Source organism: Sarcophilus harrisii, chromosome X, assembly GCF_902635505.1.
Source record: "Sarcophilus harrisii chromosome X, mSarHar1.11, whole genome shotgun sequence".
In the NCBI taxonomy this organism is placed as follows: Eukaryota; Metazoa; Chordata; class Mammalia; order Dasyuromorphia; family Dasyuridae; genus Sarcophilus; species Sarcophilus harrisii.
This window is the reverse complement of record NC_045432.1, coordinates 79,941,613-80,047,024: the sequence shown is the minus strand read 5'-3', so window position 1 is coordinate 80,047,024 and position 105,412 is coordinate 79,941,613. Positions and strand designations below refer to the sequence as shown.

The 105,412-nt window shown below is 47.2% G+C and overlaps 5 protein-coding genes across 22 annotated transcripts; 1 reads left to right on the top strand and 4 right to left on the bottom strand.

Annotated features, from left to right (window-relative positions):
• Positions 1-1,512: 1,512 nt before the first annotated feature.
• Positions 1,513-35,885, bottom strand: OGT (O-linked N-acetylglucosamine (GlcNAc) transferase). 3 transcript variants are annotated; one of them, XM_031944711.1, is made up of 22 exons: positions 35,542-35,885; positions 31,888-32,038; positions 29,986-30,229; positions 25,243-25,311; positions 21,919-22,035; positions 15,315-15,394; positions 14,084-14,279; positions 13,445-13,585; positions 12,666-12,766; positions 12,290-12,443; positions 12,085-12,186; positions 11,776-11,955; positions 11,276-11,434; positions 9,396-9,485; positions 8,469-8,594; positions 7,973-8,143; positions 7,734-7,850; positions 7,452-7,619; positions 5,760-5,912; positions 4,783-5,035; positions 4,463-4,586; positions 1,513-3,915 (listed from the first exon to the last, which is right to left on the bottom strand). In XM_031944711.1, the coding sequence occupies exons 1-22, from the start codon at positions 35,576-35,578 to the stop codon at positions 3,741-3,743; spliced, it is 3,108 nt and encodes a 1,035-aa protein (XP_031800571.1). In that variant the 5' UTR covers positions 35,579-35,885; the 3' UTR covers positions 1,513-3,740. The 3 variants fall into 3 exon arrangements, with proteins under 3 accessions (XP_031800571.1, XP_031800574.1, XP_031800573.1); XM_031944714.1 differs by lacking the exons at positions 31,888-32,038; positions 35,542-35,885 and having other exon boundaries at positions 23,323-25,311; positions 29,986-30,002; XM_031944713.1 differs by lacking the exons at positions 29,986-30,229; positions 31,888-32,038; positions 35,542-35,885 and having other exon boundaries at positions 23,323-26,800.
• Positions 35,886-45,634: 9,749 nt separating this feature from the next.
• On the bottom strand, positions 45,635-85,055 carry TAF1 (TATA-box binding protein associated factor 1). Of its 5 annotated transcripts, XM_031944568.1 has the most exons (39): positions 84,541-85,051; positions 83,586-83,703; positions 83,367-83,483; positions 82,138-82,254; positions 80,639-80,880; positions 79,237-79,458; positions 78,612-78,833; positions 77,996-78,197; positions 77,403-77,579; positions 76,319-76,446; positions 76,119-76,226; positions 75,837-76,010; positions 75,506-75,679; positions 75,161-75,265; positions 73,656-73,856; positions 73,370-73,511; positions 73,091-73,221; positions 72,358-72,438; positions 71,302-71,451; positions 71,025-71,144; positions 70,623-70,798; positions 69,829-70,070; positions 69,170-69,371; positions 68,278-68,443; positions 67,369-67,580; positions 65,427-65,535; positions 65,154-65,252; positions 63,914-64,091; positions 61,931-61,998; positions 61,485-61,607; positions 57,940-58,032; positions 57,764-57,848; positions 50,602-50,669; positions 50,394-50,510; positions 48,251-48,385; positions 47,440-47,547; positions 47,065-47,218; positions 46,351-46,528; positions 45,635-46,002 (listed from the first exon to the last, which is right to left on the bottom strand). In XM_031944568.1, exons 1-39 carry the CDS (start codon positions 84,808-84,810, stop codon positions 45,780-45,782), a joined length of 5,937 nt encoding a protein of 1,978 aa, XP_031800428.1. In that variant the 5' UTR covers positions 84,811-85,051; the 3' UTR covers positions 45,635-45,779. The 5 variants fall into 5 exon arrangements, with proteins under 5 accessions (XP_031800428.1, XP_031800424.1, XP_031800425.1 ...); XM_031944564.1 differs by lacking the exon at positions 47,440-47,547 and having other exon boundaries at positions 48,260-48,385; positions 84,541-85,050; XM_031944565.1 differs by lacking the exon at positions 47,440-47,547 and having other exon boundaries at positions 45,638-46,002; positions 48,260-48,385; positions 68,278-68,410.
• Positions 85,056-87,329: 2,274 nt separating this feature from the next.
• On the bottom strand, positions 87,330-97,541 carry LOC100925648 (rho-related GTP-binding protein RhoG). 11 transcript variants are annotated; one of them, XM_031944575.1, is made up of 6 exons: positions 97,318-97,373; positions 92,574-92,620; positions 92,346-92,438; positions 90,930-90,998; positions 90,323-90,391; positions 87,330-89,861 (listed from the first exon to the last, which is right to left on the bottom strand). In XM_031944575.1, exons 5-6 carry the CDS (start codon positions 90,328-90,330, stop codon positions 89,264-89,266), a joined length of 606 nt encoding a protein of 201 aa, XP_031800435.1. In that variant the 5' UTR covers positions 90,331-90,391; positions 90,930-90,998; positions 92,346-92,438; positions 92,574-92,620; positions 97,318-97,373; the 3' UTR covers positions 87,330-89,263. The 11 variants fall into 11 exon arrangements, 10 of the variants coding, with proteins under 10 accessions (XP_031800435.1, XP_031800432.1, XP_031800434.1 ...); XM_031944572.1 differs by having other exon boundaries at positions 92,346-92,620; positions 97,318-97,368; XM_031944574.1 differs by lacking the exon at positions 92,574-92,620 and having other exon boundaries at positions 97,318-97,355.
• Positions 95,591-100,487, top strand: LOC116420369 (formin-like protein 3). Its single transcript, XM_031945086.1, has 4 exons — positions 95,591-95,653; positions 96,975-97,439; positions 97,707-99,698; positions 99,852-100,487. Exons 1-3 carry the CDS (start codon positions 95,591-95,593, stop codon positions 98,676-98,678), a joined length of 1,500 nt encoding a protein of 499 aa, XP_031800946.1. The 3' UTR covers positions 98,679-99,698; positions 99,852-100,487.
• A 143-nt stretch (positions 100,488-100,630) lies between these two features.
• ITGB1BP2 (integrin subunit beta 1 binding protein 2) lies at positions 100,631-104,360 on the bottom strand. Of its 2 annotated transcripts, XM_031944571.1 has the most exons (8): positions 103,622-104,360; positions 102,358-102,416; positions 102,171-102,241; positions 101,975-102,074; positions 101,619-101,732; positions 101,446-101,508; positions 100,968-101,209; positions 100,631-100,772 (listed from the first exon to the last, which is right to left on the bottom strand). In XM_031944571.1, exons 1-7 carry the CDS (start codon positions 103,824-103,826, stop codon positions 100,979-100,981), a joined length of 843 nt encoding a protein of 280 aa, XP_031800431.1. In that variant the 5' UTR covers positions 103,827-104,360; the 3' UTR covers positions 100,631-100,772; positions 100,968-100,978. The 2 variants fall into 2 exon arrangements, with proteins under 2 accessions (XP_031800431.1, XP_031800430.1); XM_031944570.1 differs by having other exon boundaries at positions 100,647-101,209.
• Between the last annotated feature and the right edge of the window lie 1,052 nt (positions 104,361-105,412).

Below are 105,412 nucleotides of genomic sequence, written 5' to 3'. Positions count from 1 at the left end.
AATGAAAATTATGTTGTGAGCCAGACTCGGTTGCCACAGTCCTCTCTGGATGCAGATGGCTCTTCTTCATCAAAAGGTCATTGGAACTGGCCTGGATCATCTCATTGTTGGAAAGAACTACTTCCATCAAGAATTGATCATCCTATAATCTTGTTGCCGTGTAGTGATCTCCTGGTCCTGCTCACTTCTCTCAGCATCAGTTCCTGCAAGTCTCTCCAGGCCTCTCTGAAATCTTGATTATTTTTCACAGAACAATATTCCATAACCTTCACATACCGTCACTTATTCAGCCATTCCCCCACTGACGGGCGTCCACTCGGTTTCCAGGTCCTTGCCACGACCAAAAAGGTTGCCACATTTTTGCACATGTGGGACCCTTTCTCTTCTTTGGGATCTCTTTGGGACCTAAGCCACCTACTGATACATTTTTAATAACAGGTTAACCACAATACATCTCCCTTCTCAGGGTGGCAGTGTGCCAAGAGTAGCTCAAAAGGAACACGGCAGGTTAACCGAGCAGGAAAGTTGTATCAGAGGAAGTAAAGAATTTCCATCACTGAGGGATGCTCAGTGCAGACTGGTCTTTCAAAAACTGGAAATTAAGGCCTTTAGTCTAGTTAGTTATATTAAGCAGGAGTAGCCCTATTGATTTGCCTCCTGCCCGTTCTATCTCCATTCTTCCCAACACCAGTATGAAGTTTCAATTCCCACTTCTCCTTTCTCCATTAGTAAAAAAGAGCTACTGATATCAGCATGAGGATACCCGGAAGCTAATGATCTCATGAACTCCTTGAGGGCAGGGCTCAGCTTGTGCCCCTTTCTCTCTTCAGAACTAAGCACAGGGTTTGGGTATTTTGTTCAGTCATTTCCGACTCTTCATGACCCCAGCCAGGCACCTTCTTTCCCAGCCTTCTCCAGCATCCTTTTCTTTCTTGTCTCTCCCTCCTCACCCCCACCCCCTACCCCCCACCGATTGAAAGCTCCTCAAGAGCAGGGAATATGTTTTCATTGAAGCACAGTGCCTGGCATAGGTACTTAATAAATTCAGTGTAATTAACCTGAGCAAGAAGCAGCACAGTGGAGAAAGGACCGGCCTCGGGAGTCTCAAATTTAAGCTTACTGCTTACTAGCTTTGGGACCCTGGACCAGTCACTTTAACCTCTGAATGCCTCCCTTCCTTGTCAAATCAGTAAAATAAGGATAAGAGCACCAAGCACAGACTACAGTCACTATCACCGTCGTGATTACAGCTGGAATGGAGGAAAATGAGAATCCGAACAGAGGATCAAGGCGACTTCTCCTCATTTAAAATTCTTCAGCTGTCTCAAGGCAGTTAGAGCAGGAGCTAAGATAGTCAAGTCATACTTAACCTCTCCCCCCACCCCACCCCCCCCACAACTCTGGCCAAGCATTACCCCAGCCTGACATAACTTACCTCATCCTCTAAAAAAGAAATCGATTCCTGAAACTGGACCAGGCTAGCATTTAACACACAAACATTTTTTTAAGTTCAGAGGAAAATGTTTCTGTTTATTGTTTAAAGACTGCAAGACAATATTTGAATTTCTGTAGCACAATTTAAATAATTTTACTGTTTTTGATAAAGCGGAATACAATAGAAAAGACAAATTAGTTTCCAGTAATAGCTATGTTTCTATTCAGAATTAAGTCTTCCTCAGACCCGTTACCTGGAAACAAAAACCTCTTTTGTTACATTAAGCAAAGCTTCAACCACAGCAGATACTTTCCACACCAGGAAAAACATTCCTCCAATGCAGGAGTGATGTGCTATGTGAAATGGCTGGAGCTCTCAGCCTCCAGGGCATCAGAAAGGGACAGTTTTGATTCTAATCCATTTTCGGCAATCTGTGAACTGAAAGCATCATTCATGGCAATGTCCTGACATCCTTTAATGATTGGAAAAGGTGAAAAATAAATTAAGGAGTTCCCAAACTGCTAAAAGGAGCAGTTTATACCTAAGAAATTCTGGCTTCAGAATTCTGAGGGTTCCTGTTCAGATTCTGTCAGAGCCCCGAGTCTCTGACAGTGATTTAATCAAGAATTTGTCAGCTAGGAGCCAGTCAAAGCATGAGCCGCCACAGAACAGGTGAAGCAAACCCCGGGCCTTGGCCACCATCGGTCACCTGCAAGCAGCACTGCTAGCAGACAAATACTTACTTCTTACCGAGTAGCAATAAAAACAGAACAGCTACACATGATATACACTCTTATGTTGGCTTATTTTAAACTTCAAGCCCTTTGTTGAAATTCGGGAATATTTCTATTCCTGGAGTTTTCCCAGAAGACACTTCCAGCACTAGCAGCGCTGGGGTCCGATACGTAATTCAAGTAGCAATGCAGTCAAGCCACTGTTGAGGCAAAATCTGTACATCACATACTTGAAAGTTCGGATGGAAAGACCGTTTTGTGCAATGCCTTGAAAGGTCATCTGCAGTGGCCCTGCAGAGCTTCTGGCACGACACGATTTCTGAATGAAACTGATCGAATGTATTGGAGGCAATCATGACTTATTGAATGAAATGACTGAATACTTACCTGGGCTTTCATTTCTGCTAAAAGAAATAGGAAGAACAAGGAAAATTTCAAGAAAAATCTAAACCATCAAAATGGAGCCAAAATGTTGCGCACACTATAACTTTCTGACAACAGTAAAATGCTGGAAAAGGGGGGGCAAAACTTAGAAAACAAAAATGATTTATTCTGTGAAACAGTACCACGACTGTCTTTACATAATTAATAATCATTTTTTTTTTAAAAAACTGGCATTTGGCACCAGTGTGTTTAAAGTAAACACTTTGAGAATATGTGTGAAATCCTAAGTCTGGTTTTCCTGCCAAAGAAGCCAATTAAATGATTCTCAGGAAGGGTTGTGGTGTGTTTTTTTTGTTTTGTCTTTTTTTATGTTTTTTTTTGGTTTGTTTTTGTTTTATGTTTTTTTGTTTTGTTTTGTTATTCTTTTTCCTTTTTTTTTTTTCTTTTTCTTTTTCTTAACAAAAACCAAGAAGTAGTGGAAGACTGAGTGGGGAGGAGGGGGGGAAGGGGGAAGAGGGACAAAACAAAAATACAGAACAAAAAGTCATCATCAAAACCAACAGCACAAACAGCTCCAATCAACAGGTCAGACACTACAAGGCTGACATAGACTCAAGCGGTTTATAAAACCTATAAAAAGCCTATACCAGCAAAGATGCCCTTTTAATCTGTGGCTCAAAAGCTGAAAGGTCATGGAGTAAAGAACATTTTAGCTGGAAATGTTTAGCTGGAAAAGTTTAGCTGGAAACTTAATCCTGGAAGAGAATCACACACGCCAATGGGAATACCTGAAATTAAACATTTTTAAAAGCTCCAATTCCCAATATAAGAAAGAAAAAAATAATTCATAGAAGACTCAATCAATCCATAGAATTGCAAGTGGCTGGGCAAATCTCTCTCCCCTACACCAAGCATTCCAATTCAATCACGTCTTCCATACCTACACAGCACCTGTGGGCACTGCTGAACTGTATGCAGATTCCTTGTGGAATAGCAGTTTCCCATCTTAACTGTCTCTCCCTATTGTGCAGGAAGTAGGCTTGCTGTGCTATTTATTACCATTGTGTACGTCACATGGCATTGAGCAGATATGTAGAAATGTAGGGGTCTCTAGTTCCCTTTTCCTTTGCAACAGAGGCTTGAGAGACTCATGCCTTGGGATAATTCTCCTATGTGTACTGAATCTTTTATGCCGACTCTGTGGCCTCAACCGGCTTAATCATGTGGTCTGGTTTGTTTCCAGCTGCATAGTGATCCCACATTTGAAGGTAAAGGCGTTCTAGTTCCATTGTGTACTGTTTGGTGTTGAAAAGAGGGCTGGATATTCTCTGCTTCCAGACTTTGCCACGGATTTTCTTCAGGCTGGGTTAACAATAGGGAAAAAAGAGACACGGGAGAGGAAAAGACAGAGATAGAGAAAGAGAAAAAAAATAAGAAAACCTAAATGGAAGAACCACAATTGGATGTCATAATAGGGTAGACTTTTTAAATCAAATTCTGAGCATCTGTTTCTTTCTCGTTTCAAACAGTTCTCTTCTCTGTTCTGCCTCCTATATACAGCCTCATGGCTGTAGACAGAGACAAGGCTTAATTCACTGACAGGACTTCTAATCCTGCCTCTCCCCGACCCCTTGAAACAAGATTTATTTGTTTTGCTCCTTCCCCCCAAAACTCTACGGCCAAGAGACCACCTTCTTTCTTGATTTCACCCAACTTCGGTCTTTGAAATGTTTAGAGGAAGGAAAAGAAAGCCCTCTATCAATGAGTAAGATGGCAGCAGGACAAAACCCCCAAACTTCTGTCACTTACCTGTTTCTGGAGACATGTTAGACAGATTAGATTAATGCCAACCCTTTGTAAATTTTCTCCACTTTACAGTCTTATGTTATCTAAGAAAAAAGTTACTTACTATTCTAGATCAGTCCCCAGTTTCACAGCAATATCTTCATACTCTTGCCTATTTTTTGCAATAAGCTCAAGGCAACCGAGGCAAGTGAGCTGAGAGGCAGCAACCCGGGAAGCGAGAGTCTCTCCTGTAATGGGAAGGATAACACTTTATGCTTCTGGCAGAAAATCTACCTAAGTAGGACTTCGAAGATTCATCATCCTTGCTAAGGAGATGAACAAACAAGACAGCAGACCATCCTGATAAATGAGATTTTTCGGTCGTCTTCGATGCTCTTCCCTAGGAGCATCCCCCGAACAAAGCCAAGCAGAAGGGGGGCTTACCTGGCATAGTCACCATGGGGGTTCCTGCCCACAGCACGTCCATGCCAGTGGTGTGCCCGTTGCAGAGTGGGGTATCTAGGCAGACATCAGCTAGCTGACCTCGCCTCACATGCTCCTCCTTTGGAGCAACTGGAGAAAAGATGATCCGATTCTGGGGAAGGCCCATGTTCTGGGCATACTGCTGAATATTGGGTTCTCCTACGGCTGGGAAACGCAACAGCCACAGCACACTGTTGGGAACCCGCTTCAGAATCTGCAAACCAAGAGGATAAAAGTAACCTTTGTTTTATTGTTTATTGTTTCATCCCCGAGAGGGGCTATTTTAGGTTAGCTTCACTTTCTCCTAATAAGGGATAAAGAAAAACTAGAGGGCCAAGTAAAGGCAACCCATTTCCCCTTTCAAACACCAGGAAATTAAGTCTCTGCCCATTTCAGTGAACAAATTCAACATCAATAAACACAATGTGCCAATTTCTTCCTAGGCCTGTAAATAGTCCTCCATTTGACGTCCTTTCTTCTCTGGCCCCCCAAAAGCTGTTCCTGAAGGGCTAAGAGTCTATTTTTCTCATCTAATGAGCAGCTCGGTATCAGCTCACTGTTTCTTCCTCCCACCTAATGAAACAGAACACATCTCCCCCTTCTCAGCTGTTTCATAAGCACTTGGAGAGTAATAGCAGCTTTCCCCAAAGAAGCACAGATTTCCCATGGCAAACTTCAAATTCTGCCTAGGAAACTTCTGAAACAAAACCAAACAGACAAAGGCTTCATTCGATCAGCCTCTCCTCTTTGCGATCTGCCTCCTACTCCCATACACAAAACACATAACCACAGTCACCCGAAAAATCCATCAAGAGTCTCTGACATCTGAGAAAAGCAAACTAGGGTATTAACGAAGCAGCTACTCCCGGGATGAAGGGCAGCTCCCTGCAAGGGGGAGGAACGGTCTGCTGAAGGGACAAAGCAGCTGCCATACTCACATTAGCCCACATCTGCAGGGTGGAAGGGTCGATTTTATACAGCTGGTTAAAATTACAGTACACAATGGCATCTTCTGGTAAGCCATACTGAGAACGAGTGGTAACAATAATGGTGCGGGGAACCTCCTCTCCTGTTGCAGCTTTGTTGTTTATCTGCAACAAAAAACAAACTCTTATCCACAAAAGTTTCATTTCACAAAGTGGTGCAACTTGGAAAACAGTACAAGATTCAAAGACTGTAATCTGGTCAATACTCAAGAGAAACTCAGAAAGAGCAGAGAGCTAGATTGGGCACTGAGAGGCCTTGGGCCTCTTGGGTAAAAGTGCTGCATCTGGCCTCCCCGCCTCCTGCCATACCCCCCCCCCACCCCGACCCCCAGGTTGAACCTGGCAAGTCACTAAAGCTCTCAGGCTTCTATGCAATCCCTTAAGACTAAATTATAGAGCAGGTGCCAGCCTGAACAAGTGGCACCCCCTACAGCAAGGAAACCACAGGCCTAGGCCTTAACATCCCCTCCCCCCATCTAATTCCCAGGTGAACTGTCCACAAAGGAGTCACTCAGTGGAAAGCTGGTTAAAACTGAACAAGCCGATTACTCGCTGTCTGGGGTGGGGGTGGGGAGAACAATCTGGAAAAACAAGGTTTGCAAGGGTGAATGCTGAAAACTACCTTTGCATGGATTTTTGAAAATAAAAGGCTCTTATTTAAATAAATAAATAAAATGGTGAACAAGGTATCGTGCTACTTCTTGACATGGTTGTGGGGAAGAAAGAGCAAAGGGGTCAAGGACTAATGGGAAAAGATTCGCCAAGACCAAAATCCCTGTTGCTCGTGTTCTTTTGCCTTAAAGAAGAAAACTAGCCACTGGCAGAAGCAGATGCCCAGAGGACTGGGACCCAAGAGGGAAGAGACCAGACAAAAGGGAATGAACACAGTAGAGGCCAAGGATGCTGGGCAATGAACAATGAACATTATTTCAATGAACAAGAAAGAACGGTTCCTTCCTGGGGGTCCTTCCCACCGATTCCACGGCATGAGAAACCACCAATGAGCAGCACACAGTCTCCTTGCCCTCCAGGAGTCCTCCCAAGAACTAAGGGAGGAATGGCATCTAGCTTATCAGTGTGTGAAGGAGCAACCATGAGAGAAATGAAAATCAAGGCCCTCAATTCTCCACCTGGGCTACTGCTTTCAAAGTAGCCAAAGTTACCATGAAGCTTTTAAGGTCTCAACAAATCTTATCAACTTCCATTCTCCCTACTTTCCCACAAATCCATCCTGTCTAACCCACTCTCCAAAACATAGCACCAAGTCCATACTGCAAAGTCCAAGCCTTTTGTTTTGCCTATCTTGAAATTTCATCTACCTAAATCCAACTTATCTTCTGAGGTCCAATTAAAGTCCCTCTTCCTTTAATTGAGGAGAGGTAGGGGGACAGATCTGCAGCCAAGTTACCGTATGTTTCACACATCTCGTCTGGATCAGCAACCCACCTTCCACAACAGTGCCACACAAATCTCGAGTTGACAACGTGATCTCACATTACATCGTGACCTCACTCTTGAACGCCACTTTTGCGGCAATCTCCTGAGCGGTCAACGCCTCTACATATACGCTCCCAACAGAAGGCCCGATTTTTTTGAGTGAATTTACAAGCAAAACTCAGAGAACAGTCATCTGCCGGGTCTCACCTGAGTGGTCGCTAGTCCGTTGCTAATATTGAATCCGTTGATTGTTATTTGAATCTGTCCTCTGTTGATCATTTCAATCACAGCTTCCGCAATAGTATTCATGGGAATGACGGGCATACTGAGAGCTGCGTTGCTGTCTGCGTTGTCTCCTGCATCAGGGCACTTCATCTAATAATGGAGATAATGACAACGAGCTCATCAACGACTTAGCTCTTTAAGGCTCACAAAGCATTTTCCTCAGAACATAAAAACGAGTACCCTAAATTATGGAGTCTCTCTCACCTTAACAATCTTGACATCGGGAAGACTATCTAGAAAGGCCTTGAGGTCGATGCCATTCAGGACAATCCGGTTGTCATAAATGTGTCCGTTGGATTTGAAATCAATGACAGCTTTTTTCTGGGGAGGGAAGAAGAGGTTTTATTAAAGTAACAACCCAAGAGTGATTTTCAGCTTTACCCAAACTGAAACAGAAGACCAGAGTCAGCTGGCATTTCCCAAATCCTGTGTTCTCTACGAACCTTCAAGTGAGGAAACATGTTGGCATGATCACCAATAAAGAAAGTGTTGGGCATATAAGCCAATTTCTCCGAGTATTGCTCAGCAACCTCTGCTGGAGAAGTTTCCTGATCTGTGATAATATAGTCCATGAAAAGTGCACCACTAGTCCCAGGGTATCCCAGCCACATTGCCTACAAAAATCCAACCAAAACAATTATGCATTAAAAACAAGAAATCTTCATTTCAAAATCCTGAAAAGTTCTCAATAATGTGAACACACTAAATCAAGAGGACATAGAGCAAAAAAATTAACTTTGAAGGCTTCTCCCCATCCACTCCCATGGAGAATGCAATGGCCAGACAAGTGTCTGTTTTGGAAGTTCATGGTCCCTGCAGATGGAGATCGGCGCCTTCCAGCCAAAATCTAACCAGTCTGGACTAAAGAGTACAGGTGTCGTGACACTGTCTTCACGGAATCGGAATGCTTTCTAGGCGATGAGCAACATGTAACAATACCTGAATGGGAGCTGGCCGCAGAGCAAAGAGTTCATTGCGTGCACCCTTGGTATAGCCATTCATGTTCACAAGGATGTGGATCCCATCCTGATGAATTCTATCTGCTGCTTTCCCATTACATGGAATCTAAGGAGGAATAGATTGTCAAGCATATCAGATAGAAAATACCGTCTTTACACTCAAAGTTTAAAACACAAATACAGAGCTTCTCACGAAGGTATGTTGACATTGGAGAGCCACTAGCCAAGAAATTGGGAAAACTTCACATGAACCAGAATCGCAAGCCCTTCTGCTGCGATTTCCCAGTACTATAGATCTCAAACAGGAAGAGTCCTTACAGACCATCTAGTCCAGCCCCCTTAACTTCCTCACTGCCCGTTTCTCCCATCTAACAAGGATCTATGCCAGAGTGAACAACAGACTCCAGCAAAGAGGAAAAACAAATTTTCATCCTCAGCAATTTAGTCCTTAACTTTACCATACCTTTGTCCCAAGCAACCTCCATGGTTTCCAGCAAGAGAAAAAAGTAAAAACTGGGCAGAAGAAAGGAAAGCCAGGAGAGAAGATGTGGGTCCCTACATATTTCACTTGTTACTCTCCCAAGACATCTATTCTATTCCACTAGTGTTTATATATATATATATATATATATAAAATCTTGTTCTAGGGCAGTTACTTTAACAAAACCTCCTTTTTGTCCCCAGGAAAAAGAGCAGTCATTGATATAATACTCTTTTTGAATTCTCTAGATATGGGTAGATAGCCACCAGGCCCCCCCACCATTATCAAGAATTAAGGTGAACAAGAAACTCACAGATCAAAAGCTAATTCCTATATGTCCTATTTATTCATACGTGATATCACGTGCAGACATACAAACTATGCTCTCATTCCACCAAACCTCGTCAGACTACTGGAGAGGCTTACCTGAGAAAGGTCGATGAAATGGTTTGCTTCTGCCATCACTTTCACACGAAAGTTTGTGCCATCATCTGGGCTGAGGGCATAACAGAACACCTGGAAATCAAGCACACCATGTCAGCCATGCCCTAAAAAGGCAGACACAACTGAGACTCATGTTGCTTCCAAAACATTTTGTTCAATTGTTTCAGTCACGTCCAACTGTTTGTGACCCCATTTGGGGTGTTCTTGTCAAAGATATTGGAATGATTTGTCATTTCCTTCTCCAGCTCATTTTAGAGATGAGGAATCTGAGATAAACAGAATTAAATGAGTTAGCCAGGGTCACTTAGCTACCAAGTTTCTGAAAGTGGATTTGAACTCAGTTCTTCCTGACTATGTACTGTGCCAACTAGCTGGAACACATGGTTCCTGAAAGGGGATGAAGGCAAGAGCTCTGGGTTCCACTCCCAAAATGCATCAGCAGAACCCATTAAGGACTTGAGCCAAGCCAACAGAATCAGAATCTCACAGTTGGAAGGGACAATGTACATAAATGAAAATCAGACCCAGCAAACTTTCTTCTAAAACCTCACACATGTTTGGTGGCAAGCAAGGAAAAATGCCGCTGCCTGCCCAGGATAATCCATTCCACCTATGGGATGGCTCTGATTTTCATAACAAGCAGCCCAAGTTTGCCTCTCTGCAACTTCAAGCTGCTCAGGCCCTTTGACTGCTCCTTATACCACCAGGATCCCGACTCTCCTATTCTGAATCTACCACAGCCTCTGTTCTGCCCTCAATTGCAGTATCAAGAATTGCACATCATCTTCCTTAGGTGTTCTGAGCGGGAGAGAGATGGGTAGGGCAGGCCAGTAAGAGGCATTCCTAACCTCCCTGGCCTCCATGAAAACCCAATTCAAATCCCACTCTCCCATCCCTGTTTATTTCAGTGCCTTCCCAGCTACTGATGTCCTGTTTCCCCTGTCTATAATTTGCTTCATACATACATCTGCATGTTGCCTCTTCCCTAATGGAGGAGCCCCTGGAGAACAAGGATTGTCTTTTGCCTCCTTTTGTTGAAGTTGGGAAGAGGTCATAACCATGTCTCAAAAGAATTTGCAGGCTTGAACCCATCTCCTAGTCAAGGGGCAAAGTTTCATTGCAATAGGAACTGTATCACCATTTCACTTGGACAGAAAGGTAAGGGAAATCAAAAGCAAGGAGACACAACTATCCAGCTTTTAGCATTGATATGCTAATTCTATGACTCATAGGTAGGAAGGAGCTTCCCAAGGACCAGATTATCAGACTATTGTCTCAGGACTTGGATCTGTGGGAGTTTCCTGAGGCCAGAAGCTATCTGACAAGGAGTGGTCAGAACCAGACAGATTGGGCGGGAGAGTTTCCTGAGGCAAAAAATCTTGACTCACAGAACAGAAGTCCCCCAAGAACCCAGAGCAAGAATTTAAAACCCAAAGCATTCTTGAATTTTTACCCTCTCTTTTCACTGCTAAGAAATCCCTCATGAGTCCCAGGACTCTTGAAGAACAAGAAACCAAAGGGCAGAAGAGAGATGTGCATTGCTCGGTTATCTGAGCAAACCGGAAATCCTCACTCAGCTGAGCTACATTTCCACTTCTGGCATTTGTGGTACTGCCTGTAAATTGTTCAAAGTACACCCAGGTCTGTGTTTTAGATGACTAAATGTATCCCTAAAAAAAGAAGCTGAGGCCAGAATTCAAGCAACTTGCTTTCCCATCACACAGTCACTCGAACCCAGGTCGGGGACCTGTCTAGATGGATCCCGGTACCCGACACACCCACTGTCACTAATTACCCATCTGTGGCTGGCACCCAGGAAGCACTTGGTGCCTGAGATCTACCTACCTGAGCACAATGCTTACCTCGAATTTATCGGAGTTATGCATCCCGGGAATAGATTGCATGAGATGGGAAGTCGGATGATTTCCAAAGTCAGAACTCACATATCCTACCCGGAGTCGACCCTCACTGACTTTCAAATCTTTTGGATGTTCATACGGTGGCTTGTGAAGGACATTGATCTAAGAAAGGAATCCGGTACATACTTGTCAAGTCTAAAGAATCCAGACTTCATAATATATAAAAATATAAATTCAACGCCAAGTGTCAGCGGCTGAAAAAACTTCTTTTAATCAGAACACCAGTTCAGGGCAACCCTGAAACACTAAATCTGTGCGGTGCACCTTATGCTCTTAATTTGTTCACAGATACTATGAAAGGATATTAAGCCTTTAAACTATTCAAAAAGCTGCTTTCAGCATCCTAAGCAAGCTAGAGTACCGACACCCAGAGGGGGCTACCACCATAAAAGAACAGGTAAGTGAACAGGAACAAGGCAAGTTGAGATCTAATCAGGCCCCACCTTGTCCAAGCAGAGGTTTCCATGTCTCTCAGCAATAGCCTTCCTAAATCCATGAGAAAGAGGATATAGCATGCTGTGATGAGGATGCACAGAAGGTAACCTGTTCTTCTCCAGCTGATCAGCTACAATGCTAACTAATTTCTTCATCCGTTCATCATAGTCAGTCCAATCACAAACAATCTAAGAGTTAAAAACAAAAACAAAAAACTGATTCAACCTTGAACAGAGGACTTAACTTTTGATGTGCTTTATCCAGAAGGAACTCATCAGGAGAGTTTCAACTCAGCTGATTGTAGTAACACCTCTTACCTGCAGGCAATGGGCCAAGTTACAGTAAGCATCAGGAAAGTCAGGCTTTAGTTTCAGAGCAGTTCGGTAAGAAGCGATTGCTTCTGGAATGTTACCTGAATCCTAAGAACAGAAAGAAAAAACCACGAGAGCTCCAAAAGATGAACGAAGAAAAAAGGAAACCGAAAAAGGGAGAGCAAAAGAAATCAACAAGACTAAGTGTTACCTTGTGAATGGAAGCCAGATTGCTGTGTGCATCTGCAAAAGCTGGGTTAATCTGGATGGCTCGGGTGTAACACTGCAAGGCCCCCTGAACATCCTGCATCTCCTTCAAAGTGTTTCCCATGTTGGAATAAGCATCGGCAAAGGTAGGGCTGATCCTGAGTTAGAGAATCAAAATCATCCTTTTTTCTTTTCAAAGAACTGAAAATCTTTAATCTCTTCAAATGTTCGGTTTACTCTGTCCTCCTGCTAGAAGCCACTTGAGCATTCTGTGCTGTCCCAAAACCCACGGACATATGGTCAGTTTGCAGACTGAAATGGTTCCCATGCTTTATGCTTCTCCGTGGCTCTTACCAGAATTCTAGGCTCTAAGTCCTTACCTAATCGCTTCCTTATAATGCATCAGGGCTTCCTGCAATTTTCCCTGTTGTTGTAATACACTGGCTAAATTTGAATGGGCAGCAGCAAATTCAGGGAACACCTAGAAAAAGTCATCACAAATATCTGAAATTGAGTTTGTTGAACTCACCATTTTCACTAATCACCACCCACCTCCTCCGAGGGTTCACTTCCTCTTTTTTGGCCACATCGATCCCCCACTGCCATCGTTGCTACCAAGACACAGATTGATTACTCATTTGATACCATCTGCCGAATTCCATTCTTACTCAATTCTCCCAGTACATCCTCTCCTTCCACTAAAATGGACTCCCAGGATGAAATCCTTGTTCTTTTCCCACATAGGAGTCAATACAGGGGTCATACAGCAGGAAGAGTCAAATATAAAATAGCTTCTCCGAACTATCTACTCTCATGGGAGTGGCAACTGGGAGGCGCCGCAGCGAGCAGTCCAGAAGAGCCAAATGTGGATCTGACCTCAAGAGCCTCACTTAGCTGTGTGACCCTCAGCAAGTTCACTTCAATTTCTTCTTCTGCAAAATCATAAGAGTCAAACCCAATGCTAACCTTAACCCCCAAAAGGAGAACATTTTGAACACCTACCTCCTCAGGTTGTTATGAGGATAAAATGAGATAACTGTGAAGTGCTTTGCAAACCTTAAAGCATCCTATCAGTGCTAGCTAGCTCCGATTACTAAACTATACTCAAGCTGCCGAGCTCCATTATCACACACAACAGAACCCAGCACCGTCAACATACTTCAAGCGCTTTACGATACAGGCGGACTGCTTCTTCAATGTTCCCCTGTTCCCGTTTAATGTTGGCCAAGTTATTTAGAGAGTCTGCATGGGTGGGACAAAGCCGGAGAGCTGTATTATAACAATCCTCTGCCTCAGCAACCTAGAAAACGAAACCGAGATTATTTAGAAGCCATTGAATCTCACACTTGCTGTCGTCCTGATCTACCTTTAAGCCCAATGGCTGAAAAATCAGTTTCTTTCCAAACGTTCCCAAATGGTAATATCATTACCATCATTCTACCCATCCCTTCATTGCACCATGTGAAAACTTCCCAGGAAAAAAAAAATTAGAAAACAGGAATCGTTATATAATAAGTACAGAGTATTCCCTAGTCTACACTAAGAGGATGTTTGCTTCATTTTCTCCTACCACAATACAAATTTAATTTTGTTTTCCACCATTACCTCCCAGTCGCTACTAATAAAATACACATGCAGCTTTTTTTTTTTTATTTTGACCTTACCAGCTTAAAAAAAAAAACAAAGAGAGGAGAAAGAGAAGAGAAAGAAAGAAGAGAAGGAAAGAAGGAAGAGAACAAGAAGGAAAGAAAGAAAGGGAAGGAAGGAAAGAAGGAAAGAAAAAGAAAATCCTCCTTACACTGCCCTTCTCTTTCAAAGCATTGGCTAGGTTGCAGTAAGCATCTGGAAAATGAGGTTGTAGCTCAATAGCACGCCTGTAGGTGTCTATTGCAAGGTCTATGAGGCCTTGTTCATAGTATACACACGCCAAGTTGCCATGCACCACTGCATGATTAGGACTCAGGCTCAGGGCTCGAAGGTAAGCTGCTACAGCTCTGTAAACACAAAAGCACATTTATATCATCCAATACATGAAAAACATGTTTACCGTCATTCTAATTACATGATATACTGGGCAAGAAAGATTTTGGCCCCAGAAGAAAGGTCTTTTTTCTACACTCTCTATAGAAGATTTAGTCCTTCCTTACTGACAGGTACAAGTTAAAAGGGGAAGGGTATCTGTACACATGCCCTTGTCAGGCTGGTGACGGCTTGGGTAGAGGGGCTCACTGACACAAACCTCATCCAAGTTCTTTCTCTGCTAGAGATCCTCCCTATTGCCCTGCAAGACCAAGTGATTGAGGGCCAGGGCAACTTCATTTCAACCAACCCTTGTCAACTTCTTTTCTAGATCAAGTCCTACTAAATAATACTTCAAAGTCTAAAATTACCTCCAAAATGAAGAAAGGTCTGTACTAAACTAGGGCACACATTTATTTATACCAATTCAAAAAGAAAAGGCAATTCTTTCACAGCAACACGGGGTCCCTGAAAAACATCATGGAAAAAAAGGAAAGAATAACTCATGCCATACAAAAGACAACATGGCACGTCGTTCCTGGATTCCATCACACTAAGATTTAAAGTACTCACATGTCAGAATTGCCTTAAAACAGAATTGCCCTTCCTCTTTTTTATCCACTTCTCTGCTTTTCTATCTTTTTGGTGTCAAGCCCCAAAACCTCAGCACTCCTAGGCCACTTGAGGTCTACACTACTAAGCTTCCAACCTTCTTTTAGAAAGTGAGAACTAGGTTGGGGTTATTACTCTCCTACCCTCTCCAGGCTCCTACATTATGTAATCTTTAAGTACTAGTACAAAGTACTAACGCTACAAAGAAGGATTAGTGTTCTACGAGGGCCAACAAGGGAGAAATGAAATAACTCAAATGCAGCTGGAAAAAACAAGGAAAAATATTACACATGAACTTGTGTAAGTATTGTAAAGCAGTCTGGAGAAGTAAGGTGAAGGGAGTCTAAAGGAAGTAAGGATATTTCCATAATCATTGTTTCTAATAAATATTTCCTCACCTGTCAAATATACGTGCCTCCTTTAGGACATTTCCCAAATTGATATAGGCATCGAGAAAATTGGGATCAAGGGTCACAGCCTAAAAATAAGAGAGAGACTTAAATAATGTACATTGCCCCATTTTGGAAGAATTAGGTAAAACGTGTTTGCAAGAATTTCTCAAAGGCTACTTTCTGGGTACAAGTAAACATAAAACCTCCAATTATGCATGAAAATGCATTAAATGGTTTATGAGATATATATATATATATTATTCTTGTATTTTTAACTATTCAATGAATGAGTTAAAATCAAAAAGAAAATAAACCATATGTCTACAGTTTTCATTTTAATGAGGAAACCAAGGTCCCAAGAAAGAAAACTTTTAACTTTTTAAAGTTTAACTTTAAACTTAAAAATGTTAAACTTTTTTTCTCCTTTAATTCATTTCTTATGATAAGGGATGCAACTATGTTCCAAATCACTAATGTTGGAACAGAATTCTTCTCGCAAAGAATTTTCTGGAGAAAGATGAATTACAGCAGGGAATGGCACATTTTGTCAGATGCAGTATCACAAAATTTCACTTAACTTTTTTCATGATAAAAGGGGGGTGGAGGGGTAGGGAAAAGCAAGTACAGCATGAGAAAAGGAATTCTCTTTAAAAACATACAATAGGCTGAAGCAAGGAACAGAAAAGCTAAACTGCAGGGAAGCAAAGGCTTGACAACAAACAGTAAAGGCAAAAAAAAAAAAAAGAATTCCGATTTTTTTTAAAAAGTAATAGGGTGACTGCTTGCCAACTGGGGGGGGGGGTGGGAGGGAGGGAAGGGAAAAATCAGAACAGAAGTGAGTGAAAGGGATAATGTTGTAAAAAATTAACCAGGCATGAGTTCTGGCAATAAAAAGTTATTAAAAAAAAAAAAAAAAAAAAAAAAAAAAAGCTACATAGGGTGAAAATGGAGAGGGATTACAATGGGTATCAGAGATATCAGAGAGAAGGTAGAACTGCTTTAAACCAAAAAAAAAAAAAAGGGGGGGGGGGTAGGTGGGAGGAGATGATTAAAATCACAGGCCAACTTCTGGAAAAATAAGCAAATTATTAAAGGAGTGGTCTGTAAGGATTCAACCTAACATTTCCTCCTTTGGATTACTAGCTTGATATATCAGGAGAACACAGACAGAGATTAAATATTAATAAAACCCTTCAGACAATTCTTGCAGACAAGACAAAGGGACATAGGCTAAATCATAGTGTACTTAAGCAAACTACGTTGGACGACCACACCAATCTTTATCAAGTTTTTATCTACCTTTAATAGAGTGCCTCACACATTTACCCTTGACCCTCAATCCAGTTCGAGAGGGAGAGGATCCAAGTTCAAATACACCCCGATAGTCTCTTAGCTCATGCCATTCACTGTTTGTCACCGAGCACCCGTCTCTAGGATGTCCTTTCCTCAGAGGACAGATGATGAAGCCTACTACTAGCCACTTCCTGATAAAGAGGTGAGGAACTCCAGATGGAAACAAATACTTATTTTAATACACAATGTATTGCTTGACTCTGTATAATTGTTATGAAACTTTTTTTATAATTTGTCTCAATTTGGAGGCTGGGAATGGAGAGCTACGGATGGGGAGAGAAAGGTAAGAGAAAGAAAATAAGGGTCCATTGAAGCACTGCTCCAAACAGATGGCCAGGAAAGGCTCCATGGACAAACAAGACTGCCTTAAATTTAACATGCTGAATTCATCATAGATCTAAAAAATCCCATACAAGCCGTATGCAAGAGATATGTAGTTCCATGTGCCACCTTCTTTCTCTTCTATTGTGTATATGAAAGTGTTCATTTTATGTTTAAGTAAAGAATTTTTTAAAACGGGAAAAAAATAACAAAGAAGGGGTTTGAGGGATCATACTAAATAGAAGGCCTCTCAGGACCTGAATCTTCAAGCTTTTAATGTAGGGTCTTACTTTGGTCAGCATTTTTATCAAATGACTGACTTCAAAACTCTTAACCTGTCGAGTTGTGTAGGCTATGATCAGGGCCTAAAAACGTGTTAGATCTAGAAACAGAAACTGAAATGATAAGACATGGACCAGTTCTTTGGGAGTGTGTCAGTATGGCATGGCAGCCAGAAAAACTAATGTATTCTCTGACATGAACAGAAGCAGTTTTGAGAATCTCTCTGGGAACCATTTTAAGAAGCACCCCCACAGAGAGGCAACCAAAAAGGTGAAAAGGGCTGGGTGTAGACCTGAAAAGGGGGAAAAAAAAAAAAGACCTTGGGGGCACAGGAGAACTGCCTTGGCATAGTTACAAGGCTGTCAAGTACAAGGTTAAGATTAGAGTTGTTTTGCTTGGTCAGAGGTAAAAATAAGAGAAGCAAATAAAGAAAAACTTTCTTAACAAATCATAACTATCCAAAAAGTAGCTAAAAGACCTTCTAAGAGATTAAAAGCAGGAAGGAATTCCATTCAAGTTGGTCCCATGGCAATTAAAACATATATGTCTTAAGCACTTATCTACTATGTATAGACATTTGGGACATGTGACTTCAGAAGTCTGAAGAGACTAAGAATCTATGAAGTAACCATCCCAAAGAGATCAGTCCTTCCAAAGACCTTCCAGGAGGGCACCAACCACTGACTCCTCAATAATTCTACCCATCAAATGTTGATTTGACACGGAGGTATATAAGACTCAAGTCCTCTAATCTCATTTCTAACTGATCCTTTCAGAGTAATTACAAAACTCCCTAGAATAGCCTATTAAGGATTATATTTATAGTTAGGAAAATTGTAACCATTTTAAACAGCCACTATACCAAAGTTACTCTATTATTCCTGTGTTCTAGAATTGGGAAGATCTGTTACAGTTTAAAAATAATAATAATAATAATAACATTTGAAGTTACTGTATTACTCCTCACAATGTTTTAAATGAAGTTGGGGAAATACAAACTCTGATGTGTGGAGGAGAGAGACTTAATGTGGCCATGGAAGAGAACAATTGTAAAAAGTTACAAAGCGGCTTATTTTTGCTGATATGGATTTTCCCCTCATCTGGGCTCTCTCCAGTAGAGATTAGCTGACGGCTTGGCAGACATCCTATAGTAGGTAAATACTATAGTATTATAGCATAGAAGGGGCGTGTCTTCACTCATGGCCAAAGGCCCCCGGGGTCCCCCTTCCAGTTCACTCTGAGCAACTGTTGGTTTAAAGCTAACTACCCTAACAAACTTCATACTTCAACTCGGCAAGTTTGCTTTGAAGACGTCGAACACAGCCCAATTTCAAGGGACATGGGAAAGCAGTCGCCATAAGGAGTCACTGCCAAAGCTCAGGCAAAAAGCCAAATTAGGATTAAGAGGGGAGGGGGAGAAGGGAAACACATCTCTGGAGGTACTTCCCTAGGCCTGTGCACACTTGAACAAGTTGAGTCTGAAACTCTCTCATCTTTCTAGCCCCAGAGGGAAGCCAAAGCTTGGGATCATTTATTTTCATGCCTCCAGGAGACAGCCAGAAAAAAATCAGAGAATCAGACTCCAATCTCACTGTGATACCTCCCTCCCTGTGTGACTACTTTACCTCATTGGGCCCATCTCCTCACCTGTAAGAGAAGAACATTAAACTACATGCCCGCTTCAATCTCTTCAAGCTCAGAATATACAAGGTGGTCTTTGGGAATGGCCTGTAGGTCTGGAGTGTGGCAGCATCCCCAGGGGTCTGCCTCAGCCATTTGATCGGTTTTTAAAGAGGGGAAGGAGAAGGCTGTGACCCAATTTTTTCAACCTGGTATAGAAGCTAAAAAGCATCACCCCACCTTTTTTTTTTTTTTTTTTAAAGTAGCACCACATTGGATGAAATGCTCCCCACAGGTTTAAAGAAGTCACCTAACATGATGGGAAAGAAAAACCTATTTCATCTTCAAGCTTGAGTTTTGGCTCAGAAAACAGAAATGACCTTTTAAACGATCTATTGGGTAAATAGAAAAAAACCCCCGCAAAAATTCCTTTGGGCCTAATACAAGCAACAGTCATTTAGATTTCCACAGATGAGTGCTTGATGGATGCTACTCTCTGCTTTTTTCAAGAGGCTACTTGAGGAGTCTTGAGAACATTCATAAGAACTAATGCTGAATGAAATGAGCAGTACTAACTGTACATGTTACAAAAGAGAGCTCTTGAGAAGGCGCATAGATAGTGAAGAGGTACCAAGCTTTTTAAAGAAATCAAAAAAAAAGGGAAGTACATTAACCAAACAAGTACACAGAACAAAAAAATCCAGGACAGGACAACTATGTTACCATAGTATTAAATTTAATGCACACGCTTGAAAAACAACTCTCTAGGGATACAACTACTAGGCTCACGCTCCAAAGAGCCCAAAGAAACAAGGACGTACAAAACTATTTACAGCAGTTCCTTTTGTTATGGCAAAGGACTGGAAACTAAGAGGCCCCCATCGCTTGGGCAGAGCTAAACAAATTATGGTATATGAAGGCAATGGCCTCTTACTGCACTGTAAGAAATGATGAAAGCTACAGATGAGGAAACTCGCAAAGACTCGCTCCATGGTGATGGGAGCAGACTCAGGAGTATTTGGGCGATACCAACATATCTGAAAGTCTTAGGAAAGCTGCTGAACGACATGGCCACCCATAATTCCAGAAGACTGAAGATAAAGTGGGTTCCCCACCCACCTCCTGCCACAGAGGGCACAGATGGAGTTCGGCATGACACAGATGACAGACAGTCAACATGTTTTGCTCGACTATGTAATAGTTCTTACAAGTGGGTTGGTTCTGTTTACAAATTAATGGGGACCTGAAAGGAAGGCTAGCAATAGGTTGCCAAAGAAAATGAGGTCACTGAAGAACTTAAAGGGAAAAAAAAAAGGAAGCACAGAAGATACCAGAAATCAGAAGTAAACATAGAAGCAAGCCATCTTATAAAGTCACAAAATGGAGTGGAGAGAGGAAGGGGAAGAGTTCCCTGTTGAAATAAGTATGCACTTAAAAGGAAAACCAAGCTTCAGTGTTTCATGTATAATCCTTTTGAGTTTACTTCGAATGTAGAAACGTTTCTTTTATTTAATGTTAAGTTCAGAATAAAAACATTTTTAACTGCATAGCAAGAGAAGTCCACTTTGATTTGTTATACAAAAGTTGTTTCAAGATTAAGTTCACAATAAAAAAAAGACCAAAATGTTTCAAATAAAAACTAGCCTGGGAAATCAGCTTAAGATCGGGGCTCTAAAGTGGATAAAAGGCCATCAGAAGTCATCTCAGCTAACCAGCTCATTTTAAAGGAAAAATGAAAAGGAAACTCAACCAAGTTCAGTGACTTGCTTGGATTACATAAGTTAGCAGAAACAGCATTTGAACCCATGCCCTCCAACTCAACAAGTTCACTGTCCAAAACGGCACGTTATAGGTGAAAGGACCAGAGTCACAGACTCAATAGCACCGGGTTCTGGTGATCTTTCTTCTCCAAGAGCCAGATTTCATTGTCCCAGACGCTGGGTTGTATGTAAAGGAGTCCTTGAGATAAGACTGCATTGGAAGACCAGAGGAGTCCAGATGAGAGAGGCCCTTGAATAAGCCAACTTAAGGAGCTGGCCTGCATCATAACAGCATCAGAGGGTTTCTGAGCAGAGTATGACAACTGATTTAAGTGACAATTCCGTATGACCTTGAGTTCAAGTCTAGCCTCAGATACTTACTAGCTCTCTGCACAAGTCACTTAACTTGTCTGCCTCATTTTCCTTATCTGTTAAAAAAAACAAAGAGGGTGGTGGTGGTAGTGGTAGTAGTGGTGGTAATGGAAGTATAGTAATATCATCTACCTCCAAAGCTGTGAGGATTAAGAGATTATCTGCAAACCTCTAAGGACCATAAATCTTAGCTAATATTATTATGATCATTTTACTCCAATTACATCAATTCCTTGAGTCATAATCCCTGCCAATGGGGATCAAATGAGATCAGAAACCCCGAAAGGGTGGGGGGCCTCTAGTTATTTTTATTGAATATCACAGTATTAGTAATGCATAACAGAGGACAAATGGACCATACCAATTGATGACTACTTCTTCAACATAAATGACTATCAATCCCATTGGTAGATTTATTCATCTATTGTGAGCTACTTTCAAAATGGCTGCCATAATCGCCTGAGTTTCTAACTAGAGTGAATCTGAAATGTGAAAATATGTACAGAACAACCGCACATGTTTTTAACATATATCGGATTACTTGCTATCTAAAAGGAGGGAGTGGGGAGAAGGAAAGGAGGAAAAATTTGGAACACAAAGCTTTGCAAGGGTGGATGCTGAAAACGATGCATGTTTTGAAAATAAAAAGCTTTATAAAAAAAAAAAAAAAAAAAAAGGAAACCTGCTTTGCGCTACGCAGAGATGGAGAGATTACATGAGAGATGTAGGCTATGTGTAGATATACGTGTATATGTACCTAGGAATTTACATGTCACCACCCCTCTCTCCCATATCCCTCCATAGATAAGAATGGGTATATAAATATGAACATGTAACATATTAAGTATCTCTAGGCAGAAGCCTGATACTTTTAGAACTTAACCATTCAATGACTTACTTACCTTTTCAAAATGATGAATTGCAAGCCAAATCTCTCCTTGGGCATTAAAAACACAGCCAAGATTACTCCAAGCTACAGCAAAGTTTGGTTGCGTCTCAATTGCTTTCAAGTAACATGCCTTGGAAGGGTTAATGAAAGAAGAAAAAAGATGGGAGGGGAAAAGGTATAGGGAAAGGGGAAAATTTGTAAAGAAAAAAAAAGATCAAGGGGAAAAAAAAAGTCGATGTCAGTATTCCTTCTCTGACCGGCCAAAAGTGACCCTGCAGCATAGGCTCGCTTGCGCCAAAACTAAATTGCGCTGCCACAGCTGGCTGCTCCTGCGCCCGCGCCAACCAGAACCCAAGTGCAAACCACCATGTTCAGTTCTGCGCAACAAGGATGAACTCTTTGGAGGGGAACTCACCTGGAAAGCCAGTTGCTTCAATCTAGAGCTGGATTCTCACTTGCCATCATTTCTCAACCTACCAGCTGGGCCTACTTATCACAGATAGCCAATCTTCTTCTGGGGTCACCGAGTGAAACCCACCGCTTTCCCCATACTAAAGACTTTCAGCAAAACCCAAATCCTGCAATAGGAGCTTACTTCCTTTTCTTGATGCAGATCACCTAGAGCGTGCTCTCGCTCTCTATGTGCTTGTGCTCTTGCTCTCTATGGGTCAGCTACCTCAGGCTGAACAGTAAGCTCCACTTTGTCTGGCCCACACCCAGAGGGGAATGAAGCTGAAACCTCGAATGACAGGAATGCACCTGGGTTGAGGTCCCTGTAATGCAAGCGCAAGTGTCGCCAGCGCCTCCTAACAGCATCGCGCTCGCGCCATCGCTGCGCCTGCTGCGACTGCTGCTGCGCTTCGCAGAACACCCTTAGGCACGGCAAACGGCCGACGAGATCCATTAATCTACTAGACAGGCCCGCATTGAGTGTTTGTTGGTAATGAGATCAGCTCGACTCAAAGTGCTGAGGTTAAAACCCAATTTGGTCCAAAAAGGCTACAGAATAGGACTGAGGGAGCCAGTCAATCAGATTACTCATCTAGTCAACCGTTCGCAGGGGTTCATTCGCACGCATAGCGCGATCAACGCTGCGCAGCCTTTGCGCTACTGCAGGGTCACAGCGCGTCATCAGAAGAGCAGAACGCTGCAATCCAAACAAAGAAGAAAAAAGGAAAAAAAAATGAACAACAAGGAGAGTTAGAAGCTTTTACTAGTAAATTATCTCCAATTAATTTTTAATAGTTTAATTTACTTTAACTTTATTTCTTTGAAAGAATTGTGGCTAAAGTATAAAACATTCTCTTACATTACTTGCTCGTAAATAAAATAATTTTAAGCTTTTTCTGAAGCCACAAGACAGAAGATTCAGGCATGGAGGCAAATTGTTTTGCTGTGGCAGTTACAAACCCGTTACCATATTTCTCATCATGTGACTTTTCGGTGCGTTCCTTGCTGGAAGAGGAGGAGGAGGTGTGTGTCTGCCCTAGATCCAGGCCTCGAGCTCCCTTCAGCGAGGCACCTTACGCATGGAATAGGAGGTTTCACCCACCTGAAACCTTCTAAATACAATATCAATGGTGAAAAACCAAAAACAAGAGAGAAAATAAAACAAGATCATTAGTAAAAGTTCAACAAAGCAATTGAAATTCTTTGGATATGTCTATAACATATGGGAATGAGGACAGTCTCAGTCTGTAACATGGGAGTCATGCAGAAGGGAGAGGGTTATACTCAGGACTATTGCATACAGCAGGGACTTTGCTGGAAGAAAGGCTCTGAGATTGCTGTAAAACAAATTTGCTTCTAGCTGCTAAGAATTTGCTGGCTTGAATTTTTAAATGCACTGATTGCAAAAGAAATACGTTGCATTTCACTCCATAGGTGTCTTGTTTACTAAGTTCTCACAAAACCAGTATAACGCTTTTCAAACTAGGTGTCTCCAGAGCTCTGAAATAAAGAAGTCAGCAACCTAAGGCAGGCGCAGTGTCTCAGCCTAAACCGGTCTCTAAAGCTGCAGTGAAGTGCAATTCGTGTTAGCTGTCCGCTTGGTGGGATGAAAATGAACCGGGCCTGGAAGATCTATTTCCTAAGGAAATCGCCAACGAGGCATCTTTTCAGCTCGTTTTCAATCAATCGGATGGAATTCATAGGGTGGAAACCTATGCGGGTTGATCCAAATGGCCAGTGCAATGAATTTATGAACTCTGCACTTTGCAAAAAAACAAAAACAAAAACAAAAAGAAAACCAAAAAAACAACAACAACAAAAAAAACACATCAGGGCTTTTTCCCATCACGTGGTGCCGAAAAGCCTTCGCTCTCCCTACCATGAGGTGATCAAACAGACAGCTACGCTGCGCATACACTCCACGCATCAGCATGCGCGTGGGGCTCAGAGCAACAGGTGGGAGGTTCAGAGGCTCTCTGGTTTCTCCCCACTCCTCACCCCTGCAGCGCGATTGCGTAAGGTGGCTTGTAACAAGACAATTTCAGTTTGTAATTTAAGGTTTCAATTAGGCCGAAAGCTTTCAAACCCAACCTGATATTCAAATTCTCATCATTTGGAAACAAAAGACTGCTAAAAGCCACCTTTCCACTTTAGCAAGTTTTCTTTCGATCAGTCCATTTCCCAAACAAACCAGCTTTGTCCTTCTGCCCTTGGATGTTTTGTTTTGTTTTCAAGGGAGCAAGGCAGGGAAAGAGAAGGAAATAAGGGAGGGAGAAGACTAAAGGAAACTGCAAGGAAGGGGGGGAACCGGAAGGAAGGAGGGGGGAGGGAGGGGAAGGGAGGAGCTGGAAAGAGAGGACAGGATGGGGAGGAGGGGGTGGGGAAGCGCCAATCATGGAATTTGTGATCATTAACCAGCCTTTCTTCCACTGTAAAAAGGGGGGAGGGGACAGGGATGAGGGGAGGAAGGTTAAAGAATAAAAAGTTTAAATGCCAGTATTACAGGGTAACATTCTGATGACTTTCTTCTCCACTTACAAGCCACAAAGGACTTAGAAGAGCAGCATTTTCAATGGCGCCGCTGCTTGTCACCAGCAGGCAAACCTCCCATTTGAAGGAATGCTATTTATTCCCAGATAAGATCGTGCCGGAGCCCAGTGATCTAGGGTGATCTAGCTCAGCGGAAGGGCTCCACAATGTGCAGGTCCTTGCTTTACCCCTACTTTTAGAGCAGGAGCACCAAAGCCTGGCCTTGCTCTAGACTGAGGCGATTCATGCTGTCAGTTTTTCCTCAGTTTCTCAGGACTGGTTGTGAAGATAACTCAATGAAGATTTGAATCAGATTTTCAAAACACTGATGTGTAAATGCATTCTACGGAACACCTACCTTGGCTTCTTCCAAGCGACCCAGGGCTTTGAGCAGGTTCCCCAGGTCACTGCGAACACAGTACAAATCCTAGAAATCAGAGACACTTGATCATTAACTGTATATACTCTCGTCACGGCTTAACTTCAGAAACCTTGCACTCACACTGGACTTCTACACTTCAGGGAAGTAAATAGCTCCTCCGGCCCTCAAAAGGATCAGTGGTCAGAAACCAAATAATCTGATTCAACTTAATGGTATCCTTCGTCATAACCACGACAGTGGTGAGTCATACTAAAGAACTAATTTCCACTGACACAGAAAAACTAGCAAGACAAAACAGCCAGATCCTGAGCTTCCCAGATAAGTTTAGAAACTTAAAAATTATACTTGGCTGTTACGTAAGAGGAAATTATTCAACTCTTTGTCCTTTTCCACACTCCTCCTCCTCCCCCAGCCCTGCTGCTTACCACTATATTATTCATCAGCGCTCTCAGTGCATGACCAGTGAGCACCCTAGGGTGGCTAACTGAAATTTATAGCAGTTGATTCTGCTCCTTAGAGAAAGTTGAATTTGTACAGATGGTAACCAGAGGCATTTACCTAAAGTGCAGCAAAGGATGTCCTTGGACTATTTCTGGCATTTGTCCTGATTTGCCCAAACAACCTCAACAGTTAATTAAAAAAATTAAATTGTTCCTCCAGAAGTGGACTCGGCTTAACTAAATATCCTAGCAACTGTGACCCCAAAGCTAGTAGTTTCACAGTGCCGCGCGATGCACCATACTGAATTCTCAATTGCTTCTCAGACTCATCAAGTCTTAACTATAAGCAAAGATTAGGAAAGCTATAGGATATCCCTTTAACAAAGAACTGCTACACTGGGTCAATATCATGGTTGAGCCAACTTAAGACTTTGTTGTTGTTGAAGGAGGCCATGGTTATCCACAACACAAAGGAAAATCCTTGGAGGGATTTAAGATGACTAATACTGCTTTTTAGACCTCAGTTCTGAGCTCTGACCCTTTCTCCAAATTTCTCCAGCAGGCTTACATCATAGCTAGCTTTAGCAGTGGACCCGTTCCCTTGATATCTGGTTGCCTCTCTCGTGTGTATATCCTCTCTCATGAGATCATAAGCAAGAAAAGGAATCCCAATATTTTTCTGATCTCCCTAGAGCTTCTAGCAATGCACATAGTAGGCACTCAAATATGTACTGGCCTCTGATATATGTGCTAAATTTAACCAACAGCAGCAAAAGCACAGAAATAAATGGTCCTCCAGAGCTCAGCTGCAGAAGTGAGAGCCCCTGACACTTTTGACATCAGGATGCCAAAATAGTGAGCAATGGACCAGTCACTGGAAGAAGGGTAATCACAGTAAAAGTGAAACTTCCAGAACAGCATGGGAGGACAATCACTCGCTGAGAATTAATCCCCAATCGGTTCCATCACCTCCGTGGATCAAGACTGTTAGCAAAAAGCACCTTGGGAATGCCAGACTTAGCATTTATGCTAAGTCAACACACCAAACATGACTAGAAGCTACTGATGATGCAAAAGGCAAGAGGCAAAAAAAAAAAAACAAAAAAAAAAACAAAAAAAAAAACCCCAAAAAGAAAAACAATGTATCAGGGCAATTGCTCCAATTGAGGCAAAAAAATTAGGCCTGAATGTGATATATCTTTTTGTTAGAAATGAGATACCACTAGATACAAGTTACCTGGCTCACTACCCTAGAAAATGGAGATGTGGTAAAGCACTTCTTCGCCACTGCGAAATCAAAGGTGTCCGAGTGTCTCAGATCATTTAGAGGCAGCTGGGGGCCTATTCAGTAAATAGAATACTGGACCTGGAGTCAGGAAGACTGGAACAAATGCAGCTGCAGACATTCTTAGTTGTGCGACTCTGGGCAAATCACTTAAGCCGTCTCTGCCTCTGCCTCCATTTCCTCAACCGTATAATGAGGATCAGAATAGCAACCACCTCCAGGGTTACTGTGAGGATCACCTAAGATCATATTTGTGAAGTGCCCTGCAAACCTTCAAGCGTTACATAAGCGGCATATAAACGTAGCTATCACTATACAAAGACAATGATATCCAGGAGTAATGAGGAACTGGTGTTTATTTCAAGTTTTATCAACCAGTCAAATGGCAAAGGTCAAGGCACTCTTAGCACCTTCACTACAGCAAGTGAGGATGCCCTAGAACATTTACTCATGATGAATAAGCATTAAAAGCTGGAACCATGTCAATGTTTTCAGTCCACCCTGTAAACAAGCAGCTCCTTTCTTATGTTATGGGGTTCGAGCATGGCACGAGACCATTCGATACATGATTCAGAATAATCCAACTTGCTTCTCTGGTGGGGCAGGACAGATTTACGTTGAGCTCTGTGCTAATGGGTAGCTCCTTCAGAATCACAGTTCTTTTTCTAACATCTCCTTTTCTCACTGTCTCATTTCCATACAGCCTCAGCGTTGGAAAGAACCTATTAATTATTTAAAGCAACTTATTCCTGCACGGGAACACTTCTCCCCCTCCCCCAAGAAATATTACACAATTGGGCTTGCAGCTGCCACATGAAGTCTTCCAGGGTTGAGGCCCTGGTACCCCATGTTCACTTTGAGACAGTTTGAAGTTTTTCCTTATATCATGCTCAATTTTCTCTCTGCAACCCAGTGCTACTAGTTCTGCCTTCTCAAATCAAATAAAAAATCTAGTTCAGGCCTTTAGTTGCCAGTACTGACAACAGCAAAGCATGAAGGGCAAGTTCTTCTTATCTTCTTTGACAGAATGAGGATCCAGAGATCAAAAGGCTAGTATAGTTCAGAAAAAAACTATCATAGAGGTAGATACAGAAGGAATTCTTTTCCAAAAGACTGAAAGGTTGTCAGCTATCTGAAGACAGCAATCACACACCGTTTTCTTTTCCAGTCCAACCAATTCCAGTTCCTCTAAATCTCTTCTCATTTGTAAACAGTTTCTAGTTTCTGGAACCATCCTGGAGGTGCTTTAAGCTTTTCAAAAATCCCCTAAGAGCAGCATCCCAGATAGTATTGAACCAATGCAGCTTAGGGGGTGATCTCCTCCCTCTGTACTAGATTTCTATCGGTGCAGGCGAGTTCACTGAGTCTAATAAAAATCCTTTTTTTTTTTTTTTAAAACATAAAAAAATCCTACAGTTGAGACTTCTACCAACACCTGTTTGGTTGGATTTTGGTTTGTTTTTTTAAACCTAAGCACTCGGTCCTATATTTGACTATATAAAATTTTACCTCATCAGATTCAGCCCATCATGCTAGCTCATTGATAACTTTTGGGGACTGTAATTCAGTCATTCAACATATTAATTATCCTTCATTCTCTACTGCCATTAAGCATTAGCAACTGAGGTTCTGAACTAAGAGAGAGCGACTTACTATTGGAGCCGAGCCCCTTGTATAGGGAGAGTAACAAAGCATTCAAGTACAGAGAAAATCGTTCATTTCAGAAAGCTTCAGATCTCTGACAAAACTACCCACTGGAACAACGGTGAATGAAACGGCAAAGGCCTTATTTGGGCCATCCTCAGACTACCAGGCTACCGTTTGTTTTGTGGATCTATTCGTTCAGCACTTACCTTAGTTAGACACAAGGCCTTATAGCGCTAGTTCTATTTCTATGCGTGTCATGACTCTTCAATTAGGTTGTAAACGCCTTGAGAGCAAGGGCTCTTTATCTTTTACAGGATGGATATGCAAGAAATCTGTTGACTTATTTCCGATTATAAAGAGAAATATGGGAACTGAATAAAAAGCCTAGTGAAACTATTTTCACCTCATTAGCAATTCTGTCTTCTATGCTGGCTGGATATGACAAGATGAAGAAAAAAGGATCTAACTTTATGCTTTGACATCTGTTCTAAAGAAATTTTACATATCAACAGTAGATAAATACAACACACTATTTTAGGTACTCCCTAAAAACCACTTAGAAGCTTAAGTGTATATAACATACTACCTAATAGTAGTATTAAGTCTTCATCAAGTGTTTTCACATCAATTTTTTTTTTTTTTTCATTTAATTCTCCTACAATCCTGTGAGGAAGATAGGCAAGCAGCAATCCCATTTTAGATATGAATAAAACGAAGCACAGAAATTAAGCGACTTTGCAGTCACCTATGCAACTAACTCTAAACCTTTATGTTGAAATTAGCAGTAGAACCAGAGCAAATTTCCCACCTCCTACCCCCTTTTCTACCAGATAACCGAAAGCTTTGCCTTAAACTCTAACCCTAACCCCTATCGTATAACCACGCTCCTAAACATTACCTCAAATCCTAACATATGATTGGAGCCAGTCCATAAAACAGTTCTATTAAAAATGGTGATGTATTACCCAGGTTTCAATAATCACCATCACAAATATTTAGCCTTCCCAAGCTGAGAGAATTCAGAGAGCTATACTGGTTAAGAGAATTTCCTGGAGTTCAACAAGACTTACCAGAATGACCCACAAGAAGAAACTGGGTGTGTTTGATGTCCGGTTCCTTGCCTACCATACTAGACATAGTATCTGCAACAAGGGTAGATTTTATCCTCTGCTTGTTAGAGGAATTTGCTTATTTAAGAACTCAGCTTAAAGTAATGGTGCTCATTTTCTAGAAAGACCCCATTTTCCAAACTCAAAAAGCTGTTTTGGCTTTGCAACAGATTAGCTACCCAAAGCAGCTTCCTGGGCTTCTGTGGGAGTAAGGTAGTCACTACCAAATTTTACTCACAGGATTGTACTGAAGGGCAGACACATAAGCTTGCACTGCCCCTTCCATGTCTCCTGCTGCAACCAAAGCGGCTGCCAAGTTAATATAGCCATCGATGAAATCAGGTTTGAGGCGCAGTGCATGTCGGTAATGCTCAATAGCTTCCTGCAACTGTCCACGCTCCTTGTACACGTTTCCCAAATTGGAATAGGCTTCTGCCAGAAGTGGATTCTGCTTAATGGCCAAAGTGCTAAAATGAGCAGACCTGGAAAAGGAAGAGAGAGAAAACTGGTGAGGAGTCTGATCTAGAGAAAGGTACATCCTGAAACCTGTCCTGGTCTATCACAACAAGTCCTCCAAGATTCCAGAATGTCAACTTTCTGCACCAGTTTACAAAGTCTCAAAACTCATCAAATCCAGGCTCCTCCATAAAGGACACGCCAAAAGCCAAGGTCTCGTGGCTCCAAAATGCAGCAGGCTCTTTTCCCCACATGACAATTATCCACCTAACTGGGAGACACTTAGGAGACACAGGCCTTAAATAACTGTAAAAGCAGAGTATTCAAGAAAAGAGAAAGCAACAAAAAGCACTGGCTTTCAGAAGCTGGAGGAGATAATGGAGAGAACTCCATTATCTATTCTTTAATCTTCTGAGCATAGTAGATTGAATAAAGAATTATCTACTTGGTCTCAAGAAATTACTGCATCTCATTTTCTACTTCAATGTCCAGTACTTCAAGGATTCACAGAAAAATGGTTTTAATAACGTTCATCAGAGAGCAGAGTTTGGAATCAAGAGGTACTACACAATTTCTCAAACACAATCTAGCCCATTCAATCTCCTATTCAATACTGAGCCCAATTCGTTAAACACCTGTAGTAACTGAGCCAGATAGATATATATAGCTGTACTAACGAGCTAGCCATTCAAATGCACATCAGTCCGGGCAATGGGCACTGAGAGTTTGTTGTTCCTGTAGAGATTGTTTGGGTGGCTCTCTTCTCAACATATCATGTCTCTTCACCAAGGAGAACGTCTAACATTCTGAAAAAAATTGTCATAAAGCAGAAAGGAACAACTAGTGGCCCAACCGTGGCTAAGCCCTTTCCACTGGGACTCCCACCCAAGCCATCCTCCATGATAATATCAAACATGATTAAGCCTGCACTTGAGGACTATCGGTCTTTCCATCTGCCTGAAGATGAAACCCACTCTATATGTGGTCTCCTTTAATTGGAATGTGAGCCTGAGAACAGGAACTGTATCAGTTTTGTCCTCTTGGTACCAGTGATTAACACAGTAAGTAGTTAATAGGTGCATTGCCATGCCAGTATATCCCAACAGTGAAAGCACCAACACTAAAATGAACCCCCAACCCCTGTTTTCAGAGTATTCAAGAATACATAGCATTTATTATATTCCAGCATAATTCATTTATTCGATTCAGTAATTTCATCCAAAAGATTCAAATTTATGTTTTGGTAGTAGTTATTCGAAGTCCATACATTTTTCCTTTTGTCACATTATGCATTTCTACTTGTAAACCATTTTTTTTTTTCCCATTTCCCCCACGGCATTCAATTCAAGTGTGAAAAGAAACGGTAGTACCAAGAACAGATTGTTACCTGAACAGGAAATAGCAGCCCCAGATGGACAAGTCTGCAAAGTCCCTTTAGCCTTCCCTCCTGAACGCTTTAGCAGTGAAATCTGTGCCTAATAAAAACTAAGAAAGGAGCTGCCAGGAGGCACAAGTGGAACATAACAAACCCAGGAAAGTATTATAATGAATCAGTGCAGGCTCAGAAACATTTTCCATGCTTGGATGAAGGATAATGTAGCAATGTCAATGATTCAAGTGTACTTTGTAAAAAATTGAAAAGTCTCCAATTTAAATACCAAAGGAATAAACCCAAGTCTCCTACCTGTCCAGTCTGCGACATTGGAAGTGTATAGATGAGAGTAATAAAAGCACACCAGTATTATCTGGCTCTTGTCTCCACAGCTGCATGCAGTGTCTCTCGGCTGCTTCAAAATCTCCTGCCTGATATTCACGATGAGCCAACTCAGCTAACCCTTGGAAGAAAACCATACGTTTCATTGGTTGTGGAGAATTCACCAAAACCCTTTTTTTTTTTTTTGGGGGGGGGGGGGGGGGGGGGGGGGGGTTAGGGGGAGGAAAGGACAAAACATTAGAAAATACAAATGACAAATTGTTTAAAAAAAGAAAGAAGAAAAAAAGAAAATGGGCAAATAGAACCAAAAGACAAAACATTAGAAAACACAAATGACAAATTGTTTAAAAAAAAAAAAAGAAAGAAAGAAAAAGAAAAAAAGAAAATGGGCAAATAGAACCAAAACCACTAGAATGTATTAACTACATCAATATACCCCCCATCCTCACATCAAGTACAGAATAAACATTTCAGGAGTGCATTCAGGAACATGTTCTTCTCAAACTAAATGAGAAAATAGTAGGTATTTAAGTACTCATGTGCAATAAATTAGCCATACGGTTATTTTTAGATCATCTTCTAGAAGTGACACTAGGTGCCCGTTAAATTCTCCGCGCTATTTCTGGAGCTTCCTCTAGAATGACAAGTCCTCCCAACCATGCCACCTTATTCTATTAAGAAACAAGATAAAACCCCGTAGTTCTGAAACAGATGGAAAAATGCTTAATGATATTGGCCAGAATAATCTTTTGGGGTAAATCTGCTTAAGTATTTTTATAACGTGCTTTCCCAAGTAAGGTTTCTGGGATTTTCGAAACCACTTTGTGAAACTATAAAATTCCTGACCAAACATGGAAAATATTAAGTGAGACTAGAAGCTAATGGTGTCGGAGAGCAGAACTAACTTGAAAATTAAGCTGCTATTTTTAAGGCAAATTTATCCGTTAAGATTCCCAAGTCTTTAAAACAGGTCATCGAATGTTTTAAATTAAGGCTGGGAAGCCATTTGCTCTTGCTCTCGCCCCACGCCCCACCCCCACCCCCCACTCCCATCCCTCAAGGTATCCCGCTAATCCTTTTCCCGACAGCTCTCCGGGAGGATTAAAATACTGCAAAAAACATCCATGTGCCCGTTGCGAAGTCACCTGTGACTGCAGTGGGAAGTAAGAGATACTATGAAATCCAGTCCAAAACCTTTGATAAAGTATTCAATTAATAACATTTGAAAAAGAACTCCCCGAGTGCAACACATTTCACTCAGGCAAAGGGAGGCAATCTGCCAGTTTCAACATAGAATTACAGTGTTAAAAATTAACTTGGCTTTAGCCAAGTTGAGTCCCGATATTATTACCCTAAAAGTATCTACGTGAGCTTTGCAAGCCTAGACCAGTAGCCCACTCATTTAAAACGGATGAAAGAGAAGCACTTCTCTAACATTCTTTACAAGGACCTTTTCTCCCAACAATTCTGTGAGGTCGACGCTGCACAAGCGAAATCATCGTCTCTATTTATTTACAGAGGAAGAAACTGAGGTTTAAGGTGGTACTCTGATCGTTAAAGCAGCTGCTTCGTGTTCTGGGTGGAACTCAACCCGGATGAGAGCAATGACAGCCTGTCATACAGCCTGAATATAATTATCAAAAGGGGAGATTTGATCTTAACAAATCTGGAGGAGGCAGACGTCAGTAATGAAACCCAAAGGGGAAAAAAAAAAAGGAGCTAAGAAATGTACCCCTCGCCTCCCTCAACTATCCCACCCAGACTTAATAAAAATGCTCATTCAGCGCTCTAAAGTAACAGTTTCGGCTTCGGGGAAACGAAACAAAACGGTTTTCAGACCAACAAGAACGAAATGAAAATAAGAAAGACTCGAGCTAACACCACGGGGCTATTCAATGGCGTTGCCCAACCGAACAGCCCCAGAAGCGACCTTACCCTCCGAATTGGTTAGAAAACAGCCGCTGATTGGACTTTCTGCCATTTTTCCAACCATAGGTAGATAGATGGTGGTCAGAATGGAAAAAAACGGAGTCGAAAAAACAAAATGCGGCTCCACGGGAGGGGAAAATGGCAGGCTTGGGTTCTGGAGACAATGACCATGGAATTCAACCAAAAGTGAGAGGACGAGAAACTCAACTGCCAAATATCAGCCATATTTGTGGAAATGGGGGGAAAGCAGATATTGCACAGTAAAAAAAAAAAAAACCACCAGCACTTCCAGCTGCTTTTTTTTTTTTTTCTTCCCAATTAACAAACCAGGTTTAAAACGGCATAAATACCATGTTCATGCTGGAAATCGAAGCTTTCGCAACTAATATTCATTATGATATCGCATTCCCCCGTCCTGTGCTTAAACAATGGATAAATGGCATTTCATTCGATTCTCCTGGCGAGAGAGTTATAAACGAAATCCTCAGCGCTTACTTAATGCTACCTCGGGAGAGGGGGAAAGCCCGACCGCTCCATGAAATCCCACCCTTTAGAGCTGTAAATAACGGATGAGATAGTTCCCAAATAGGAGTGATTCGTGCTCAACAATGCAGAAAAGAAACCCATTTCTGTAGCATCCGTGAAGCAACTGTTCCGAACGGGGCCGTCTTAAAGGGGCCCCTGCCCGAGAAAGTTTGAACACAGGCAGGTACTCGGCTCAAGAATCAAAAAGGCCTTTGGGGGGGGTGGGGGGAGGGGAGGGGAGGGGAAGAGCGATCCCAATCCGGCATAGCTCAAAAGCGAAAAGAAAAATGGCCATTTCGGAGTCAGCCAGCCCCGGGCGGTGGCTTAACCCACCACGGTTCGGGCGAGCGAGGCAAACTTCAAATGCTAATAGCCGCACACCTCGGGAAAGCAGACAATGAGCCGGAGGGCGACGGAAGGGGCAAGGCAGGCGGGGGACCACCCCCCCCCCACCCCCCGCCCCGAGGAGTGCAAGGGACAAAGTCCTAAAGAAGTCTGGCCCGGGGCCCCGGAACCCGCCCAGGGAAGCGAGGCTGTGACCCTCGGGTTAGAGCGAGGGAGGAAAGAAAAGGAGGACGCGGGTCCGAGAAAGGGGAAGCCCTGGGGGGCCGGAGCCCCTGGAAATTTCCACCTCCCTCCCCAGGCCCGCAGGTCCGCGCCGCCGCCACCCAGCCACAGGAAGCCTGGCGCCGCAGGGGGGGAAAGGGAGGAGGGGGGAGGGGGGAAAAGGGCCAGGGAGGGGGTACGGCGCCGCGCCCGGCCTCGCCGAGACCCGAGTTCAAATCCGCTCTCCGAAACCCGCCCGCTAGCCGCGGGCCGGTGCGCTAGGCACTCCACCTGGGCCTGCCTCAGTTTCCAACTTGAGGACACGAGGGCGTGGCCTCAAAGAGTTCCCTCAATCCCCGATTTCCCCCTCCTCTGGGGGAAAAGATAGCCGTCCCCGAAGCGGTGGGGGCCCCCCAGGGTGCCGGGGTAGGGAGGGGAAGGCGCACGCCAGGGTAGCGCCCCGAATCCTTCCCTCGCCGGCTCGGGTCACCCCGCGAGCACCCGCGGGGCTGGGGTTAACATGGCGGGGTTCGGGATTAAAGAGGCAGCTGTCCAGCCTGGGGAGTTTGCGGCAGCGCGCGTGCAGGGGAGCGCAAAGCCGCGGCCACCTGGCCGCCTAAGTACCTGTGCTGTCGGCCACGTTGCCCACCGAAGACGCCATCGGGAGCCTCCTGAGGGAGGGCGGGCCAGGGGGAGCCCCGCGCCGCTGCGTCCCGCCGCCACCGGGGCCGCCACCGAGGTCGGCGACAGGGACGGACTGGAAGCGAGCTGCAGCGCCGACCGGCGGGCGGGCGGGCGGGCGAGCAGCCGAGCTAGCCGGGACTGCTACACTCTCAGCCGCTGTACTGACGAAGTACCGCAGCACTACGCTAGCTCCGCGCCGCCCCTCAGCTCTCAGGCTCTTGAAATGGCGGCGGTGGTGGCGGCTCCCAACCCAAGACAACACCAGCCGGAACTACTTCCTGTTACAATTGAGTCCCTAAGGCGGAGGAGGTGACTTTTGGCTTCTCCCGAGCTTCTCCAGCTGATTTGTCTCCAGAGTAGCCAGACTAAAAACTGGTCCTCTACACTTGTGACTTTTTTCCTTTGGAAACATCTTCTGGTATTATATATACTTTACAATGTGAGCAAGCACTAAATAATTTTTAAGACGTTCCTCTTGAACTAAGAATTGTAAAATTTGTTCCATTTTTATTTGAAAAAGAGCCGGGGAGGGGGGGGGGGGGGGAGAGGGCGAGTCGTCGTCAGTGACAGCGGGGAGCCAATGAGTCCGCTAAAGACAGGCCCGGGCTCGGGAAGGGAGGAGCTTTCCCACCCCCCCCATTACCCCCTCCCCATCACCCCAGATCCGCTCCGCTACCCTACACAGCGCTTAGTCATTTTCTCTTTGCCCCGCGCCGAGCCCGGAGTCGGACCCCAAGTCTCTGCGGGGAGCTGGAGCGGCGCGTGAGTGACCTCGGGGAGCCGCGAAAGAGGTCCCGGCCCCGCCTTCACCCATCCTCAGTCCATCACCCCCCCCCCCCCGCCCCCCCCCCCCCCCCCCCGCCGGTCCAGCCGCCGCTGCCGCCCCATTTTGGCGAAGGCTGAACCCGTCTCCACCCCCCCACTCCCGAGCCCGGACCGTGGTTGGGTGTTGATCTTGGACCACAGTCTCCAGCCCGGCTTATCCACTTAAATAACCCCGGGGTCTCTCCGCCGTCCCGAGAATTCGGACAGATAAGAAAGTTGAGGTCAGGGGAACTCTGTAAAGGGAGGCTCACACACCACCCAGGCTAAAAAGAGTGCAAGGCAGGACTGGAGTGCCAAGTTACGGTGCATCATGGGAATGATGAAGGGAAGTAAGGTTTATTCTGCTTTAGATGGTCCGAGGTGGCTTCAGAAGCAAGGTGAGATTCAGTGGATACCTAGAACTCGAACCTAGAGGGAAGGAAGCGGGACCAGGGCTCCGAAAAGCAGGAGGAAGTACCGTGGGGATTGATGGGAAATAAGGTTGCAGAAGGTGAATAGGAAATAAGGTGAAGCCAGATGGTGACCTTGAAGTGGAGCTAAGGAGAAGACTGGTGGCAATTCATACAGGAGCGAAAGTCCAAAGTGCTGTGGCGGCAGGGGAAATGGCCAGGAAAAAACAGATGGCAGAGACCTTTCTAGGAAGGGTCCAGGAGAACGGAGGCAGGAGAGTGCAGGATTGCTGCAGCCAAGGTAGGAGAGAGCGAGTTTCAAAGGAAAAGTTGACCATTGAGAAAAAGTCACGGCATAGGGTCATTAGGGACCTTGGAGAATTCCTCCTAGAATGGACAAAGTCAAGTCCCGGGCCCTACCAGGCGCCTTCAACCAGAGCCTTAAGCAGAAGCTCCATTCCTTCCTCCAGCTCCAAATGTAGAGAGCCTTCCCTGACACTTTTGTATTACCTATAGCATAATATAGCATAATAAGCTATAGACCAACCCTCCTCCTCTCCACTGGGATGGCATGCCGCAGCATGTAATTTTATTAACCCCAAACCGGACCCACCTCTTCCGAAAGATTGCCAAGGGAACTAATGTTGGCCAGAAGGACTCTTGAAGAGAGAGACCTCCTGGTTTGGGTACAGGTTGGACTCCTGTGGCTTTCCTTCCCAGGACAAAATTCTAAAATGCTTTGGAAAAGAATCTAGGAGCTGTCACCCCCTCGTAGAAGTTCAAACTAACAAAGTAATGTATGTGCCTGATCTGTGCCGAAGAAGGGAGTCTGGGGGCCCAGGATCCCATCCAAAGTTGAGCCAAATGCCATCTCTAAGGAGTCCTGTCCTCGAGAAACATTAGAGTCCCATCTATGAACCTCTTTAGTTAGGGGGTCACATCACACCTCATAGATCAGTGTTCCTGGGTAGAAATTGCTGGTCATAACATTTTAGGCTACTTCCCCTTGCCTCACTTTTGAAATAGCTGTTGTGGGTTTTCTGCCCTACAGTGATTACTGATTTTTCTTAAAAATCCTGGCACTCGCAACAGATTGAAAGAAAAGCCTAGATAAATAAGCATCTTCCTTAACTTCATCCCCTTAATATTACTAATGGCAAAGAGGAGTCCTCAATGAGAGAACAGCTATCTTCAGACTCAGGTGCAAAGGAAAGGCTGTAGAATTCATTGCTCCAGTCTCTTCATTTTATAGACTCAAGAAACTGAGCCCCAGACAGAGAAAGTAACTTGGCCCTTCCTCACAGGCTGAGACTGGACCCCAGGCTCTCAGACCCCGAGGTCCCATTTTGAAATGGGCACAAAAACCAGGCTTGTGTTCTTCAGACAGTTTCACTTTGCCAGAAGCTTTTGCCTAAATCCCTTCCGGTTGGTCAGTTTATGCAGAGCAAAAATACCGGAGAAAACAAACAATGTGATCTGATCAGCCCCGAGATTGGAGTCTCCAGACAATGAAACAAAGGGGAGGTCAGACAGAGCTACCTAAAAGAGCTAGTGCTCTTTAGAAATGATTTACCCCGAGTCCTTTGCAAAAAGGCGAGGTTGAGGATATGCACTCTCCCACACTCTGTACCTGCTTCACTAGACTCACAGCCCCAAACAGCAGGAACATCACTCAAAAGAGCCCTTCTAGGCCTGTGGTGTGCAAAGATAAAGGGAAAGGGAGGGAACCAGGTTTCCTATCGGTGCAGCCTCCTGTCAGTGGCCTTGGAGCCACCTTTTGAGTTATTTAGAGGTCACTCCTTTTTAGCCACCTGCTGCTTGGTTTGTTTCTAGCAACTCCCCCATGTGTAATGGTGAGGGAAGTGATAAGCCTCAGCTGGAAAGCCTGGGAGCCTCCATGGATTCCCTCCCTTTTGCCTTCCTCACCTTGACTCTCAGTACTCCCTGCCTCTGTTATCACCAGCTCCCAAATTTTTCTGCAGGCTCTCGCACTCTGCTCTCTTTCTTAAAAGGCCTCTTGTCCTGAAGATCTCCCTCTTTAAACCATCACTTCCATGCAGATGATTGCCCAGTCTGCATTTTCCAGCATGCCCACTCTTCATAGTTCCATACCCTCTTCTCCACCAGCCTAAAAGAATTCCCACTCCTGGGACCCAGCAGTACCAAGTCCCATAGCGAATCGATCGTCTCTCCACTCCAAAGCTGCTCTTCCGCTTGACTTGACTTTGCTAGCGGCAGCACCATCCACTCAGCCACCGGCTGAGTTTGAAACCTCAGTGCTCTCCTCAGGTCTGCCAAGAAAGGGAGGCTGCTATAAGAAATCCCCTGGGGATTAGGAAATGAGCAGGCCCAGCTCTGCCCGGAACCAGCTAGGTGACTTTGGGCACCTTTGGGATTCTTTTGTCTCCGAAAGCAAATGGAAAATCCTTTGCCTGGCATTCTCTCACCTCTCACTCAGTTCTTACTCCAGCCACGTGGGAGTAGTTCCCGGTTCTCAGCCATTCCTGGCCCTTTTCTGCCTCTGCTTTGGTTTATGCTCTTTGTGCCCCAAATCCCCACCTCTGCCCTCCCTCCAGTCCACCACAGCCAATCTCAACCTTTGGGATTTATACTTCTCCAAAGCCTGACTCAAAACCATCTTTCCGGATGCCCTGTATTCAGGGATGTGCGCTTTCCCCTCGGATTCTAGCAGTCACCAGGCTCCCCTTGCTTAGCTGCTCTTTTCTGCTGGGCTTTTTGCACGTAGGTAATATCCAGGAGGGCAGAGACCACCAGGTGGCTAAGCCTTGTATTGCCTCCAGTTCACTGCACACATGAGGACTTAGCATTTGTTGAAGAAACAAACGGTCTCAAAAGCCTACCTCTTTCCCCAGCGTTTTTGTCCACCTCATCTTGAGACGAGGATTGTGAACACATGAACAAACTGTTCCTGAGTGGACCTCATCCTCCTGCCTGTTGTCACGTCACCATTTGGCATGTTTGTACATCGAATGGATGCCCTTAGAGAAACAAGATAGAAGAAGTCCTGGATTTGGAGTCAAATCCTACCCCTGGCCCTTAAGATTGACTTGATCCATCGGGTATTAATTTGGTGCCTTCCAAAGGCCAGGCCCCGGGCTAGGGGCTGGGAATACCGATACAAAACGGTCCCTGTGCTCAAAGAGCTTACATTCGTCTGCTGGACATCCAGGTCAGGATTCTGAAAGGCGGTTGGTGATGAGAGATTGGAGATCAGCAGAGAGATTGGGACAGGATGGGGAGATTTGAGATTCAGTAGCATAGAGCTAGATGGTCATTAAATCCATGGCAGCTGAGGAGATCACCCAGTGAAGTAGTAGGGAGGGAGAAGAGGGTCCAGGACAGAACCCTGAGCGACACCTGCAGTTAGAGGGCGTGATCTAGAGGAGGATCCAGCAAAAGAGACTGAGAAGGAGCAGTCAGAGGAGCAGGAGGAGAACCAGGAGAGGGTATTGTCTTGCAAACCCAGAGAGAAGAGAGGATCAGGAAGGAGATGGCGATTGAGTGTCAAAAGCCACTTGGCATTTAAAAGTTCAATGGTAACTTTGGAGAGAACCATGTCAGCAGAATGAGGAGGTCAGGTGCTAGATCGTAAAGGGGCTATGGAGCGAGTAGGAGGAGAGGACGTGGAAGCGCCTGGTACTGACAGCCTTCTTGAGTAGCTTAGCCCCCAAAAGCAGCAGAGATATGAGATGGTAATGGAAGGAATAAGAGAAGGCTTTTTGAGGATCAGGGAAATATGAGCATATTGTAGTCAGTAGTGGCAAGGAACAGTTTGTGGATAGGAAGAGATTGCTGTGGAGTTACTGATAATCCACTATACCACCCAGCTGCCATAAGTGAGTTAGTAAGGGAGGTATAAAAGATAATTGCCACATAGCAGTGAGAGCCCTGTTGCTGTTGCATAATATAAATTTGTATTGGATCCAATCAGGATGATTGTATAATTTTCTTCACCTTCATTCAGCAGCGTGTTGGCAGGGTGGGGGGCAATGAGAAAAAGCGACTGATGGTAGGAGCGATTCAAGGCCAAAGAAGCTCAGCAGGGCTGAATCATGGCAGCAATCAATGAAATGAAAGGACTCCAAAGACTAGGACAGTACACTTACCGTGCCCCCTCAGTCTGGAAAATCCAAGTAAACTTTCTTGGCCTTCACGTCAGAGAAGAAATCTGGAGTTTTTCTTTTTCTTTTCTGGGGTGTTTTAAAAACTGTAGTACTTTGTTGTAAAATTTGGTCATGGGCTCTGTGTTGTCTGCTGACCTTCTCATGTCTGTCTCATCTGCAAAACTCCCCTAAAATTCCATTTAATTTCTTATGCTGAGTCAAGATATATTGAAACTGGGATGTGGAAGAGATAACTGTAAAGGCTTGAACTGGTTCACCAAAGGGTCAATAAAGATGGGAAAGAGAGTGTGGCTAGTACAGAGGTGAAGCCTAGAAAAGGGCTGAGGGGATTAAGGAACTGGAGGTATTGCTGTGGAAGAAGAGAGGGAGTGGTGGAAAGCCTAGTGGCTTTCTCCCAGAGAGGGGGAATTCTTGAACATGGAGGACATTTGTGGGCAGTGGCAAGATCCAGGATGACACGTGTCCCATCACATTCTATGCTTGCAATTTCTCGGCAGATTCTTCTATTTATCCAGACCCAATCTAGCTCCTCACCTCCAGTCTCATATTTCCAATTGAATGTCCTGTTGACTCCCATCTTCCAACTCAGCATGTCAAAAAAGGAACTCGTCATCTTTTCCCCCAAACCCTCCCCTCCTCCCGACTTCCCTGTGATTGTCCAGGGCACCACCATCCTCCCGCTCACTCAGTCATGAAAACCTAGGTGCCATCCTTACCTGCTTGCTCTGCCACCCCACACCAGCCCCATATCCGATGTGTTGACGAGAACCAGCAGTTCTTTATACCTCTTGGCCCCTCTGTCCTCTGACACTGCCTGGGGCATCTCTTCATCGTTGGACCCCTTCCTGCCTCAAAGCTCTCTTCACTGCCGTCCATCTTCCCCTCAAGCTGCCAGAGTGATCATCTCCTTTCTCCCTTCCCATCTTTCTTCCCCCCTCCACCGCCTTCCTTGTCACACAGTACTCCTTTTTCCAGTGCTGAACTTTGTCACTGGCTGGGCTCTGTGCCTGGACTTTTCTCCCCCTGGGTCGTTTCCATCTCCTGGCTGCCTTAGAGTCTCAGCCCAAATTCAACCTTCCTTAAGAAGCCTTGCCCATTTGCCCTTAAGGGCCTACTTCTAAGGTTCTCTCCAATTAATCTTGTTTGTACAAAATCGTTCTCATTAGTGTGGGGAGTTCCTTGAGTCCAGGGATTGTTTATGCCTTTCTTTGTATTTCCAGGGTTTAGCACAGTGCCTGGCCCATGGTAGGTACTTAATAAATACTTGTTGACTTGGATCAACTTGACTCCGGCCAGAGCTCTGGCCAGTATCGACACATAGGAGGCAAGAAATGATGGTTCCAACAATGGAGACCAGAAAGGTCTGGTTGGACAGAAAGCAGAAGAAAGCTGGGTGGTGAAAACCCACGGTGGAGTGGCTAAGTGGAAAAGATGCTGGTAACAGGCACGTGGCTTTAGCAGTAATGTAAGGATTTGCCAAGGGCCTGCTAATACTGTCAAGGTAAATTGGAAAGATCATGTGGGCATAGTGATCTTCTTTTACAGATGAATAAACTGAGTCCCAGAGAGGGCAAACCGTCCAAGGGAGTGGCAAAAGCAGGCCTCCAACCCAGGTCCTCCGAGTCCAAACCCAGCAGAAGCTCCCATGCCACACTAGGCCGAGTCACACTTTCCCCACAGAAATTGTGCTGAAACTATGACGTAAGACCAAGGAAGGGGCAAACTCGAGAGCATGGTGGGTTACTGTTGTGATTCAGTCTAAGAACAGGGGGTACGGGAAACAAAGGCATAGCTTTGAGAGCTGGACTCAAATGGAAAAATGGGCTCCCCTTCTCCCTTTGTCTGATATGCTTTCCTTGAGCTTTCACTGGTGGCTGGGCTGTGACTGGGCCTGCGCAGGGGCCCGGGAGGGGTGCAGGAGGGAACAGAAGAGTAAGCCTCTCTCCTGACATGGGCCAAGCTGCTTTTAGCAATCTGCCTTCAGGCAGGCCACGAGGAATATTTCTCAAGCATCCCTTGTGGTCAGCCATGTGGCAGTCATTTCTGGAGATGAAATGGCTCCGTAGTCTGCTTTGAAAAGCTTCCAATTAGGGAGACAACACCCACAATAAAAGGAAGAACACTAATGAGACACCAGAATGGAAGGGGCTGATTACTTATGGCCCTAACTAGCAACCATCCCACTAGGAAAGATACTTTGTGGGTTTCTTGGCGTACAAAATATAAAGGGCTGAAAGTCAGGTTTCCATTCACTTAAGCATTTATTAGACATCTGTTATTACAAGGCACTGGGTTTAATGCTGGGGCCTATAAAAGATACAAAGTCCCCTTCCTCGTGGAAATTACAATTCAGGAGGCAAGTTAAGACAAGTACACAAATACCTACAGTTTCAAAGTATCAAGTAATCAAGTTTGGAAAAATGCATCAGAGGCACACCCAAGTGGGAGGGAGATTACTTCAATTTATGAACAAAACAGCACAGCAGATCAGATGGGGGCTGGGGTTGGGGAGGGAGGAACAAAGCTGTGTGGGGAAAGGGGAGCAGCTTTTCCATAGCACCCACCATGTACGAGGCCCTGCTAAGTGCTTGATACCAACATGATCTCATAATTAGATTTGGACCTAAAGGTGGGGGGTTTCTTTTTGAAAACTCTTTTATTTTCCATTCTGAATTCATGCCCTTCTTCCTCCCACTCCACCAAGGAAGAGGGTTTCAGTAGCCAGAGGCTGGGGTAGCAGCAGTAGCTTGCTTTAAGTGCTTACCTGATTTTCAAACTTATTCCCTGCCTCAAACTGTAGAGGACACCCGGAGTCACAACTGGCTTTTTGTACTTACCTTTTGGACTCCTTATCACAATCCCAGAGTTGCTAGTTTAGACTTGATTCACTCTCCTCGAGCCTCAGTCTCCATCCCAATCCTATCTCACCAGCCTCTCAGTGCAAAGAAACGAGGGCAGCCTGCCCACAACACTGGTCTAATTCTAATAAACCCAGTCGGCCGGAGGATCATTTTGGGGCAGGAGTTCCGTAAAATAGTCCTAGTGTACTCAGAGCTTCAGCAGGACTTTGTTAAATGTGTATTTTTAAACTGGATGTGTTCCAGGAACATATGAGAGAAGACAGATTGGAACTAAGTTGTAAGAGACCTTCAAAACAAAGTATAAATTTTATTTTAATCAAAATAGACTGGATTAGAGATGAAAATGCTGGTGGTCGTGGGTGGGACTGAGGGAAAAGGGAGCCTGGAGGCAAAGTTAGGAAGCCATAACAGTACCCCAGGCGAATTCCCTGGGGAGTGGTGTTGGGGCCGTAAAGGAGGGGGCAGAAGAGAGACAGATTGTAGCAGCTTGCTTAGACTTTATGGGTGGAGGAGTTAAAGGTGGGAGGTTTGGCTCTTTAGTCCTAAGTATGACGCTATCATTTGTAGACACAGGAAATGGAGGAGAAAAGAGGAGTTGTTTTGAACACTTACAACTTTATGCCAGGCATAAAGGACTTACCCTCACGGTCTTGCTCCAGACCTAAAAATACTAACACTCCCTACGTGGGATCTGTCACTGTAACAAAAGATCAAAGATCGGGACTTCCTAAGGAGCAAAGAAAACCTCCTGGCTATGGGGCTTTGGTTTAGCCATAAGTACTGTCTTCTTCTCAGGGGCGGCTCTTTTGAGCTTCAGCTTTCATCTGCTGTTGCAGCCAGGGGATAGAATCGAAAAGTCACCAGCTCAAAAAGGACCGCTAAAGTGCCGGGCACATCTGAGATGATCGAGGGAGGGCAAAGAAAGCAAATGAAGAAGCCTGAGGTCAAAGCCTTGAAGAGCATCTAACGTTTAGGGAGCCACAAAAGGATACGATACTGCGTGCCGGAGGCAAGGGACGCACGAGTAGTCAACGGTGGCAAATGGAAGTAGATCAGGCAGAAAGAGGCCCAAGAAGCTGATGAACTGGCTGAAAGGATGCCAGCTAAGGAATGATTGGGGGTGGGGGGGGGGGGGGGGGGGTGGTAATAAGTATAGACTGTTCTTCCTAAAAGTTTGGCAACAAAGAAAAGGAGGTGAGACTGTCACGGGGTCAAGGTTTGGGTTTGTTTTGTGTAATTAGGGTACAGAAGACTTGAGCACCCCCGTGGGCCAAAGTAAAGGAGCTAGCAAGGAAGATGCGAGAGGCATTTGACGGTGGGCAGAATGAGGTCCGGAAGAAAGCACAAGGGAATGAGATTGAGAACAAGCATGATATAGCAAGCCAAAGGAGTTCAAAGAGGGAGAGAGGGCAGAAGTGGAGACTGAGAGGCTTTGACTGGGAGGGAGGGCAGGAAAGAGGTACCATACGAAAAGCCAGTCTGGTCCTATTGCCAATCAGAGGGCTTGTGATGAGGCTGGAAAAGAGTGAATCAAGTTGGAAACAGCCATTTGGGGGATGTGTTGAGTTGAAAAAAAGTAAGTAAAAGGCTAGCCTTGCAGGAGTGGCTCTTGGTGGTCCAATCAAGGAGTAGAGGCTGAGTTACTAAAAGCTCCTAAAGCCAGCTAGTCTTTTAGTTAAGTGGCCTCCTACTGCCACAGCTAGCTTCAGTGGGAAAACTAACCAATGCTGATAAATAAAGCCAGAGGATCTAGGGAAGTTTGAGATGAGATGGAGAGGGAGTTTTGGCCAATAAAATGATGATATCCAACCCAGTAAGGAGGAAAGCTTTATTATACTTGTGAATAATTTAAAAGAAAACTGTCTAACCTGGTCATCTGGCGGCTCAATTAGACACTGTACATAATATTTACAGATTGAGGGAAAACTAAGATCCCAAGGAGTTCCTAAAGAAAAGTCTCATTCGTCAGAGTCCAAATCACTGTCTCCAGCAATCGAGTGGCATTCCTCACTATCATCCTCATCCTCAGACAGATGAACCTGGCTGAGGACACTTGGTCCACCACGCTGCTCCTCTTCTTCTTCTTCATCTTCTTCCTCTGATATATCATATCCACCTAAGCTGCTAAAACTGGTATCTCGAGTATTCGATTTAGGGTCAGGTTCCTCATAGCTTCCATAACTAAGGAGAGAAAATCACGGGTTCATCTAACTAAACTCTGGAACTCAGGACACGTCCTTGCCCTCCTCCCATGTGCTGTCCTGGGATGAGTAAAGCGACCCCCTGCCCCGGAGACCCAAAAGGCAAGAGCTGACCACGAATGCCACCCCACCTGCCATAACCCATTCGTGACTACTTCATGTTTTGGGGAGGTTTCATGGATGAGGAGCTTGGATGGAGGAGTTCACCCATGTTGCCACTTTGCAGAAATGAGAGTGTACTGCTGTGCCCTTGGGACTCACGATAGGATACTAGGGTACAAAGGACCCCTCTTGACCGTCCCTTCTTGCCGCTGTTACTGCCCATTACCTGATGTTACTGTCCTCCATCCCATGAGAGGCCTCTCCAGTGTCTCCCTCATAAGACAACATGCTCTCATCGTTATCCATGCCCATCCTCGTGTTCTCTTGCAGCATGTGGGGATGTTTGGGTCTCATTCCCCCAGATTCCATGTCTGAGTCACTGCCACTCTCGCTCAGCTGGATAGCTGTGCAAATGGAAAAGTGACAGTTCAAAGCTACCCTACCCTGTTTCAAGCCTTGGAGGAGGAGCTCTCCAGAGCCAGTACTTTTTAATCTAGCTTGGCCCAAGAGCCTCTCCAATATATAACTCGTTTTCATTTCTTCCTTTGGGGCTCTCCTGTGCCAGACTCTTGGGAGACAAATGCAGGATCTGCACTTTGAAAATTGGAGTTGAATTAATTTCCTTCCCCTCCTCCCCCCGCCCAGTAGCCGACTTCCATCTGTTTTACCCTTGGCAACGTATCTGCTCTTTATCCCTTTGCCATATTGGACACATTACACACCTGGCCTGGGCCAATATTCAAATTAGGCTTATGTAGCCTAATTTTTCCCTCCCATTCTTAGCACCTCTTCTGCAGCATCTTCCCCGAGGCTGCAGCAAGTTATCTGTGCACGACAGGATGAGCAACAAGACTCGGGAAGAGAAGCGCCATCTCAACAGCTTCCCAGTGTAGCTGTAAGGTTGCTATGGTGAGCCATATGGGAGCAAAGCAAGACTTACAGGAAAAAGGATTATCTCCTTCATCATCGCTCCCGGCATCTTCTTCCTCATCCTCTACATCAGACATAAGCAGATCTTCATACAAGACACTGGACTGAGGCTGCTGTGCAGTCCCTTCCTCTTCATCCCCAAGATCGCCATCCCCATCTTCTTCCTGTATCGGAGACAGACAACAAAATTCACCTTGAGGGACGTGAGTGACAGACGAGAAGCTACCATCACAAAAAGAACAAAGTACTGGGGAGAGCCGTGCTTGTTCAGCTGGCTACTCCACCGTATGATCTGGGTTTGGCTTGCTGCTGTCGCTTTGAAACTTGGCCTGCCCTGCATTGATGGCACTCCTATCATAAGAGCCAGATGCTTTCTAGAGCATACGCACTGGGGCTTAGGTTTCCCATCCTCCTCCTCCTCCTCCTCCACCTCCACCATCTCAAACCTTTCAATCTCTATAGCAAAGTCTTCCTCACCCACCCTACCACAGCCCTGATAAAGATGAATAAGGAACGCAGAGAGCATACCACTGAGTGGGGTGACGGCAGGAGTGGTCACCCAGGACAGGTGCCAAACCCCACTACGAGTGGGAGCTGTTCACAGAGCTCAGAATCTATGTACTTTCCCCTGAATTCCTTCTGTGGAAGAGATTCCCAAGTCTAGAGTGACCCTCCAGCACACAAGTGGGTATCCAGCCCATTCCTACCACTTCTTCCTATGTAAATGTTAGAGAAAGAATTCTTTTTAACCATAAGCTTTCTTTAGGCTGAATTATCCAGCTCAAAGCAGATGATTAAGGAGACCGCTTCGGCTTCTCGTCCCCCTCACTGTGAACCCTAAAAGAAAGGATTCCTGGCCTCCTGCCACCTACAGAGAATATTGTTTCCAGTCAGCTCTGGAAACTAGGTGGGTCTTCCCCCGAGTCTGTTCTTCCCTAAGAAAGAAACCAAATTATAGCATTTCCTTGAGCCATGCATCAGGTCACTCCGATGATGAGACACTTTTTGCAAATCCAAATATCACTTGCATTTCTGCTATGGGATCTATATGGGACCCGGGACCTGACTCTGTCGGTGGAGAAGGGAGTCATGTGTCCTGCCACTTTTCTGTCCACGGTTCAGGCCTTCTTTGCAGAGAACCAAAAGGCTAGAGGTAGAGGCCTACCATGGCTAACAACCCATTTCTAGAAGGGAACCATCCTCACCTGTGCCCCCTGCTTCTCTGGGGTCGTCGTCGGTGTGTCCATGGCAGACATGTTGCTTTCATCTTGGTATACCGAGGCATCTCGAGACATACTTAGAGATGTGTTTGTATCGTAAAGGTCAGGAGGCTGTGGTACAAAACACATCCTGTAACATTTCTTTAGGAGGGGAAAGTAAGAAAAATTGAAGAGAACCTGACACCTAGCGCCTTCTCAGAAGAAAAAGACGTGGCAGCCTGATTCTAAAGGGAATCACAGTAAAAGGAAAGCCAGGGGTGGAAGCCCTTCAAAGTCCGCAGGGCTTGGAGCCCATTCTTGGGAGGGGATCTGATGCACACCCAAAGGGCCATAAGCAAGATGGGCAGCATCAGGGCGGGGCTCTGGCTCGGAACATCACCTCCCGCCTTCCCTTTCTTCTAAGTCTGTGGGGTCAGGGCTGACTGACACCATTTGGATATGCCATTTCAACACACACGAGAACATGGAATCCTTTTTAGGGGCTCTTTTGGATAGTACCAAAAAAAAAAAAAAAAAAAGACGGAAACAGAGGGCAACTTGGACAGAATAAGAAAAAGAATTCCTGGTGAGCTTTGCAAAGAGTTTAAAAAAAAAAAAAAAACCACCAATAATCGGTGTAAATAAATGAACCAGTGTAACCAATTTCTTTCTTTCTCTTCTCCCCCCTTCTCTCTTGGAGGCAATAAGGGGTTAATAGTGACTTTCTCAGGGTCACATAGCTATTAAGTGAGGCTGCATTTAAACTCGCGTCCTCCCGACTTGGGCACTGGTGCTCTATCCACCATGGCACCTAGCAGCCCCACCAATTTCTTTTAAAGTATAATCAAGCCTCTAGAAAGCCAGCAGAAACTTAAAATAACTCTTTAAAAGACTCCAGAAGGAGAGCCAACATAACTCTGCTAATTCCTACCCTCCCAGTATGCCAGCCTCCTGGCATTACAGCTCAGCTAAGTATAGCCGAGGATGAGTCAAAATAAGAGGAGTGGATCACCTTCATCCCCACGTGACCGAGACGCCCGGGGCTCAGGCTGAGAGAAAAAAAGCAAGGGTGCAGTTCTCATAGAGAAGGGAGATGGGGGGAGACCCAGAGGGTTCAAGAGCAGGATGGCCCAGCCCCACAGCCACCAAGCTCGTCTCCTCAGGAAAGGTCCTAAAGAAAATTCTCATAAGAGAGCAGAAAATAACCCAATCCAGGGACAATCTCGAGGAAGAGGCTCTGGTCCGAGCAAGCAGCTATGAGGCCGGCAGCCTCCAACAATACACATTGGAAAGCAGAACCCCTCTTTACCCACAAGCCCCATAGTTGCCATCTTTGCATTTCAGCAAGATCGCCATCAACCAAAGCACTCACTTAGCCTGGCCTTGAAGACCAGAAAACAGACAGGAACAAAGACAGGAGATTTGAGTTTGTGGAAGCCCTCTTTGTAGTGGCTAGAAAGTGGAAAATGAATGGATGCCCATCAATTGGAGAATGGTTGGGTAAATTGTGGTATATGAATGTGATGGAATATTATTGTTCTGTAAGAAATGACCAGCAGGATGAAGACAGATCGGATTGGAGAGACTTACATGAACTGATGCTGAGTGAAATGAGCAGAACCAGATCATTATATACGTCAACAACGATACTGTATGAGGATGTACCCTGATGGAAGTGGATTTCTTCGACAAAGAGACCTAACTCAGTTTCAATTGATCAATGATGGACAGAAGCAGCTACACCCAAAGAAAGAACACTAGGAAATCAATGTAAACTGTTTGCATTTTTGTTTTTCTTCCCGGGTTATTTCTACCTTCTGAATCCAATTCTCCCTGAGCAACAAGAGAACTGTTTGGTTCTGCACACATATATCATATCTAGGATATACTGCGACATATTTAACATGTATAGGACTGCTTGCCATCTAGGGGAGGGGGTGGAGGGAGAGAGGGGAAAAATCGGAACAGAAGTGAGTACAAGGGATAATGTTGTAAAAAATTACCCTGGCATGAGTTCTGTCAATAAAAAGTTATTATAATTAAAGAGAGAGAGAGAGAAGGGGGGAGGAGGGGGAGGGAGGGAGGGAGGAGATTGAGTCCAAGGCCAGTCAGTTCAAAATCTAGAGGATTCCTCACTCACCTGTGGAGTATAAGGCCCTGGAGTCATCGGATCGAGACTTTCTAAATCGGCCTCTTCCAAAGCTGCTTCCTTAGCTGTACAGATGTCTTTCTCAAGCTGGGTCAAGTGTTCATCATACTAGAAAAATCAATCCAAATGTACTTCAGTACCTTAAGAATGTCAAACCCTTTTCCCAGCTGAGTGCCAGGGAAACAAACTTGGCCCCTACCTCCGCCAAAGTCTGGTGACAGATGTTCACGATCTCCTGAGCAGTTTTGGTGTATTGACTATCAGAACCTGTAACCACAAAGGACAAAGCTGTAATGTTGGCTCTCATCAGTGCACTCAAATCACCACCAGCACCACATCATTGTCTCAGTACCCTCTGCCACTAACTACTTTTGGGACCTTCTCAGTTTTCCTCTCAGGGCCTGTTTCCTCCTCTATCCAAACAATTGGACTAAAGGACCCCTGGGATCCCATCAGCCCCTAACTCTGTGAGCCTCTGACCTCAAGCATGGCATTTAGCTTTACTATTTGGAGGTGCTTGACAACTAACAAAATTCTCCATTTGAGTGTGGATGCTTCCTGTCACTCAAAAGGACAGGAATATCTGCCTAGATTGATCATTGCTGAATTGGACTCCAATATTTATCAGAGCAAGAAACGAGAGAGATCGTATGTGTGTGTGAACCTCAAATCCTCTGGTCAGAAACTCCTCTGAGAAGAGGATAGCCTTTGAAAGATTTTAAGAATCTTCCAGATCCACTGAACCATGTCTGTTGGAACTCTGTCCTAACACCAACCCAAAAGACAGGACAATGCCATCAGTTCTCGAGGCAATGATTCCCCAGGGCCAGTGGAGCCAGAATCACATCAGAGGAGGAACACTCCGAGTGAGACGAGAAGCTAAACAATTCAGGAACCTGCAGGGTCCTCACCTCTTTTGGCCAACGGGCCCTCAAAAACTTGGGAGGGTAAGAGGATAATTAAGAGACACTTGCCCTTTGACAGTGAAAGCCTAATGTGGTTCTCCCACAAGGCTCAGTGCAGCCAGGAGGCTCTCCTAGCATTGTTATCTCTACTGCTTGAGTCAGATCCAAAGAGGGAATGAAGCCCTGGCCAGTGAGAGAGGAAATTGGGACTCTACACATAGCTCGACTTCTCTGTAGCTCAAATCCCTCATTTCTAACATGGAAATGTGTTTGGACGCAGCTTGCCAAATCCTTTCCTTTCCATCCAAAAGCTTTCTAAAATGCCATCTCCTCCAAGAAACCCTAATTGGAAATGAGGTGGGAAGATTCCTCTTCCATCCCCCGGCCCCAGATATGCAATTCCCAGGACTTCACTTATCACCCCAGTAAAGCCACTTAAGCCTTTCTAATGTCAAAGAGTACCTATTTACACATTTGTTCCTATACCTGTAGGTCTTCATTAATGTTTTCACTTGGCAGTCTTAGATATTCTAAGCTCACAAGAATGCAGGGGCCCACAGCTACTTTCACTTACTTAATTTACCATGTGCAAATTGGGATTAGATGTTTTGGAAGAGGAAAACAGTAGCGGAGTTTGTAAACTATTCGGAGCCATGAGACAAAGGGCAGGGAAAGCTAGAAGTGATCCCTTGACTTTCTTGGTGCTGACTAGAATGCTGGGTTTAGTTGTGGGCTTCACAGCTCGAATGAAGGACAGATCGAATGGAGAAAGTGAACTACAAGATACACCGAGACTGCCTGGGCCCATCAGGACCCTGGAAAAAACTACTGAGCGGAAGCCAAAGTGTATTTGTTAACTCCCTAAGTTAAAAGTCGCTATATGAAAAATGGTGACCACATTATCAACGATCTCCAACGATTTTTTCCCAAGGGAAGTAAATTTGAGTTTGCAGTGGGGGAATGTTTAAAATAGCTGCACGGAATACCTTCTGGTCACCAAAATAAGTAAACGAACATTACATTATCTCCTAAACCTATGTAAAATAATGACTTTGCCTTTAAGAAGAATGGCCATAATGGCAAGTCAAAGTTTTAGCCAATTCAGGTCTGGAGATATGTGGCCTATTTGTTTAAAACAAAAATTGTTATGGTTTTACTGTTGTGGTTTCCCAAGCACACAAGAAATCCTTAATCAGCTCTGGCCCTAGCCAGGTCTAGGATAACAACTTAATTCTAAGGAATTATGGAAGTGTCTGTGTCTGCCACTAAGTAGCCTAGAGGGCAATAGTAGTGGCTAGTCTGCTACTAAGTAGCTTAGAGGGTATGGTACTGGCTGATCAAGTGAGGGAACCTCATCATTACCAGTTGGCAGCACTTGGTCACTCCTCATCTGGGAGTGTCCAACTGTTAGAATGAAAATTAACTTTCTGTATGATTTCAAACACTACTCTCTAAATTCAATAGTTATTTGTCTGCCTTCACCCCCAGTACCAAAGAGGGAAACCCTGCACTTTCAATATTTTGGTGACGAGGGATGGACTGCTTTGTGGTTGAAGATACAGGGGAATGTACATGATCTCTGTCTTTTTCTTTCTTGTTAAGCCATGGCCCAAAAGCAACCCCGGATTGCTGAAGAAATTAATAATCCTCCTTAAAAAGCTGCCTCAGATCAACTGGCAACCCTGATAACAGTCTAGGAAGCTGGGTTCCCTCAGAACTAAACCTCATTTTCTCCAAATTTCCCTTGACAGCAATGTCACCAAAATAAAACAAGATTAAAAAGGACCGTTACAAACATTCTCTGTGCTTCTAGTCAGAGGGACAAGCATCATCAATAAGTGATCTGGAAGGCTTTAGTTAAGAAAAACACTTCTGGCTACCCTGAGTTGGAGCCAACAATGGACTATATGACCAGGGAGAATAAGATTAAGACCTCTCTCTAAGACACTTTCATATATGATAGGCAAAGATGTGATCCTTCCTGCTCCTCAAACAAACCCCCAGATCCTGCTCCGTGACTTACTGAGACAAACTTCCAGGAAACTCTAGTCCTGACACTTCCTCAACAGAATTTGGGGATTTTGTCAACTCCCTTATCTAAATAATTGGCCTTTGTTATTATATGTTGTTCCATTAATCCAATTATAAAAACCATTCCTCAAATAGTATTACCTAAGGTCCTTTCTCCTAAGACAGTTAACCTCAATGAGAGGCATCAAATGATGCAACAAATAGAGTACTGGGCTTGGAGTCAGGAGGATCTGAATAGAAATCCTGTCTCAGAAACTCAGTAGCAGTGTGACCCTGGCCAAGTCATTCAGCCTCTGTAAAATGAGGACGATAACATGCTTCACGGGGTGGTGAGGATCAAATGAGGTAATATATGTAAAATACTTTGGAAACCATAAAAGTGCCATATACAAATGATTATTTTCTTCCTCCGCCTCCTCCTCCCCCTCCTTCTCCTATGCCAAGACAAAAATGGAGCAACACTCTGACAGGTAAAGGTGTGGGAGAGATGTATTTTTGTAGACATTCATCATGTTTTTTTCAGAGATTATATTTAAGGATTAACCATATGGACTTCTTCAGTGCTCGTCAGAAATCTACCCAGCAAATTCTCACAGAAATTACAGCAGATAAATTCCCTTGGCCGTGTCCTAAGAAATGGAGCCTCATAATTCTTTGGCCTTATAACAACTAGTCTCAGAAAGGCTATCAAGTGATTGGAGAGACTGGGGGAAAGGCAGACACATCCCGAGTGATATTATTACATAGAATGTGGGTCAAGTGCAAAGAACCCGGGGTTCTCAAATAAAGACATCAGGCCTCCTGAACAAGAGCTAAAAGCACCACATGCACAAATCTGGGCCTGGGGAATAGTTCGAACCTGTCATGAGGGTATAGAATCTACACCTGGGACACACTTGAAGGGCTTCTGCAAAACATGAACTGTCAGTAGCCATGTGTTTGGAACCTCCTTTAGAAACTTGAACTTGCTTTAAACTAGGCCTCTATCCACTGCTCTCCTAGCTGCCCTGCTAAATGGAAACCACATAATAACTTCCCCTGGCCAGTAGCTTAACATGGTGATGGAAATCCCAATACTGTTTCATTAAAAGAAAAAAATGTGATCTGTTTCACATCCAACCTAAATTGAGTTATTCAAAGACCAATAGGTTCTTTTGTTTGGCCATCTAGCCAGCCCTCACTCAGCAAGGGACTCTGGCCCCTTCACAGCTACCTCAAACCAAAGCCGGAATTATCCCAGTGTGTTTTAAATATCCCAGGTGTGCTTTAAATATCACATTAATCAAAAAAAAAACAAACCAAAATCTGGCCACATAACCCTCGTCCTTTGTAACTCATTGCTGGAAGGAAATCGTCTGGACTCAAAATTGGGATTAATTTAGTTCAATACAGTTTACTAGTTCATTGGGTAGAACAAATGGGGAAAGCTGAAGCATGGGTCACCTCTCTATTTGACCTTCAAAAAACCAAAAACTCAAAGGAGCTCTGGCATGCCATTTTGAAAAATCTTGACTCCAAAGGGTTAGGAAGGTCTGGCTTCAGGTTCTCTGGTGCCCCGTTCTTAGCCTCCCAAGGCAAGTTCGGAAAACTACATTGTACCCAAGGGGTGCCTGTTTACAATGGCTGAAGGTCTTCCCTGAAAGGGAGCTTCCCCTAGTAATGAAAGGAGCTCAGAAACAGTCATTGAAGTTACCGTAAGAAGACGGGAGTCAGAAATGTAATTTCTCTTGGCACAAAACGCCATGAAGTGGCTCTGAGTGCCAAACTGCCCTTTTCCTGCAACACTGTATTTCTTTTGGTTAAAGTGACCTTGCTCCAAGTCTGAGTGGATTTAAGGATCAGTTTGTTTCAAATGTTGCACACATGCTAGGGGCTATCAAAAAGGATGTTACATTGTTGAAAACCTTATCCACTGGAGCTTGTAAGGGCTAAGTAGCTATTTACAATCTTTCCAAGGAAATTTGTGCATGAACAAAGAGGAAGGGGACTCTGAGTGATAGAGCGGAGGGCAGGATTTATAGCCAGAGAACCTCTGTTCCAATGCTCCAATGGGGGGGCCCCGGAGCCATCTCAGGGACTCCCTTTTCCTTGGGGCTACATGGTGTTAAGGGCCCTTTTAGTTTTTGGAGTCCGTGTTAATTTAGGGCGACACGTTCATACTGGGTGTGCTTCCCGTCTGCCCTTTAATAGGCTCCCTAATTAATTCTCAGGTCTATGAGGGGAATCTCAAGAAGCAGATGGAAGTTCCTGGGCTCTTCCACTTCAAAAGAAAAAGTTGGTGATGGGCCTGCTGAGGTGTGCCCTGGGGGCTGGCTTGGAAAGGTTCCCGAGCACTCAAAGGGTCTGACAGCAGAGGCCTAGCCTAGCAAAGGGCCATCCGAGGAAATGACCCCCCTCCCCAAAAACACCTAATAAAAAATAAGATCATCTCCTAAAATCGTAACGAGGCAAATTTAGATCCTACACTAAGCAGTGCAGCCACTGCACCGATTGCGGGACTTGAAGAAAACCTGAGTTTGAACCCAGCCTCCGACTAGCAAGTCACTCAGAAAGTTCCATGCCTCAGTCTCCTTATCAGTAAATTCAAGATACTAGCACCAGCTTCAAAGGCGGGGATGCCGAACATATATATATGGCCAACCTGGGTTAGGGAGCAGCAACAGGAGACTCACTGATGAAGCCACAGACCTTTGTGCTTGTCCTGAACAGTTCCCAGCTGTCCCAAATTTGGGGGGGAAGAGGGAAGAAGGGGGTTATCACCACTGTTTGTTCCCAAAATCTGGGTTCTTACATATTAGGGGAGCATTCCTACTTCTTGGGGATCCCCGAGTTAGGGTTATGATTATGACGCATTTCCTTAAGCCCAGTGAACAGAGTTGGACTATCTTCAGAAGCAAAGCTCTTGCCAAGAATGGCCACCTACTGATTGTCTCTGTAGCCATGGGCTCAATGGAGTGGAAGTTCCCCGAGGGCAGGAACTGTTTCCTCTTGGTCTTTGTATCCCCAGTACATACACAGCACAGAGCTCAGCTCATAGTAGGCACTTCACAGATGCTTAATTGAGAGCTCAATGACTTCTGATAATCTCATATTTCAGTGATCATCTGGATTCTTGGAGTTAACCAAAAAACTGCTACAAAATGGATGAGCCCCGTGTGTAGTTGGAAAAACAAAGATTCACATGTGACACAACTGTGTGAACCGACAGGTTTCTTGGAATGGATGGCTGAATTCTCCTCCCTAAGCAGGGGTAGGATTTGGGGACTGTCGGGCGGGTTAAGCTAACCTGTGATAACTCTGGGGAAAAACTGTCCCAAGTCATGAGGGGGTCTGACTGACGTGAGGTCATTCGCTCACTCGGCTCCCTTTCAGGATTCCAACCTTTGCCCCTAACACTCAGCTAAGAAAATACAGCTGCCTTTTTTTTTTTTTTTTTTTTGATATAACTCTTGAAGGAGGGATTACCAACCTTTTATTGGTTTTGTTAAATTTATTAACAGGTCTTTCCAAAGCCCATCAGACAGCCGACTACCAAAGGCAAGCTCATGGAAGCCAATAAGGTAAACGCCCCCACAACGTCTAGAGGAAGCTGACATCCTAGCGAGGACACGGAAGAGAATAAAAGAAACCAGGATACTGACAATACGTGGCATTCAGGTTAGCTTTGGATTTCTGATTTTTACAAAACTGCCACCCTGGGCTGCCTTTAGTTTCTACCTATCTGTGAAAGTTCACAAAAAAGCATAGCAGGAGGGAGCAGGGCTCACAGGATCCATGGAGGGTGGGGATGGGGTGGCTCCCCAGGGGATTCGTGGGGGGGGGGGGGGGGGGGGGAACCTCCCATTTTTCCCTGCCGTCTCAGCCAGAATCTTCAACTCTAAGCTGCACTTTTGAGGGCATCTTCCCTGGCCATTTTTACAAGTATCTCTTTATGAGTAAATGTGGGGCAAGATGGCTTTGGCAGTTCCTAAAATAGGTTTTCAGAGGACACTCTTTTTTATCCTTGGCAGGCTCTGCAGTAACCCTCACCTAAAGAGTGGGTCACACTCAAGATGACGTGGCCACATTGATCCCAGAGCAGTCCACTTGGCCATGCCATTCATTAAATATTTCAAGGGGGGGGGGGGGGGGGGGGGGGGGGGATGGTTCAGAAGGGACCTCAGGTGATGCTGAGGCAGGGCCATCAAGAACCATTCTGATTTCTGACTTTCACTAAGCAAGACAAGCATTCAGGAGCAAAGCCATTCCCTCCTCAACCAGAGAGGGCCAGCCAGAAACAAGGCTATCTTGGTCTGCTGATCCGAGTCCCACATTCAGGGGGTTCAGAAGTTCTGCCCATCTCTAGCAATAGAACTCTGGGTCCCAAAGAGATCAGGGAACAGCTGAGTCCTCCCATCTCCCAGGAAAGCCCCTAGAAAAACTTACCATTATACTTGACGCTGTTGGCTAGGATAAGGTTTACATCATCCAGGAAGGCATCCCGATTCTGATACTTGTGCTTAGAAATATTCTATAATTAGAAGAACCAAACAGTTAGATACATACTTAGAAGCAGGAAGTTCCCAAGGTATCTTGCCATCTCAAATCCCCCTCCTCCTTACCTTGCGGATGGTTTCCAAATCCATTGGATTGACAATTACTTTATAATAATCTGGAACAAACTTCTTATTTACAGGGTGATGAAATGGCCAAGACTAGAGGAAAGAGAAAAACGAGTAACTCGAAGCAACCTACTTTACATTGGCCTGACCTACTGCTCTTCTGTTAGTCTTGACCACCCCTCCTCTCATGGTCAAACCAGAGAATCGTCCTCCAGCTTAGTTTTGGATTTCTAAAGAGCAGATGCTCAGAATGAACAGCCCCACGAACTAAGAGGCACAAGGGAAAGGGGGAAGGAACCTAGTTCATCAGTACCAGAGCAATGTTCAATCAAGGCAGTCTCTGGTGGAAGTCTCTCCATTGGGATACTAGCTGCTTGTCAGATTGTCACGGACGATTTTCTGCTAAGAGCCATAAAAACTGCCCATCAGGACTACCACGGAAGAGCTATGTGCCTCAGAGGGGGCCAACCACGTGGCAGGAACCCCTGTCCTCCACTCACACGCTCTCTATATTCCAAGAAATCAGGAAGAATCCTGGAATCGCAGCAACAGAAGGGATTTTGGAGACTGCCTCACTCCCTTCCTCCCTGAAGTAAGGATTTTTAGAACAACATCTCTGCTAAGTGGTCATCTGGCTACTTGAACACTTGCAGTGATAGGGACCTGACTATAACACAAAGTGGCCAGCTCTACTTGGGGAATGGCTAGAACCATCTGAACCATCTGGCTTCATAGGTTTAAGACAAAAACTTTCCCTCCACTTAACCGCCACTGGTCCTAGTTCTACAGGCAAAGAACGCTCTGTGGCACAGTCACCGGAACTAGGCCCTCTCCTTGCAGACCCCCTTCCCGCACTCGTGGCAATGACCCTGGAGGTCCTTCCTTGACCCTGAATGCTGGGCCTGGCCACACCGACTATGAAGGGCCAGGGCCTGGGTAGGGGAGGGTTCTTCCAAATGACAACCCTTCGTGTAGTCATCTCTTCTCCTCCTCATAGAACTTGGTTTCCTGCCCTCTTACCAAATTGCCCCCACCTGGGCATGCTCCAACTCATCAAAGGCCCTCATAAAATGTGATGCCAGACCTGAACCCTGTATGTACTCCAGCTGAGGGCTGACTAGGGCAGAGGACAACAGAGCTATCATAGCTCTAATTATACACTGCCTCCATTACTTGGGCCTAAGGGCACGTCAGACGGCACTTGATAGGCACATCAGGCGGCACTTGATAGGCACATCAGGCCCTTGGCACAAATTAGCCAATTCTAATAGCTCCTAAAATAATTTTCCTTCCTTCTCCTTTTCTCCCGTTTACACATCTGCCAAAATAACCGAAAGGTCCAGTTCCGGCTCCCTCAAATAAGACAAACCCCAGCAGATCCCTCTTGCCACTTAAAAAGAAACACCAACTGACTCTCCAGCCTCATCTCCCTATTACAAGCCCTTCATCCTGGTTCTGTTCCAGTTGTGCCTTCAAACTTGACATGGAATCCCCTTCACATTCCCTCCCGGTCACATCCACCTGGAATGCACTCCCTTTTGATGGACACCTTTTCTAATTTCTCATCCTTCAAGGCACAGCTTGGATGCCAGTTCCTCCAGGTAATCTTCCTTGATTTCCCCATCTAAAAATGTTCTTCCTCCTCAAGTTTCACTAGAGAATTTTGTCCAGAACTTTCCTTTGTACCCATCATCCTTAGAATGTAAACTCATTTGAGTGATTATGTCTTTTTGACAATTTTTTTGCATCTTATGAATCCTATAGTCAACTGAAAACCTGCAGATCTTTTGCACGAGAACATTTTCATTCTCTTTCCCCATCCTATACCAAAGTGCAGGACAATATTCCTGGCTAGGCCGTTCCGCCCTGTTAGACCGAGTCCCTAAATCTTGTCTCAGTCACAGTATAAGCTATTTCTCCAAGCTTCCTATCATACACAAACATTAACATAGAAGCTACCCATCTCTGCCAATCTCTATGTGAAGCAGCATGTTGTAGTAGTCAGGAAAACCTTGCTGCAGACAATTCCTAACTGTGTGACTCTGAGCAAGTCATGTTACCTCCTGGGGCCTCAGTTTCTTCATCTGTAAAATGAGAAGACTACCACCTGATGACTTCTAAAGACCCTTCTAGTGCCGAGTAACTGATAAGCATATTGAATGGAATGGCAGCACCCCTCCCCCCACCATCCCAGACCACCGCTCTGTTTCCAGCCTCGTCCATGCTGCCTTCAGCCAGGAAGTCAGCTCCTATAGAGAAGGGGACAGCCACCTCCACCAACTGCCACCTTCACGGCAAGTTAAGCAGCCTAACCGAAGCTGCCAGACACTTAGAGAGAGGAACAACGGGCAACACATCTCAAGGAAATCAAAAGCACCCCACCATCTTGTCTACCAATCAGACCCTAATGGAGACAACGGAGGACCTTGAATCCAAGAGCCTTGAGAAAAGCGATGCTTCCGGCCTTGTACTCTCAGCCTTCCTCCTGGGCAACAAACCCTGGGGAGAGGCAGCCTGGAAACTGACTGCTCCTGGAGGAGCCTAAGACCCAGAAAGCAAAGTGCTGGCCACCAAAGTCTTTGGCCCTGTCTAATGACTTCCCTGCAGAAACTGAGATGATTTCATTAGTGAAAATGACATTAGGGGAAAGGCCTGAGCTGTGCTCCAGCCTAAGGACCATGAGCCCTTTCTTTCCATCTGACTTGTTGCTGAAACCTTTGCTATATATTACCTCTCTGTTAGAATGGGATCCCTTCAAGGTCAGGGACTGTCTGCCTTTTCTCTTCACACCCCCAGCCTTAGCACCAGGCTTGGCCCATAGCGAGCACTTCCTACCTTCGCTCATCATCCTCCATGATGGCATAATGGTCCCCCTCATAGCCTTTACATTCTATACTTGACATTCTACCTTGCACCTGTGTGTCCCCCAAAGCTGGAACGTTCTCCAGACTGAACTCTGCTTTTTGGGACCATTAAGTCCCTCAAGGGCTCAACTGAAAGCCCTTAGAGGTGCCACCTCCTCCTGGAGCTCTTTCCTGATTCTCTTAGATAACAGCTCCTTCTCCATTTCCTCCAGCCCCTTCAGAAATGACTTTTGTGTATTTAGTTTGCATATAGCTCACATTTACTATCAGCACATACATTGCTTCCCCCAGTAGAATAGAAATTTCTTGAGGGCACTTTGTCTTTTCCTAACAAAGGAACTGGCGCACAGTAGGGGTTTAACAGATGTCTGTTGAACTGAATGAGGCTGAAGATACAACCTTCATCTGTATGTGGCACACCACTAACAACTTCCTTCCAGGTTGAACTCAATCCATTAATCAACATCTTCTGGTCCAGTCATTCAATCAGTTCCTGAATCCCTCTACCTCTCCTGTCACGTGTTCCCCCTAGGCCACTTTGGGTTTGGGTGAGGTTGTTAGCCAATGGTCTAATCATCTTTATGGTTGAATCAACCATCTAAAGCAAGCCCACATACAATAAGGTCTATAGCCCCTGACCCCTGAACCATCCTCATACTGCCTAGAACAGAGGCCACCTACGTCTGGGACCACCATCATCTTCTGGGTGACGATGTTATCCAGAATGAAAGAGAAGGCCACTTGGTCATCGTCATCCAACAGGGGATTAATGGCCTTCTCTAAGCGGGCCAGTTTGTCTTCTTTCTGAAAGGAAAATTATGGGATATCCAGAATGGTAATGGCTCAGGTGTACAGCCTACTTGCTCTTAATCTTCTGTGATCTTTCCCCATTCAGTCATCACAGCACCTGCTGACTTCTGATATTCATTGCTTCTCCCCTCCCCCCCCCTCCCTCCCCACCATTGTCCCTCTTCCCATGCTCGCCCCCCCTAACCCCCCGCTTGACTCTCCTGCCTTTCCCAGTTTCCCACCCCCCTCTGTTTTGCATCATGCATCATATCTGCATCATATGCCTTCTCTGCATATCAATCCCATTGCCCCCTCCTCCCAGAATTACAATGGCTTACCTCTTTGAGTTTTTCATCACAGAGATCCAGCATGGACTGAGAGATCTGAGTCAGTGAATGCTTTGGCCCTAGAAGCGTAGCAGGAGATTTCTGAGTCAGGACTGTTACAAAACCCTCAGGAGCTACACAATGTGGCCTGATTTCTTTCTTTCTTTTTATAACTCAGTTTTTTCCCCTCAGTTTCAAGTTCTCTCCCTTCCCTCACCTCTTCCGCTACCCATTAAGGCAATAAAAATAAAAACCTCTTACAGATACGTAGACAGGCAAAACATTTCTGCATTAGCAACATGGCCTGGTTTTTACTTCTCACTATGGTATGGAGGCAGTAGCACTAATGGCGGTTCTGACCGTGAAGGGCTACTGTTAAAAACACACCGCGAGCAGCACCTGCACACAGGACATGCACTCTGCAGCTAGAGGCCCCGTGGATAAAGCCTGGCGATGTGCCGGGTGCTCAGTGATGTTTGTGACTTACTGAAAGCCTTTCCTTCATCCCATTTGTGATTCCTGCAAACTGAGTTGGTCTAGATAGGAGGATCTTAACCTGAGATCTGTGAACTTGTGCCTTTTTTTATTTCTTAATATTGTCATCAGAGAGTATCACCAGAATCATTTTCCTTTGTAATCCTTTGTATTCTATGCTAAATTTAAAAATGTGATTTTTTTCCAGGAGCCCAATAGCTTCTTCACCAGACTGCCCAGAACCCCTGCTGCTTTAGATACTGCTTGGGTCCCAAACTATTTACAAAAGCATATAACAGCTTAAAAAGCTGGCCTTTCCAATATCTCCGAATGAATCACTCTGTACTATGATCTCAATCATCCCACTTTAGCTCAGTGTATAAAAATCCAGCCTGCTTGTCAGCCATTCTTTGACATGACCAAGAAGTTGGCTAGGCTGGCAGTTGGTGTGTCTGCTCTCATACTAGTACATAGCTCTGGCACTGTTTCTTCAGAACACCCCCCCCCCCACCCCCAAGGAAGATAGGTATACCAGTAGAGAATTACATGTAAATGGTGCTCTTGGTGGGCTTTCAACAGCTGTCCTTTTGGCACCACACAGTGAGACCGAATCTCTAGCACTGATGCTCCTCTCTTAACTCACTAGGTCTCCTGTTTCCTTCTTGGTCATGGTAATGCTGCAGCATGCTGCTTTAGTAGCAACATTGGATAATGGTTTTTCAAATCTGCAATGAACGATGTTACTTATACATAAGGACTCACTCGTGATTTTAGTTGTCATGAGGATTACCAGTGGGTCTTATGGTCCACTGTGCTAAGCACCCTAACACTAGAAGCTTTTGTGAATGGGTACATGTATTTCAAAAACATCCACAGCATCCAAGAACTGTTGGATGATGTATCTCAAAGAACTTATAACCCTCTAAAGTCTGTCTGAAGAGTCAGTGAATCCTACAGAGAACACGGGGCCCAAGAGCAAATGTATATCATCTTCAAAGTGATTGCCTACTTCCAAGGCTTTAGGCCAGATTGACTTGACTACCCTAAAAGTTTTTGGGGGTAGTTTGGGTCTTTTTTGTGGTTTATCCACAATTTCATTAATAGAACATCATACACAGTAACAGCAAGACTATGTGACGATGGACTGTGACAGACTTAGATCTTCTCAGCAATCCAAAATATAATCCCAATAGAACTGGGATGGAAAATACCATCCACATCCAGAGAAAGAACTATGGAGAACTGAATGTGGATCGAATTATAGTATTTTCACCCTTGCTGGGTTTTTTGGTTTTTCTTTCTTGAGGTTTTTCCCTTTGTTCTGTTTTTTTCTTTCCCAACATGACTCACATGGAAATATGTTGAAAATGACTGTATGTGTATAATCTTAGAAAAATGTTGGAAACCATTTTTACATGTAAGTGGAAAAATAATACACTGTTTAAAAAAAAAAAAAAAAAAAAAGATTAACCAGCTGACCTCTCAATGTTTTTTCCCAGTGAAGGAGCTGGTGGTACTTACCGTTATACGTCGCACTGTTTTTCACAATCAACTCTAAATGCTCTCTGAATTCCTCCCGGGATGGGTAAAGGCGTTTACGAACATTTTCACGAAGTGTCTGCAAGTCCATGGGCCGGGTAATAATTTTATAATAATCCTTCACAACTTTTGCATTCACTGGTGTATGGAAAGGGTAAGTCTGTGCAAATGAGAACCAGCAATTCGGTTGGACAACACTTCAACACTGACTCTGCAGAAGACTGGTATCATATTATATCTGATCATATTAAAAAATAAAAATTAGGCTGTGGATGGGGGACCCAAAGACAAAAACCAACAACCTCTGGCCTCAAAGAATCATTAGCCTACTAAAGCAGTCAAGGTACGTCCCATAATTCTTCTAAGAGAGACCATGTTAAATATAAAACAAAGAGGGAGATAAAACATTAGGAGGAATCTGAGGAGAGGGGAGAGAGTCAGAAACTTGCACAACATGGGGAGGTGCAACAGGGGGTAGACAAGGTAAGTGTCCATGAAAAAGGGAACATCTGAACCGGTCCTTAAAACAAGGTGGAGAAATGGGGAAAGGGTCAAGCTTTTTTAGACAAGGAGGACAACATGAGGAAAAACACAGGGGACAGTTTGACTACAACAAAGAGGACGTGGAGGATGAGCCAAAAGTTGCTGACAGAGCAGAGCCACATATACAAGACTCTGGAGTTTCCACTTTGTTGACTGAATATTGGGGAGCTAATGAAGGCAAGGAGAAGAGTTACAGGACTTGCGTGATGCAATGGAAGCCAAGAGGCAAAAAGACTAGGAAATGATCACAACCATCCCGTCAACTGGCAACGACGAGCCGATCCAATGGAAAGAAGCAATAGATGGGAGAGAGAAGCCTAATCAGCACCAGTTTTCAAAGGAACCTTTCCAGAGGGACCAGGTCTGGGTAATACTTGCCCCCCAAACAAATTATCATTGGCACCACATGCCAATAATGCTAAAAGCTAGGCTGGAAAGTCCAAACTCGGAATCAAATCTCCCCACACCATCCTCCCCCTGGCCAATTTAACCAACTTCTCAAGAGGGTGTGATGTTTTCAAAGCCACTCGATTCTGTACTTGCAAAACCATGGAATATCCAGGTTTGTTGATGTCATTTTAGAGAAAGCAATAGCCACAAGCATTCCCCCCCTCCATAGGAGAATGGGTTTTTGCCATCTTGCCTCTGTATTTACTAGAGTATTTACTAATGTACTCACATTGGGAAGATCTCTCATGTCATTGATAATGGACTCCAGGATAGATGACAAGGTCACCATAGGATCCGTCCGTCGTCGATGGATAGACTTATGGGGGCGCTGGAAATCAAAAGGTAGAAAGCTCAGAGACAGGTGTGCCCCTTTGGGAAAGACTAAAATGCAAGAGTGTGACTGTATTCTTTCAGGCCAAGCCTGAAGGCTCAGGTCTAAAGCAGTAGGTAAAGGGTTAAAGGGCTCAGTGAGAAACACAAAAGAAAGAACACAGGGACTCACATTCAAATAATCACAATGAACAGTAGTCCCAACTCGTCGTTTCTTCTTGGGAGGAAGTTGCTGTTTAGGGAACTTGAGAACCAGCGATTTCCTTCTAACCTCATCTGCACTATAAAAAACAACGCAGGGGAGTAGTGCATATGCTCACTAGGGGCACTCAGAGACCACCACCAAGCCCTCACCCCCAAGTTTCTGAAGGGCCTAAAAATAGGTCTGGGGGTGGGGAAGAGCCCTTAAGACCAAAACCCCGCAGACATCCTTCTTCCAAGACTCAGCTTGGACAGGACCTTCCAGTAGTTGTACCTTAACAGGAAAGAAACAGGGCAAACTGTGGCTTCTCTAGACCTTAGTTTCTCCATATGTAAAAGAGGAGCTGAATCAATTGATCTCTAGGGTTCTTTCCAACTCTAAAATCTATGATTCTAACTTAAGGGAAAAAAAAAAAGCCTTAACCCACAAGGAAAGAAAAGAAGAAATCCAAGTTGGAGGTGGAGCTTCTTTTAAGCCCCACTCTTTCCCTCCCCCATTCAGCCAGGTCTCACCCCTGCTCTCCTCCCATAGGTGACTTTTGCCCAATGCCTCAGGATGGCTCTTATTTCCCTTCCTGAACAGTTGTTTTACCTGGCAACACTGCAAGCGCTGTTAATGCATTCTGAATTGTTAATTTACTTAGAAAATACAATTTCACTTTTGAGGACGGAGCCCGAGGAAGAAAGGCTATGTTGTACAGAGATCTTCAGAAACAATGCTACTTATAACAAAAAACCAAAACCTGGAAACAACCCAAATGCCCCCCAAAAGGGAAATGGTTAAGCAAACTATGCCATATGACCTCCCCCCCTCAAAGGTGTACCGTTACCATAGCTCTTTATCGGTATCAAGCATATGGGGCCATGTGTTAGATGAAGTAACCGAGGATACAGATACATACAGACTGCAGCTAGGTCTTATGTGGGCAGGTACACTAAGAAAGCTCAGAAGGGAGGCTGAGAGGTGGTGTAGCTAGTTTGGCTCTTTGGGCTTTTCTAGAAAGCTGAAGTTTAATTAAAAAAAAAAAACCCAACAAAAACTTAGCTTAAAATATATACAAATATTTTAAAGTATACTTCTATAGATTTACGGCTGCTTCTGTCATCCTTCTATCCTGTTACGTGACTGGCCTACCTCCTTTTTCAACCACATATCTCCTGGATGCAATCTTTTACACCACTTCTTGCTCGAGAGTCATCATAGCATCACCAGAAAAATAGTGGTGTTAAAAAGGTGGGGCTTTGTTTCAAGGAGAGCAAGGAATAACAGACGGACAGCCTAAGTGCTGCACTGGTACCCAGAGATTGTGCAGAGCCTTCAAGCAAGGCCTCCTGTATACTGAGTGAACCAGCTTGGCTACCGAGGATAGGGACAAGAGTCCTATGGAATGAGGTGTGGTCAGCAGGAGGCACCTACTCTGATGAGCTCACAGGGCCGTTAAAAAAAGGAACTGCTTGCTTCTTCGTGGCATTCTTTATTCACTCCCTAAGGACAGAAGCCAGGTGGAGAAATGCACCGGAGTTCCTTAAGATACATGCTGCCTCTGTTCTCTCCTATCGGGTGGTGGCTAAGGGTAGGGTCCTTTCAAAATTGTGGGCATGTAGAGTTGGAAGGAACTTCTGAGATCATTGAATCCAACCCCTTCTTTTGACAGATGAGGAGACTGAAGCTCAGAAAAAGAAGTGCCAAAGTGTGAAGGCAAAGGCAGATTAACAAGCCCAAGGCACCTGATCCCACAGCCACTCTGGCAATTGCCTCTCACGGCATTCTGGGTATGAGAGAGGATTGACAGAAGGAAGAGCAGGCAGCCGATCCCCCCACCAGTCCCTGGTTGCAGCCCTCTGAGCCCCTACCCAACACGCTGAGAACATACCGCTGAACTCCAGTCACTCCCTGCCTTGTCACCCCTTACCTCTCAATCAGCTGCTTTCCCAAGACAATCTTGGTCCCTTCCACCTTGATAAGCTCTTCGTTATCATTAGGAATGACAGTTTTTTCCAGCTCTTCCTCCTGTTCCTCTGTCATGGCAACAGGGTTGGAAGGCGGAGCATTGGTTTGGTAATACAAAGGGCAGAATTTGTTTGTCCTCATGTGTCCGATGGCACCACAAGCTCCACATTTTAGCTATGAAAAGAAAAGTTACACGTCACAGGGCAGCGAGTCCCATGCTTGCGGGTGCTAAGCGACAGACACAAAACAAGTAATAAGCCAGATATGGCCTCAGATTCTCTGCCTTTGACCTCTGTCTATTTACCTTGTAAAAAACAGCCATGTAAAGTTGTACAGATAAAACTATACCCGAACCCAAAAAGACAGCTAGACAAAACATGTCCAGCTCAAGTGGGAGCTCAAGAGAACTGGGAAGAAGAAATTTCAAACGAGGGCAGGAATAAACAGGGCACCAGAGTGTCGATCGGTGCTGTTGGTGAGCATCATTCAACAGCAGGCGTGAGAAAGGAGTGATTCAGTGGCTCCACACTTGCATCCAAGTCTGCCCTAAGTCTGCTTCACTGCAAAATGGGGCTTGACACTGAACCTCCTTAGAGGGTACCCAATAAAATGGCGTGCGCACACACACACGCTTACATGTGTATATGTATGTGTGTGGGCATACACATTTAATGTACACATACACACAATGAATAGCAAATTATCCAAGGTAGAATCTGAACTCGGGTCTTTGTGACTCAAGTTCCATACCCGTCCACTGTGCCACGCCACAGCCTATCGTGCCCCACATTCCTATTCTGGATGCTTGTCATTACCTTCAAGTCAGACCGTTACCTCCAAGTCAGGCTGTTACCTCCAAGTCAGGCGTTACCTTCAAGTCAGGCCGTTCCTTCATCTTCTTCGGCTTCTTCTCAGGAGGACCCTTGAGCTTCTCCTTTTCCTGGTTCCGTTTCAATCGTCTCAGCTGTTCCTGAATCCTCCGGCGTTCCTTCCGCATCTCTTCCCTGTGTTGCTCGTCAAATAAGGCAAATTTCCGACTGAAACAAAGATTCCCAGCAGGTTCTCTCAGCCTGTATTATCAGTGGTCCAGCAATGGGAGAATCGACCCAAGGATAAAGGAAGATGGTAACACAATCTGGGGCCTAAATACAGAAAGCCTCCAGAATGCCACCATCTTCCCCTTCCCGGGAAACCTCTTCCGTATGCTCAGAGGAGCCACTGGTATGAGGAACGAACGTTCTCTCCTTCCCCTAGGGAAGTTGACCACATCCCCCAAGGACCAGCAAAGCAGCTGACCGTTATTTAAAAAACCAGAAACCCACAGATGAAATGAAAAATTTCACCTTCCTAAGCTTATCCCCACCTCAGTCAACTCAATCTTTTATTATTATTATTATTACATCTTTTTATTTACAAAACATTAACACTTGCAAAGCCTTGTTTCACATTTTCCCCTCCTTCTCCCCACCCCCTCCCCTAACTGGCAGGAAGTTCACTACATGTTAAATATGTTAAAGTCTACGTTAAATGCAATATATGTATATATATTTATACATCAACTCAATCTTCTTTGGAACCTGCCAAGGAAACCTGATGTCCATCAGCTTTCCCAGGGAAATGGAGTCAACCTGAGTGAGCAGAGCTCACGACTCCAAATGAACAGCATCTCAACCCTACCACTGTTGCTAAAAGTCAAGCTGGGGCTTCCCCTTTCTTGGGGGCCAGCTGTGCTCTATAGAAAGGCTCAGAGCCCACACACTTACATGAATTCTTCATCCTTCGTGGTCCGTATGCGCACATAGGCATCGATAACAGCAGGCTTCCTCACCGTCTCACATCGGACATACTCCTTCCCATCCTCATCTCGAAAGGTACGGTAAATCTTAAGGCAGCGACCGGTGGCCGAAGAGTTAAGACTGGTCACGGAGGCCGTGTCATCGTCCTTGTGCGAGCCTCCAGAGCTCACTGTTGGTGAAAGAAATAACCTTTACAAGCCTTTCCCTGTAACCACGAGAAGCTAGCATCTTCTCTGCCCTGAGTGAAGACGTAGTAAGGTGACAGGACGAAACACTGGTTTGGAAGAGAAAGCGCAAGGGAACGCAAGGGAAAACAAGAAGTTCTGTTCATCGCAACGTCAGTCACCATTCTCACTGAGCTACCTTCCCTAGCCACCCTCACGTTATTGGCGCACCTAAGCTAGAGAGAGCAGCTAAGCAGCTGCTCTTAAGCCATCGTCAACTATCGGAGACGGCGAGTACCCATCATTCCGATAGGGCTCACTCACTCTCCTCCTCTCTGATTTTTCCTTCACTGAGCTTCACAGTCCAATCCGCCTTTTTACCAACCTTCTGGCTTCTCTAATCTCATCCCCCACTTTTCCTGTTGCGCCACACTCTGCCGCATATCACGTTGTGTTACGTACACAGTCCCTTTTTGTCCTTCTTCTCTTTCTTGCCCGTTTCCTTGTCATTGGCACCTTCCTCACCCAGTAGCATTCGTTGTAATTCCTTCCGCTCCTGCTCCTCCCGCTCCCTCGATAGCTGAGAACTGGTTTTCTTGTTCTGTAGCATATTCTCAATGTTCTTTCCCATTTCTTCAAAGTCGCTGTCCTCAGCTGAGCTGCTATCGGTGTCGGTTGATAAAATCTCAGTCGATGCCAAAACTCTGAAAGTAAAACCACCGTGAAAACCAGCACGACAAAGGGGAAACCCCCACCCCGGCATAATCCAAAGGGCTACCAAATTTGATCGGGCAAGTTAAGAAATGAACACCACTCAGGGCCACCTCTAAAGGCACTATGATGCCGAGGGACTCGACCAGAAAGACTAGACTAGTCACAAAAAGCAAATTTGACGGAGTGCTGGAGGCACGTGCCAGCTAGAGAAGGAAGGAAGGAAGCCAAAGGGAGACCGATGGTAAATCAATCCTTCCACCAAGCTATCCCAAAGCCAAGCTAGCTCTCTTAGCACTACTCCCAGCCCCAGAGCCTCCTGAAGCCAAGAGGACAAATCATCCCGGCCCATTGTCTCTTTAACGCCCCTTCTTGTGTCTCTTGGGACAGTGAGAGGGCTCTCCGTGACAGCCTTCCAACAGATGCTGAGTTGCTCAGCACTGGCCTCCTGGGGAACCTCAACCTCTTGCCTATCCAGTTACATTTCCGGGAGTCCCCTTCTCCCCTTTCCAACTTTGGCCGCTAACTGCATTTTAGCAACACACTTGTTCTGTAAGTCGAAGATCCGCTGACATTCTTCTTTGTAACGTTCCTGATGTTCAGCCACCGAAAACCTTGACCCTCGGGCAAATTTACTCATGGGCCCCTCTCCAGAGCGAGCCTGTTCTGTCGACATGGTGCGCACAACATCGATCACTTCCCACCGAGACAGCTTCTTGATCTGTGACAACATGCACACACATATAACATGCACCTCTTTAAATTATTCTGGAAACAGGCTGAGGGATCGGAGGACCAAAGTGGCTGAAGTAGACGACTTTGGGGAAACTAAGCCCTGATACGTGTATCGTCAGCCGACCTACCTTAGGAATCCCCAGACTGCCCCTCACACCTGACTCCTGGCTTTACCCTCCACACAAAGCCCAGTCAGCCTCCTCCACACCAACCTCTTCCTCCGGCACACCAAATTTACGGAGAAGTTGCTTGGCATTTTTTAGAGAGAGGCGACGGAGATCTGCATCGGTTCCCGTGACTGTCTTCTTCACTGGCTGGGGTTCCTTATCATCCTATCTCAAAACATAAAACAGTGAGGAAACCCCAGAATATCCACTCTCACTACTAGCCTACCATTCTGAAGGTAGCCCTCTGGCCAAGCCTGCAGATAATGCCCCTCCCAGTAGTGTCACCTTGCACACGCCCTCACAGCCACGGCTACAATCTTACCTTCTGTTGGGTTGGTTTGTTTGGAATCTTCACATAGGAGAAGCCTTCCCCACACCCTGTAGGATCTGCCACCCCAGTCACTTCCAGAAGACACTTGCCCTTCATGGCTGCAATGAAAGCCCTTGTAGTATTCCAGGGGGCAGTACGCACCTGGATTGGGAGGAGATTCAGAGCTAGTGGCACGGCCCACAGGAGAGTAGGAGAGTCTTTCGACTCCCCCCTCCCCCCAAAAAATGAACTGCTCCTTTAACCTGGTTCTCCTTTCTCCTATTGTCTCAGTAGTAGGTTAGCTGGCTGACCACTGCAAAGACATGCTCTTCAACATTTATAACTCTGCTGTCGGCTTCCTCTCCTCTCCCCCCTGAGCCACGGACTACCGTCAACATCGATAAGCAAATGAAAATGAACGCTGAAGCATGTGTTCTTCTTGTAGATGCTTTGACTTCTCCAAGTGAGCAGTCGGGCTAGACAGGCTGAACAGTTGTCCTTATCCCGACATCATTGGGCCAAATCCCACTATTTATTGACTATAAGGCTCCTCCCACTCTCCCCCCCCGTTTATAAGAAGTTTAATCACTGGCTGCTGAAATCATCTTCCTGACCACACTTGCTAGTTTAGGACAAACTGAGGCCCACAGAGGGAACTGCTTTGACAAAATTGTGTCAAAGGTCCCGTGGTTAATTCCCGGTTCCAAGTTCTAGCTCAAAGACTGTTTTGTAGGTTCTCTAAGTCAGCAGCTGCCCCTCTCCCCACTCCTCCGAGCCCAATTTCTCTCCTCGGTAAATGAATATCACAGAAGTACTTCCCTCCCCATACCCTGGGTTGACTTCCCTTTCCTGTTTCTGCTCGCTGACGACTTCCTTCTGTTCTGCGCTACAGACTGAACCAGCTTCCCAACCCTCATTTTTTTTCCATGTGAGATGGCATCCCCAGGACACCAGGACACAACTGGGAAATGAGAAGGCTGCTGGCAAACTGTCACGCTGGTTGCTAAGGCTGAAAATGGCAAGGAACAGGAGAGGAGATGAGTTCCCAGGAATCAGCACAAAGTTTACCTCGTCATCAATTTTCATCTGAAAATCTTCTTCGTTCTCTTCTTCAGGAGCAAAGAAAGATTTTTCCCCATAACCAGCATCCTGGAGAGGAAAACAAGTGTGGACAAGTCATCCAACAAGCATTATATGTCCTCGAGGCAGAAAGAAAGGCGGCCATGGCAGCCTAAACGTCTCAGGGGACAGAGTCAAAATGGCCTCCGTGGTTTCCCAAGCACTTATTACAGGCCAGCTAAAGTCAAAAGATGTTCAAGGTCCACAGTGAAGATTCATCACTTCCTGGACATCACCATCCCAGTCTTAAGTGAATTCAGTTCCTCAAGACCAAAGTCCTACTAGGCAAGAAGCCAGCTCAAGACACCTGGTCCTTGCCTACTTGGGAAGGAAGAGAACCGGAAACCTATCCTGGGTTTCTTCACACTGCACCTACAGCACTCTAGCTTGCCTGATGGATGCTGGGAACAGCCCACGAGTGACTTCACCGCTCACACAGCCGCCTTACCACCATCACTAAGGAGACGCCAATCACCCTCCAAATGGATAAAACAAGCCTTTTTCAGATCAAAGAAACCTTTCCAATGTCTCAGAACACAGGAAGTGCCTCATCCATTCAGAACCTTTTCTGGCCCAAAAAACAGGCAGCATCCCCCCTTCCACCCCTGAAGTTTTCCTCAAAAGCTGAAAGGGAAGCACAGCTCAGCAGCAGCTACAAGGAAGGAGAAACTAGGGGAGGTACCTTCAAGCGCTGCTCTGCAGCTATCATGCTATAATAAGCACAGCACTGCTCTGGAGACACCATAGCTCTGATCTCTTCTTCGGTGGGTAAACGGAAATCAGTCTTCAGCACCCACCAGTTTGAGTCCATCCCTGGAAAAAACTCAGGAAGTGAAATCTGCCCTTAGATCACACCTGCAAAATCTCCAGCAGCATGGCCAAGAGCCATAGAGTGCGCCTTGGATGAGGACTTCAACGAAAGGGATGTCACCGGCACAGATGCTGCCACCCACCCCCTTACCTGTGCGCTTGAAGTCGGCACAGAGCTTTAATCTCTTCCGGATGCTGCTTTCTGAGTGGGAAGGGAAAGCTTTTTTGATATCCTCCATACGGATCCTTCGGGGACGGTCTCTACTCTTCCAGAATAAGCGGTAAATGAAAACCTGCCAGTCAGCACAGACAAACGAACAAACCAATAAACAATCAAATGATCTCTTTGACGAATCTCCCAGGGTTCAGGAGGAGGGCGAGAAGCACCTGCCTCCTCTGGGCCCAGTCCCTTTCTGATCCATTCCCCTAAATCAGACCTGCAGGAAGTCTCGGATGTGAGTGTTGGCCCGTTTGGAGTTGGGACCAGGAACTTCAAACAAGGGGCACTGCTGGCCAACGACAAAGATATCGACCAGCTCCCGAATATAGTAACCCTGACGTGTCCGAATAATCAAGAAGTCTGTCTCTGGCATCTTATGAAGATAAATTGGAGCTCGAAAAAGGTTGTTCTCAAATGCCTATTAGAAAGAATAAAGGAATGAGAAATGAGACCCAGAAAAACACTTGAGGAGGAGCCTGGCCAGAGAAGAAACTAACCAATTGTCTTTGTTCTCTGGTCTTGCTGATGTCTAAACTGTTTCTAACACCAATAAAATCCCAGAATGCCAAAAGAGAATAGAGAGGTACACACAGTTCATGCTTAGTAGTTCATCTCAGGAAAGAAGCTCAACTATCACCGGTGTGAGAAACCAACCCCTTAGGGAGAGAGATGCACAAGGAAGCAAGCTACATTGAGATCAACTATCCCTGGAAGCCTATGACCTTCAAAATGGCTTTTAAGAACTACTAAAGGAGAAAGATGTTTAGCATATTATTGGGGGGGGGGGGGGGGAAGCATGAAAGAGGAAATTAAACACAAAGCAGAAAGGGAGTGCCACAGTCTGAAGAAGGCGGTAAATGCTGGAAGTATACACAGAGACCAAGGGAGGGACCGGCCTCGATGAGGTAAGAAAAAAGAATCAAGGACCAGCAGTGAGCCAAGAAATAGGTTGCAGAGGCAAGACAAAGCTAAGCCCACGTTAGAAGGCCCAAAAAACAGAAGAAATGGCCAGTACATTCAGGAGAGATGGTGAGACAAAGCTGGTGAGCACAGCGGGCCCCTGCAGTAGAGAGCACAAAGGGCTGCCTTAGAGAAAGCTTTGCTTTCTCTAAGAATATGCTTTGCAAAGAGCCAAAGGAGGTCCATAGGACTGGAGGCCACAGATGGCACAGCTCAGGCGTGTTCCTTACTCCATAGTGACCATGACCAACATGGCCAAGTTTCAATTTTCCACACGTGGCAAATGCACAGTGGGGGGGGGGGGGGCAGAAAGAAAGGGGAATGAGGATGGGGGGGGGGGAATTAGCCAAGACAAATTTATAACTCCAGGTTGACTTCTCTGTGTCACCCAGATGTTTCTGAACTCCCTCTCCTCACCTATGCTTGGGAAAAAAGAAATTCACTTTCATCTTAACTCTCAGAACATGATATTTAGGAAGAAAAATTTTACTCTCTTAAAAAAAAAAAAAAAAAAAAATCAAAAAAATCAAGATACTATATTCCTGATACAAACCAAAGTTTGTTTCTATCATCTACTCCACTGTTGGCTACCCATGAAAATTAGAAACTTAGAGGTTCATTAGGTTGCCCTGATGACCCCATTCATAGCCTCCCATGATTGACTTTTCCTGCCCTGACTGGGGGCCATCTATTCTTTCCTTTACACAGGACTTAAAATAGAGGGGGCGGGGTGAAGAATGGGAAGGAGAGGGAATTCCTTACCTGTAAAAGCTGGCCAGGATGGAGAGAGCCCAGGAACGGAGACGTGTGGCAATAAACCGTTTCTCCATACTTACAATCGGGGGCTCCAGGATCCTTTCCAGGTTTCTAGGAAGAAAACAGACCCAGGCAGTGTGAGCAAACATAGCCAGCATCCCTCCCCGAGTGAGCACCGAACCACACCCAAGCCCCACAGGGATATGGTAAAGTACACATACACACAAAACCCACACACAGTTCTGTCCCCAAAGGCGCTCATGGGCTCAAGGAAGAGAGGAGGAACACAAATCTATGGTTACATCATCACAATGTGTAATGACAACAGGCAGATCCCCTAAACAAACTCACCCGTTTATAATAGTTTTTTATCTTGGTTGCCATGCCGACCTGCATCATTAAGGGACCATTTTCCTCACTATACTCGGCAAGAATCAGATCTCCATCTTTTCCTGTCAGGTCCTGGGGCGTGCGCATGAAAAACATCTCCCCACCACCTGAGGCCTGGCGTTCTTGTTCTCTCATCTGCCCAACACAGAGAAAACACAGGCCACATCAGAGCACAGGACTGAGACCAGAATGCACTTCAGCAAAAGCCAGAGGCACAGCATCCTGGCCCCTCCATGGTCGCCTCAACCCTGCTCCTGTATACCTTCCCTCCCTCCCCCCAGAAAAGCTTTACTTTGGCTTTCTTCTTGATGTGTTTCAGCAAGGGCTGGACAGCGTGGGGACCTGGCTGAGATAGGGCCCCAAAGGAGTACTTCTTCAGAGGTGGCCGGTGAAACTGCCGGAGTTTGACAGGGCCCATGTGGGTGGGAAAGAAGGGCTGCCGAAGCTCCACCGCAGGGATTGAATGCTGGAAGAGGCAACACACAGCCTCTGGCTGGAGAACTGACCCAGCACCACAAGGCACTCCCAAAAGACTGACTGACCTCTCCCTCCCTCCATATAAAGTTGCTCTCACCTGGATGATGTTTCCTCCAAAGGTACCTCGAAGGCCCTGTTGCTTGGGGTAGTAAAACTCATCGTTGGACAGGTTCCAAGGGTCCTTCACCTCCGGCTGGGACATGTTCTGATCACACAGCAGCAAATGGACATCACTCAGAGAGCTCCTCAAATGCCCCAAAGATCCCCACACCTAATCTCCCAAACCTCCTCACAGACCTGCTGGGGCTCTTCCTTAATAACTCCAGTTTTCCCCAAGAGAATTCGACTCTTCTTTAGAGAAGATTCCTTCTTACTCTCCTTTGAAGGGGAATTCGATGTTGTCTCTTCCTTTTCATCAGGTATTTCTGACAATCAAACAAAGATGACTCGGGAACAGCCTCCAGGGAGATGGAACTCCCTTACTGAGAGTCCTCTGTAGTTCTAAGGGCCAGCCCCAGGAAAACACTGAATTTTCCCTCTCCCTTCCCGCCCCTCCCCTCCTCCCCGCCCTGCCTTTTGTTTACAGATGAGGAAACAGGTTCAGATAAGCAGAAAGGCTGAAATGAAAACCACCTCCAGGGTTTAAGGAAAACCAGAAGAATTTTTGTGTGTTCCCTTACTGGGCTGATAAGCAGGCAGGGAGTCCTTCCCAGATTATGGAGAGCAGCCCTCTGTACACACCAAATGTTGACTGAATGATCTTTGATTTCCCTCCAGAAAATCCCTTTCTCATTACCCTTAACCAACCAACCAAATATTCTCTGTCCGTGTGTGTGTATGTAGACACATATTTTGTGTGTGTATACATATGATCTTACATAAAAAGATTTTCTATAACACATAAAATTATACGAATACACGTTTTGCCACTACTCAAATACTTGATGTTCTCTCAAACCTACTCTTGAAAAACTAGGAACCATCAAACAGACACAGCTGCAATTGTCGCCACTCCCCAGGCTCACCTCTTTCTCTTTTTATTTTTGCAAGGCAATCGGGGTTAAGTGACTTGCCTAGATTCATACAGCTAGTAAGTGTTAAGTGGCTGAGACTGGATTTCAATTCAAGCCCCCTCCCCCCAACTCCAGGGCCAGCATTCTACACACTGTACCATCTAGCCATCCCTATTCTTTCCTCCAAGTACATCTGTGGTTGCCTCATCCAGGAAACCAGCCTGCAGCAAAGCAGGAAGGACTTCGCCCTGTACCTCTTTCTCCTCCTCCCCTCCTCTCCAGCACACCTTGGTCCTTTCCTGCCCTCAGAGTCTATAAGTCAACTACCCAGATGGGGAGAAGAACACTGGTCGTGGCCACTGCCATACCCAGTATGAGATTCTCATCATTCGGATCAAGTGTCAGGACGGGAGGCTCCAAGATCCGAGGCATGGCCAGGGCATCCCAGATGATGTTGTCCTCCCAGCGGCCATAAACCAGTTCTTCATTGTCAATCGGGAAGATGGAGTACCAAGGTTTGTCATCATCCAGAGTGGAAGTAAAACCTATTCAAGATGGGAGACGGGGATCCTTAATAGCGGGCAAGTGAGGGATGGGCAAATGCTCATTCCACCATGACTAAGGGGAGATGGAAAATGCGAACGTGCCAGGAGAGTTATCTAGCTATCTGCCTGAGAAGAAATAAACACATCTCAGGTTTGGTGAAAATAGCATTTTTCACTTTTTATTTCCCTGCGAGCAGTTTGAAAAAAGATGAGGTATTCATCACAAAGTGCTGAAACTCCAGAAAGATTTCTCCAAGTTCAGGAACAGGCTTCCAGCTCACTATTTCGTGAGACGGTAAAGCCTCCCCGGCTGGTGAGCACAGAAACATCCCAAGGGCTCGGCCAGGGTCTCCAATCCCACTCTCACTCCCCTGTCTTTGCTCCCCCCAAGCTCACAGAGTCTGTCCCCCTCCCACCTTGCTGAGCATTGTATGCCATGGCATTCCTGGTCATGCTAGAGGGCAGCCAGCCCGCAAGGCTGGCCCGCTGAGGCTTTGTCCCCTTGTGCTTGATGTCTTCCCCATCCCAGATGATGTCATCTTCCCAATGGAGTTGGGTAACCATCAAAAAGTTCTCGTCAGCCAGAAGATCCCCTCCTTCCTCCACAGTGCCTGAATCCTGCATTAGTAGAGAAAACATCATGATGCTGGGACCCGAGACCAAAGGTGTGGACAAAGTAACCACCCTGCCTTCAGGATCCATGTTGTGAAAGAGCATGCTCACAAGATACCCACGTGTTAAGGACACTCAATTTCTAAAGCTGGTTGAAAAGGAAAACAGAAGTGGGCAGAAGAAGAATGAAATTTCTCTTTCCCCGGTCTCCCCCCAACAGCAAGTCAAACAAAGCACTCTTCTCTCCTTGGCCACGGATTCCTGGTCAATGGCCTGAGAGAGACTAACTCAACCACTAGATGAACTCCTCCTATTACCTACTGCTGACAAGATAAGTGACCGAAGGCCCAACGTGAGCCACGTTTTCAAGCCTGTCCCTCTGTTTCTCCCCCCCTCCCCCCCCACTTCAAAGAACCTCACCTTCTCCGCCATCTTTGGCTCTGGAGACGGCTGCTCTTCGGCAGTTTTGAGTTTGAAGCCATAGTCAAACCCGCTGCCATCTTCAGGGACACCCAACATGTCATACCACAAGCGGGCAGGGCCATAGCGCCACTCCGCTACCTTTGGCTTGGTATCTGTAACTTTGTCTATGTCTCCAGCTGACTGAGAAAACTTAGACTCCACAGGAGCCATCATCGTGATCTACAGTAGAACAGGGAAAGAGACAGAGGCCCATCTTTTGTTGAGCTTCAAAGCACCGAGTTCTATATGGGCAATGTCTTTTATGGATTAAGACAAAGAACCCCAGACTTCCTGTTGCTGCTGAGGCAATAGTCATAATGAAATGACTTTAAAGAATCCCAAGGAGAGTTTGAGCAAAAGATATCCTTGCCTGAGGGTAAAGATGGAAGAAGCCATGGAATGATGTTACCAAGAGCATCTTACCTACTCTTCAAGACTCATCAGACCTTGAGTCAAGGTTTGCCCTCCCTCTATCATATTCCTTTTCCATCAGCTGGAGAAGTGTAACACCAAGCCAGGATTCTCCACTGACAACTGTCAGGAACCTTAGCCCACCAGGATGACTGGCCTCTACTGTGCCTACCTCATCGTCTGAAAGACACTGCTCTGGAGGGGGAGGGGGAGCAAATTCATAGGACCACAGCGACGATTTCCTCTCCATCTCGGAGTCCCCTGAGCACTCGCTGTCCTGGAGTTGATCGTCGGGGGTTAGTTCTCGATATTTTCTCTTCCTTTTCCTGCGAGCACTCCGCCAAACAGATGGAACGTTCTTCCCTGGGCCAAAGAGACGAAGGAAGCGCAACACCTGGAACAGAAGGAGAGTTGCTGCCTGACTCCAGGGCCGCTGTACTACCCGCCACAGGCCAGCCGCCCCAGCAGCAGAGTCTCAAAGTCCGAGACCGAAACAGAAGCTTGTAGGGTAGAAGATAGTACCAAGGTTTACAAAGCCACAGGGGAAGAAGTCTGGGTTACTAACTGCTAGTCTGGCCTACCTACAAATGGAAGGCCAAACAATCACACCACCCACTGCTATCACCGCTTTTCACAATAAGTAGTGCTTAAAGTCATTTCTCCCATCAGCCTATCCAGGTTCAACCACCCAGGAAGGAATTCAAAGTGAGCCCTGCTCTTCTAGAAACGCTCTCCCTCAATTCCCACAGAGCACAGGCCACATGTAGCCCAAGACACAAAAACTCTTAAGATTATTGCCATTCTTGATCCAACATCACGCACAGAGCTCTGCACCAGAGCAAGGTTCGCCACATACTATGCCACCCAACAGTATAGGACCTCAGTTCCAAAGGTTGCATTTACAACAGCTGGCTTATTTTAGTCCCCATCATCCAACTCAAATGATACTTTCATGAAGCCTTCCTTGTTTCTCCTGGATCAGTAATGGCCCTTCCCTTTGCATCCCCCACCCCACCCCCACCCCCAGGACTGAGCTATCCCCCCTCTAATGCATGTACTATGCAATCTTGGGGATTCTACCTATCTTAGTAGCCCTTCCAGAGCACATGAAAGAACAGCAGTGGAGGGGAGCAGAATAAGTCCTGGGTTTGTGATCAGGAGGCCTGAGTGAGTGCGAGTGCTGGCTCTGATACTTCCTAGCTCCAACTGATTCACCAAGGTTAACCAGTTATGCTCCTTCCCACTTCAGAGCAAGGAACAATTAAAGCACCATCCAAACCGGAGCAATTATAAGTTAGGTCACATTACGTATCATGACACTCCTGAATAACGTTATCATAGTTTTTGTTTTTTTAAATTTCCCTCACTTAAGCTTCATGGTCTACACAAAGAGGTAGGCAAAGAAATGCTTGGGAGGGAATTTTTTCATTGGTTTCCATTCATTCCTTGGAAAGCAAGTACATGATCTTCTTTTCCATGGCCTATGTGCTCAACTAAGCCTGAGCTCACCTTCCTTTCCCTTCTCTTTCCACCTTCATATCAAAGGCCTCCCAAAATATAAAAACCCATCATACCTTGCCTGGTCGAAACTCGGGAAAAAGCTCCGTGACACTGGGTAATACTTTTGTGGCATCACGCTGCATGATCCCAGCCAGAGGTAGAGTGAGCGTGCCCTCCAGTTCCGCCTGCCTCGATTCTTGTGGACCCATATCGGAATCGGAGTCAGAAGAACTGCTGAAGTCTATCTTCTCTGAGGTGATGGAGGAAGAGGCAATAATAGAAGGCAGAATGATACCATCTCCATCCTCTGACATTGCTGCAACAAGACAAAGAAGCATCTTTGTCATTTAAAGCAAGGTGAGGTTCAAGCCCCACTTCAGTTTGAGGTATCACTCGCAGACAGAATCCCCGGCATTGGGACAAATCCCCAAACTGACCTCGTACCTGAGATCCCTAAGGCTAGAGCCTACAAGAGGACAAAACCTCAGCCATATCAACACAGTCCTCTCTGTAACCCCATAGAAGCCTGGGGCAGAGGCTGGAATGGGAGAAAAGGTCAAGCTGTTAGACTCTACAGGGGGCTACATTACAGCTGGCTCGGAGCACCACTACCTGTAGAACGTGCAGCACGTTGAGAATAATAATGAAAATGCCCAGAAAGTCAGGCCTATGGGGAAAGGGTAATGGAATTTAGGGTCATTTAGCCAACAAACTAAAGCCAGCAAAGAGAAACCAATAGCAGGATATTTCTACCAAGAAAGAAATGGCTAAAACTGGGAACACAAAGCTGAAAGTAATTGTGAATCACAACTTGTGAGTGAAGGAAGTCAGGATTCTCCCCCAACTGCCAAAGTCAGGGAAGGGAAAACAACCTAGTGACCATAGATGGTAATTAGAATTAATAATAGCTATTCTTCATAAAGATTGACAAAGCACTTTACTATGCTAATTTAGTACAACTCAGAGGTAGGTGCTATGATTATCCCCATTTGGGGAAGGAGGGAGAAGCAAAGCAGGGGAAATAAACTGAAGCCCCAAGCCCCAAGGTGAAGTAACCTGCCCAGCCCAAGATGTCTCTCGGGAAGGATCCAAACCCCCAAGTCTAGAATGCCATCATGATGCCTCTCTTATCAAGGGTCCTGCTGGTCTATATAACCCTCATCCCAGGATTCCTGGCCTAGTAAGCTATTTCTTTAAGACAGACAGACATCTGTACTGTCACGCTGACTTGAGTATACTACAAAATCATATCCCAAATGTTTGGAAAGTCAGACTTCCACATGGCAGTTAAGCTCTGGATGTTTTGTGTGAGAACCAGCATTAGGTGAATAAAGCCCAAAAGGGCAGTAAAATAGTATCTGTATGTATTGAACGTCATCCTGGGAGTCAAGAATGGCCTCGTGATCTCTGGACCATACCAAGGTGCACACAAGAAGTTCCTAACAAGCAGTGCACTCCTCCCTAGCAGTTCAGTTTTGCTTTCTGCTTCAGGCCGGGCTTTAGACCATACTGGCCTTGTCATTCCTGGGACAATACACCAAAGGATGAATGATGGCTTTGAGGCGACACTCACCACAGACAGTAAGGTCTTGGCCATCATCCTTCCTCATGGATCCTGATGGAGGAGGCGGGGGAGGCATCAGCTTGGAATCAATATCTTCACAATCTGCATCATAATCGTCATCATCATCTAAGAAACAAGAGAGAGCCCAGTCAGAATATTTTCCCAGGGGTTGTTCGGAGCACCCCATCCCCATGGGGCATCCTGTAGACTCCTGCGAACATATGAGAGATGTAGCCCTGGCTTTGAGGAAGAGATGGAACGTTCACATTGCCAAACAGCACACTACAAACACATGCATATAACTTTACTGGTGAAGTAGTACTGGTCTTACAACAAATCATTTTACCTTCTCCCACCATGCCCCCCCCCCCCCCCCATCAATTCTTAGCCTCCCCTTCCATCCCACATCTGTGACCTTATCTTTCTCCAGCTCTGAAATGTACTTGACACACCTTGATAGTCCTTCTGACCTGGATCTCTATAACATCATGCTCTCCTGGGTCTTTCTGCTAACTACTAGTCTTTTTTCTCCTGTTCTCTCTTTAATAACAACAATTGTCCCTCAAAGCGTAACGCTAACCCCACTGCTCTTCTCTCTCCCTGGTCACTCCCTTCTATTTGTACCAGCATGCTGTTAATTTCCAAAGCTGTCTTGCCAGCCCTACCCGATTCTCTGCAATTATCTGATTCCTACGATCTACCCTGCCCTCTCTACTGAGATGCCCCAACAACTAAACTTAAAGATGGGCTTCTAACCTCCTCTCCCTCTATCACATGCTGTCACTGACACTTCATTGAGCTCTTTTTTAAAAAATCCCTTTTCAATTCCCTCATCACCTTCAACAGGGTCTTATTCTTGCCCTAGGTTTTCAACCTTCGCAGGCAAAGACTTTTCTTGAGCACCCACTATGGGCCAAGTACTTAACAAACAGTATTTCATTTGGCCTATCTGGGTGCTCAAGAGCCTGCTGATAAGATACAAGAGATTACTGCCCATCTTTGCTGGGCAGTTATCAAACAGCAACAGTGTATCCACAACTTAACGAAATGAAGAATTAAATACTTCCCATCTGGTGCCATAGTGACCATCAGGCTGGCTGGAGACTGCTTGGAGCTAAGCTGAGGAAGGTAGACAGGCACACCTGTGGCCCAGGGCCCAAGGGCCATGGCGGTAACTGGGCCCAAAAGCTGGGGCAACGACTGACCACCAAGAGTGCTGACAGCTTCCCATGAATCACCTGTAGGACAGGTTGGTTGCAAGCTGCTCATGACTTGATGATATCTTCGGCTTTCATCTTCTGCCACCTCAGTGATGTCAGAATAGTCTACGGCATCTTCGGTGCTCTTAACCCAACCTAGAAGAGGGAAAAAAAAGAGATCACAGGAAGAAGCAACCCCGATTCCCCCATCATTCCTATCGCCACATCAATCCCAAATGCCCAAGAGCTCAATTTCACCTTCTTCATCCACAAAGACGCCATCAGTTCCAGATAATTCCTCTTCACTTGCAGTGATTTCAGTGATCAAACTGCCAAGACCCAAAGCCCCAAGACCTGCCAAATGCTTCTTAGACTCCTGAAAAATGAGACCAGGCAGAGTTGAGGACCCCTAATTAAGATACCACTCTCCTATATTTTCAGCTGCCTTTCCTACTCCAGCACAAAACATAGCCTTAAATCAACAAGATACTTTGGACCTGCTAAAGGAATGGACCTCTAGGGGGGCTGGGAAATCATCTTTGGATCCTATTCTCCCTTAGGCAGGCCCTCCTTAAAGATACTATGACCACGCTCTAATCAGGGGAAAAAAACGCAAAGAATTCAAAACGGAGTGAGGACCAAAATAAGTAAAGGGAAAGAGGCCGGGCACCCTCCAAGAAAGTTCATTCGAGAAATGGGAATGATTTCGTTTAGAAGGCGGCCAATGGAATGGCGGGGCGGTTTATAAATCGAGCAGGGAATGCTAAGAAGTGACTTTCCATGATAACAGAAGGTCGAGGAAAACCTTTCATTTGAGGGAGATTTCTCTGGGGTGTGACAAAAGGCAGGTGAGAACCTTGTCCCAGAAGCGAACACTTGGCGGGAAGGGGGGGTCTAGAAAGGGTTCCTTCATGGAAAGCTCCAGAAAACGGACAGAGCTCTCCCGGGAACATTCGAGAGCCGTTGCGGTCTGGGGCAGAGGGGGGAGGTCCCGACTCAAACGCTTCTTCGGATTCCAAATGGGAGGCTAAGAGGAGGCTCGACTGCTCGTTCCCCCAGCCCAGTCCCAAGCCTCCCTTTGACAGCCGAGAAAAGCGAGGCTCGGAGAGGGAGAGAGGGAGCCGGCGGTAGGGGGCCGGGAGGGCAGAGGCGGTGGGGGGGAGGGGCGGGGCTCGGCAGGTGGAGGGGCAGAGCTGCCGGCCCGCGTGCTCACCTTATCCAGTATGCTGTCCCCTTCTAGCTGCCCGGCTTCATTGATATTGCCAAAGAGAAAGCCGGCTAAGGAGAAGGGCCCCCCGCCGCCGCCGCCGCCGCCGCCGCCGGCGTCCCCATTCCCGCCGTCGCCGCTGGCGCCCCCATTGCCGCCGCCACTAGAGCTGCTGCTGCCGCTGCCGCCGCCGCCGCTGCCGCTACCACAATTCCCGCCGCCGCCGCCGCTGCTGCTGCCGCCGGCCGAGTCCTCGTCGCTGTCCGAGTCCGACATGATGCCTCCTCTCAGACCGGGAAGCAGCCGGTTACCACACGCGCCGGACACACAGAGACAAGGCGCGCGCCGGTCTCCCGGCGGCCCCTCCCTCCGGAAGTTCGGGAGGGTCGAGGGGCACACCGGAAAAGCCCCAGGTAGGCCGCGGAGGGCGGAGCGAGCCTTCAGGCGGCCCGCCGCGCGATTCTAGCCTCCGCTCCACGGGCCCTCTCGGCGCCAACTGATTTGACGCGCCCGGAGTTTGGCCCCGCCCCGCCCCGCCCTGCTAGTTTGGCCCCGCCCAGCCGCGCTTCGCGCAGCCGCTCTAGAGACCTCCAATGGGAGGGGGAAAGGGGGGGAAGGGCGTCTCCGGGTCACGTGTAGGGTGTGCCGTCACGTGGTCTCGGCTCACCCGGCTCTGTGGCCGCGGTTCCCCTGACCCCTGGTGTTCCACTAGTCTCTGGGGGGGGGCGTCCCGTGGTTATCAGCGTAAGCCGAGGAATAAAGGCCGGCGGGGGCGGCGGGCCTCCAGCCTCGTGGTTGCCTGGAGGAGGAGGGGGAGGAGGAGGAGGAGGGGTGGAGGGTGGTAGGAAACTGAGGCAGGGGCGGCGGCAGCCAGCTGGCTCAGTTTTCTAGGCGGCTACCGCCGCCGCCGCCGCCCTCGCCTGCTAGTGCCCAGGCCAAGAGTCCTTCTCCTTAGCCCGATAGGAATGGCTACATTTGTATCGAGAACCACGGGGCAGCCGGTAGCACGCACCCTCTTCACCTCCCAGTGCCCCTGGCTAAGCCTGGCAGCCTGCCTCCCCAAAGTACCCTGAGCTGGCAGGCAGGCGCCCGAGCAGCGCGCTACGGAAGCCAGACAGCACAGCCACGGAATTAGGGGGGCGGGAGGAGAAGCGCCGGGCTTGCGGCTTAACCGCACGATAGCAGGGAGGGGCTTCCGAGCCCACCTTAACCGTTGCTTTGTCTAGCCTCCGTAAACGTCAGTAACTGAGACCCCTGAGCGCGTCCTTCTTGGCACAGAAGGGGGCGGATGAACCGCGGTTTCCTGACACGGATGCATCGAAGCGAGTCAAAGGAAATAAACGGGGTCGATTTGGATGTGGGTCCGCCCGAGTTAGCTCAGAAAGCAACCACTTTTTCCTTCTGTGTAGTGGTACCTGGGAGTGGGAGAAAGATTGGAGGGTAAAGGGGACTCGCTATCTATGTGACTAAGGTTGCCAGAGTGGAAACTGACTGATGTCATCGATGAGCAAGAACAAAAGTAGGTGTTCCCTTAAGGAAAAAGGAAAAGACACGCGGATGGATGAAATCCACCGGGTTGCTGTGCAAAAGGGAAGGGCTGGAAAAATTAGGGCTATGGGGGGGAATGTGCAACCGGTCGATTATACTTGTAGGGTATTCACAAATTGGGGGTTTGGAACTTGGGGAGCAGCAGAAAAAGTAAATGCTTCCACTTCCGACCACAATGCAATGATAATGACATTCAAGGGCGGGCCAGGGGAAAAAAGAGACTAAAATCCAAGTGGAAATTCTAAAGATTCTGAATTCTAATTCTAAAGATTGATTCGGTGGAACAACAAATCACACAAATAATCCATAATTTCATTCCAGACAATGATGATGATGAGAGAAGGTACCAAAACCTTAGGGGAAATTTTATATTTCTAAATAGCTACACGTATAAAATGGAGAAAAAGGAAACTCCTACCCAGGTAGGAAGTAGGAAGAAACCTTTGCAAGGGGAATCCTAAGGTTGAGACAATAACAATGCAGAGGCCTGGGGAAAATCAGCAAAGCTTTATCACCATTTAATTATGAATAATTTACAAGTGACTCTAGCATATTAGTTTTCATACAAAATCCATTTAAGTATACAGATCAAGTTACCAGTGTATGTTACAGTACCACATCCCATCAGCCACGGGCAGAGGCGATTCCCTGCTCTGCCAGAGATGGGCTAAATTCATTTTCAGGGGAAACCAAAGTTTGCCCAAACAATACCCAAATTGAAAGAGTGTGAGGACAGGAAGGAAGGCACCGTAGGATTAAAATCCACTCAAGAGAGTTGCAGTTGTCTCAGTACTCTGTTCCTATCAATTACCCCACCCCACCCCAGCAAACTGGCCCTAGCAAATAAGTCAGGACCAATCCTTTGACCTCACTGGCAAAAGAGCATTCAGCAAGTAACCTCTCAAGCCAGATATCTCCATATACGGGACAAAATATTTCCCTGGAAGAAAACAAATTCCTCAGTCTGAGGATGTCCCTCTGTTGGGAGAAAAAACTGGGAAGCCTTGCACGAACTCAACTCAGAGAAAAGTGGGTCGACCCAGTACAGTCTACAAAGTAGTCACAATGTTGTAAAGAAAATCAACTGTGAAAGGCAGGAATGCTTGGCACCACAACGACCCACAACAATTCTTGGCATTCATAATGAAACTTGCCATCCACCTCCTGACAGACAGAGGGTAGACTCGGGAGTAGATTGAGGTATATTTTCTTCTCTTTTCTTAGCCTTTTTTTTTTTGGGGGGGGGGGGGGGGGGGGGGGGGGGGGAGGCATGGGAGGAGAGCCTGGCTACAGTGGAAAGGTGTTTTGTCTGCCTAGACATGTTTGTAATGGGTTCTATTTTCCTTGCCTTCTCAATGGGGGAGAGAATTTGGAACTGCAAATAAAATTGAATTGCCAGTTTTTCAATTTGATGAATTTGCTAACGATTGGGCAATTTGGAGACCGTGACAAAGCCCTCAAAGAGTACCACGAGCTTGAGCCATCGGGATAGCCATAATGCACCTCTGAGATCTCATCTGGCCGATGGTGGGCAAACATCCGAACAACTGGTATCATAGGCCCTGAAGTGGCTGGCTCTTGAGGACCACACACTCCCCTCATTAAAGCAGGGCTTTTTTTCCCCCCAAAGTGCTAATGTATGTTAGTTAAGATGCTGCCTCTACCAAGAGAGGCAGCCTTCCCCCCACCCCTTGGGCTACGACCACCGTGCTTGACACATGGGGAAATAGATATGGCATGAAAATGGCAGTTAGAAGCTGATACATGGACAGTAGGATATTTTCTGGGCCTTTCTTTCCTGGGTTCAGTCCAATGGTGCCGAGCTATATGGAAGCACCAGTAAGCACTTGTCTGCAGCTGGGGATAAAGTGTCTATGAAGCCTGATGAGTTTCATCTCCTGATCTTATGGCACATGATAAAGAGGAGAAATTAGTTTAGGGTGAAGAGGAAAGGATGGTGCAGATTCCCTACACCAAGCCCTAATATTTGCTTCTACCCAGAGTTCCTAGTCCTCTAGAAGGCTCCCTCTAAATATACCCAGGCCAAAATCCACCATCTAGGATTGGGAATGTTGAGATCACAAAAGGCACATCTTATTCACTGAAGGAAGAGGAAAGGAGACACAAGAGATCCATTTAATACCATTTCCCAGATTCCCACCAGCCTCAGTATAATTTTTAAAAGTGGGGTATGTGGGGAAGTCAGTGCTACATCTGGCTGTCCCTCCCAAATCAAGAGTAGAGGGGTTTTCTTTTTCCTTCTGGGGAATCACAAAATCCCATAAACTCAGATGGAGAGAATGGAGGAATAGCTGAATTGTTTGGGCCAATCAAGAGGGGGAGGTCCCTCAATCGGGGAGGGAATGGGGGTGAAGGGGGGGAAAAACAGGGGAAGGACGGACACAACCCCAGCCTCGAGCTCCTAAAAAGCCCTAAGCCTCACAGGGCAGGCATAGAGATAAGAAAACTGTCCCACCAATCAAGGAGTCTCCGAGTTCAGCCCTGAAGAAGAGACAAAGAATCTCCTTAATGTTAGTGGTAAGAAGGATGCTAAAGTCTGTCCTGTGTCATGTGGTTTCCCTTTCTGGGTAGAAAAGAGTAATGAAATGGAGGATACCACGAGGCCTGCACTGCCACCAGAGCCTATCCCCAAAGCACCATGGCCTCCATTAATCTTTGCATTTATGAAGCATTTCATCGGGGCCATGTCACCTGAGGCCCGGGGCCAAGGAAGGCTCGGTGGGAAACCAAGGGAGATCCAAGAGGCCCCCAGCTCCTTCCGCCCCGCTGGCCTCACTAGGAGGCCCCCCGTTTCTCATAGACCTTGCCGAAGTAAACACCTCATCTTGGGAGAGAGGTGGGAAGGGCACAGGCAGGAGAGGGACAGGGCTAAGCGTAAGGAACATCTGGGAAACAAACAAGAAACAAACAAACTTTCCAAAATTGGTACATCCAAAGAAAGAAAAGAAAAACTTAAGGCAACAACTTCATGCAACCACACCTGCCCCACAAAGCCCAATGCTCAGCACCAAGGAGCAGGCAGTCCCGCCCAGCCCTGTTCCCCACTTCCTCATCAGGCCCAGTCCCAAATACCCTCAGGACTGGGGGCGACAGAAGGGTTCCCGGCAGAGGAGGCCCACGGCGCCGGCTGGCCACTGGTGCCCAGGCGCTGTTGCTGGAGCTACAAGAGGATGCATTTCTTTGTGTTCTTCTTGGTGACCGGGTATAGCACAGCTCTCACAGCCTCCGCGAACACCTCACCGACCCCATCCTGCATCAGGGCCGAGCACTCGAGATACTTAACAGCGCCCACTTGCTTGGCCAGGGAGGTCCCTTGCTGAGGAGTAGTAGGCGACAGGCTCTGCTCCTTCAGTCTCTTCAAGGTCGCGAGGTCATTTCGCAGGTCCTTTTTGGTGCCCACAAGCAGGATAGGCACATTGGGGCAATGATGGGAGACCTCCGGATGCCACTTGTGCCGCACATTGGCATAGGAGGAAGGGCTGCCAATGGAGAAGCAGATGACAAAGACATTGGTCTGAGGGTAGGACAGGGTCCGGAGCCGGTCGTACTCCTCTTGGCCGGCCGTGTCCCACAGATTCAGGCTGACCGTCCGGCCGTCCACGGACATCTGGGCACTGTAATTGTCGAAGACGGTGGGGATGTACTCCTCGGGAAAGGCGTTGGTCGTGTAGCTAATAAGAAGGCACGTCTTGCCCACAGCCCCATCCCCAACCACCACACACTTGATTGTCTGCATCCTTCCTCCTCCCTCCACGGTCCTGTGCATGAGAGAAAGGCAAGAAGGGTCAGCTGAGGCCCGGTCACCTCAGGGAGCAGGGCTTCTCTTAACACCCAGCTTCTTACAACTCCCCATGTGGGCTCTTATAACTGGGGGTTATGAAATTAGCCTGTGGCGTACCGGCTGCTCATGAAATTATGTGGAGGTGAAGGTCATGAAATTATGATTTGCTATCAGTAAATGTTTTATTTTGACTTATTTTTAATACCTAACATACCTAAGTCACATCAAAGTGTCTTGGGCGAAAAGGGGTCTTGAGTAGAAAAATTTAAGAAGCCCTCTAAGGGGCAGCTAGGTGGCGCAGCGGATAGAGCACCAGCTCTGAAGTCAGGAGGACCCGAGTTCAAATCTGGTCTCAGACACTTGACACTTCCTGGCTGTGTGACCACGGGCGTCGCTTAACCCCAATTGCCTCAGCAAAAAAAAAGCCCCGTAACATACTCAGTCATGGAAATAGGAGGAGACCGACACTCCCTGTTGTTCCACTGGAGTCAGGCAGAGAGCAAAGCCCTATGGAATAACAGAACGAGCACTGAACGGCGACTGCCGCTGTGTGACTAAGGTCACTTTGGTTCCCTGGGCCTCAGCTCCCCCTTTAGCAAAAAAAACCTCCGAGGAGTCCCTCAGCTCTAAATCTTAGTCTTTGCCTTCCTCGGGATGAAATGGAAGGAAAGACAACACTCACTCCCAATCTTTGTTACAAACTCAGCAAAAGGAACTTGCATCCCTCACAAATGACAAAGCCTTCACGTAGAAATGTGGGGGGTCATGGAAGTCCCTCTTCCCATCCCCACCCCCACCTCCAAGCTATTGAACAGACCGGCTGTTTCTTCTCCCCTCCCCAGAAAATCGCCAGTACAGTGCAGCTTAGCCACAGGCTAAGCCTCCGTTCCTGAGAAAACTGATTCACGGGAAGAAGCAAGATTTCTGACTCTCCTGTTTAGGTGCCTCCACATGATACCCACACCTTAAGATGCATGCACTTTCCTCACATTTCTAGGCTAGCAGGTCCAGATCAAGGCCTAACAGACATTTAGTAAGCACCTACTCGGTGTTCAAAGCCTGGTCCCAAAACAGAGCAGCTCAAGCAGCTTGATCCTCCAGGGAAACCCACCACCTAGAGAACAGCAAACACAAAGCTGATTGAGAAGCAGCCGGGCCTGAGGCCTTTGGGAGAAGCCTCAAAGGACTAAGTTAAGTCCCCTGGGGAGAATGAGAAGGGAAGGGTATGGCCAGACCTGGGGCAGCGGGGGGGGGGGGGGGGGGGGGGGGGGGGGGGGGTAGGGCAGACTGGCAAAAGATGGCGACAGGTCTCTCTTCCACTAAGCTTGGCAGGAGCTCTTCAGACCGCCGGATGGGGGTGGACCTGAAATAGGGAGAAATCAGCAGTGACCAGGCTGATGGAGGCTGACTGGAGAGTTAGGGACCAGAGCGAGGCAAGGTGAGGATGTCTCGGAGGTCAAGAACAGAGAGGTGCTACCCAAGAGTGTAGTGAAGGGGGAAAGAATTGTCGGGCGCGGGGGGGGGGGGGGGGGCCTCCGCCTGGCGGGGGGGGGGGGGCGGGGTGTGCATGGAAATGCCTGATTTGGCATGCAGGCTGGAGTTCCAGAGAGTCCAGGAGAAGTGCTGGATACAGAGATGGCAAGTTCTCCTCTTCACAGAGACGAGTGGCCAAACCGTGGGTGTGAATGACATCCCCAGTCAAGAGGAGAAGGCCCAAGAGGGGACTCGGGGAGAGCCGATGGCTAATGAGCACTCTGGATCCTGGACCTTGGTTTCCTCATCTGTAAAACGAGAGGAGCTGGGCCTCTAGGATGATCAGGAAGTCAAGGGCTCTTGACACAGGAAAGCAGGCGGAGGAGTGGGCTGACAAGTCTATTTTTTAGCAGTCTTTCCTTCACCTTAGGGGGCAGATCACACTGCAGCCTTGAAAAGGTCAGGTCTATTAAACCTCATTGAAATGACAAAGCTGGTAGAAATCCCATGTATTCCCCAAAGCCAGAAGGGGACCTCCCTCTGCCCCTTTCAGATGCAACTGATGGGAAAAAGTCCAACTAAAGTCATAAAGGAAATTCCCATTTGTTTCCCCTCGAAGCTTTATGGGGAAAAACCCTCATAGGTCTACTATGAGTCTGAATGGACAGCAGAATACTGGGGTCGGTAAACCAGATGAATGCACTAAAAAGGAGGCTTGTGTTTCGAGAGGGAACGGTAATTTCTCAAGTGTGGAAAGCATTCTGAAGTGGTCATAATCCCCGCTCGGCTCCCGCCTCCCCCTTTCTCCAAGTGTGAGGCCAGGAAGGGGCTGGACTGGGGACCGCTGAGCCAGACAATGAGGTCCGGGGGAAGGAGGCCCCGACTGCGTCGAAAGGAAGGGTGGGGGCTGAAGTGGCCGGGTGCAGAGGGTGCCGAGAGGCCTTTGGTCCTGGCCCGCCAGTGGTGCCCATGTGGAGAATGCCTCTACCTCCTCTCTGAGGTCGGTCAGTCTTTGCACTCTTCCCATCCTCTTCCAGATAGCCGGTCGCTATATTCGGAGCCTCGGGATTCTGCTCCCACCCTGCAAAGGGAAGCCTCTTTGTCCAAGAAGATAACCCAGGTGCAAAATCTAGTAATTCTCAAGGAGAGCTCTCCACAGCAGCCCTTAGAAGTTCCATCCCCAAATGCTCTCCCTATGACGGCCACCTTGGCTCACCTTGGCTACTGAAGTGCAGCAGCGTAGGGGTTCACGGGCAAGGTAACCTTAAGAGGAACAGTACTTAGGTCAGTGAAGGGGCACCACCTCTTGTCAAGAAGCCCTGAGTTCAAATTCAGCCTCAGATACTTCCCAGCTGGGTGACCCAGGGTGAGCCACTTAACCCATCTGGGCCTTAATCTGCAACATGGGGGCCATAAAAGCACCTGCTTCCCAGGGATCAAACGAGATCATATTCATAAAATGCTTTGCAAACCCTCCAGCAATATGGCAGCGCCAGCACGGCAGCAGGTGCCTTATTCTAGAGACCCGGGACTACAGTTTACATGCACAACTGAGGCAGGCATTTCTATGAAAACATTTCTCTATTGTATAAACATGTTCTTAAAATGCTTTTCAGGTTTAATGGGAATCTTCTGCTCCCATCCTGGGGGGGGGAGGGGGGCCACAGAAAACTAGCCCTGCCACTTTCCATAAATGGAAACCTGTCCTTGGAATCAATCAAAGGGACTGCCTGAAGCAAAGGTCCTCAGATGAGGAGAAGGGGGGGGGGGGGGGGGGGACACACCTCAAGAATGGAGGCAGGGCAAAGGCTAAAAATAAAGTAGGCCCGAGCTGGGGCAAAGAGAGAAATCAAGGCAGACCCAAGAGTCAGCCAGAGGCCCTCCATTGGTACCTCCCTCCCCAAGGGCTGAGGGCAGCTCCTTCCCCACCCTCCTCTCCCCGTGCCAGGCTGTGAACAGAGCCCGTAGTGTATTCAGCTTCTCTCTTTGTCCAAACAGTTATCAGGCATGAACATTTTTGCCCAAATTAAAGCAGAGGGCTCAACCTCGGCCTCAACACGCAGAATTTGCCTAACTGGAGACTGGAGGATGGGAATTGTACCCTAACTTTTCATTTGCCATAAAGCATTAGGGGAAGGAGCCAAGCTGACTTGAGGGGCCATCATACTGCCCCATGGTCAAAAAAGGAACTAACTGTTGTCCTTGGATCTGGCAAAAGGGGATGGGGAAAAAGGAAGCTGAAAGAAGAGATTGTCAGGCAGCTGCCTCTGCTTCAACAGGGACCCCCCACACCTACCACACTCACACTTAGGATTCCTTCATTCACTCACTTGAGCTCTTAAGATGGCAGAGTCATAGACTTAAAACTGGAAGAGACCTCAGAGGTCAACTGATCCACCCCCTCATTTTACAGCAGAGGAAACTGAGGCAGCCCAGAGAAGCCCTAACATCCCATGAGTGGCCAAAGTGAAATGTGAGCGTATGATTGACCTTTGTCACAAAACCCACCTTAAAGCACAGCTGAAGCGATGATGAGACATCCCTCAATAGAACTCTGCCAACTTTAAGGGGAAAATTCCTACCCCAGCCTCCTCTGGATCATCCTGCCCATAAATGTATGGGCATGATGTATACTGATGTGTATAAGTAATCAGTAATGTATACTGATTCAAGTTATTAGAAGAGATCTCTCCGAGCCTCCCATTTTAGGCCCAACTGTCTTAACTGCTTTTAAAAGGGGAACTCTGGTCAGAGTCAGAAAGGAGAGATGCTCATGGGCTGGGCAGGATTCTGGAGAAGCTTCAACAGCTGCCTGAAAAGGCAGTCTCCAATCAACGTCCTCCTTTCTTTTCCAACATTCTCCAGGCTGGCCTCTGGCCCGGATCATTCCATTCAAACGACCGTCTCCAAAATCACCCATGAGTTCTGTCTCAATGGCTAACCAGACCAACCTCTTCTCATCCTTCTTGACTCAACTGCGGCCGTGGATGTCGCTGCTCACCTTCTTCTGGGGTTTGACGGACAGTAGCTCTCTCCTGCATCCGCTCCTCTCTGGAGGACTGCCCCCTCTCACTTTCTTTGGCTAGATCCAGACAGGCTGTACCAGTTGAGACTGATGGGCCTTTTTCTCCCTTTCTTTTGCTTGGTGATCTAACCAGATTCCCACAGATGTAATTATCAACTCTATGCTGATGATTAATCCAGCCTCCACCCATATTAAATGTCCAACTGCCTAAGGGCCATTATTAAACTGAATGTGCTGCACTTAACTCATCCCCATTGAGCCCTCCCCTCCGAGTCTCTCCTCTTCCTGTCTATGGTACCTCTATTCTCTCGGTCCTCTGGGCTCCAGATCTCAAAAAGCACTGTGGAGCCCTTGCTCTTCCTCCCCCATATTCCCAAATCTGTCATCAAGTCCCATTACTTTTACCTACATAACATCTCTCATATATGGTCCCAATGTCTCATGGGCCACTGCCACCCCACTGGGGCAGGTCTGGCTCTACACTAATGCAAAATCTCCCTCTCCCCTCTCCAATCCATCTTCCATTCAACCACCACCACAGGCTAGATCAAGTCACCCACTCCCCCCAATAAACGCCAATGGATCCCTACAGTCTCCAGATCAACTACAAAACCCTCAGCTTAACATGGAAAGCCCTTTACAACCTACCTTGCCCCCCGACCTTTCCAGCCCTACTCCCTACTCATACCAACACAATCTTGGATTTAGGGACACTGGCTGGCTTCCTGGCAGTTCCGTGAACAAGATACTCCACCTCCTGACTTTAAGCAGTTTCTTGGGCTGTCCCTCAAGTTCTCCCTCCTCAGCCCGCAGGAAGCCTCCAGGGTTTCCTGGCTAGTTTCAAGTGTCAGCTCCAACCATCCGTTGTGCAAGAAGCCTTTCCTGCTCTCCCTTCATGCCAAGGCCTCCCATGTGTCCAGCCTGCGGCTGATCTGTGGAGTTATAGCTGAGTAGCTTCAAGCCTCTTCCCACTAGACTGAATTGATTTGAGGGCAGAGCCTTAACTTACTATCTCCAGTGCTTAGTAAAGGACCTGGCCTGTGACAAGCTCTTATCAACAGCCTGAATCTGGTTCTATGGGATGAGCTCCTCCAGCAATAAATACCAAGTTACCCAAGCCACCCAACTAAGTCCAAGTAGCCAGTGTTTATACAACACCTAGGAAGTATTCTAATGACTGGAGCAGACCCAAAAAAAAAAAAAAAGGGATGGCCACAGCAGATAAGGAGCTCAGTCCCTTGGGAGAATTTACAACTCTACTGGGCAAATGGGTGAGAAGAGATCCCCTGAGGCAAAGCACACCCCAGGGGAGAAATGCTGTGCAAAGGAGGCAGCTCTTGAACTCTCAAGGGAGACCCCCCTCATTGATGTAGTAAGAAGGCCTCCAGGACCTATGCACACTATGGCTGAGGGAGAGCTCATGCCAAGTTCAAATAATATGGAGTTAGGCCCATGTGGCTGAAATGCAGAGAGCCCCAAACAAGGTCAGCAAGGTCAACTTGAACCAAGGGGTAAAGGTTTTAAATGCCAAGCTGACGAGCCCCTGAAACTTCTTGAGCAGGGGAGTGACAGGTTCAAACCTCCACTCGAGAAACTCATTTGGCAGCTAAGTGAAAGCTGGGCTGAGGTGGGAAGAGACTAGGAGCAGAGAATCCGGGAGGTTCCTGCCACATCATTCATGGGAAAGGTCACTGAGGAGGGCCTGAGCTAGGGAGGTATAGAAAGGGGATAAGAGGTGTAGTGGACATAGAACCCATGAGGTCTCAAGTCTCAGACAGAACTTCAGCAAAGCACTAGGACCAACGGCAAAGTCTAGTCTTAGCTGGGGTCATTTCTCCATTTGTTTAGCCTGTTCTGTCTGCCAGCTGTTGCTTTGGATCCAACACGGGGTGAAAAGGTATCAGCCAAGTCTGGTTGTTTTGACCTCCAGAACGTCTGCCCCATTCTATCCACCTTCCCAGAGTCCCTCACCAGGGATTAATGCAATAGGCCAGAACTGCCTCCTGTCTGTCCCTCAGCTGCCAAAGCCCTCTAGCTTAGATGCGGCTTGAAGCCTGTCACTGGCCCTCTCGAGAAGCCTCGGGGCCTCCCTCTGGCCTCTAAAATAAGAAACAAGCTCCCTGGCTTGGCATTAAAAAGCCGGCGAGCCCGTCTGGAGCTGGAGCTCTTTTCGCACCCCTTCCCTTCCGTGCTTTTCTCCACTTCGGGGCCGCCATCTCGGTCGCCGCCTCCCCCCGCCCTCCCGCTGCCTGGCAGGGTTTCCAGAGTCCCTCCTCACCCTATCTCCCACGCAGAAGAATGGGGGAAGGGCAGGCGCTTTCACTTTTTGCGTCCTCCTCCCCCAAACTTTCCTGGGATGTTATTGGGAGACCTCCTTCCCCCCCCCCCCCCATTCCGGACTGGCCTCCGACTCTTCGCAGCCCCCAGTCCCTTCTTCCTTCCGGGCCCCCTGAGGCCCACTCTGGCCAGGACGGCACACGCGTGCGCTCTGTCCTCCTTCCCAAGGCCAAAGATCAGGTGGCGAGGGTTCCCAAGCCACCATTTTCGTAAAGCTGAGCCAGCGGCTCCGCCCCGCCCCGCCCCTCCCCCCAGCCTCGGCCCGCCCCGGCCGCGGGCAATCACCGTTACTGTGCCCCTCCCCCGGAAAAACAAACGTCGGCATCCGGGCATCGGCCTCGGCATCCCGCGGGCGCGGCGGGCGGCTCCCAGCCGGGGTTTCGCCCGGGGCCGCCGGGGGCACCCCGGGGGAGCTCCTGCACGGCTCGGCCCGTCGCGTCCCACCCTCCAGCGCCGTCCAGGCCGGTGCCCCACGTGCGGGGCCGCGCGCCCCGCCTCACCCCCCCCGGCCCCCCCCCCCCCCCCGTATTGAGGACCCCATCCTCCCGCTCCCCGGGCCGCCTCGATCGGCGGGCCGGCCTCTCCCGCGGCCTCTCACCGTGGCCCGTGGCCCGTGGCCCCTGGCCCGCCGGCCGCCGCCGCCGCCGCCTGAATCCTCGCGGCCACTTCCCAGGCTCGGCCAGCCCGCCGCCCCAGCTGCACATCCGGGAACTCCCACAGGCTCCTCCCCGTAGCCGCGGCCCCGTGACCTCCTGGGAAAGCTCGCGGGGAGGGGGGGGCACACCCCGCCCCTCCCAGGCTGGCCCCACCCCCGCTGGGCCCCGGGGCTCAAAGTGTCCTTTCCGAATCTGACTAGCAGGCCAGGAGCCTGACCCTTTTCCGAGCCCTCCCCTCTCCCGCAGGCCCGCGGTAGAGGCTCCAGCTCTCGGGACCGGCTCCTTCCAGGGAAACCAGGCGTCCGGGGCACTTAGCTGCCTAGGCCTCTAGGGGAAGAGTGATCGAGGCGGCAGTGCCCGCTCGTTGCCCGCGCCCGTCTCCTTGGCACTCGGTGCCGCCTTCCCCTCCGCGCTGGCTGATCACGGCCCCAAGGTGCAGGGCCACCCGAGCGCGGGCAAGGGGCCCCTCTCGGGCCTGCGGCTGGAGGCGTCTGGGCGCCGGCCACTCGCTAACAAGCTGGAAGATTCCACGCAGTGGCGGGCGGGGTCGGGAAAGGGGCGGCCCCCACCCGCGCCCTCCACCCCCAAAGCTTTCCCGGCCCGAAACCTTTCACTGTCTCCGCTCCTCGCGAGCTGCCCCCAGCGCCCGGAGCCTTTCCCAAGACGGGCTGCCGGGCTAGGCCTCCCCGCCCGATCGTGGCCCTTGCCAAGGGGCTGTTTTCAATTTGCACAACTTTCCATTTCGTGCGCTGCCGTCGGCCAACTCCTTCCCTCAAAGGGTCGCCCGGGGAGGTCTGGCCGGCCCGTATTGGCCGAGGGAGGGAGCCCGAGCCAAGAGATGTGGCCCAAGAAATCACTCCCAGGCTGCAAAAATCTTCCGAAAGGATTGAAGCCCAGGATCCCAAGCCTGCGGCCGCCCCCCCGAAATGAACCGCTCTCGGGGGCCAGGGAGAGCGCCCCCCACCGGGGGCCGCCTGTTCTCAAGCAGCTCCACAGGCTTCTCGCGGCCACTTGCCGGCAATACTTCCCGGTATCGGGAAGTCTAGAAACCCGGCCCTCCGGGGTTTGGTCGGAGGGACTTGGGGAGGCCGGGGCAGGGACTGGCTGCTCACTTGTCCAAAGGCCACTGCACCTAAAACGCAAGACCAACCCCCCCCCTACACCCCCCCCCCAGCCCCTCCTTCTTGGCAGGCAGGGGAGTCGGCCCCGAATCTGCTCGGCTGCTGGCTGGGGGCAGTGGGCAAACTTCCGGGGACCCGCTCCCCTCAGCAGTTCTGTGTCGGGCGCCTGCAGGGTACCTTAAGCTCCTCTCCACGTTGGGACTTTTTTCTCTACGCCCAAAAGGCCAGCTAGCTAAAGGCAGACTCTTCTGAAAAGAACTGAACCATGTCCTGCACACCCATCCAATCCCAGCCTGCTCGCAGGCTCTCCCCCCCACCCCCCACCCTATGCACAGAAATGAAAACAGGAAGCCGGTGCCTAATGACGCCAGCTGCAGGGACCCGGGGAGACATTCCCGCTCCCCGGCCGGATCCTAGGCTTTCCATTGGGCCACCCCGCCCTGCCCAGGGAGCTGAGGGAGCTGGGAGTAGGGTGCTGGGCCCGCCTGCAGCTGTGTGAAGCAGGTAGGGAAGGTGCCCATGGGAGCTTGAAAGGCCCAGAATTTGAAGGCAGTAGTTTTCAGGGCCAGGAAGGGGGCCCCCCAAGGACATGCTGCAGAAACCTTCCACTAGAAGGAAGCTGAATGTAATCCAAGATTCCCCAGCCCCGTTAGGTGACCAGGACCCCTTTCTGAAGGGATCGTTGCTGCTCAGGCCGCCCCCATCTTATCCATGTAAAGCTCATGGTTTGACCCCATCACTCAATATGGCCATCCCGGAACAAATCCAGACCCAAAGTGAATGGGGAAGAGAAGTGACCATCACACCCCTCTCTTCTGTACTTAGGAGTGCCCCTGAGCTATTGCCCTTCCCTACTTTTTCATGACACCAGAGTGGCAGCATGGAGAAGGGGCAAGCGGGCAATTTTGGAAGAGCCTTGCCAGACGCAGCTCCTAAGTGAGCCAAATCGGGGCAGTACCAGTCATACACCAACCCGGATCTACCCTCCACCTTGGAGAGCTACAAGGCCTCGGCTCATTTTGCCAGATCCTAGCAGCCACCCCCACTTCACACAGCCTGAACCTGGCAGTGGGCGAGCCCAACTCTCAGATCGTCAAGGAGTCTCGCTGCCCATCCCGTCTCCTGTGCCCACTTTCCAGAGGCGTTGGCCAGAGTGCCGAACCTATAGCTGGGAGACTCCCCCATTCACCCTGTGGCCACAGGTATGTCACTCCCTGGTTTCAATCTGATCCATAAAACTGGGATCAAAGCTTTAGCGTTGATTTTCAAGGGGGCCCCGGGGATTAACTGACAAGATGCTACCCGGAGCACTTTGGAACCCTTAACCATCTATCACTGCTATTCTCTCCTCCCAGCCTACAAGCCATTTCCTTGCAACTGGAGAGCAGAGGCAGCTCTGGAAACAAGCCCCAAGCCCAGAAGGAGCTCAGTGAACTGCAAAGGCTGCAGGATGAGGCCCTTCCAGCACTGGGTCCAAAGCCCAGTCCCAGCTGCAGGCAAAACCAGTCTCCCCCCCCCCCCCTCACCACCCGAGCCCTTACAGGAACATTTGGTCCTCTCGCCATCGTGGTTTCTCTGGAGTTCCCATGTTTCAAGGAGAAAATATGATCCCAGAAGAGCTCAGAATAGACAAAGTCCTGGATTGAGACTCTGAGCTCTATCACTCCCAGTTCAATTTACTCCAAACCACCAAGCACCCAGTAAGAGTCAGGCAACGGTGCTAGGCTAAGTCCCTGAAGCTCCTCAAGGAGTTTCCCTTCTACAAGGCCAGGGTTCTAGAGAAGTAAATGGAATCTTGTCCCAAATACTTGGTTCCAGATTTCAGGCTCCAGAGCCACAAAACTGTTCCAGCATTTCTGCCCTCTGTTCCAGGACTGCAGAAGCAGGAGCGGCCTGGATACAGAGCCCCAAATCCTCATGGGGCATTAAGTTCTCTCTCCACTCAAACCTTTGCAGCCATGTACAGGTACCCATGTTAACCCACCTCCTTTCTGGAGAGTATCCACTACTGTTTTTGTCTTTTGACAGGGCCCTGTCTCCTGTTTCTTTTATATTTCTGATTTCCCCCTCCTCACCCAGGCCAGCAGAGGTTTGGGCACATGGCCTGTATGAAATAAATTCCAGATTTATGTCAGAGACAGTGGGATATCTGTGTGGATTGGTCTGGTTTTATTTGGTGGCGGGGGGTTGTTTTTCGTTGGGAATGTGAAGAGGCAGGGAAGACTTAAGACCAGGTACTGAGAGAGGGAAACAAGCCTCCAGACGTTGTTCTTGAACTGAGGAGAGAGCGAGAGGATGATGCTGCGTGATCGGAGGACCACAAAATGTGTCTGAGCAGGAGGACCAGCAGGGGAAGGATCCTTCTTATGTTTTCTTCACCAGCCCCTAGCCCGGTTCCCAAGAACAGCATGCAACTGACCACACCCCGACTCCCAAATCCTGGAAGATCCTCAAAGATTCTGTGAAAATACCTAGCTAGGGGTCACTCTCCCTCAACCTCTTCCTCCTCTTCCTCTGTCCAGCTCAAATCATCATCTGAATCCTCCGGCTCCTCTCCAATCATCCCAGACCCAACGTCCTCCCCAACCTTCCCAATGGGCATCCCCGTTCCCGGCTGCTCCAAGTGGGCCCAAGGCCCTGGGTCAGCCTTGGTCAGGGAGATCTCAGCCCGAGACGGCATGAGGGAGACGGCGCTTTGTTCCACGGTTATGACCTGGGGAAGAGAGAGAGAAAGAACTCAGGAGAAGATGACACAGAGAGGTGAGGAAAAAGAAAGGGTCAAGGACAAGAGGTTACACCCAAGTCAAGAGAAAGGGATGAACTGGGAGAAAGGAAGACAGAGGCGAGAGGAGTTCCTTGACCTTGCCACTCAAAGCCTGAAGGCCTGCCCCCATCACAGGTGACCTTTCCATCCCACTCCTCCAAACCCTCTCCCCCACCCCCACTCACCCCACACAGCTCCATTTGTTCCTGGAAAACCCGGTTGCCCTCAAAAGCTATATGGATGTGAAGCTGAAAGGGAACGGAAATGTTAGACTGAAAGGGCAGGGGAGGGAGACAGGCCTCCCCGGGTGCAGGAGCCAATCCATGGCCAACCCAAACTTATCCGTTTGCTCACGCACCTTGGTCCGACTGGCCTTGACCCAGCTGAGTGCAGGCAGCGGTCGCTGGCCATACACGGTCACCACCACTACAGAGGCCGTCTGGTGCCAGTCACGGCGGCAGGAGACACGTTGCTGAGGGCAATACAAGAGCCCCATGAGACCTCCAAAGCCACTTGGTTATCCAGTAGGTCCTGATGCTTGGAGCACCAGGTAGAATCCCAAGGAAATGTACCTGCCTCCTATCGCAAGGCATCTGGACCACTGAGGAGTAGCACGTCACCATGACAGTGCAAGGGATAGGCAAGGAAGACCTCAAGTAGGCTAGGTTCTGACCCAGAGATCAGGCAAGATGGAAGCCCCGGGGTCAGACTCACCTGCGTCTGCCAGAGATGTCTACCAAGGCTGCATCCTGGTTGTGCCAAGAACGTGCTAAAATCCACGGTTGTTATGCCACAGCAGCTCCAAGACTTCATCCTGCGGTGGGAAGGCCATCAAGCCCTTCTCGTACCTCAACTTCCCCATCTCTTTTCTTGTAAACAAATACGGTTCCATGCCACCCCCTTTCCTTACCCCTCATGGAATCGAGGCCCTCCAGGATGGAAACTGCAGGGGCTGGCATCACTCTCCGGGCCTTGGAACACCTGGGGGAGGGGGGGAACGGGAAGGAGGCAGAAAGGCAGGGAGGGAATAAAGGGACACATAAGAGTACCTCACGTGATCCCCAACCACTCCCCAAATCTCGACAGGTTTTACTTACAGCACCGCATGCGGGGTTCCGGCAGACAGAGCCAGGCTGGACCACAGCGTCACCAAGTCCTAAGCAGAGGAGATGGGGGGGGGGGGGTCAACAAGAATAGTTCTCCCCACCTTGAAATCGCCTCCGCATCTTAGGCTGGAGGTCCCGGAGATATTTTAAGCTCATCATGTGCATGATGAAAAAGCTGCCTTTTTCCTTCAAGCCACTGCTCTTCTTAATTTTGCCATGACTGCTGAGGGCCCACCCACCATCTGGTCATCCTCACTCAGCTCCCATATCCAATCAATTAGGACCGATATGGCCAATTATAACAGCCTAGTCCAGCCGGTTCTATCTTCGCATCTGTCTCTTCCTCCCTGCTGAGGCGGCGCCGCCCCAGTGGGAGCCCTCATCACCCTAGGCCTGGCCTATTGCAGCAGCCTGCTTTGGAGGGAGGGTCTGCCTGCCTCCAAGCTCTCCTTCCGCCAGGCCATCCTCCACTCAGCCAATAAGATGCTTTCCCTAGAACACAAGTCTGACCCATCCCTCCCTGCTCAACAAAGTCCACCCCCATTCAATAACCTCCAGTGGCTCCTTAATACCAACCTCCAGGATCAAAAGGAAGATCTCCTAGCTTTTCATGTCCTTCATTACTTAGCCATCTTCCACCTTTCAAGTCTCTCCACAACATATTACAAGTCTTTGATCCAGGGACAGCGCCCCCTTGCCCTCCCTCCATCTAGGGCCTGTGCATTTCTCTATTTTTCAGTTCCAAATTACCTCCCCCCCACACCCAATGAGAAGGAAAAAATACCCCCCTCCCAACCCCTTTACAAATAGAAATAAATCCCCATATTAGCCAGGTACACAGGAAAGAAAAAATCTCCTTCGGTTGGCACGGCGTCCATTGGCTCTTTCCAAAAGAGCATTTTCCTGATGAGCCTTGTACAATTATGGCTGCTTCGACCGAGCGCTTTCACTGGCCCTCTCCCATGCTCCTCACCTACTGGCTCCTTTCAGGTCTTGGCTGAAGACCGCCTTCTCCCAGAAGCCTTTCCCGGATGCTATCAGCTAATCCCTTCCTTGAGCTTCTCCCTCTGGCCTACTTCTCTCATATACATCCCTATGTTCGTGTACACCTATGGCACCGTTGGCACATTAACCCGCCCACTAAATTGGGAGCTCCTGGAGGACAAGGCTCGGCCGGCCTTCCTTTGTAAGGGCAGCACTTAGCACGGTGCCTGGCCCACGGTAGACATTTAACAAACACTAGAGACTTGTTGACCTGCTGCAGGCTCGGGGGCCTCTGATGCAAGCTCCTTCTGTTCCAGGGCACTCTCCAGGGCATGAGATACGCTGAGTGGCAGGAGGCACAGGTTCAGCTCTTCCCTGTGGAGCACAGCAAGTTCAGCTCCTGAGGCCCAAAGCAGGATCCCACATCCAACAGCCTCCAACGCCAGGAGCGATGATTCTGTACCTGGCAAGCTCATCCTCACCCAGCATTTAACAAAGCACGGGCCTACTTAGTTAATTCAAGTATTCTTATCCACATTTTTACAGGGAGACCGTAGCTCACAGAAGTTAAAGGACTAGTCCACAGTGGGAGGACAGTTACCTGAACCCCAATCTTCTTACTCTTACTCCAACAATGAGTCATTAATTTCTGTGGCTGTTTCCTTAGCTATAAAATGGGGACAAGAATAGCACCTACTCAAAGAGTTTGCTGTGAGGGACACCAAGTGCTTTGCCAACTCTAAAGTGAAATATAAATGCTACTAGGAAGGGACGTCACTGCCCCTCCTTCCTAGACAGACACCCACTGGCAGACCTCTTGCAGGGCCTCCTGGAGCCATCAATTCAGCTGCTCAGCTTTATCCCACCTTTTAGAAAGCCAGGCCCCACCCTCACTCTTGATTGTGGTCACATCTTCTCCCTTCCTTCCTACCTTCCCCCTTTACCAAATCCCTGCCTCACTCATCTTTTACCTCAGTGGTATCCCATCAAATGAGACAAAAAACACCTATGATCCCCACTCCGCCCATCCTCCTTCCCCGATGCCCGAGACCACCCCCCCTCCTGGGTTTGCCTCTGGAACATGAGGAAAAAAACTTTTTCTCCCCACTGCCCACCCCGACCCCATCCTTCCTATTCCCTCCCTCACTTAGGGCCTTCTGAGGCTCCATCCAAGGGCCCGGGCCTTGGGCCCCTGGAGGGCCTCCAGATAGAGCCTAGGTTCTTGGCACAGGGGCCCAGAGTACAGCCCAGGGGGGAGTAATAGTGTCAGGGACTTGCCTAAGGACCAAATGGGGCACCCACAGGGGAGGGGATGGGTTCCTGTTTAAGAACTTAGAAATTGTGGTCGTTGGGGGAAGGACCAACCCTAAGAAGAAAGGCCAACTTCAACCAGTTCTGTTCAGGATCCACACTCTTCCCCAGCCCACCCCCCCCAATCATGCCCCAAGTCATCCTCATCCCTCCGGCCACCCTTTATGGGACCCCAGGGTGATGGGCAAAGCACTTAGACAGACAAATCGTATGGAGGGGGCCAGGCCATCCCTACACCCTCCATTGGAAGCAACTGCATGCTCAGACCCTAGTTTTCAGACCTAGGGGTGGAGCTGGGGCAGGAGGGCCTCGGCAGGCCCCCCACCCCTTCAGTAGCAAGATCCTACCCCCTCCCCAAAAGCACCCAAGCCCCGACTCACCTGGGAGGGGCAGGGCGGGCCCCTCAGCCTTTATTAAAGAGAGCAAATGGCAGGGGTGGTGGTGGTGGTGGCAGAATAGTCTTTTCAGCCTAACCCGGGAGCAGCTTACTAAAATGGGAGGTATGGCCACCCAGAAGGCCCAATGGCTATCTTTAGCCTGCAGTGAGGCGTCTCCTAATTTGGGCAAGGATCTGCAGGTGGCCTTGTCACTCAATGGAGGCAGCAGAGGGACTGCGAGGGGGAGGGCTTAAGTCCAGGAAAAGAGACTCCTGGGAGAGTTGGATGTAGGCCAGCTTGACTCCACCCCCAAGCCCTCAAACTTTTGAGAGGCAGGCATTGGGGGGCAGCACCAGGCCTTCCAAATGCTTCTG

Bases quoted from the DNA above. Each gene is read 5' to 3' on its own strand.
- LOC116420369 (XM_031945086.1), top strand. From the start codon at position 95,591: ATGGCCACAGCAGATAAGGAGCTCAGTCCCTTGGGAGAATTTACAACT. The intron at 95,654-96,974 runs GTGAGAAGAGAT...CCCTCCCCCCAG, and splicing joins CAACTCTACTGGGCAAATGG to CCTCGGCCCGCCCCGGCCGC. The intron at 97,440-97,706 runs GCTCCTCCCCGT...CTAGGCCTCTAG, and splicing joins ACATCCGGGAACTCCCACAG to GGGAAGAGTGATCGAGGCGG.
- ITGB1BP2 (XM_031944571.1), bottom strand. From the start codon at position 103,826: ATGAGCTTGCCAGGTACAGAATCATCGCTCCTGGCGTTGGAGGCTGTT. The intron at 102,242-102,357 runs GTAAGTAAAACC...CCCCTCCCCCAG, and splicing joins GGAACCCCGCATGCGGTGCT to GTGTTCCAAGGCCCGGAGAG. The intron at 101,509-101,618 runs GTGCGTGAGCAA...GTTCCCTTTCAG, and splicing joins TCAAGGCCAGTCGGACCAAG to CTTCACATCCATATAGCTTT.
- OGT (XM_031944711.1), bottom strand. From the start codon at position 35,578: ATGGCGTCTTCGGTGGGCAACGTGGCCGACAGCACAG. The intron at 32,039-35,541 runs GTACTTAGGCGG...TTTTCTTCCAAG, and splicing joins CAACGTGGCCGACAGCACAG to GGTTAGCTGAGTTGGCTCAT. The intron at 7,851-7,972 runs GTTCGTAGAGAA...TTCCCTCCCCAG, and splicing joins ACATGTTTCCTCACTTGAAG to AAAAAAGCTGTCATTGATTT.
- TAF1 (XM_031944568.1), bottom strand. From the start codon at position 84,810: ATGTCGGACTCGGACAGCGACGAGGACTCGGCCGGCGGCAGCAGCAGC. The intron at 78,834-79,236 runs GTAGGCACAGTA...GTTCTACTGTAG, and splicing joins AGTGTCTTTCAGACGATGAG to ATCACGATGATGGCTCCTGT. The intron at 67,581-68,277 runs GTAACGCCTGAC...TTCTTTTCATAG, and splicing joins AGGAACGGCCTGACTTGAAG to CTAAAATGTGGAGCTTGTGG.